We start from the raw sequence: 144,179 nt of genomic DNA on the forward strand, positions 1-144,179 counted from the left end.
GACTGGATGAAATGTACTCCAGGCTACTGTGGGAGGCAAGGGAGGAGATTGCTGAGCCTCTGCTGGTGATCTTTGCATCATCAATGGGGACGGGAGAGGTTCCGGAGGATTAGAGGGTTGCGGATGTTGTTCCTTTATTCAAGAAAAGGAGTAGAGATAGCTCAGGAAATTATAGACCAGTGAGTCTTACCTCAGTTGATGGAGAAGATCCTGAGAGGCGGGATTTATGAGATTTTGGAGAGGTATAATATGATTAGGAATAGTCAGCATGGCTTTGTCAAGGGCAGGTCATGCCTTATGAGCCTGATTGAATTTTTTGAGGACGTGACTAAACACATTGATGAAGGAAGAGCAGTAGATGTAGTGTATATGGATTTCAGCAAGGCACTTGATAAGGTACGCCATGCAAGGCTTATTGAGAAAGGTAGGAGGCATGGGATCCAAGGGGCATTGCTTTGTGGATCCAGAACTGGCTTGCCCACAGAAGGCAAAGAGTGGTTGTAAACAGGTCATATTCTGCATGGAGGTCGGTCACCAGTGGAGTGCCTCAGGGATCTGTTCTGGGATCCCTACTCTTCGTGATTTTTATAAATGACCTGGATGAGGAAGTGGAGGGATGGGTTAGTACATTTGCTGATGACACAAAGGTTGGAGGTTTTGTGGATAGCATGGAGGGCTGTCAGAGGTTACAGCGGGACATTGACAGGATACAAAACTGGGCTGAGAAGTTGCAGATGGAGTTCAACCCAGATAAGTGTGAAGTGGTTCATTTTGGCAGGTCAAATATGATGGCAGAATATAGTATTAATGGTAGCACTCTTGGCAGTATGGAGGATCAGAGGGATCTTGTGGTCCGTCCATAGAATGCTCAAAGCAGCTGCTGTTGACTCTGTGGTTAAGGCGACATATGGTGTTTTGGCCTTCATCAATGGTGGAATTGAATTTAGGAGCTGAGAAGTAATGTTGCAGCTATATCGGACCCTGGTCAGACCACACTTGAAGTACTTACTCAGTTCTGGTCACCTCACTACAGGAAGGATGTGGAAACTATAGAAAGGGTGCAGAGGAGATTTACAAGGATGTTGTCTGGATTGGAGAGCATGCCTTTTGAGAATGGGTTGAGTGAACTTGGCCTTTTCTCCTTGGAGCGACGAAGGATGAGAGGTGACCTGATAGATGTGTACAAGATAATGAGAGGCATTGATCACGTGGATAGTCAGAGGCTTTTTTCCAGGGCTGAAATGGTTGTCACAAGAGGACGCAGGTTTAAGGTGCTGGGGAGTAGGTGCAGAGGAGACGTTAGGGGTAAAATTTTTTATTCAGAGAGTGGTGAGTGCGTGGAATGGGCTGCCATCAACGGTGGTGGAGGCAGAAACAATAAGAGACTCCTGGATGGCTACATGGAGCTTAGAAAAATAGAGGGCTATGGGTAACCCTAGTAATTTCTAAGATAGGGACATGTTCGGCACAACTTTGTGGGCCGAAGGGCCTGTATTGTGCTGTAGGTTTTCTATATTTCTATGTTTCTAAAATATGAAGTAACAAAATTGAAAATGCTGGAAATAAACAGAGGTGGAATTAATGCTTTGTGTTGAAGACTCTTGATCAAAACTGAAAAAAGGTGAAAACAAGTTGATTTTAAGTTGCAGACGGTGGTGGCAGTGATGGCGGGGTCTGGGGGTTTGTTGGATGGAAAGGACAAAGGGAATATAAACTGTAAATAAGAGCATTAGTTTGTGAGTTGATAGAGGCAGTTAGTGAGAGAAGGAATCTCAACAAAGGAAGAAAAACTATGAAATCTATGAACCTTTGAAAACTATAGAGTTAAAGCATAAACAAAAGAACATAAAAGTTGCAAAGTGGGACATATCCAAGTTCAACTGGTCAGGTTAGACTAATTAAACCACAAAATCTTATCTATTTCAGATAAGATTCAGTCAGCTTTTTTAACAAACCAAGAACTCCACAAAACAATATTAAATACAACAATTTTATTTATATCAGCAAAATGAATTGTGCGTTGCAGCCACAATATTTGGGTGTACTGTAGGGAATGCTATCAAAGGGGCTCGTTTCCTGAACAATTTCTCATGCTGATGTTTAACATTTTCTGTAATTAGAAATGGAGATCCCATGCTTAAGTCGCTGATTGGATATTGCTATGTGGAATGTATGGATCTGTTTCTACTAGATCAACCACCCCCTCCTGCCCTGCTTAGCACTATGTATTGATCTGTTGTCTACACATGTGCATTGTTCTCTCACTCTCTCCTTGCAATGTGAATACAGCAGTTCAAGTCATCTTCCAAGTGTGTGCTTTTATTTAATCTATAGCTAGTTGTGCACAGACACAAGTTGGCAACAAGTACAAACCTGAATGTCAGGAAATATCACCAACTGCACTGATAGTTATGGCACGATTATGAGACAAACAGTGAGAGTTAAACAGTACAGAGAAGACTGTAATGGACGCTAACAAAGGTAAGAGTCCAGTGAAAGATGTGCTGAATTTAAAGTGAAAATAATGTGGCAATGGCTTCCATAGGGAAAGTTGATGAACTTGATAGCGCTAATGAAGGCTGGGAGTTGTACATCGAGGGGGTTGAACTGTATTGTAACATGAGCAATGTGGAGGAGCAAAGGAAAGCCTCAACACTCGGGTCCAAGGACGTAGTCTCGTGCGCAACCTACTCACCCCTGAAAAGCCATCAAGCAAGATGTTTGATGAACTTGTTACAATAGCAAAAAAAATTGCTTGAGCCCTAAACTGCTGGTAGTAGCTGAGAGATTTAGATTTTACAAAAGAAGCCAGTCAAAAGATTAAAGCATTTCAGAATACATTGCAGAACAGTGGAAGCTTTCCCAGTACTGTACTTTGTCCCTGAGGCATTAAGGAACAGTTTGTATGTGGCATGCCAGTCAAAACACTCAGAAGAGGCTACTGTCTGAAAGAGTCCTAATCTTAGAATGGGCATTGGCCATTGTAATATTGTTAGAGACTGCGCAAAGGTTGCAGCAGAACTACAGAAAAGGAGCTTAGAATGTGAAATCCACAAAATGTCCCTGAATGGTACAAAAAGCCAAAAATATTATTGATGTGTCAAACTCTCCCATGATGTGAATGACTGTTGGTTCAGAGAAAAAGTCTGCAGGAAGTATCACAGACAAGGTCACAGAGAGAGTGTGCAAGGCAGACGAAAAGCACAACCCAGTGAGAAGTCGCAAACACAAAACTAAGCAAATGCATAACGTTACCGAGTGTAAAACAGAATTAGACAACATAGAGTCTGATAAAGGTGAATGATCATGCCAGAAATTGCATATAACTCAAGCAGATCACAAGATCAGCTAGATCACAATAGACGTGTCTGGTGTAAAACTGAAAATGGAGCTGGATACAGGGTCAACTTTGTCCTTTATTCCAGAGGCTGACTACAAAAGAATGAAGTTGACCACCTCAGCAAAGACTGTCTGTGCTCTGATGACTATCTTAACCAGAAATGGTTTACCAGAACAAATTGTTAGTGACAATGGACCATAATACACATCAGAAGAATTCCGACTGATTACTGAGAAGGCAAGTGGACACCTGGTAGGATAACTACGATAAATGGACGACTGATGTACACTGCGGATGTTGGAGATCAGACATGGGGATGTCATGTGGACCAGCTACTGGATACTCAAACAAAGAACTCACCTGTGTCGATTGCATCCAATAAGATGGACCCATTAAAGCCATTGGACTCACTTCTCAGTGATGATCATGCCTCTGACAGCTAAATGACTTCGGAAACCGAGAACATTGTCTTAGACAAGACAGCTGCCCAACCTGAAGCCACCTGACAGGCCCAGAGGTGCGATGAGAACATTATCATTGACAAAACACCTGCCTAGCCTGATGCCACTCCACAGGTCCAGAGGCACTAACCTGAAAAAAAAGAGTGCCACCCAAAAGACTGAACCTTTAGATCTGTGAAGTTGTTATGGACTGTTATTGTGAAAGCATGTTTATTTGGAATATGAGTTTCTGAAAGGGAAATTGAATATGTTGTATATATACAGTTTCTTTGTTGCATTAATCTAAAGGAGAAGGATGTGTAATATATGGATCTATTCCTTTTAGAGTAATGACCCCACCCAGCACTACATATTGATCTGTTGTCTGTGTATGTGCTGTTGTCTACGTATGCACTTTGTTCTCTCTCTTGCTCTCTCTCTGCAATGTGAATACACCAATTAAACCATTTCCCGCATGTGTGCTTTTATTTAATCGATATGCATTCGTGCATTGATAAAACAGTATGTGCATTACCAAAGAGCTTATTAATATTTATTATATAAGTTAATTCATAAACATACTAACGTAAAGTTAGATAAATTAAAATTCACTACTCTGGATAAGTGGGCATGAAGTAAATTGTTACTTTTACCATATGGGTGGAATCTTGCAAAGCAGGTTGTCTGTCATGGTATTGTATTGAATTGAATTGACTTTATTTCTTACATCCTTCAAATACATGAGGAGCAAAAATCTTTACATTATGTCTCCGTCTGAATGTGCAATGTGCAAATTATAGTGATTTGTAATAAATAGTATGTACAGTAAGACATGCAACAGCACAGTCAATATAGCATAGAAATACAATTGTATCAGCATGAATTAATCAGTCTGATGGTCTGGCGGAAGAAGCTGTCCCGGAATCTGTTGGTCCTGGTTTTTATGCTGTGGTACCACTTCCCAGATGGTAGCAGCTGGAACAGTTTGTGGTTGGGGTGACTCGGGTCTCCAATGATCCTTCAGGCCCTTTTAACACACCTGTCTTTGTAAATGTCCTGAAGAGTGGGAAGTTCACATCTACAGATGCGCTGGGCTGTCCACACCACTCTCTGCAGAGTCCTGCGATTGAGGGAAGTACAGTTCCCATACTAGGCAGTGATACTGTCAGTCAGGATTCTCTCAATTGTGCCCCTGTATGAAGTGCTTAATATCTGGGGACTCATGCCAAAATTCTTCAACCGTTTGAGGTGAAAAAGGCACTGTTGTGCTTTTCGCACCACATAGCTGGTATGTACAGACATCGTGAGATCCTCAGTGATGTGTATACCAGGTAGTCCAACTGAGGTGATTAATACATTTTGATTCTTGTCCATCTGAAGTAGGCTTCCCCTCCCCCTCTCACCCCAGAGAATCTAAAACCAGATTGTCCTCAAATGAGACAACGCTTGAGGCATTACTGTATATCAACTAATTACATAGTGTTTCTTTATCTGTTCTTCTCTTTCCACCCACCCCCTCACCCTGAAAGCTATCCTTCCACATTTATTGCTTAGGTTTCTATTAAAATTACAATTCTGTCCACAAAAGGCACATTTAAGCTAAAAGTTGCAGTGCAATTCCTTGATATTTGTAAAGATTTAAAGGCTCAAGATTGTTGAAGGATTTTTACACAGGAGGCTTTAGCAGCAGCATTTTTCATGGACAAATGAAGGGCAATTGCAAGAAAAAGTTGTTTCAAAAAGCTTGGTACAGTTATCATCTGCCACCCACATAGGGTTAAGCTCTAGTGATGGGGACTTTTTTTCTTCATGGCAATTACTGACCAATAAAAACGGAGTTATCAAGAGTTGAATGAGTAGAAATAACAAAGATATTATCTTAAAATCAGAATTCAATAAACACTGTCAGATTATAAAATCTGTAAATAAAACCAACACATCTTTTCCTTGGAATTCTGACCTGCAGAAGGTTCAAAACTAGAAGTTAAATTCAAAACTGTAAGAGATTTTGGAGCTGCTGTAAGTCCAGAGTAACACACAGAAAATACTGGAGGAATTCAGCAGGTTAAGCAGCATCTATGAAGAGGAAAACAAAACGTTCTACCATTTGGGCCGAGGCCCTTCATCAGGACTAGAAAGTAAAGGGGAAGAAGCCAGAAGAAGGTGGGGTGAGGAAGGAGTACAAATGGTAGGTGATAGGTGAGATCAGATGAGGAGGAAGGTAGGTGTGTGGGGGAGTTGAATTAAGTGAGAAGCTGGAAGGTGATAGGTGGAAAAGTTAAATGACTGAAGAAGCAGGAATCTGATAGGAGATGAGAATGGACCATGGGAAAAAGGGAAGGGGGGGCACCAAAAGGAGGTGATAGGCAAGTGAGGAGAAGAGGAAGTGTAAGAGGGATCCAGAATGGGGAATTGAAAAAGAGAGAAGTAAGGACAAATTACCAGAAGTTAAAGAAATTGATGTTAATTCCTTCACTCCAGAGAAAACAAATCTAGTCTATTGAACCTCTCCTTAAAATGAAGTCCTCTAATCCATGGAACATTCTAATGAATTTTTCCTGCACTGACTTTCGCCTAATTATGTCCTTCCTTAAATGAGGCATCCAGAATGGCACAGAATATTCCAATTGTGGCTTAACCAACATTTTATACAAATGTACCACAATACCGCAACTCGACCAATGACGGCCATACAAGTCCCTCACCGTGCTCTCATTCTGTGATGCCTCTTTCAGGATCCCAAGGTCTCTCTGCTCTAAAACACTTCCCAAGCCACTAGCTCGGCTTAACTTCCCAAAATGCATCACTTCCCGCTTGACTGAGTTAATTCCATTCAACCTTTTCCTAGCCTAGTTGTCCTCTATCCTGTAGTAACAATAGACACCCTTCATTACTGTCCACTGTAATGCCAGTTTTGGTGTCATCAGCAGTAGGCCGAATATGCCACTGATGTTCTTATCAAACCACAGAGGATCCAGCGCTGATCTCTATGAAACCTCACTAGTGATAGGCCACCATTCCGATAAATAACCATTCATTACCATGCTCTGCTCAAATCACAAAGCTACTTTTGTATCCTATTTGCTTGCTCATCTTGAACCTCATGTGATCTAACCTTCCATACAACTTAACATGTGGAACCTTGCCAAAGACCTCTCTAAAGTCTATGTAGACAACATCTATAGTGCTGTCTTCTTCAATACACTTGGTTACCTCTTCCTTATATTAATGAGCTTCCATATGCTTATTCACGGTAAATGCAGACAGAAAGAATTTATTGACCTCACCCATTTCCTAAATCTTCACACATAGGTGACCACATTTCCACTTAAGCTGACCTATTCTCTTCTTCCTACCCCTTTTCTTTTAATATAGTCAGAGCATATTTTAGGATTCCTCTTTTTATGCCCTCTTCTCATTACTACCATTGAGGAGGAGGTACAGGGAACTGAAAATGCACAGATAAAGATTCAGAAACAGCTTCTTCCCCTCCACCGTCAGATTTCTGCACCAGCCATGAACTCATGAACATTACCGCATTATTCCATTGTTTTACACAGTTTATTTAGTTTTGTAACGTACAGTAATTTTATATCTTTGCACCATACTGCTGCCGCAAACAATGAATTCCGTGTAAAATAAGTCAGTGGCGATAAATCGGATTCTGGTTCTGTATTCTGTCATTTTATCTGCCAGGCATATCTCATAGCTTTTGCCCTTTTAATTTCCTTCTTAAATTACTAATTTATTATTCCTACATCTGTCTGTGATTTCCCTGCTTATTTGCTCATCTATATCCTGCTAACTGTTGGGGAGCTTATTGTATAATCCCATCAAAGTGATCACCACCTTCTCATTTCTAAATTCTATCCATATGGCCTAGCTGGCTGCTTCTTTCCCTCTAAGTTCTGCTGTGACGCTCTTCCTGATCAATAGTGCAACTCCCTCTCCTTTTTTACGTTCACTTCGGTCATAGAAGCTTGTCAAACAGGTGGTGTGGCATGATGATAAAAACAGAAAATGCTTGATATTCTCAAAAGGGCAGGGAGCATCTTTGGAAAGAGAAATCATCACCAGTGCGATGGGGATAGGTGGGAAGATACAGGCACCTCAGTGTGGAAAAGCATCCTAAGGTACTTCACAGAGGTACAGTGAATAAAATTGGCATGAATCCAAAGATGGAGATTTTGGAAGACATCAAATAAAAGTAGTCAGAAGGGTTTATGGACAAGTCTTGAAAGAGAAAGTAAGAACTGTGTAGAAAGTGGAGGTACTGAACATATTCCCAATATCTACAATCGTTTGCCTTTGAAGGACTGAAATATTTCTATTGAAGTATTTCCACTTTGCCTTTGTTCAACATGTTACCATCCATTGAAGGCTTGCATCATCCTTTTCTGTTCTTCCCTTCATGTGTTCTTTCCATGTTTAACCTTTCTGCAACTAGAGAACCTGTTTCCGAACTCTTTTTTAGCAAAGAGGAGGCCCTTCGACACCCTGGCAGAGGAAGTTTCAGTGCTCTCCTCCCTCAGAAATGCTTAGGCTTCCTACACACTGTTCATCCTGTTGAGGTGCTGAATAGGTCCGAACCTGCTTTGTTCAGCTCACTACTGTGTGCTGGAACTGCTCCATTAGATCTTATGACACCAGTGTCAATTTCTGGTAACTGAAATATAAATTTAGCAACTTTTATTTATCCATTTTCAGTAGAACACAAACCAACAGGGAAAAGAAAATACTTCTAATACATTATTGCAAATGTTCCCATTGGCAAAGAAGAATGAGAAAATGTCATTACCAAATGTAAAAAATCTGTTACCACAAATAAACCCCTGACTGCTGGCACATAACTCATGAGTCTGAAGTCTGGGTAATAGTCCCATTATCAAAGTGCTTATACCACACAGACTCATTTTCTAAGTTTATTTCTCATTGCATCCCGAGGATTCCAGTTTTCCTAATTAGTGGTAGAGGATTAGGGAGGAAATCTAGGAACTTACTTTCAGGTGGGGTATTGTTTTAATATTTAAATTAACTTTTACAATCGAAGCCCAGAGCCTGTTGGAAACAGGACCTAAAATCTGTACCCTTGTCTTTATTTTACAAAATCTAATTCTGTTCACAACCAGGGAGGGGAGTGAATGTCTTGGAAGTAGTCAGCAGGAAGCAGAAGCAGACCAACATACCAGCAAAAGCTTACTCAGAAAACTGGGCTGAAATGGGGAATTGAAAGTTTGGCTCCAAAAAGACTAGATAGAAAGGACATGGAGAGAATGTTTCCAATAGTGGAGAGTCTAGGACCAGAGCACATATCCTCAGAATAGGACAATGATGATGAGGATTTTTTTTTAAAGCCCTCACAGGCTTTTCACAGCCACCACCAGCCAGCCAAACTCAGCACACCCCCACCTCCCCAAGATCTCAAGTTCAAGCATCTCCTAGCTGTACCTTTCTGGCAATGTCACTATAAAGAACATTTGACTGCAAAAAAAAAGAGCAGCTTTCTTCTCAGCAGAGCCCTTGGCACTGAGATGATCAATTCTTAGAACAAAAGATTTGATTAAATATCTATTTGGCCAAGGTGATTAATGGTTGCATGCACAGAAGAAGACAAAGTTCCTGGGCTGTCTAGAATAATAGAGGCAGTCTGAGTGAAATATAAACAAAAATCTCTAGAATTTTGCTTGGAAATTGGGATATCCTCAGTGTTAAACTTTCCTTCAGGTTATTGAAAGGTGGAAAGGCCTTTGTGATAAGTTAGGTCGCTCACAATTTGAGAATGGCGTAGAATTGGTGTGCTAAATGAGCTCTCCAGGTTTTTTCTCTCTCGTTACATCTAACAATAAAAATAGCTTATACAGCACAAATAGCTTTGGACGTGTCTGAAGCAAGATACAGAGGGTACGATTGTCATGTGATATGGGGGTGTAGGAACATATTTTGGAAAAAGTTCAACACATCTGATTTTTCCTTGTCATTGAACTGGCAAAGCTCACTGCTCTGTCCCGGGAAAATCTGATGCGCCAAGATTCCGACAATAGATGACTGTATTTATGGTGTGGCTCACCTGGAAAGAATTACAAGGCAACACCAGAGAGACTGAAGATTTATAATAGGATGCTGGCTGAAATGTGGGAGGCAGTAAAGGAGGAATTCATGATAGGGGAAAGGCCCAAGACAAAGCAAACAAATGTATAAATGTTGGAATGCAAGTTCAGAAACTTTGGTTGGATAATTTTCTAAGTTTAAAGTAAGAAGTTAAGGTTGAAGAAGGAGTGTTTGCGTTATTTGGAGTGAACTTGTTAAAAGGAAAGATAAGTTTGATGCTTTTATATGTCATTTATAAATGGACATAGAACAATGTTTTGTCACAGAGAAGAGTCCTCCAATGAGAGGAGCCTTATTGGTGGGAATATTAGATGAGTTAAAGCATTGCTACCTGACCCATGAACTCTATTTTGGCAGTGTTTTAATTCTCCCACAACGCCATCTAGCAGCAGGTTGAGCACTTGTGATCGGCTTGACTTTCTACCTTGTCTGGAGAATATTCTGAAGGCTGTTTTAAGTTAAAATTCACCAAATTTACATCTATGTTCCCTAGTCTTAATCTTCCTGTTAATGAGTGTCCCTTTACTACGCTCTTTGAATATTTTATTTGCTTCATTGCAGCACCCATTAATCATCTTCTTCAAAGAAAAAAAGAGTCCAAATTCCTGAGTTCTCACTCGATCAGCACTAACCCCTACATCTCCCCATCCTCCACATGCCCCAACACATACACTCCTCTGTTTGGTGGGACTTGCTCTAACCATGAACAGCTTCTCTTTAGATTCCTCACATTATGTGCCACAGCTCCCCTGCTTTGATTTCTGCGTGAACCTGAATTCTTTTGTGTATCCTGAAAATTCATTAACATTGCATATTGGATCACACTTATTGCTCTTCTCTGTGTTAAATCCAATATTATGTCTTAGCATCTAGAAGTTATTCACTTCTTGTGTCTCATAACATAGGACTAATAATAGCAGCTATGAACAGATGGGTTGTGGTCAGGACTAACGTTGGAATCTTAAACATGAAAAAATCTGCAGATGTTGGAAATCCAAAGCAACACACACAAAATGCTGCCAGGCAGCATCTATGGAAAAGAGTAAGCAGTAGACGTTTTAGACTAAGACCCAATCAAACTTGATGAAAGGTCTTGACCTGAAATGTTGACTGTTTACTCTTCCATAGATGCTGTTTGGCTCGCTGAGTTTCTCCAGCATTTTGTGTGTGTTGCTTTAGAATCTTAATATCCATAGCCTAAATCCAACTGACCCACTTGTGCTTAACAAAGGTGGAAAAGTGGTAGCAGCCAATGTGTTAGCAGGAGGCAGGTTTGATTTTAAATGAAACAGAACTGTTGGAAACAATATCTCTGATTTTCAGATTTCCAGCAACAGTAATTAAAGTTCACGAAAGCCTTTACTTCCTTACATGGCTAAAGAAATTTGGCATTTCCCCAAACGCCCTTGCCAATTTTTATCAATGCACCATAAAAAGCATTCTATTTGGATGCACAATGGCTCAGTATGACAACTTGTAATGATTTGACCGGCATGAACAGTAGGCAAGTCAAGCTTTTCACTGTACTTCAGTACATGTGACAATAATAAACCAATTCCAATACAATATTAAATATTCTAAATTTGCTGGAATACAAGCATTGCATACATAAGGCAGGGAAATTTCAGTTCTAAACATGTCAAGGTATAATTCAACTTCTGTATTCTAGTGGGAGATAATCAAATCCAGATCAAAAATCCTGGGCAAATGAGGGAATGTTAAACCATAGGAGTTCCTTGGACAACACAAAATAGTTTGTATAAATGTTTAAGAACTTATTAATTTATTGAGCAATTACCCTCATGCACATTTCTTGGATTAATCTTTCATAATAACAAAGATTTTCAGGCTTAGTAATACCAAATATTGTGTAAACCCACTAATATCTGGGAAAATGTCCTGATTTATATGTTGCTCCAACCATCTCATCACACTTCTGTTTTTCCTTTCTTACTGCAGGTTCTTCCCTAGTAGCTTTTGCTTTTCCACTATATTATACTGTTAATATCTTCCCACAACTTTTATAATTATTTTATGAAGCAACCTAATTTACCACAAAGATATTGAATGTAAAACTTTACATATTTCCACCCTGGAACCAAGACATCTCACAATTATTCCACAGCCAATTCCAATATTTCATGGTCTTATTCTGGTTTACTTAATTTCTTGATATTATAAATAACATATTTATGTTTTAAAAATATAATACCTCATTGAAAAACTGACCTTTGAAAGATGTTAATGCTTCTTTTCAAATGTATTCATCCTGTACACAATTATCATAAAGGATTACCTTTCTTATCCTTTTACCTGCTTCTGCCTAAAAATCTGTGTATTAATATATCATTTGTCTCAAAAATACCTGTGTTTTAACTTGACTTGGTTACTTCAAATGTGTTCTTTTTTCCCCTATGGACTATCTGACAGTGCTTCGATTAATCAGTCATTTATCTCTCTCTCTCTCTCTCTCTCTCTCTCTCTCTCATGAGTCACATTAATCATCTTATGAGAAATAATGTCTGAAGCCCTTCAGTGCAAATCTGCAATGATTTCCACTTATTGCCTAATTTACAATCAATCACATTTTCACACTTTCCTGTCACATCTCAGTATAATTTCACACACATCATTCATAGCCTGAAACATGCAGATGCCTTTCAGATGATTTTTAAAAAATTGAAGGTTTTGGAGATCTAGACTTGCCTCTCCATGTCTGGCAATGGTGAGCATATCAAAGGCACCTTGCTTAAAATGTTTGATGACATGGACACAAACGTTTATAAGAGGAATTAATTAATTAATTAGTAAATCACTCATAACCTTCATGACTCTAATTTCAAAGTCAAACCAGCATCTGTGAATTATACCCAGTAAATCATATTGAAATATTATTTTAGAGAATTTCCCATTTGGTGGAGAAATTTCTTTGTGATGGAGAACATGCACTTAAAATTCATTTTGTTCAGGATCTCTGAAGTAAATGTTATTTCTTAAAACAGTATATCCAGAAGATTTGTAAAACATTATTCAAATATTCCCATGGAGCTAAATTGTTATATTCTTAATTTATTACAGCATATCCCAGGAATGTCCAAATAATATAAAAATACAGAGCAAAGGGCCATTTTACTTCTTTACAAAATCCCAATACTATATATTTTGGTCTTTTTGATTTTGTCAAAGTTCAATTTATTTCTTCACTTAAAACATAATTTCTTTATTTGCAACTAACACCCAGAATGTACTTAAAAAGACTTGCATTTAATCATTCTCTTAGACTTAAGGTAAATTTTCCTTTATTATAATTTACTCTGGAGAGGAATAAACAATATGACTATATTAATTTTGAGTCTCTTAAAGAAAATTCTTTTTCTTTTCCTATGAAACTTGGTAAATTACTTAAAACACTTAACAGTTAACTTATGCAGTGAAATAAGATGTTAACAAATGTACCAACCAAAGGACAAAGGAAAATATAAGAATCAAGTGGAATTACACAAAGCTCTCTCATTCGTGCAATTTCTTAACCACTACCTCTAATGTTTAAGAGATCTTGCATTTTATTACACATTGACTCATGTAGAATATTTCCAAAAAATCTGGGTTAGATATAATTCCCTGGTGCATAATTGGTATAGGTAGAACATAGGATTGATACACATTTCCTTTCACCACAGACTTAACAAATATCAAACAGATTTTTCACTTCTTTGTTCTCTCTAGTTGTATAAAGCAAAAGATATTTAAAAATTGCTAAGCTTCATGCAACATTTAAAAACTTACAGAACATTGATTTGCTTTAAATTAGTTTGAAAATCATGATTTACTCTTAGAGGCTAAGCAGATAGGTCATCCTAAATCAGTTAGACATATTTCATGGAGACTTGCACATTTTAATAAGGAATGATGTAAATTACTGATCAGGCAAACAGATATGATCAAACTTCTTCATATCAACAAATTGCCAACAAAACTTGCGTTCTTTCACTTTTTTTAATCTCTGATCTATCAGAGAACTCAGATTATAAGATAGTTACAAAACAGTTTTACCACCATTATTTATTGTGTGCAGTTCTGGCATTACAGGAAGGAATGCAAAAACTTTGACGAAGATGCAGAAGACATTCACCATAATATTGCCTGGATTAGAGAGTATTAGCTATAACATGAGTTTGGACCAAGTTGGATTGCTTTACGTGGGGAGCTGGAGGCTGGGGATGACTTAACAGAAGTAGATAATATTATGAGAATTATTTATAGGGTAGAGAGTTATTCTTTTTTCCCTGGATGGAAATGTCAAATACTGGAAGCATAGCTTTTAAGATGAGAGGGGCAAGTTTAAAGACAATTGGTGAGGCAATTTTTACACAGTGAGTGGAAGGTGTCTGAAATGTGCTGCCAGGAGAAGTGGTGGATGTAGATATGACAGCAGCATTTTAGAGGTGTTTAGAGAAGCCCATGAGCAGGCAGGGAATGGACTAGAAGGAATTAGCTTGGATTGGGCAGAAGGGCTATTCCTGTGCTGTACCTACGTTCTTATGTTCCGTATGCTCTTAATTAAGATAATCTTAATTAAAGAAAATGTTATTTAACACACTGGCCTTCATTAGTCAGTGTACTGAATTTAGGAGAGACGACATTCTGTTACAATTGTAAAAGACATTGATGAGATCATCCTTGGAGTACAGTATTCTGTACAGTTTTGAAAGTCCTTTTATAGGAAAGATGTTGTTAAAAGCAAAGAAAGAATTTACAAAAATTTTTCCAGGACTAGAGGGCCCAACATATAGGGAAAGGTTGATTGGGCTAGGCCTTTATTTCTTGGAATGTATTAGAATGAGGGGTAATCTTCTAGAAGTGTTTGAAATTACAAGAGGCATAGATATGGTGGATGGTAACAGTCCTTTCCCTGGATAGGGGAATCCAAATCCAAAGGCTTAGGGTGAAGGGGAAAGATTTAAAAGGGACATAAGGGGTAGGTTAATCACGCAGATGTTGGTGATTATATGAAATGAGTTGCCGGAGGAAGTAGTTGAGGCAGATATATCAGTGTATCGTTAAGAAACACTTGGTTAGGTGTATGCAGGCAAACTTTTGAAGGGTACAGGCTGAATACAAGAAATTATGAGAAGCTGGGTGGACAGCAGATCAGCGTGGACTCGATAGGATGAAGGGCTTGCATCTGTACTGTGTTGCTCTATGAGTCTGTGACCCCATCCCCTCTCTCAGGGGCTCTCATCGCTTTCAGAGTCTTTTGTCTCCATTTATGCTTCGGGTAATCATTCCCAATGCATTGACCTCCACTGTCTGTGAGGCCACGTCTTCAATCTCCCAAAGGTGCCTTAGTTGTGGACTTTGTTTACTCCAATCTTTAGGTTTTCGGGAGAGGTCTGACAATGGAGGAGACCTCTAACCATCATCAGGATTAAAAAGGAAATCTGTGAGTATTTACTATGACTGGCACTGGGAGAGAATTGTGTGTTGGATCATTGATATAATAGGCAGCTTGCTCAAGAAGGGGCTCATCCCTCAAAATGACACTATTATGTACAGTATAATCCATTATGTACAAGTCATGACACTTCTGTTGCTGCTATTGCGGGTTTATGTCAGCCAGCATCTCTGTTAGCTCTGACACTCTAAAGCTGCACAAACAGTGGTCTGTCTTTCAGCAGGGTTGCCTGCCTGATGGCTTCCTTGGTATCCTCTTCATTTTCATCCTGATATCTTATTAATGCATCTTTCATACCTCAGGATTCTTGTAACGTGATTCACCTCTACTGATGCATTACAGGTGTAGGATATTCTGCTTCCATTTCTTGGAAGCAGACCTGTTCCTTATGATCCTCGGTATCTTCTTGTCATATAGGATATTTATCCTATTTTTAAGCATAATAAAAATGGATATTGTAGTCTTATCTGCTCTAATCTTATTATAATCTACTTGTCACAAAATAAAATTTAGGACCTGTTGAAAGGGAAAAGGACTTTTTGTGAGGCACTCTGACAATACCTATCATGCAAATTCATAGTAGACTTCAAACATCAAAGTATAGGTATGCAGAGATCTACACACACACGCGCACGGTGAGGGCTAAACCTCACTGAGTGTGAATGCTGATCAGACAGCTACCCCTGATGTTTTATGTTATTACACACTGTTGGGACAACACAAGAATTCTCTCTGAAGCATGCATAATTTTTTTCTTTTCTTTCTTTATTCCATGCTCATCCTCATTTGCAATCTTTCCACGTAACCGTACTTCCCTCAATCGCAGAAAGGGGTGCAGACAGCCCAGCGCATTCCTCCAGCGTGTTGGGCGTGTTGCTCCAGTGCAACTGTAGATGTGAACTTCCCACTACTCTGGACATTTATAAATACAGATTTGTAAAAAGGGCCTGGAGGATCATTGGGGACCCGAGTCACCCCAACCACAAACTGTTCCAGCTGCTACCATCTGGAAACGGTACCGCAACATAAAAGCCAGGACCAACAGGCTCTGGGACAGCTTCTTCCACCAGGCCATCAGACTGATTAATTCATGCTGATACAGTTGTATTTCTATGTTATATTGACTGTTCTATTGTACATACTATTTATTATAAATTACTATAAATGGCACATTGCACATTTAGACAGAGACGTAACTTAAAGATTTTTATTCATGTATGTGAAGGATGTAAGAAATACAATCAATTCAATTCAAGTAATTGTACCACAGAAAGTCACTTCCATGAAAGTTTACTTACATCTCTTTTCAGTTTTTGTTTACAGTTTCTCCTCAGGGTAATTATGAATCCAAAGATCCTTTTCACAATTAACAGAGCACTGGATTGAAGGGAAAACATTAAATTGTCTGTTTCAGATATTCTAAATGAAAATATCTGTAGAAGTTAATTGTGAATTGTAAGGAATAGGATGTTATTGAATCCTGAATCCTGCAGAAGTATTTGATTGCAGTGGAATTTAGGATTAAATGTTATTTGCAATATCAGCATTTTACAGTCAATAGGCAGGAAAAGACTGGTTTTATAAAATAACAGTTCCTTTCATTGGCCACATTGTTCAATTTATTTAATGAAAGTATTCACTTTTGATTCATGCTTTCCTCTTCCTTTTTCTACTGCCCTATGTTTTTCTTCAAAATTTAATTTCCTTCCAAACTGTGCTCAAAAACCATATTCCCTGGTTCCGTGGTCTTCTTTACTATACAACAGACACATAGACATTTATAGAAAGTACTATAACCATGAATTTCTTTGGCTTACTTATAATGAATCTAAATTGTTCATTTCATTTTGGTATTTCAGGATTTTGGAACATTCGTTTTGACATCATCACACTAATCAGGCCTAAAGCAGCACTTCTAAATCATGCTTTTCATGAAATAAAGTCATGTCAAATTTAATTTCAGATTCACCATTTCCTCTTTTACTTTAGGCGACATGGCTGTTGTAAAGAACAACAGCTTTATAACCTATTGTTACCATTAGGTTTATCCTAATTGTATTATATCTTGTAACCTCATCCAGAGTTACAACTGCTAATCATTCTCAACATAAAAGACTGTTTCCCTTTTGCTTCAATATTGTGCTAATATTTTTCCAGACATTTTCATTACTTTTGTCAGACCGTTTAAAATAATTTTGGCTGAAGGACTGAATGTTATCTGATAGGTAGTGAAATAAGAAATGCAATAAGAATGAAAATATGCATTTGGATTTGCAGTCTTCTCTGACCTCCCTCATTAACGAGGCATTTTAACAATCACTCACAGGATGTTTTGTTTCTTGAACCATTCTCTGTAGACTTTAGAGACTGTTGTGTGTGAAAATCTCATGAGATCACCAGTTTCTGAGAAACTCAAACCACCCGTCTGACATCAATGGTCATTCCATGGCCAAATTCTGATGTTTGGTCTGAACAACAACTGAACCTTTTGACCGTGTCTGCATGATTTTACGCATTGAGTTGCTGCCACATGATTGACTGATTAGATATTTGCGTTAACGAACTGGTGTATAGGTATATCAAATAAAGTGGCTACTGAGCGTAGGTGCAGTTCTGGTGTCCTTCCTCAAGCAAAGATATTAAAATCTTGAAACTGTGCAGAAAAAAATGTAAACACATGTTTACTTAAGGATCTGCATTATAGGGATAAGTTAAAAGGTTATGATTTTATTCCTAGAGCACAGGAGAGTGAGGGGTAATGAACCTTTAGGGAATTCTGCACAAGGATTCCCAAATCCTTTTGCACCTCAGATTTTTGAATTTTCTCTCTATTTAGAAAATTGTCTATGCTTTTATTTCTTTCAGCAAAGTGCACGACCATACACTTCCCAACACTGTATACCATTTGCCACTTCTTTGCCCATTCTCTTAATTTGTCTAAGTCCTTCTTCAGACTCTCTGCTTCCTGAATGCTACCTGCTCCTCCACCTATCGTAATATTGTCAGCAAATTTGGCCACATAGCCATCAATACCATCGTCCAAATCATCGACATATAATGTAAAAAGAAACCCCAAAACAGACCTCCATAGAGCACCACTGGTTACTGGCAGCCAACCAGAAGTGGCTCCCTTTATTCCCACTCTTTGCCTCCTGTCAATCAATCAATACTCTATCCATGCTAATATCTTTCCTGTAATACTATGTGTTCTTAACTTGTCAAGGCCCTCTGAAAATCCAATTATGCAACATCCACTGATTCCTCTTTGTCTATTTTGCTTGTTATTTCTTCAAAGAATTCCAACAGATTAGTCAGGAAAGATTTTCCCTTGAAGAAACCATGCTGATCTCTGCCTATTTAATCATGAGCGTCCAAGTGCCCTGAAACAACTGACTCCAATATCTTCACAACCACTGAGGTCAGACTAATTGGCATGTAATTTCTTTTCTTCCGCCTCTCACCTTTCTTGAACAATGGATTGACGTTTGCAATTTTCCAGTCCTCCAGAACCATGCAAGAATCTATTGATTCTTGAAAGATCATTACCAATGCCTCTACAATCTCTTCAGCCACATCTTCAGAAGCTTGGGGTGTAGACCATCTGGTCCAGGTGATTTAATCTAGTTTTAGGTTTCCCAAGCACCTTCTCCCTAGTAATGGCAAATTCAATCACATCTGCCCCCTGACACTCCCGAAATTCCAACATACAGCTGGTGTCTTCCACAATGACGGCTGATGCAAAATCCCTTGTCTCCTATTACTACCTTTCCAGCATCATTTTGCAGTGATCTGATATCTACTGTCACCTCTCTTTTATTCTTTAAACATCTGAAGAAACTTTTGGTACCTTCTTTAATACTATTTGCTAACTTATCTTCATATTCTGTCGATGACTTTTTTAGTTGCTATCTGTTGGTTTTTAAATGCTTTCAAATCCTCTAACTTCCCAGTAATTGTTGCAATATTATATGCACTCTCTTTGGCTTTTATGATAGCTTTAACTTCTGTTGCATCATCCTGCCTTTAGAATATTTCTTCTTCTTTGGGATGTACCTATCTTGAACCTTCCAGATTGCTCCCAGAAACTCCAGACGTTGCTGTTCTGCCGTCCTCCCTGCTAGTGTCCCCTTCCAATCAACTTGTTCCCTTTACTCCACTGTAATACACATACATCTGACTTTAGCTTCTCCCTTTCAATTTGCAGGGTGAATTCTATCACGTTATGATCACCGGATCCCTAAGAGTTCCTTTACCTTAAGCTCTCTATGCATTTCTAGCTCTTTGCACCACACCCTATCCAGAATAGTTATTCCCCTTTTGGGCTGAACCGTGAGCTGTTCTACAGAGCCATCTTGTAAGCATTCTTCAAATTCCCTCTTGAGATCCAGTACCAATTTGATTTTCCCAAACTACCTGCACATTGAAATATCCCATGATTAGCATAACATTGCCCCTTTTCAAAGGTTCCAAAGGTACAACTTATCGTCAAAGAAATGCATACAATATACAGCCTGAAATGGATTTCTTCGCAAACACCCACAGAAACGGAGAAGTGCCCCAAGAATGAATGACATGCATTTGAAATGCATTTTTTATCTCCTGCTGTAATTTGTACATACAGCATAGAAATCTGCAGAACATTACAGGCCCTTCGGCCCACAATGTTGTGCCGACCATGTAACCTTCTCTAGAAGCTGCCTAGAATTTCACTCTATATTTCTAATCTCCACATACCTGAGTCTCTTAAAAGACCCTATTGTATCTGCATTTACCACCATCACTGGTAGTGCATTCTACACACCCACCACTCTCTGTGTGAAAAACTTATCGCTGACATCCCCCTTGTACTTACTTTCAAGCACTTTAAAACTATGCCCCCTCATGTTAGCCATTTCAGCCCTGGGAAAAAGTCTCTGGCTATTCACTTGATCAATGCCTCTCATCATCTTATACACCTCTATCAGGTTACCCCTCATCCTCTATTGCTCCAAGGAGAAAAAGCCAAGTTCACTCAAACTGTTTTCAGAAGGCTTGCTCTTCAATCCAGGCAACATCCTTGTAAATCTTATCTGCACTGTCTCTATATACACTCCTGTATCCACATCCTTCCTGTAATGAGTTGACCAGAACTGAACACGATACTCCAAGTGGGGTCTAACTAAGGTCTTATATGGCTGTATAATTACCTCACGGCTCTTGAACTCAATCCCATGGTTGATGAAGGCCAACACAGCATATGCCTTCTTAACGACACTGTCAACCTGAGCAGCAGCTTTGAGTGTCCTATCGACATGGAGCCTAAGAATTTTCAGATCCTCCACACTGCCAAGAGTCTTACCATTTATATTATATTCTGTCTTCAAATTGGACCTACCAAAGTGAACCATTTCACACTTAACTGGTTTGAACTCCATCTCCCACTTGTCAGTCTAGTTCTGCATCCTATTGATGTCCCGCTGTAACCTCTGACAACCCTCCAGATTATCCACAACACCCCTAACTTTTGCGTCATCAGCAAACTTACTAGCCTCCCTTCTATTTCTTCATCCAGGTCATTTATAAAAATTACAAAGAGGAGGGGTCCCAGAACAGATCCCTGCAGAACACGTCTGGTCACTATCCTCCATGCAGAATACAAACCACCCACAACCACGCTTTACCTTCTGTAGTGAAGTCAATTCTGGATCCACTAAGCAAGGTCTCCTTGGATCCCATGCCTCGTTACTTTCTGAATGAGCCTCATGAGGAACCTTATCAAATGCCTTACTGAAATCCATAAACTCTACATTCGCTGCTCTACCTTCATCAATGTGTTTTGTGACATCCTTAAAGAATTCAACCAGGCTCGTAAGGCATGACTTGCCCTTGACAAAGCCATGCTGACTATCCCTAATCAGATTATGTCTCTCCAAATGCTCATAAATTCTGTCTCTCAGGCTCTTCTCCAACTTGCCCACCAATGAAGTCAGACTCAATGGTCTATAATTTTCTGGGTTATCTCTACTCCCTTTCTTGAACAAGGGAACAACATTTGCAACCCTCCAATACTCCAGTACTTCTCCTGTCCCTACTGATATTGCAAAGATCATCACAAGAGGCTCAGCAATCTCCTCCCTCGCTTCCCACAGTAGCCTGTTGTATATCTTATCCAGTCCTGGTGATTTATCTAACTTAATGTTTTTCAAAAACTCCAGCGCATCCTCTTTCTTAATGTCTATGTGCTCAATTGTTTCAGTCTGCTGTAAGGCATCCCTACAATAGCCAAGGCCTTTTTCCCTGGTGAATACTGAAGCAAATGAAGCATTTAGTACCTCCGCTACCTCCTCCAACTCCATGCACACATTTCCACTGTCACACCTGCTTGGTCCTATCCTCACATGGCTCATCCTCTTGCTCTTCACATACTTGTAGAATACCTTGGGGTTTCGCTTAATCCTGCTCACCAAGGCCTATTCATGGTCCCTTCTGGCTCTCCTAAATCCATTCTCAAGCTCCTTCCTAGCAACCTTCTAATTTTCTAGAGCTCTATTAGTACTTAGTTCTTTGAACCTTTCGTAAGCTTTTCTTTTCTTCTTAACTAGATTTTTGACATCCTTTCTACATCACGGTTCTTTAACCCTATCATTGTTTCCCTGCCTCAATGGAATATACCTATGCAAAACCCCATGCAAATGTTCCTTGAACATTTGCCACATTTCTGCCGTGCATTTCCCTGAGAGCATCTGCTCCCAATTTATGTTTCCAAGTTCCTGCCTAATAGCATCACATTTCCCCCTACCCCAATTAAGTGTTTTCTCAAATTGTCTGCTCCTATCCCTCTCCAGCGCTATGGTGAAGGAGATCTAGTTACGGTCACAACCTCCAAAATACTCTCCCACTGAGAGATCTGCACCTGACCAGGTTCACTTCCCAATACCAGATTAAATACAGCCTCTCCTCTAGTTGGCTTATCTACATATTGTGTCAAGAAACCTTCCTGAACACACCTAGCAAACTCTACCCCATCTAAAGCCCTTGCACCAAGGAGATGCCGATCAATATTAGCAAAATTAAAATCTCCCATCACAACAACCTTATTATTATTGCTCTGTTCCAGAATCTCTCCCTATCTGCTTCTTGATAATCCTGTTACTTTGAGGGGTCTATAAAAAAAAACACCCAGTAGAGTTATTGCCCCTTTCCTGTTTCCGACTTCCACCCATACTGACCCAGCATACCGTCCTGACATGACTTCCTCCTTTTCTGCAGTCGTGACACAATCCCTAATTAGCATTGCCACACTCCCACCTATTTTGCCTCCCTCCCTGTCCTTTTTGAAACATCTAAAGCCTGGCACATTCAGTAGCCATTCCTGCACCTGAGACATCTAAGTCTCTGTAATGGCCACAATGTCATAGTTCCATGCATTGATCCACGTTCTAAGTTCATCCGCCTTGTTTATGATACTCCTTGCATTGAAATAGATACATCTGAAACCCTCAGGCTGAGTGCATCTTTGCTTCAGGATTGAAGGATGTACTTTTAGAACAGAGATGCAAAGAAATTACTTTGGTCAGAGGGTGATAAATCTATGGAATTTGTGACAATGAGCAACTGTGGAGGCCAAGTCATTGGGTGCATTTAAGGCAGAAATAGATAGGTTCTTGATTAGCCAGGGCATCAAAGGGTATGGGGAGAAGGCAGTGGAGTGGGGAGAATGGAAGAATTGGATCAGCCCGTGATTGAATGGCAAAGCAGAGTTGATGGGCCAAATGGCCTTCTTCTGCTATATTTAAGGTCTTATAGACTTCTGGCTGCTCACCCTAGCCTTTTGGAATGCCATTGAACCAGTCCAGGACATCCCTTGCTCTGGCATCTGGGAGGCTACATACCATACGTGTGTCTCTATTGTGTCCACGGAATCTCAGCTTTTTTCCTCCAACTATGGAATCTCCTATCACAACTGAATTTCTCCTCTCCACCTTCCTTCCTGAGCAAAAGTGCCTGACTCAGTGCCAGAGACTTAGTTGCTGCAGCTGCCCACCCCCCCAAGTAGGTCATCCCTCTCAACAGTACCCAAAATGGTATACATTATTGAGGGTAATGGCTACAGGGATACTCTCTACTGGCTGTCCGTATCCCTTCCTTTTCCTGACAGTCACCCAGTTTCCTGCCTGCCTCTGCAATTTAGGGGTGACTACCTCCCTGTAGCTCCTACCTATTACTTCTTTGATCTTCTCTATGAGCCAAAGGTTATTGAGGTGCAGCTCCAGTTCCTTAACACATTCTCCGAGGAGATGCAGCTTGGTGCATTTGGGTGCAGACGTGGTTATTCAGGAAACTAGGATTCCCACATCCACATGAAGAACAGAACACGGCATCTGGAGTCATTCTCATTGCACTAACTATGTAATAACAGATGAAAAAATGAAGAACATTGAAGAAGAAGAATTAATTTACCAGATACTTAGCTTGTCCAAGCCTGACTTCATCCAAGTCTGATCAGCCAAAGCCACCCCACTCTAACACTGGCACACTCCAACAATGACTGCTCAGCTTGCCCCTGCCTTGTTTTCATTCATCCTTGCGAATGACACCTATTCACTGATGCAGTTCAAATTCCAAAAACTGCAGCAAAGCTCTGCTTTTTAAATTTTCAATCATGGAGCTGTGTGAAGCAGCTTTTTCTTTTTGTGCTCCTGTTCACTAATTGGCTGCAGTTCAGACTCCAAAAACTGTTGTGAAGTGCTGCATTTTTAATCTTCGATTGCAGACCTGTGTGAATTCACCTCTTCTTCTTGCGCTCCCATTCACTGACTGGCTGCAGTTCAAATTCCTTTTCCTTTTGATTCCGCTTATGAAACCTGAAATGTTGAGCAATCAACAATGGTTTCAGTTCTAAATGTTCCTGCATTACATTCATAATATCAGCAAAGCTCATTCTGGCTGCACACACAAAATGCTGGTGGAACGCAGCAGGCCAGGCAGCATCTATAGGAAGAAGTACAGTTGACGTTTTTGGCCGAGACCCTTCGTCAGGACTTGTTTGGAGCAGTTAAACTCCTAAGTAAACACTATGTTTTTCCATCTATTACACTCAGCAAAACTAGCACTCATTTCTCACCAGCTGTTCCATTTGCTTTAAAATACTGCTCAATTTTTTCAGTATACATGATCCAATTATCTGTTATGCAATTGAACATGCTTCAGATTACGAGGCAGCCAGCTACTTCTGCTTTTTTAAAAAATGTATTATTATTTTCAGCACGTACTCAGTTCACGAACCCATGAATTTCATTCATTTTCCGCCTCTTTTTAAAAAAAATTGAACCTTTTCTGCTTGCAAAGAAAAAAAAAAGCATACTGCGCTTCAACAGGTCGGTAGTTATCTTGGATTCATTTTAAAACTTACTCCATGCCTCTGTTACATTTTGCAACTCCAGAAACTAATCAAAAGAAAAACACTAAGAACCAGGAGCTATGTGGCTACTTACATTTTTGACTTTTGTAAGGCACTCATTTATGATGTGGTGATGTAATGACGTAGATCATTCATGTACTTTTACATATAACCTGTACTGAATTGTGTAAACTACAAAGAATGCTTTATCAAACTATGTATTTACAATTCTACTCAAGTAATATTGAAATAATAAATATGGAACAATATACTATTAGAAGAGATAGCTTCTACTGCTTCCCTGGGCAGAGAATTCCACAGGTTCACTATACTCTGAGAAGAGCAGTTTCTACTCATCTTTGTCCTAATCAATTCCCTTCAATCTCGAGGCTATGTTCTGGTCTCACTTACCAATGGAAACAACATAGAACAGTATGCATGGTACAGGCTCTGCAGCCCATGACATCAGCCCTGTAATTTCCTCCAATCATCTAAAAATTATGCCCTCTCATATTACCCATTGCTGCTCTTGGTAAAAGTCACCGGCTGTCCGCTCTGTCTATGCTCCTTATCATCTTATACACCTCTATCATGTTACCTCTCATCCTCCTTTGTGCCAAAGAAAAAAAGCCCTAGCTCTCTCAATCTTTCCTGATAAAACATGCTCTTTCATCCAGGCAGCATTCTGGTAAATCTCCTCTGCATCCTGTCTAAAGCTCCACTATCTTTCCTCTTACAAGGTGACCAGTATTGACACAATACCTCAAGTGCAACTTAACCAGAACTTATACAGCTGCAAAGTAATTCTACGTCAATGAACTGGATGACAATGTGGTTAAATGGATCAGCAAATTTGCTACTGACTCCAAGATTGGGGGTGTAATGGACAGTAAGGAGGACTATCATTATAACCATATAACAATCACAGCACAGAAACAGGCCATCTCAGCCCTCCTAGTCCGTGCCGAACTCTTAATCTCACCTAGTCCCACCTACCCGCACTCAGCCCATAACCCTCCACTCCTTTCCTGTCCATTTACCTTTCCAATTTTACCTTAAATGACACAACTGAACTGGCCTCTACTACTTCTACAGGAAGCTCATTCCACACAGCTATCACTCTCTGAGTAAAGAAATACCCCCTCGTGTTTCCCTTAAACTTTTGCCCCCTAACTCTCAAATCATGTCCTCTTGTTTGAATCTCCCCTACTCTCAGTGGAAACAGACTATTCACGTCAACTCTATCTATCCCTCTCAAAATTTTAAATACCTCGATCAAATCCCCCCTCAACCTTCTACGCTCCAAATAATAGAGACCTAACTTGTTCAACCTTTCTCTGTAACTTAAGTGCTGAAACCCAGGTAACATCCTAATAAATTGTCTCTGCACTCTCTCTAATTTATTGATATATTTCCTATAATTCGGTGACCAGAACTGTACATAATATTCCAAATTTGGCCTTACCAATGCCTTGTACAATTTTAACAGTACATCCCAACTTCTGTACTCAATGCTCTGATTTATAAAGGCCAGCATTCCAAAAGCCTTCTTCACCACCCTATCTACATGAGACTCCACCTTCAGGGAACTATGCACTGTTATTCCTAGATCTCTCTGTTCCACTGCATTCCTCAATGCCCTACCATTTACCCTGTATGTTCTATTTGGATTATTCCTGCCAAAATGTAGAACCTCACACTTCTCAGCATTAAACTCCATCTGCCAACGTTCAGCCCATTCTTCTAACCGGCATAAATCTCCCTGCAAGCTTTGAAAACCCACCTCATTATCCACAACACCTCCTACCTTAGTATCATCGGCATACTTACTAATCCAATTTACCACCCCATCATCCAGATCATTTATGTATATTACAAACAACATTGGGCCCAAAACAGATCCCTGAGGCATCCCGCTAGTCACCGGCCTCCATCCTGATAAACAATTATCCACCACTACTCTCTGGCATCTCCCATCTAGCCACTGTTGAATCCATTTTATTACTCCAGCATTAATAGCATAAATACCTAACGACTGAACCTTCTTAACTAACCTTCCATGTGGAACTTTGTCAAAGGCCTTGCTGAAGTCCATATAGACCACATCCACTGCCTTACCCTCGTCAACATTCCTCGTAACTTCTTAAAAAAATTCAATAAGGTTTGTCAAACATGACCTTCCACACACAAATCCATGCTGGCTACTCCTAATCAGATCCTGTCTATCTAGATAATTATAAATACTATCTCTGAGAATACTTTCCATTAATTTGCCCACCACTGATGTCAAACTGACAGGTCTATAATTGCTAGGCTTACTTCTAGAACCCTTTTTAAACAATGGAACCACATGAGCAATACGCCAATCCTCCGGCACAATCACCATTTCTAATGACATCTGAAAGGTCTCCGTCAGAGCTCCTGCTATCTCTACACAAACTTCCCTCAAGGTCCTGGGGAATATCCTGTCAGGACCCGGAGATTTATCCACTTTTAAATTTCTTAAAAGCGCCAGTACTTCCACCTCTTTAATTGTCATAGGTTCCATAACTTCCTTACTTGTTTCCCACACCTTACACAATTCAATATCCTTCTCCTTAGTGAATACTGAAGAGAAGAAATCGTTTAAACTCTCTCCCATCTCCCTCGGCTCCACACATAGCTGACCACTCTGATTCTCTAAGGGACCAATTTTATCCCTCACTATCCTCTTGCTTTTAATATAACTGTAGAAACCTTTTGGATTTACTTTCACCTTGTTTGCCAAACCAACCTCGTATCTTCTTTTAGCTTTTCGAATCTCTTTCTTAAGATTCCATTTACATTCTTTATATTCCTCGAGCAATTCCTTTACTCCATGTTGCCTATATCTTTTGTAGACATCCCTCTTTTTCCAAACCAAGTTTCTAATATCCCTTGAAAACCATGGCAATTTCAAACCTTTAACCTTTCCTTTCAACCTAACAGGAACATAAAGATTCTGTACCCTCATAATTTCACCCTTAAATGACCTCCATTTCTCTATTACATCCTTCCCATAAAACAACTTGACCCAATGCACTCTCTCTAAATCCCTTCGCATCTCCTCAAAGTTAGCCTTTCTCCAATCAAAAATCTCAACTCTAGGTCCTGTCCTGTCCTTCTCCATAATTATATTGAAGCTAATGCTATTGTGATCACTGGACCCGAAGTGCTCCCCAACACATACATCTGTCAGCTGACCTATCGCATTCCCTAACAGGAGATCCAACACTGCCCCATCTCTAGTCGGTACTTCTATGTATTGTTGCAAAAAACTATACTGCACACATTTCACAAACTCTAAACCATCCAGCACTTTTACAGAATGAGCTTCCCAGTCTATGTGTGGAAAATTAAAATCTCCCACAATCACCACCTTGTGTTTACTACAAATATCTGCTATCTCTTTACACATTTGCTCTTCCAACTCACGCTCCCCATTAGGTGGCCTATAATACACTCCTATCAGTGTTACTACACCTTTCCCATTCCTCAATTCCACCCAAATAGCCTCCCTAGTGGAGCTCTCTAATCTATCCTTCCAAAGCACCGCCATAAGATTTTCTCAGACAAGCAATGCAACACCTCCTCCTCTAGCCCCTCCTACTCTATCACACCTGAAGCAACTAAATATTTAGTTGCCAATCACACCCTTCCTGCAATCATGTTTCACTAATAGCTACAACATCATAATTCCAGGTATCAATCCACGCTTTAAGCTCATCCACTTTTCTTACAATGCTCCTAGCATTAAAATAGATACATTTAAGATACTCTCCACCTCCTTCTCTCTTTTCATCCCTAACAATGCATTCAAATTTATTATCCTTTTCTTTCTTCTCCCCTACATCTTCGGGCTGAGTGCATCCCTTCTCCATCACCTGCCTTTCCTCCCTCACACACTGTCTATTTACTTGCTCCACTGGTGAACTAACCTCCTCTCCCGTGGTTTCCTCAAATTGATTCCCGCCCCCCCCATCTTACTAGTTTAAAGTCTGCCCTGTAGCCCTAGCTAACCTCCCCGCTAGGATATTGGTCCCCCCACGATTCAAGTGTAACCCGTCCTTCTTGAACAGGTCACTCCTGCCCCAGAAGAGGTCCCAATGATCCAGAAACTTGAATCCCTGCCCCCTGCTCCAATCCCACAGTCACGCATTCATCCTCCACCTAATTCTATTCCTACTCTCACTGTCACGTGGCACAGGCAGTAATCCCGAGGTTACTACCTTTGCTGTCCTTCTTCTTAACTGCCTTCCTAACTCCCTATACTCTCGTTTCAGGGGCCTCTTCCCCTTTCCTATCTATGTCATTGTTATGTTATGTCATGTTATTGCAGAGGGATTTGCATCAACTGGAAAAATAGGCTGAAAAATAGCAGATGGAATTTAATGCAGCCAAGTGCAAGGTTTTGCACTTCAGTAGGACCAACCAGGGCAGGTCTTACACATGGCTGAATGGTAGGGTGCTGAGGAGTGTGGTAGAACAAGGGATCTAGAAATCAAGGTACATAATTAATTGAAAGTGGTGTCACAGGTAGATAAGGTCAGAAAGAAAGCTTACATTGGCCTTCATAAATCAATGCATTGAGCACAGAAGATGGGATGTTTTGTTGAAGTTGTGTAAGATGTTGGTGAGGCCTAATTTGGAGTATTGTGTGGAGTTTTGGTCACCTACCTACTGGAAAGATGTAAACAAGGTTGAAAGGGTGTAGAGAAAATTTACAAGGATGTTGCTGGGTCTGGAGGACCTGAATTATAAGGAAGGATTGACTAGGTTACAACTGTGTTCTTTAGAACATAGAAGATTGCGAGGTGATTTGATAGAGGTATACAAATCATGAAGGTTATAAATAGGGTAAATGCATGCAGACTTTTTCCACTGATGTTGAGTGGGACTACAACCAGAGGTCATGGGTTAAGGGTGAAAGATGAGAAGTTTAAGGGAAACATGAGGGGAAACATCTTCACTCAGAGGGCCGTGAGAGTGTGGAATGAGCTGTCAGCTCAACTGATACATGTGAGCTCGATTTCAATGTTTAAGAGAAGTTTGGATGGGTACATAGATAGAAGGGCTATGTTGGTGTATGAAGGCAGTTCATGTGGTTTTAGCATGGACTAGATGGGCCAAAATGCCTGTTTCTGTGCTGTACATCTCTATGACTATCACTCTTGAACTCAATCCCCCAGTTAAATGAAAGCCAACACAGCATACTTCTTCTTAACCACCCTATGAACTTGCACAGCAGCTTAGGGGGGATTTGTGGATGTGGACCTGAAGATCCCTCTGTTCCTCCACACTGCTAAGAATCCTTGCATAACCTTCTACTCTGCCTTCTCGTTTGATGGCTTCACACTTCACTGGAATGAACGTCATCTGCCGCTTGCCAGCCTGGCTGTACATGCCTCAATAGAACATTTGACAACTTATACACTATGCCTTTATACACCTTCAACCTTTATGTCATCTGCAGACACACTAGCCAACCCTTCCACTTCCTCATTTAAGTCACTTATAAAGTTCAAAAAGATTAGGGATCCCAGAACAGACCCCAGTGGAACACCACTAGACATGGAACTCCAGGCAGAATACACTCTCCATCTATTAACACCCTCTGCCTTCTGTGAGCAAACCAATTCAAAATCCACATAGCCAGGTTTCCCTGGATCCCATGATCTCCTGACTTTCTCAATGAGCCAACCATGGGGAACCTTGTCAAATGCTTTACTAAAATCCATATAGCATATCCACCACTCTACCTTCATCAACTTGTTTTGTCACTTCCTCAAAGAATTCAAATGAGGCCCGTGAGTCATGGTCTTCCTCTCATAAAGTCATTGTGACTCTCCCTAGTCAGACTCTGTTTCCAAATACCCATAAATCCTGTCTCTATGAATCCTCTCCAGTAATTTTCACACCAGTGATGCAAGACTCATTGGTCAATAATTCTATGACTTTTCTTGAACAAATGAATAGCATGGGAATTAGAATGGGTATTTAACATTGCAATATCATTAGAGACTGCAGCAGAACTACAGAAAAGGTTAGAATGTGAAATGCACAAAAAGTCCCTGAATGATGCAAAAAGCTAGAGAGGTTATCGATGTGGCAAATCCTCCCATGATACAAATGACTGTTTGCTCAAAGAAAAAGTCTGCAGGAAGTGTCACAGACAAGGTCACACAGAGAAAGTGTGCAAGGCAGACAAGAAGCACAACACAGTGAAAAGGCTTAAACAAAAAATCTAAGCAAATGCATAGTTCCCAAATGTAAAACAGAATCAGACAGCTCAGAGTCTGACAAGGCTGAACTATCATGCCTAGAACTGCATAGCATAACTGAAGCAGATGACAAAATCATCTGGATCACAATTGATGTGTCTGGAGTAAAACAGAAAATGGAGCTGGATACAGGGTCAGCTTTGTCCGTCACTCCAGAGGCTGATGACAATAGACCGTTTTCTAAGGTAATGTTAGAGAAGACCTCAATGATGCTAAAGACTTACACAGGTGAAAAAGTGTCTCCTAAAGGGAAATTGGAAGTAAATGTAATGTATGGAGTCCAAACACAGCAGTTAGAGCTCTATGTGTTGAAAAGTGGAGGGCCAGAACTTCTTGACCATGAATGGTTGAGAAAAATCCAATTAGACTGGCACTAAATCAAAGCTCTCAATGTGACATCAACAGGCAATGGCAGCCCAAATGGTAGCACTAATCAGAGTCTGTCACAGCTGCTTAACCTAATGAGAAGGTGTTTGAGAAGGGGATTGGTAAATCCAAAGGCATGAAGACCAGAATTGAACTGGATGAAACAGCAACACCAATATTCCATAAAGCGCATCCAGTTTCTTGTGCACTACATCCTAAAGTGGATGCTGAACTGCAGAGCTTGGAGGTGTCTGCAGTTCTTTCCACGGTTGAGTGGAACAATTGGACCACACCTACTGTCCTGGTGATCAGGAAAAGAAAGGCTGGTGCTATTCACGTATGTGGGGATTTCAAGGTGAGCTTCAACCCGGTGCTGCTCCTGCCATGAACAAAAGACATTTTTGCAGCTTTGGCAGGTAGGAAGAGATTTTCAAAGGTTGGCTTGTCACAAGCCTATCTGAAAATGGAGATTGAGAAGTCAGGTAGGAAGTTCCTCACAATCAATACTCAGAGACTGTTCCAGTATAATCGTCTCAGTTTTGGTGTTTCATCAGCTACAGCAATTTGGCAAAGAACAATGGACCAGGTGCTTCAAGATATCCTAGGGACACCATGTTACCTTGATGACATCATCCTGACTGGTAAAAACGATGAAGCACACCTCTAAAACTTTGGTAAAGTGCATACCAGGCTGAGTGAGTATGGTCAGAGCGCAAAGTGAGGAATACAAGTTTTTCAAGAATGAAAACTCATTTTGTGGACCTATCATTGACAAGCAAGGCTTACATAAGTCTCAGGCGAAGACTGAAGCAGTGCTACAGGCACCCAAACCGAAAAATGTGTCACAACTCAGATCATTCATCCCAAACCTGGCTACAGTGCTGTACCCATTGAATGCACTGCTATAGACAGGAGCAAAGTGGGAATGGTCAGAAAGATGTGTAAGAGCATTCAAGGAAACAAAGAGAGTACAAATATCCAATGAACTGTTCATCCATTATGACCCATCTCGGCCCATCATACTGGCGTGCAATGCGTCTCTATATGGCATTGGAGCCATTTTGTCACACATTATGAAAGATGGATCTGAACACCCAATTGTGTTTGCTTCAAGATCACTGACAAGCATGAAATCAACTACATATAGATTGATCAAGAGGGGGAACAAAGAGTTTCCATGACTATCTCTACGGACAAAAGTTAATGTTAGTTACAGATCACCAGACCCTTGTGTCAATCCCAGGTTTTCCTGTTGAAGATAATCCCCAGAGGAGATACAGTCTTTGCTGAGGCAGTTGCCTTCATTGGTATAAACTTCAGCCGCTTTGAATGAGCATCCACAGCAATCAGAAACATGGAGTCCATGAAATGAACTCTTTGCCATGGTGATGACGGATACTCCCACAGGTGTAATGGTGCCTGTGGGGTGCATTTTGAACTTTTTGGCATCCCAAACAGTTTTTAGGCAAATCTTCAAAGTTTATCTATACCTGGCCACCACATGCAGCTCCAAGCAAAACTTACCATCTTGTCTGTACCCAGGTGTCTTTCATGCCAATTTTCTAACACTCTGGTGCGCAGTTTAGAGGAAAACACAACACAAGATCCACATATCAGCATTCTTTGACATACCAATGGTTGGTCTCATCTCACTGAGAATTCTAGAAACATGGGGTTACCCTGAGTTGGCCGTCCTTGTATGATGATTTGATAGACTTTTGACAATGTTGGGTCATTCATTGTTTCCCTTTGTATTTCAAATTTGTTTCCGGCAACTGGTCCACCTGTGCTGTGTGGAACACTTCTGCCGGGTCACAGTATCAAGATGTTCTTCTTCAGTTGCCAACAGTGGAAGTCATGACAAGCCATCAGTGTTGCTGTGTTGTTTGGTGCCCTTGAACTCTATGTCGTAAGAGTGGGCTCCTAGGAATAGTGCCAACATTGTAACCATGTAGCAGTCATCACTGGGATTCCCTTCCTGGGATTGAAAATGGACACAAGGGTCTGGTGATCTGTAACTAACATTAACTTTTGTCCGTAGAGATAGTCATGGAAACTCTTTGTTCCCCCTCTTGATCAATCTATATGTAGTTGATTTCATGCTTGTCAGTGATCTTGAAGCAAACACAATTGGGTGTTCAGCTCCATCTTTCATAATGTGTGACAAAATGGCTCCAATGCCATATAGAGACGCATTGCACGCCAGTATGATGGGCCGAGATGGGTCATAATGGATGAACAGTTCATTGGATATTTGTACTCTCTTTGTTTCCTTGAATGCTCTTACACATCTTTCTGACCATTCCCACTTTGCTCCTGTCTATAACAGTGCATTCAATGGGTACAGCACTGTAGCCAGGTTTGGGATGAATGACCTGAGTTGTGACACATTTTTAGGTTTGGGTGCCTGTAGCACTGCTTCAGTCTTCGCTTGAGACTTATGTAAGCCGTGCTTGTCAATGATAGGTCCACAAAATGAGTTTTCATTCTTGAAAAACTTGTATTTCTTTACAGCACAAGGTGGACAACTTCCTTTTTGAGTATCAGAACTCTGAACATGTGATGACAAATCAAACACCTGCAATGTTGTTCATGAGCAGGAAACTGAGATCTTGCATAGACCTCCTGAGAACAGACCTCCAGAGGGAAGTAGAATAAACAGTTCAGCCAGTTGCCAAGTGAAGCAGCAAGAATTGGACAGAACTGGACCACTGATGTACACAGTGGATGTTGGAGATCATGTGGTCCAGATACTGGATATCCAACCAACAAACACACCTGAGCTGATTGCATCCACCAAGATGGACATATTACAGTCACTGAATTTACTTCTCAGGGATGATCACCTCACTAACAGCAATATGACATAGGAAACTGAGAACATTGTCTTAGACAAGACACCTGAAAACCCGACACCACTCCACAGGTCCAGAGGTACGATGAGAACATGGTCGTTGACAAGACACCTGCCATACCTGGTACCTCTCCACAGGCCCAGAGGCGCTATCCTGAAAGAAACAGAATGTCTCCCAAAAGACTGAATCTTTAGATCTGTGAAGTTGTTATGGACGGTTATTGTGAAAGCATGTTTATTTGGAATGAGTTTTTGAAAGGGAAATAGAATGTTTTGTATTTATACAGTTTCTTTGTTTCATTAACCTAAAGGAGAAGGATGTATAATATATGGATCTATTTCTTTTAGAACAATGACTCCACCCAGCACTACATATTGATCTGTTGTCTGTATATGTGCTGTTGACCACACATGCACATTGTTCTCCCTCTCTCTCTCTCTCTGTCTCACTGCAACATGAATACACCAGTAAAAGCCATCTCCCATATGCGTGCTTTTATTTAATCAATATGTAGTTGTGTACAGACAGCATATTTTAGTTATAGATTTACAAAATAGTTTTGGCTTGACCACAGTTTACTTGGGATACTCTCACCCACCAAAAGTATGTGCGTGTGGGCGCGCACGTGTGTGTCATTCACCAATGTCACTTCCAGTTCTGGGTGAACTGCAGGCAATGCACACTGGGAACTGAAGTTCTTTATTACGTACATATATAATACCACAAAGGGAAGATATGCTTGGACAATATGGAAGGCTAATTAGGCTGCAGCTGGAGTACCATGTGCACTTCTGATCACTGTACTGAAAGAAGAATTGCACTCTCAGCTCCTTTTTGAATCTGAGTAGCCATCATTTCAAAACTCAGGAAGTCCTAGTCCCAACTTTATAATTGTGAAAATGTCTCTGCTGAGTTGGAACAGTTAACCTGGTTTCTCTGCAGGGAGAACAATTATTCATGAACAACATTGTTCATTGGGAATCATATGTTAAAAATCTCCCACAGATTTGGCAGTCATTGAGAAAATTTCAAATTGCAAGCAAACTACAAAAGCCCTGTATAATTCTCACAGCCAATTATCCTAAAACTTCTGATAAGAAGATTGATGCTTAATTTATATAGCCTTTGCCTCAGTCACCTTGAGTTAAATATCAAAATGAATCGGAAAGCATTTGGAAAAATAAGTACTGAACATTGTAAAATTTTGAGCCGAGTTTTACTCTAATCTATCCAATGGAAAATGCCAGGACTGATCTGTAAGGCATTGATATTTATTTCACTAATTTCAGTGTGAGATCACCAGACCTAGTTATGTAGGCCAGGTTATAATCTCTACCAAGAATGATTGAAAACTTTCTAGCTAGATTTTTTTCTTAAACTGCCCATTAGATTCTGTGCGGTCTTCTGTGTATTGTCAATAATGTTAGGGTATGAATCATAAACTTGTCTGTACTGGATTAAAGGGGGAAGATAGCTGGAAATATGTATATACTGGAAGAATAAAAGCAGACTGCAATTGCATTCAGTGTCAATGCATATAACATTCTTGATATAATGCAGGCTCAATATTTTTATTAGACGAGGCTTCACCAGAGACTTTAATGTAAGCCACCTGTTGACTTGATTGATATATTTTCTGAGCTGGGTTGAAGTTTATGTATTATCTTGAGATGTTAACATTATTGTGTTTTTTTAATATTTGACTGTAGATGTGGCCTTTTTCTTGGATTTAATGGCTTGTGTCTAATAAAGGAATAGTGCTGTTGATGCAATTACTATTGAAAGGTTCAATTTTTGATTATGATGTCATTATTTCAGAGTAACAGAAGGACCTTCTGCAATCTCCAATGGGACCCTACCACCAAGCACACCTTTCTCAGCCCTCCCCCCCCCCCCCCCACTTTCCTCAGAGATTGCTCCCTATACAACTCCCTTGTCCACTTGTCCTGCGCCACTGATCTCCCTCCTAGTTCTTAACCTTGCAAGTGGAACAAGTGCCACACCTGCCCTGACACTTCCTCCCTCTCTACCATTCAGGGCCCCAAACAGTCCTTCCAGGTGAGGCGACACTTCACCAAAGAGTCTGTTGGGGTAATCTATTGTACCTGGTGCTCCCAGTGTGGCCTCATCTATATTGGTGAGACCTGTTGTGGATTGGGAGACTGTTTCACTGAACACCTATGCTCCATCCACTAGTAGGATCTGTCTGGAGTCACCCATTTCAATTCCACTTCCCATTCTGATGTGTCAGTCCAGAGGCTCTTCCACTGCTGTGATGAGGCCTCACTCAGGCTGGAGGAGTGGAATATTTCGTCTGGGTAGCCTCTAACCTGATGGCATGAACATTGATTTCTCAAACTACCTCCTTCACTTTTCCCCATTCCTGTTCCCCTCTCTCATCTTATCTCCTTACCTGTACATCACCTCCCTCTGGTGCTCCTACCCCTCTCCTTTCTTGCATGGTCTTCCATCCTCTTCTATCAGATTCCCCCTCCTTCAGCCCTTTATGTCTTTCACCAATCAAATTCCCAGGTCTTTACTTCACCCCCTTCCCCACTTTCACCTATCATGTGCCACCTTGTACTTCTTCCTCCCCTCCTTGCACTTTCTTACTCGGACTTCATCCCTTCCTTCCCAGTCCTGATGAAGGGCCTTGGTCCGAAATGTTAATTGTACTCTTTTCCGTAGATGCTGCCTGACCTGCCGAGTTCCTGTAGCACTTTGTGTGTGTTGCTTTGCAGACCTTCTCGTGTTTTAGAAGGAACAGTGTTCTACTTTGCACTTTGTGAAGGTCTATAGGTGCAGTATTAAACTGCAATAAGGTTACTTAATTTGGAAATATTTTAACACTCTCTTGATAATAAATATTCTCAAATCATCAGGAGCTGGACAATATAAAGGCATCTGCACTGGGACTCTTGAAAGGTTTTGCTGTAAGTATTTGATTCCAATAAGTTAAGAACAATAGACAATCTAGAAAGCATTATATACAAACCCCATTTTGATAGCCATGAGCTTTGTTGAATATACATTGGAAACAAGGGATGTGGTGAGGGTTGGGAGGGAGACAGCAGAGTGAAGCTTTATTTTTACTGAAACAGAGCCAGAAAATTACTTTTAAGGTGTGTGTTTAGATAGGAATGCAGGTCTTAATTTGAATTGAAATCCCAATAGTTAATAAACTATTTACCACAGATTTGTAGTCAGCTGATCTATGGATTTCTGTTATATTGGGTTTCACCTTCGTAGCATGGCTTCCTATTAAGTAACCATCAGTCCAAACTTCTTGATTTTTTTAAACCACTGACTAAATGACCAAATCATTGGTAACCCTCATAAACTTTGGCACTGTGTGACATCATCACCTAGAGGCTGATTCGACATTTTCTAGTTTAAATTAACAGAACTTTTTGAATTTTGATGTCACCTATTTTATATCTAGAAATTGAATGACCTGTTAAATGAGTCAGATAATAAGGTCCAATCCGTTCTCTTCATGTGCTTTCTATAGAAATTCTTCCGCATTAATGGGATAGCAGTAGAGCTCTCTACTGTACTTTCTCAGTGAATTCAAAGCTTATTGTAATCAGTAAAATGTCATTCAGAATCAGAGTATAATCTTTCACAGTAATTATAGAATGCATTTACTACTAGTAGCCAGGGATGGATTTTAGGGAAATTGTCTGGGGATCAGGAGTGGAAGTGTTTATTTAACCAATACACACAAAATGCTGGTGGAATGCAGCAGGACAGGCAGTATCTATAGGGAGAAGCGCTGTTGATGTTTCAGGCCGAGACCCTTCATCAGGTCTAACTGAAAGGAAAGATAGTAAGAGATTTGAAAGTAGGAGGGGGAGGGGGGAAATGTGAAATGATAGAAGACCAGAGGGGGTGGGGTGAAGCTGAGAGCCAGAAAGGTGATTAGCAAAAGGGATACAGAGCTAGGGAAGGGAAAGGATCATGGGACGGGAGGCCTAGGGAGAAAGAAAGGGGGAGGGGAGCACCAGAGGGAGATGGAGAACAGGCAGAGTGATGGGCAGAAAGAGAGAAAAAAAGGGAGGGGGGAAAAGCTAAATATATCAGGGATGGGGTATGAAGGGGAGGAGGGGCATTAACATAAGTTAGAGAAGTCAATGTTCATGCCATCAGGTTGGAGGCTACCCAGCCAGTATATAAGGTGTTGCTCCTCCTAACTGAGTGTGGCTTCATCTTGACAGTAGAGGAGGCCATGGATAGACATATCAGAATGGGAATGGGACGTGGAATTAAAATGTGTGGCCACTAGGAGATCCTAAAATTATTTACTCTCCCTCTAGCTATATCCCTAACATGTTAAATTTGTTATCTCATTGTCTGAATAGAGAAGTTCCAGCTAGACCAGGGAAGTACAGTACAATACCCATTCTGTAGCTCTGTCTGAACATACATGCCTTTGTGTTGTACACACAGAGCTAAATATTCCCAAATCACCATGAGAAGGCTACATTATGCCAAAGCAAATGCATCTGAATTAAAAAGCTCTGGGAAAAAATAGTAACTGTTTTAATGAACAGAAAAATATTATTAATTATATCTGCCTCTTAAGACAGATATTGGCCATAAACCTCAAGAGAAACATCCATCATACTTTTTTCTATATTTTAATGGGAATTCATGTTGATTTTTGTAATAAACCACAGCCACAACTGCCATCTTAAACAACTGTCAAAATTGGCACAATGTCAAACCAGAAGTAATCTACAAGGGTACCCATTCTTGCATATCTCATAGTGTACTTTCCTGTGGTGCTCCACACAGAAATCAATCTTATTCTAACTTTGGGGACTAATATTGCTGCTATCACCCATATATAATTATTCCCAACTGTTCTGGTAAGATATGAAATGACGCATTGTTGCACTTTTCTTTAACCATGGGAACAATAGAATTAGGTGTGACACCGGAACCATGTCAAATGCACATGCAGGAGAAGAAAGAACAATTTCCTTTGCAGCAAATATGACACAGCGCTATTAAATGACATATTGTTAATGAGGTCTTCTGTTTCAGTATGTATTCAGTGCCTAACTTCATTAAACATGTACTGCAGTTATCAGTTTGATCCTGATATCTTTTTTTCTTGAGCAACTTAAGTACAGATAGAAGTTATGGCTATTGGTTGCCGGTTTTATAGTGTGTTCAGACCAAGGAGTGGGGAACCCCAATTGTAAAAGCTTGCATTTTTTTTTACCCTTTTCATTGTACTGCTTACTAGAGCTGGTGTTAGACTGAAACACCCTGAACCTAACTCTTCAGCATGGACTTGTTTTGTTGGAAATCAAGGCTGCCAACATTGCATGGCAAATCTTGCAATTATTCAACAAGTCTTTCACATTATATTGAAGCAAGTTTCACTGTGCGACTTTCACAGCTCGGAATATCAAAATACATAAATACAAATGTGGAAAATCCCTTCCTTGCCCAGTATACCAGATTGAATTCATTAATTGTTAAATATCATCTTCTTTCCTTTGTTTTATCTACTGTCTCCTAAAGCACTGGCTGCATTACAATGACTTTTCAGATATCACTGGACAACAAATATTTTCAGAAGTGTTGCTTCTTCAGAATTTTTTGTTGTCTATGATAGACTGCTTGGACACAAACATAATTTCAGATTACTTGTATCTTATAGGAATTTGGCGAAACAAGAAATTAACTTTTATTGAATATAATGCATTTAATTGCATAATGGTGCTGAAACTTTGCAATGGTTCAACTAAGTTAAAAATGTTTTGTTGATGATATTCATTTAACTCGTGTTTGAGGCTCCTCGCTTTAGTGTCCAACACTGACCAATCCATCAGTATTGATGGATACCACTTGCCCTGTTACTTTTTCTCCATGACAGCAATGTCCTGGTGAAACATTTTACCTCGCTATCACTGACAGCACCAAGATTTGTAGGGGAGAAGTCCAAGTGGAAATGCAGAAAATGGATCTTCAGTGACATATTGCACGTTATAGCTTTGTATGCTTGTCAACCAACTACATGTAGTTTGGTGCTCTGTAGTTGCCAAGAAAATTTTCAACAACATTCTTCAATGCCTTCTACGCGATTTTCTCCAGTCCCACTAGAAGCTCATCGAATTGTCTGTCATTGATGACCTGCTTGATTTGTGGATGAACAAATATACCTTCCTTAATCTCGGCATCAATTATTCTGACTTGAAATAACAAATACAGGCGATCTCAAAAAATAACATGTTATATGGAAATTTCATGGTGACTGTCATGATCAGCAGCTAAAAATCCATAAGTATTCAGGAAACAAGCTCTTTGTTGTCCAGTGTACTTGGAGGTGTCTTCTCCTGATTTTGTGTTTTCTGGACTGATGGGACATTGCAATTGCAAGATATGTACTATATATGAAATCCTGTGGTCTCTTCTTTGCTGGCAACTTGCCTTAACCCCAACTTCAGTATTATTTAGTCATTCTTGCTTCAATGAGTTTGGGAATTGGTATCCTATTCCCAGCTCAGATCACCTTTTAACACCCACAAGACATAATATCATAGATTAAAGGCAGAATAAGATCTTGACTTGCTGTCTCAAACTCATTGAAACCATGTGAATGTTGCTTCCATTCACATGTGAAATCTCTGACTAAATTTGCCAATTTAGTTTGTATTTCTCTTGTGGACTCCTGCCAACTGGGAACTCTACTGGGACAGCTCAAAACTTATTTTACTTAAAGATTTTACAGATTCCAACTCATGAGACTTTAATTCCACTAGTCTGGTCTGGAATCAAATATTGCCTTTAGAAGTGGAAGTGAAAGTACAGTTTATTACCATATGCCCAAAGATGATACTAATTTTTAAATATTGCACTCCACAATAAGGTAGATCTATGTTGTATCAAATTTGTTTTCCTATAGTTATTTCCCCATTAGTCACAATTATTTTCCCCCTCCTATTTGCTCGGTATCCGTAACTTCAGTAATGGGTCAGTCAGGAAAGCACATGGAGTGTTGTGGAACTCAGTGGATGATAATATTCCTCTGGAACCATGCTGGTTCCTTTGCTCTCAGAAAATAATATAAATTTCTAAGACTTGCCTACTTGCCAATGGGTTTCACTAATCAGATGATCAGATCTGTGTCATATGTCATAGGACCCCAATATACACAGATTAACATGCCCCTTGTCTGTCATAGGACCTCAATATACACAAATTAACATAGCCCCTGTATGTCATAGGACCCCAATATACACAGATTAACATGGCCCCTGTATATCATAGGACCCCAATATACACAGATTAATATGGCCCCTGTATGTCATATGTATGTCATAGGACCCCAGTATACACAGATTAACATGGCTCCTGCATGATTACTTTAGCACCCGAGCACAGTAGCAGGTACAGTTGAGGCACTGTGGGAACAGGACACAACATACACAAACTCATTGAACTCTGTTGCTTTCTCATTTCAAACTGGGCAGTTTGTGTTAAAATCTATCCCAGTGAAGTGTTTAAATATGAAAAAAATGTATAAAACTGGTAAAACAACTGAAGAGGAATAATGAAATGCCAATATCAAAAATGCTTAATTGACAAAATAATTAGATTCAACCACATTAGTCTATTGGCTTTTTGATTTATTATCTGTGAATTTATGCGTTCAAATGATTATTTGCTCAGAATTGCAGTTCCAAAGCACTCAGGAAGCCAAGTCCAAAGGAGTTGTAGGATTTGTTACATGTAAATGTTACAAACTGAAGAACGTTGTAGTTATTTGGCAACAGTAATTGTCATCTTGAAAACATTACCCTGCCTGCATGTTGATCTAGCTGTACCCTTATTGGATTGGAGAAAAACATATGCAAGGAGAAAGCAAAAAAAGGACATGCAAAGAATGGTGAAGTCTGTGCAGCACAAATTCACCATGGGGCTCACATGCCTAGATATCAGCTAAGTTCACAGAAACGTTAATTTTGTCAATAAAATTAAACCAGTAATTACTCACACGGAGAGACAGAAAAACTGAGCATTTCCCTCAAGCTCAGACAGAGATTAGTTTCTTAATTGAGAACATATTTAATACTAGTCAATAAGTTGCAACATATTACTGTTCGTTTGCCATCTTGGCCAGGTTGACTAAAGCACAGTCCAGAAAGTTAAGGAGTGAATATTAAGATCTAACATTCCACACTTATTTCAGAATTTTATCTGTTTATATCTTCCTAATGTCATTACAATTTGCCTTATTCAGGTTATTAAATATATATATTGAATAGCTCCCTCGCCACCATAATTAAGGACAGTTGGTCGGTTTATTTAGATGAACATTAGTACTGAAAAACTGATTCCTTACTAACTTCCCCCTTTCTAATTAACAATCTTAAATTCAGGTGAATTCTAATTCCAGATTAATTTGGGCTTCCTTGGTCAAGGGCTCTGTACAACTGCTCTTCCCATTCCTCTTAAGATAAAACAAAATCTTAAAGATACGGTAGAAGGAAAAAAGCAAAACAGAGACAAATTAGTTCTGTGATCTGCCACATGCTGAACATTGTCAGACACCATTCATGGAATAAGAGTGCAAGGATAGATATCTAACTTGGCCAGAGATGCCTCTTGCCAACCTATGAATCATTTTTATAATTGTGTTCACAGATGGACAAAAATTTAGGTTTCCCTTTGGGGCAAAGGCTGTAAGGAAAGCTTACAGCTTTAGCAGAATTAACTCATTGACTCATTTATGCTATTCTATGTAATTTTCAATTTTGTTTTACTCCTTTATCTTGTTTCTAAACTGATTAGTGCCATCCATCATATCTTAGCTATGTTTTATAGCCTAGATACCATTACTCCGAATCCCGAGGTTTTGCACTTGTGTTTTTCTCAGAGCTTTCTTTGAGATTGAATTCCAGGGTTAGGTAGAAGATGTAATGTCCAAATCAGGGAAGTCGGTGACTTACAGGGTAACTGAATTTGATAATGTGTGTTAGTCAAGGGGTCTGCTGAATCATGCACAGTTTAGGCTTTCTTTACTGTTATTTTGGCTGTACTGTTACAGGCAACTGATGAAGTATTCCGTCACATTATTGTGTTGTATCCTGTAGATGGAGAAAAGGCATTGAGTTGTGAGGAGTTTAAGGGTATTCAGTCCTTCTCATTTGTTTATCTATCTTTTGTCAGTGGTGATCTCCCTGATTGCAATAATTACCAGATTTGGTACTGCTAGCACCACTGAATTCTGTGATTGTGAAAAGAAGCTGATAGCATATACACATTTATCTCAGCGATGATCATTGACATATGACGTAAATGTTGTCTGCTGCTTGTACTAATTTGCTCAGTCTGAACTGCTTTAATTTTGGAAATGTGAGTAGATCTGAATATCGTGGATTTTTCTGCAATGACCCTGATTATGTTATGGAAGGAAATGTCAGTAGAGGCAAAAAAAAGCCTTACTCACAGACACCTGCAGATACTTTCTGGGGCTTCAAACATTGAGCTCCAGCAACAATGGATATCTTCCTCACCTCTGATATGAGTTCACCTTTTGTAGGGCTTCACTGTGATCCTCACCAATGTCTTTGCTTGTGCTACATGATACAATGCTCAATTAAATGCTAAAGTGATGTTAAGAAAATTTCCTTTCAGTCCTTGAAATTGATCAGTTGTATGAATCTGGAAGAAAAACCTTAATACAATTTAAAAAAAAAACAGATTTTCCATGGAACTACTCCAAGTTTTTTTCTAAAAAAGCATATTTTCAAACATCTTTTATTAAATTATTACCACTGAGAGGGAGGAAAAGCACATATTACTTTTGTTATGACAGTATCCTATGCAGCTGGGAATGATTTATTCCAGGTGGTAACGATGAGCATCAACTCACTAGGTTTCCAATAATAAAGTATTTTAAATTGGACCATACAAGTGAGTCTTCTGCAGTGTTGATTTTGTTAACTTGCAAGTCCACATCATAATTACAGATATGGGAGACTTTTCAGCCCATCTTTGAATGGTTCTCCTTGCCACCCTCTCACCACCTCCTCATCCACACTCTAATTACTTCTTCATTGGTTGCAGGGATTTCACAACTACCACAATGCATGATCATACTGCATGAAGTTAAACTTACTAGTCTTTGATTGTATGTGTCTATTACCACATCGTAAATTTAAAAGTGTGTATCAGGTATCTTTTTTCCCCCAAATAGCTTACCGTCTTGAATCTACACAGGGATGTTTGTCAAATGAGTAGAATTCAAACTTGATTTTAATAGAAGATGTGTGTATCTTGAGAAGTCAGTTTGCACCATAACTGTTTTCCTCTCACATTGCCAAGATAAATTTTAATTCCCAACCAACCACTATCTCACCAACCCACCAAGAGGTCCACAGGTCCCTCAGAATGCCTGAGATCCTAGAACATCAAATATTAACTACGTGGCTACCTGCACTGCCTTCAGTGTTCACTCACCTCCCTTGTTTCCCACAACTGTGATGGAATACTGACATGTTGCCTTTAAGGTTCAATTGTCCAAACTGGGATCACGTCGGTATATAGATTGCTGTTAATGAGACCTACTTGTACTTGCAGAAATCTGAATATCAGAACAACAGCATGCCTGGCCAAACCTTCACTTTTTATTCAGGCTCAGTGAAGAGTTATAGAATCAAGTCATAATTTGAATAACATAAATCTGAATGAGATTGGGGGTGAAGGCAAAAGAGAGTGCAGGTGCTGGAATGGGGAATAAAGGGCAGAATGATGGTACAATTCAGCGTCAAGCAGCATCCGTGGAGGCAAAAGCCAACCTGTAAGTGGACAGTTCAGATCCAGATCCTGCATCAGGCTGCATGTTTTTCACCCAGCAGTGTTGTCAAATATTAAATGGATCAATTTTCTTTATCTCATCTCAAGCGGAAAGAAGTGCATTGTGGAACACAATATTTAAAATGCAGATGATTTGTGTAAACATACATTTGGTTAAATATTAACGCTTTTAACACGTCAGAATACAGCTGCTGTTTGCATTCTCATGATGTAAAGCTCAGGATGTCCGAGTGACGAGTGAACGTGAGCGAACATCGACACGCAAATACAGAGAACAGTGGAAAAAGTACCTTTCTGGTCTGATGTACTCCGGTGCGCACCCTTTTAGTTAATCTAATAATTATGGCCACTAAAGTTGAATGTTGTGCAAGGCGGCTGCGAATAATACCGCGTCTTGCGTCATCCAGCGGCTTCGTGAGGCCCAGGACACTTGCGCTGTGTAGTAAGTACTGTGCGGAAGATAACTTAAGTGACATAAAATACTGTGGAAGCTGGAATCTGGAGGAATAAACCTACTGCTGGATGAACTCAGAGGTCATGCAGAATCCGCAAAGACAGAGGCATGGTTGATCCATGCACCAGTAGGGTCTCGACCTGAGGAGTCGACCACCCCTTTGCCTCTACAGATGCTGTTTGACCCGTCGTGTTCCTCCCGCAGTTTTATTCCCCGCACAGAAGACTGGTTTGCAAATCTCCACATCATGAAGCACAAGACACCGCAGCAACTGCATCTGAATTTATCATCACCTGCATGTATATTGGATTGAAGACAAGGCTACGTAGCAAATCGGAAGATGGCGAAAGTCTTTGCTCTGATATAGATTCACTATTGAAAGTAATTGACCCACTACCAACATGCGTTGCTGTCTATAGATAGCAGGATTCAGCGATCTCTTTGCTCTTGTAACAGGAGAAAATATTTTGTTTTGCAAACCCTGTTAATGAGATAAGACTATAGATATTAAGGCACTTGTCCTGCCCATCCTGGATCGTGCAACTAGTTCCTAAAATATATTCCTTCAAATGCATCAACTGGGAGCTCGGAGTAAGAACTGCTAATTTCAGGGGCAGTGTTTCGGGTTAATTCTGCCAGCCACACTTCTTGGTCATAAAGTAAATTGCACGGATAATGTACAGCCAAAATAGTTATTGCTCATGCTGCTTTTCCATTCAGTTTATTGATCACTCGGACTACAACCCGCACAAGATCAGATTACTTTTTATTAGTAATGATTTGAAGAACTCTCATGAATACAATTTATCTCCTATACCCTGTAGTTCAGTCTTCAAATAAAATTAACCTTTAAATCAATATTCTTGCATGTATTTCCAATGTCGCGAGTTAACCTGTGATCTTAGTAAAACATCGTAAGAATTTCCCTGAATTTCGTCTCCAGTAAAACGATTTCCTCCCCTTTTTCACTTAATTCCGCTGAATATCTGGCACCTGATAGTATGTGTATTAATAGATGAAGCATTTTCCGATTCCTTTGTACATTACATCGGTTAGTACTTATGAAGCACATAGTCTAATCATACTTTTGGAAGCTGGTTATCAAGAGCCGCGCATTAGAAAGCTGGAAAGGATAGTTAAATCACGAAAATGCACAACTGCAAGACGTTTACCCAGCCTCAAAAAGGAAATGTGGCATTCTTCTTGAAGTTAGAAAATTCTAAATCCGCCGTATTTGCCTTAGTATTTGTTCAGAAAACGAGTTCCAAATGTTGCCATGGTGAACCGAGTTCATGTAACCGATCCGAACCCAGGCTGCCTATAGGTGGCAATATGCAACTGTAAGTCAGACGGTCACTTCCACTCGCCCTTCCCTCTTCAGGAATCAGAATCAGGTTTATTATCTCTGACATGTGCAAAGTTTGTTGCTGGGCAATATAAAAAAATTACTATAAGTTATAATAACAAACATGTACAAATAAATAGCACATTAAGAGAGCAAAATATTGAGGTAGTGTTCATGAAATCTGATGGCAGAGGGGAAGTAACTGCTCCTAAAACATTGCGTGTGTCTTCAGTCTCCTGTACCTCCTTCCTGATGGCAGTAATGAGAAGGGCAATGGCCTGGATGGTGAGTGTCCCCAGAGGTGGCTGGCTGGTTGCAGCCTTTTGAAGAGATCTTCGATGGTGGGGATGCTAGTGCCCACGATGGGGTGGGAGCTCCTCCTCATCTTCACAGTCTCCCCTCACCCCGTCCTCCCCTCCTGGTCATTTAGAGAGCGGAAGGAGTGGCAGCATTCAAATGTTTGCAAAAGCAAACAGCAAAACTCATTTACGGATCAATAGGAAGTCTGATTAATCTCCAACACCTTCTGTTGTACGTAAAATATCTCACATAAAATGAACTGCAATTTTAAAACAAACGTTCAAGTATTTTCCTCCATGGCTATCTTACTTGGACATAAACAGTACTTTGTAATATGTTCTGAACTATTGATACCAATACCACATTTATTGAAAATGATTTAATTTTTATTGGCTGGTGAACTTCCTTCATAAATTGTGCATTTCTTAAAGATTTTCTATGTTGATACAATTTTAGGGCAGTTCCAAATTTCGACTTAATACTGTATTTTCATTACTTGTTACTTTGCAGAAGACAAGAATTTGAAAGGACAAATAGACGCCCACCCAAGTAACCAGCAAAACTGATAAGAGTCATGAATAGAAAATAACTAGGGAGATAAAAAAAATGCCCATTCTGTCAGAGGTAGATGGATGGACAGAGCGGGGAAGGGTTAGAGTGAGGAATAGATAGGCACTATCTGACTGACTGATTTCTGTTGGGCCAAATGAACCATTTTAACCAAAATATGCCTAACAGAATAAGTAGATGTCCCCTCCAATGTCATGTCTGTCTTTTTATAGAACTGTCCCGTGCCTGTCATGACTATCTCCAAATGACTGAGATGTTTCTTCTTACAACTCTGCAGCACCTGAAACAACCGCGCGGCTCAGCGGCCGCTCAGCTCTTTCTTCATCCTCTTCCCCATATTGTTATGTCTGTGTGAATGAACACAGATCCATTTCGCTATTTATGTCCCGGAAAAGTGTCACTGAATTATTCTAAAAGCATCGTGGGCCAAAGAGAGTCTTCCGGGGCTAATCATTCTCAAAGCCATTAAACAATAGGAATTATTATGCACGACTTCGCAGAAAACTATCACGAGTTATCATCATAAATCAGAAATTCGTGGATATAAAATAAACAATTTATTATTCTAATTGTGTTCCAACATTTGGAATAATGGGTGTTTGAGAATAAAATCCTTTGGGTATTCATTGCGTGGGATAGGTCAGCTCTACTGCACTGTACTAACCATGAGAAATTGAGCTGTACAGTTGATAGAAGAAACATTGCCACTTGTCACACTATTGATTTGCACTATTTCCAACGCAACACCTACAAATTTGATTTTGACAACGGACTTCAAACAGATCTAATCATGTTCATAAATTGGTTAATGCCGGGAGGAATAATTTTAAATTAAATGCAACTAAAGATACCTTGAAGTGAAAATAAAATTGAAGCTTTGTTTTAAACATTACTCGTTTCTTGAAAGATATGATCATTCATCTTCCTTAAGATTTGGGGTTATTTAATTCTATGGGCAATTTGGGGTCAACAAGAAACTAATCTGAACGTGGCTTTATTATTTTTTTGTTCAAGGGACTGAGATTGGTCCGGTCACATTTCTTTCCCTTTTTTCTCTCTGACATTTTCATGTACCGGAGCGGATTTGCGTCACAAGTACAACTTGCGAGACGAGATAAAGTTGCACAAATATTGAAAACGGAAGTTCTACCAGTCATTATAAAGTTTTTCTCCGGAAGAAATAATGATTTCTGCTGTATCCTAAAATACTAAACGGGCTCTATTTTAAGAAAATCTAACAGGCATATCCGCTCATTTACTTCGCGTTCAAGCACATCAAAACAGGATGGCTATCAACGATGTGAACTTAATAGAGCTCGACATTTCCTCCACTGTGAAGATTGGTCCAGGGAAAAACAGCCTTTATATATTTGCCGTTGAAACAAATACTTAAGAATGCACATAAAACAAGGTGTTTTCCATTGTTACTGAATCCCATGAAAACAATTCATTTGTAATTGCTATTGTCATTAAACCAATCGAAGTGGGTTAAGGTTAGAGATGCAGGGCAATTGCGTACGTTTCGATAATGCACTATTGTTATAATGTCAATTGCAGGAGGTTAAGGTTAAATGTAAATCAGCCGCATTGTAAGGTTAGGAGGCGGTGTTGGCCGACACACAGAATGGGGCTGTTCTTTGAAATCGAGATGAACATTTACTCTTACAGTGTAAAGAATTTATATTAGATAGTTCTCTGGTATCGGAAATATCAAAGTTTAAAAATGCTTAAATATTGACATGTAATGTTTCCGTAGATGTGAAGTTTGTTCTTTACATACAGCAATCACATTACATTTTTAAACAAGCATTTTCGTTTTCGCGCTAAAGATTCTCTACTGGAATAAGACATCAATGACACGGGGTGCTCTCTGTAGCCTCCCAAAGATCTTATTAATTTATTTGTAACAATATTTTTAAAATCAAGTCGAGTATCATTCGAAAGTTAAAGGTACAAAATCAAGACGTAAATATATTAATATTCATAATTAAATCAAAAATGGAGTCTTCGAGTTGTTGACTTGTACCTTGATCTGTCAAGCATAGAGAAGTTTACAAATTCTGAATGGCCTTGCGGGTAAAAAGTAAAACTGTGGTAAAAGAATCCTCAATGTTCAGGAAAATTTGCACTATTCACCTCAATTTTAATCATTTGAAACTATTACCAAATCTGATTGTTGACGCAATTGCAACACGCATTGTTGCAATTGCGTGTGTCAAACTACTTTAAAATTAATTCTGCTTCAAGTGAATTACAGTTGCAAAGCCTGACAGACATCTTCAGTTGCAGCTGCAGTGCAGTAGGCGGAGTCACGGCTCCAAGGGCCTCCGTGCCATTGGGTGTGCTGGGAGCAGAAGCAGCCAATCACAGTTGAACAGTGGCAACTTCTTCCCAAGCCTACTTGAACTCTTTGCCAAATGTGCAGATGAGTTTTAGGAAAGTTTCGAGTTCGCAAAGTCAAGTTCCCCCCTCCCCCAAAATAAGTCTATTTCAGATCGTATCTTCGCATTTACATCCTAGTTGTTAAAAACAAACCGAGGGAGGATTGCACAATGTACACCGCAGGACTCGCTCCGTATTACGCCAGTAATTTCAGTCTCTGGTCTGCCTACTGTTCGAATGGCTTGTTGGATTCGGTGAAGAAACCTTCCTTCTGTATTGCGGACATTCTGCATCTGAGCGACACCGAGAACATGCCGGCTGCCCTGCCAGGATCGTCGGCCGTCGTGGCTCACGTGAGCGGACACCACAACATGCAACCTTCGGGCTCCCCTCTGCGCCCTACGCCCGTAGCCCCAGAGCATATGGGCGGCTTCGCTCAGAGACCTTCCCCGGCTTCTTCCTACCATCGAGCCCCGGCCATATGTACTTCTTCATCGCCCCGGATCCAGCTGGCAGCCAGCTCAGTGCAACAGCTTCCCGCGCTCTCCAGCAAGGACCTTAAATTCGGTATTGACCGCATCTTGTCCGCCGAATCAGACTTTAAACTTAAGGAATGCAGCACTTTACGAGGTAAGGGCGGCTCAGACCAAACAGGCTGTTTAGCATCAATAGCAACGTTGAATTAAAATGACACGTTTTATAAGGTAAAATCTATGACGAAGAGATTTCGGGAAGTTATTAGGAAATCTGGATTGTTCGCTGCGTTGGTTACACCATCACTTAGTTTCTGTTCGTGCAGTTTGTCTGTGGCTGCGAAAAGTAGTTGGCATGTGTGTGTGTATGTGGGGGTGGGGGGTGGGGAAGGAGAATTGTTTGGGATATAATGTTCGAAATGACAAGAGCCGGTCAACTGCACAATGAAGGTGCGTTTTGTCATTGCCAGTATCTCAACATTATAAATTTCGATTGCTTTAATTGCTATGGAAGTTCCAGATGACGTGGCCACTAGACAGATAAGATAACTATCGTCTTTAAGGATCAACAGAACTGAATTTAAGACTACTTTAGAATGCAGCAACTTATCCACATACCCTGTTCCCCATTTGCTATCGCAGATCTTACCTCTCTAATGGCCCCAAGTCGCCGGTCTGGACTCCACCTCTCTGTGCAGAGTTCCGCCAACCAGTTCTTTGCGTCGCTGGACCCCGGACTTGGTGAGCCTACCTCAGTTTTGAACTCCAGAAGCTCGAACCAGCAGCATTATCAGGATTCATTTCCAGGTTAATAACTCAATTCGCCAATTTTCGCCGCAGACAACACACGCCTATTTGGTTAAGAGATTCCAACATTAGAAGGCGGTTATTCCACAGCTAGTATTAAATCTTGGGAAATGGCTAAAATGAATGAGGATAACTAGGGAAATGTCATCAACCGAAAAAAATGCGAGGGAATCACGCGCATTTAGCTTATTTTTTCCTGTTGTATTTATTAAATATATTTTACGATTTATTAAAACAGATTAGAGTCCATATATTTAAATTTGGCACAACTGAAATATACTGAATAAAAAGCGATAAGCAGAGCGAGACGTGCGTTTAAAAACATCGCTTTCAGTTTGCAGTAGTGGAACTGTCCAGCTACATATTTCAGTTCCCGATTCACCAAAATAGCCAAAAGGCTATTTGTTGGCTTTCAGTAAACTTTAAGTTACGCATCACATTATAAGTATTTGTTTTGTTGTTGTCGAAATAGGGAAGAACTTGCAACATTAACTCTGATGCTAAACTTTATTTTAACTAGCAGGGCCTTACGCCGTTCTAACGAAAGACACAATGCCCCAGACGTACAAAAGGAAACGATCTTGGTCCAGAGCTGTATTCTCTAATCTGCAAAGAAAAGGTCTCGAGAAAAGATTTGAGATTCAGAAATACGTGACTAAACCTGACCGGAAGCAGCTGGCGGCGATGCTGGGATTGACAGATGCACAGGTTAGTAGTTGTTAGTGTTTAAACTGATCGGAAAACTTAGGACAAAATAGTTTTATTAAAACTTGTTACAAAACCATTTGGAATAGAATTTTTAAGAGGGAGATTTTTTTTTTAAAATGGTGAGAATGTCGCAGCCAGTGCAGCAGTTGGGTAGAGGACCCAATTTACACTGTGTACGTGTGGGTTGACGACCTCTACTTCATACCCACCATTTCAGTATTAGAATGCAGTACTGTCCACACAATTAAAAGGTGCAACGCAGCTCTCTAGAAACCGCTAAATAGTGACATGCCGCTTTTGAGTTAAAGCTCTTAGTATAGAGGAAGTGGTAACTTGTGCAAAAGAAAGCAGGGCAGCGTTTTGTAACGCGGGTGCGCGCAAGAGACTGAAGCTTAAAAGCGGGGTTGTGTCACAGTCTGAGCAGACAAAAATATGCTGAACTTTAATGTTTTTCCCCTTTTCAAATTTGGGCGATTTAGGTGAAAGTGTGGTTTCAGAACAGGCGAATGAAGTGGAGGCACTCGAAAGAAGCTCAAGCACAGAAGGAGAAGGAGAAAGAGCAAGTGGAGAAGGCAAACTCTCTGGAGCAAGAACAGCGAGTCAGGGAAAACCAGAGTGATAGTGAGAAAAGTGACTCTGAATCTACGGATATCAATGAGAAAGACACCGAGGTTAACAGCTCTGCAGATCATAAGACAACAGTCATCAGATCAGGTCTTGGCCCCCTAAGTACTGCCGCACCACAGCAAAGCGTCTCACCAGTACAAAGTGCCCCAACATCTCCGTCGCAAATTTTGCTATAAATGTGAATATTATTTTAGCGCCCTTCCCCAACGGGATTACCACGAGGTAAAGGACATTTCAGAAGATGAGAGTAAGTTATATTATTGCGAAAGGAAGGCGAAAAGTGATCATACTCAGCTTCCTACTTGTAAATTGCAAATATGTAAATATTGTTTGACACTTGAAATGGTATTCTTGTTTAAAAATCGCCTTTGAAAGTGAATGTTGTATTTTAAGTTTTGATATTGATTTTCAATTGCTTACTGTATACCCAGCTGGATTTTTTTTAAGAGGTACAGGATTTATAAATACTCACCACCTCGTTTGAGCTATCACTATGTATTAACATTGAGAAAAACAGCCATTTCCTTTTTCCAGGTCTGTTTACCCAGTGATGTCCTTTCAATGCCAGCTGATTCAAAAGATTGCACTGATCGTAAATACATCTAATAAATTGGGTATACTGGTTTAAAGAACGCTTCGTTGTACTTGTTGGCTTTTAGCCATCTTGTGACCTACCGCCAATATGCAGGTTACCTGAATCCGCGAAATGTATTGACATTTTAATAAGTGATCGTGCATCGGAACTTTGCCGCTCCTTACGGATCATAGCTACCATGTTGAAAGCATAATTTAGACAAATTAGCTATAGATACTTTAATAGTAATAATGCTTTAATTACCTTGCTGGCTAATCTTTCTCCTAGTACTAGTAATCTACTTGCATAAGGCCCATCTCTAATCGCCATGCAAGCAGTAAAGGTGACAAAGCTTGCTTTGTGATTTCTATATTTGAAATATTTAATACCTGCGCTAATAGATGTTGCATTAGCCCCATTTTAAAATCTTTTTCGTGGGTGTGCGTTCCCGTGATAAGTATATACTCAAGGCGATCGGATATTTTCCCTTTACTTTAACAACCATTTCCTTCCCCTTTAAAAAGATCTGAGGCGCCTTATCTTTAACTCTATCTATGACAGGCTTGTCACTAAAGTGCTGTTTATTTAAATAGCCCTCGCCGTACCACTGTCGTTCTGCAGGCTGAGTGCCGTGCGACGGGATGTGTTTCAAAGTGTCGGCGGTCTGCACCGAACCTCTATCCGTCAGACTTGTAAAGTGCATCAACAGCACCGTTACTGCTCGCTGTTATATTTCAGGTCAAACGCATGCAGCAATAGGGTCTTCAGGCTGAGTCGCGTGGAGTGGAATAAGTTCAGAAATTGCATCGATTCTGAAAAATTTATTTGAGCATAATGACATGTAATGAATTGTATTCTGTAGTTTGTAAATTCAGCTGAATACTATAAACACTATTTAATGATATTAACAAATTTCCATCATATGCTCAACCAAGAATTAAAAAAAAACAAGCTGAACGGGTTTAAAAACCGGGTTAGGAGCAGTGATGCCCATAAAATACTTATGACAAATAGTCGAATATGCTTGCTATGTAATACGAAATATGAATACTTAGAAAGTTAGTTTTCATAAAATATGAAAGTAACTAGTTGGCGTTTTGGAACGGTGCCAATGTAAGTCACAGGTTCATTTGACGTATCGTGGACACGAGCAAAATTTGAAACTGTTGGAGTAAACCAAGTTACATTCCACTTTCGCCACCTACTTCGTCTTCCGCAATTTCCCATGTTAAATTTGCAGAAGGAACACTACTGCAGCTTTCTAATAATATTATATTCTGATTCCATTTGGACCTTTCTGGTTCTAGGCCCACATGACTGGTACCGAATTCTGTCACCACAAGAGAAATGCTTAAGTGTACGATTTAGACACTTTTAGATGGGACTGTGTTCAGTTAATTAGAAGAGTTTTCTGGAACCGGTCGAGTGAATCCTGCTCTCGCTGAGTGACAAGATCACATGTTTATTAAAATCACTAAACCTGGGTGATCCAGTGAAGATGTACATTATAAAAAGTGGCGTCATGATTTGTCAATCATAGCTCAACAGTGCTTGTTTAATTTCTACAAAGAACTTAGTCATTAGAAAAAAATTCGAATTGGAAGCCGGTTTTAAGAACAGACTAGTTAACAGATTTCACAAAATTAGAACGCATTCAGCTGTTTTCAAATGCCCATTGCTTTCGACAGAAATAATCAATATTAAACGCAAATAGAGACAGAACATAATTAGAATATGCGCATGACTTCCGATTCGCTGAATACTCTGGTCTCACAACCACTTCAACGCGTTCAAATTGTTTCTGCCAGTTTTTATGCTTTCTATAATTCTTTGCCTAATTGTTACTTGGAAACTATAAACAGAGCTCAAAGGACAACGAAAGCGACAGGAATAGGTACTCCTCCGTGTTTTGTTATTGCAAAAAAAAAGCTTTTAAAAAATGATTGGAAAAGATACCTTGTCCAACTTTGTTAATGCTATTGAATTTGAGCGGAAGAGGTATTATTGATGGTATCTCTCGTGTTTCTGACACAAGATACGGCAACTTCATGTCGTACGGAGCTTCCTTTTGCCATAAAAGTCGCCATAGAAGCTTATAAAATGAGGAATTAACAATCCGCCACCCCCATGCCACATATGTCCTTCCTGGTGAATCCTTTGCCTTTTCCCTAAAAAAAAAGTAAATTTATGAGCTCCAGATCAATTAAGGTACGCAGGAATACACCGTAGCTAGACTGTGCTTATTGAACCGTTAACTGAAGGGTGACAGGTATTCCTACAAGGCATTCGGGTAAAAAGACAATTTTGAATCTGAGCCTCGATATCTAGTGTATAGAAACAAAAGGAACAAGGGCAAATCAATTCAGTAACAGAAGAAATTCCTTCCACAGTAGACTGCCCCTGTTAAATCCCCTTGGACTGGCTGGCGTCCACCAAGACAAATTGTTACATCTGTAATGTCAACTTTTGTTTCTCCAAGTAAATAAACGACATTATTGCTGTACAACGCTCATCAGAACTAATGGCCATTTACGCTAAGCCTTTATTCACTTTTTAAAATAAACAGTTTATTAATATTAGACAATTCTACAACAACGGTCTTGCCAAGGCAAATCGGTTACCAGGGTTTTGCTTGTAAACTTAAGTTTTGGCTGTGAGGGGTATGAACGACCTATTTGAAACTGACCTTCGAACTAATACGAGCATTTTATGCAATACTGTATGGTGTATACAACTGGGACTTTACAGGGAATGGAGAGAACAGATGGATGTGTACAAATACAAAATAATTTCTATAAAACTCACAATTAAATGCACAGGGTGTCAGACCGGATCTGAAAAGGGTTCCTCATAAAGGCACATTCCAGTTGAAGTAAATGCAGAAACCGTGTGTACGTCAAACATCTAATTAATTCTGTTTGCATACTATGCTGCCAAGTCACACAATTAGCTGTCTTTATCGTTTAAAAATCCGCCTTTATTATTATTGATAGTTATTTTAACATATCTTAGAGAGATGACGCATAGACAGATAACTTCAAACGCAGCACCTTGTCCCACCTAGAGAAGGCCACTTCTGAAAAAACACTTTAAATATATCTTAGCCAAAACATTCTCAGCAAATATCCACATTAAAAGCTCAGCGTGGAATTCTGTGCATTTCGAATATTCACCATCTTCTAGTCTATTAGCACGAGGTTCAGGAATGGGGGAAGACATTATATAGGTGCAACAATTCATTTATTTGGAGGATGGTAAATGTGGCAGAACAACTGCTAGTTGAAGCTGCGTGTACTTAAGCGGAATTATTGCTGGCACAGAACGATATCTAACCAACAAATTTAGATGTTTTAACTAAAATTCGTAAGTCAACAATGAGTAATAATGTTTTATATCTAGAAACTACGGATACCTTTACTCCATCACTTGAATACTTTATTGTAAAATGATTGATATTATTACTTGATAGACTGATATAGTTTTTCAGGCAGTTGGGGCATTTTGACCTTTTGGTAGTACCGACATAGATCACAGCATAACAGAGTGCCCGGCAGTGTTCTGGAATGATGCGTAGGTATTCAGATCGGGCCATAAACATGCAATTACCTTGCTGAGTTTCCCCTGGCATCGTGCTGTAAACAAATCTTCATTGTTACAGAAAGGCTCTTGTCTGATTGATGTGTGGTCCGCCCTCGCATCGCACACAAACAAACTGCAACCATCAGGTCCAGAAGAAAATGGGCTCTTCCTTAAACCTCTCCAACCACTGGTTGCAGAAGAGCTGGGAAATTTCACAAGATGGTGGCTGGCAATCATCCTAATGAGCTCCATTAAGCTGATTATTGATCTCCAGCTCTTTCCGTGAGGTCTTGTTAGAGGGGGCGGGAGGCTCTCATGTGAGGATGACAGTGAGTCCAACCACCTGGCTGGTCCGAATACACATCGTTGACTCAACTCTACTAATTAGGATTTTATGGGTCAAATGGTGGCAACAGACCAAGAATTCAGTATTTCTTTTAAAGAAACAGGAACAGCTGGCAAAAAAAGCATTTCACTTTTTTTTTACGAATGCAAAAGGAATACAGTATTTAATTTAATTGGATACTCTAATAGGAATAGTTTCTGTACAAATGTTTACTGGTCGTTAAAATTGTATTATGAATTTTAAATATCTCATAAAGGACAGAGATATTTAGAAATATACCCAGTGCTTGGAAATAATGGAAAGAACTAATAATGCCACTGTTAAACAGCTAACATATAGACAATTTCCTCTCTATCTTCAATATAATGCAAATAATTAAGTGTATTGGACTTCGCTTTCTCCACTGTGGAAACGTTGTGATGTTAGGCCTTTGGCTCGAGTTATATTCGAGAAAATATAAAATCCTGCAGATGTTAGAAACCTAAAATAAAAACAGAATGTGCTGGTAATACTCATCAGGCCAGGTCGTATCTGTGGGAAAGGAAACAGCTAACGTTTCAGATCGAGCCCGAAGTGAAGTCTTAAACTAGAAACGTTAAATCACGAACAAGAGAAAATCCACAGATGCTGGAAGTCTAAGTAACGTTGACACACAAAATGCCGGAGTTCTGATGAAGGGTCTCGGCCCGAAACGTCAACTGTACTCATTTCCATAATTGCTGCCTGGCCTGCTGAGTTCCTCTAGCATTTTGTGTGTGTGTTGCTGAGGCATTAACTCTATTTTGGAGTTTGCTTCAAGACGAGTTAAAGGTAAATTTGCCAAAATAGTAAATGGGTGTCATCATACGACGTGTGACGCTGCCGGGACGGAGTTGTGCGTAGGCAGGTATTGTATCTGCGAGTCTGGAGCTGAACAAGCTATATAAAACGTTATACTTCTGATAGCTATTACTGTTTCACCCATTGCTGCTCTGAAATATACCGATCTCTGATCTGTCTTGGTATTTAACATTTCAGTTGTTTACGTCGGTGACTGAACGTATTCCGACATGGAGATATTTTCACATCACATTTTCCCAAAATACTCTGCAATCAGCATCAATAAACGCAAAATAGATTGATCACACGTGCACTTCTGTGTCTTAAAAGCTTCAGTCAATACTTAATTTCTGCCGAATCTCGAAAAATCACAATGCGTTGAGTGAAATTAAAAAAATGTGCGAATTTGTTAATTTAAATGGATAATATGCAGAAACCCCTATTTTCTAAACCCAAAGGAAATTCGTCATGGCTGAAAATCTCCGAATAAAATTGGGTTGTTGGAAAAGCATAGGGGGCCAAGCAGTGCCCCGGGGACAGGTAGCTTTGCGTGCCGGTTACAATGCCCAGCTGAAGATTTGCATCAATTTTATTTCCTAAATCAAAAATAAATCAGCGTGGGTAACGTAGGCTGCTAATACATGTTATATTTAAGTGTTCACAGGCATTAACTTTATTGTTTTTGAATAACATTTTAACGGAGCGTATGACACAAAGTGGTAAAACGAAAAAGGTTAGCTGGAATTTAAATCGTCTGGTTCATAGTGTCAGTAATGAATCTATTTAATCCTACAAATCATAACTATCTGTGCTAACTCTGTTTTATATCCTATCTACATTTGCTTTAAAACAGGTTCATAGTTTATTTACACAGATTTTACTGTCTCTTTTGCTGCCTTAATCACTGCTGTAAAGTTTTTCCGCAGATATAATAATAAAAAAGGTGGTTTATTTAGTTTAGATCGTTTCTGTAATCAATATAAGTTCTTTGTTATCAAACAGCGCATTTACTACTAAATTTTATTGCCTGTCTTGTGGATTAACTAAGAGACATTAGTGCACCATAAATGGAATGACTTTTGATTCCTAGCAGCCGGGAAGATATACTTGGATTCATGAAATACAGCCATCCATTACACTGCTGATATCTGGAGCCAGAATATATACACAGACTATAAATTTCACTAGCTCTGCTGTACAGTACTTAAAGGCATTACATCTCAACTGCTAACATTCTTTATATACACGGCTAGAAGGATTAAATTAGAATGCCAATGAAAGTAGATGTTGAGCTAGAGAGGTTCGTGCTGTAATTTATCAGATGGATATGACTCTGATATTCAACAAATGGGTTCTGTAAAGAGCCATGACCCGACGAGGTGACATCGTTATACTGTCCAAATGATGCATAGGTTCTATAACGAACGCTCAGTTCATCGAATGCTTCCTCGGGCATTACAGCAGCTCGATGGGGATATGTTTTGGCTGGTGGAAACTTTCTTATGATAAATAACTTTTTCCTTTCAAGGAGTATTTCACAACAAAGTAAACTAATGTCCAACAGTAATGGATTCGGGAGTTGCGGGGAAAGCACTCCTTACCTTTAACACAACTAATGCTGAGCAGATTTCAGAACTTAAGTTCAACAAAACCACTCAAATGCAAAAACAAAAGATTAAATTATCAAGGCAAAACACGAATTTATACTTGCAATTACATGTGTCCTTGCAGCCCTGGCTAAAATTTAATACAAACAAGCACATTGCAGAAATAGTTATATAAGTGCTCCCATTCACATGTATATTCACCATGGGTAGCGGGTAGAGATTTCTGCTTGATATTTTCTTTTCCTGAAATTCAAGAGATGGGATGGGCCTAAAGTAACCACAATCTTCAATTAAAACCTGCGACTTTTGGAATCCTTGAAAAGCGATTTGTGTGGATCATAATTCAAGCACAGACTGTATTTATTCTGATCCTTTCATTTCTGGCAGAGGGAATGTTGCCTGCAGGGAATCAGCGAGCTATTTAGTAGTAGCTTAAAAAAGCAGAGGGAATACTTAATATCAGTTCAGTGATTGCAGTACAACAAAATAAGTGATAGTATTCTCGCTTTTACTCAGGTCCTTTCAAAAGGTAATTTCACTTTGAACCTTATTTTGTACGGCTAACATGAACTTTCCGAAGTTTGAGTAAGATGGACGAAACCACAAATTTTATCTGAGCACGAAACCCCAGTGAAAATGAAAATGTCAGGAGCCGAAGCTTTCAACTTTGTAAATCATGGTAAAACTAATTTGTGACTAAAATGATAAAACAGCTAATTTCCTCCATCACTAACCGGTTGAACAAGTAATTATATCTGCCACTTTACATTCTTTGTAAATTGAATTGATATCTATGACTACAAAACACAAATGATATATTGGGCACTGACAACACCAACATTGTCTAAGAGGGCGATATTAAAAAGTTGAGAAATTAAACAATGAGATGACTTTATAATTTTCACTCGTACAGACACGTGTGAAATTAATCACCATAGTTACCTACCTGTCACTTGAGTTAGGTTCTGTTAAAAGGATTGCAATTATTATTGAAATAGTAGTGAATATTACGGCAATGAGTGCGTCGATAGCTGGATGCTACTCACTTTCGTACAATATCCACTGTTGGATTTTAATAGAAGCTTTTCAGTACACTAGTGGATATTGTGAGCATCTTCTGCGCCCACACCATCCCCCATGTTGGGAATGCGCAAGACCAAATCCAAATACGTGGTTTAGAGACTAATAGTTTAATATAATTTAAGGATCCATTAATCTTCGCGTTTCGGATCTAGGGACAAATTAGCCCATTTGCCCTATTTGATAGGACAGATTGCAAAGTTAGTTTCAGTCGGTAAATCATCTGTTGCTGAAATAAGCCGATCATAGAGGGCAATATGGAATTTAACTTATTACAGACAGAAAGAAGTCTGTTAAGTCAATCAGTGTTTGTCAGCCACGTCATATTATTTTTTTTAGCAAAGAGACCGTAAAACATCTCCCCGACTCTTGTGTTTAATGGATGGGGAAGGAAATGAATGCAACTCTTTGGTGTCACCCCGTTACAGGAGGAACGTGGTTTTTGATGCGTATGCACGGGTTGGGTGTTGGGACTGGTGCTTGAGATGAAGGACGGAGGGTGGGTGGGCGGAGAGAATGGGGTGCAGAATTTTCCGAGACACCTCCCAACTTCCAGGCGAATGATTATGTAGAGGTTCTAGATATGTTATTCTACTCGGTCCGAATTGCAGAACGTAAATTAAATCATGATTTATTCGACATTAAGACTGAAGCCATAAAAAGGCTGTCCGATTCAGGCTGTGGGAAAATAATATATTTGATTGAGGTTCCCCCGAAGACTGGTAGGTTTTCCCTCTTCTGTCGTGAACAGTATGGTCTTTCCTGCTTTCCGGAAAGAGGGGGATCCTCTCGAGAAATGTAGCTTCCCGCTTTGTAGCTGCAGCTTGAATTTCACTTTACAATCTTCTAATAGTCGGCGGTTAACTCTGCGACCAGTTAGACCTTTAAGTAAACAGACGGCATCATTGAAATTGTGGCAATACTTCTTAATGTTTAAAATAGCTATTTATTACATCTTCCCAAAGTAACTTTCCGTTTGGGCTGTTTTTACTGTGACTTCCTGAGTACAACGAAAACAAACTTTGTACAACTGATCATATTAAGGGTCATTCAACATTTGTACAAGAATGTTGACAGTGTTCGACATCCCAGAGAGGGAAAACGGAAAGCTATATATATTTTATATACACGTTAACTTAAATTGATGCCTGTTGTTAAACATTCACGGACAGAACCTACAGCCTTCTGTTTTAGTTACTCTCCCAAGTTTATTGGCCATACCGAACGGCCTCCCATGTATCGTCAATAGCTTTGATTTAAAGACTTGCACTTAAAACGTACAATGTTTTCGCTAAACAACCATTACATTTAAATCGTGGTCTCTTCTAGACTGAAGTTGAGTATAAGCGAGACGCCTCTTAATTATGTAGCGTCCCCACCATTCACGGGGCGGGGCGGGGTGGGGAGGGGGGCTAGCAAGCAGCTAACAAGTGTTACGATATTGCATGCAGGGAAAACGTGTTTTGGGTGCCAAGTTTCCATTCCTTTTATTGATTCATTTATTACAAGTAGTTTGTAAAAGTACAATCCCGCCAAAAATTCAATTGGACTATTGAAATATTTTCCGATAACCAACAGGCGGGCGTACAATGGGGCAAAATTTACTAATTTTACAATTATTCAGGGTAGATCAAAGAACAATTCTACTTCCCTTGTTTAATCATACCTTGTATGTATTTATTTCGTGTTCCTGTCTACGTGCTGGACGTCTATTGTAATCTACATCAGGAGTATAGACCCCCTTTCCCCAGCTTTCTGCAGTGGAGCAGCGATTCTGTCACATTTACTGTACTTTTTCCTGAAAACATTTAATATCCATCTTTTAATTGCCACTAAACCGAGAGAGAGAGGTATATACAATAGTCTAAGTGATACGTTCAGACACCGAAATGAAACAGAAATCCCGTCTCAATAGGATTCCCAGAGGATAGATAAGAATTCTTGTATGGATTGTCACTGTAATGAATGATTGTTATTCTTTATCGAGTATGGTTACAACGAATCTCAATACCAATGATACATACCCGTAATTGTGAAATAGATTATGTTACTTTAGAGGGATTTTATTTGCGGAACAGATGGCATATTTGTATCTAAGATGATATTTTTGTGAATAGGATGCTGACTCCTATTTGACATCTCCTTAAGAAACTTAAAAAAATAATAGAAGTGGATGAACCTTTTGACTGCGAATTCCTTGTAATCACCAATCAGCATTTAAAGAAAAATCGGGAGGAAACCATATTAATTAACTCAAATCAGATGGTAGTAGCGGGCGAATGAACCCCAGCTTTTCTCAAAATCAAATCGAGGATCGAAAGTTCGACTTCTGATTTTCTCCAGTAGCATCACCTGAGAAAACCATTGTATCAAAGGAGGAACAGAAGCACCTTTCCATTTCAACAAAATAGCCCTTCTGGCCAATAATGTAGCAAATGCAATTACATGTTGGTCTGATGGAGATTTTTTTTAATGGAAGCTTGTATGATGTACAGTTCCGGGGTTGTGCTCCCAATGGGCTTTTTTTTGGGGGTTTCTTTTCAGTTAGTAGGGGTTTTTATTAGTTAGTAGGGATTCTTTTTTCTCTTCTTTTTCTTTCAAAAATATTCTTAACACTTTATTTTTCTTATTATTGATATATTGCTTAGCTTTGTTAATCAGTTATTTGCTAATTTAATTCTTTATTGTACATAATGACATATTGACTTAATGTATCCTTTTTTGTTCATCTTCAATAATAATTAAGAAAAAGATTTTAAAATGAATTTCCTTGTAATCACAATTGAAAAAAATCCTAAACTAATATTAATCTTTCTAGTGTATAGCTCTATCACAGAACTGAATAAAAAGTATATTGAATGAGAAAAGCTTGTCTTTGGTGTGTTAATAGACATAAGTTGGACACATGCCAGCTACCCCTAATTTTGTAACTCACGCCACCCATCGCCTCACCTCACATCCCTCGGAACCTGTGCTCGCTCTGAAAAACCGTGTTTTATTGTTGAGTGAAACAGGAAAAAGGTCACTTTTAAGGGACAAAAGAATGAGGCGAATATGCTCTTTAGGTAGATTCTTCATAGGCATGCTGTTCCTAATTTCTGTATACACACCCTTCACAGATCAACAGCACAGATGGATATCAGTAATATTAACTTTTTCCACCGTGTATCTTCATTTATTTCATAACTGAACTTGCCGATTTTTGTTTGATATTGACGTATCAAATCTGGCTTTCTGATTTTTATTATAAATTGTAAAAATTCTACAAACACAATTCCGAAAATTGCTTGTGGAGATACATATTTGAATGGAATATCTTGAAGTAACTCAGATATTTGTGAGATATTCTTGAAGAAGGGAACGGCGATGAACTTTGCATCCTGCAAAGACATCAATTCAATCTTTTCGACGTTCGAGTGGATTAAAATTTCTAGATTTTCGTGTAAAATTATTCAGCTTCACAGATTTAGTAGCCGCTTCCTCTGGAAAGAAACCAGTGGAAATCTGTGCGCATTATCTGCACACGTTTGTTTTGTAAATTTTAACCGTTAGCCTACATCATCGGTTATTCTGATAATAATTAACTCACCAATTATTAGAGCAACATTTATAAGTTTTACTGTCAAGAATGACTATCATAGTGACTCATAGCGATAACCGTATTCCTCTCATTTTCCGATAATTGTTTGATAATAGTAACAATTTTAGCAGACCCGTGTTTAAAGCAAAGGAGAAACGAAAAATTCATTGTAAACTCTTTCAAGAAATGAATCTTGCGACGTTAAAGCGAATGAATACGTTCGAAATCTGTTCGAGTAAAGACGCCTGGTTCTCTCTGACATTGAAATAAAGGTATACAGTATAAAGTTTTGTCACGTGACCAGGATCATATTACATTATCTAATCAGATGTGTTAATACATGCGTTTTCTACATATATATAGATGTAGATATATGTATCTATATATTAATCCCCAAAACACAGAAAGTGACGGTACGAATTCCATTCCATTCGCGACGAAGGGACACGTTCTTGTCATCACAAAAGCTTTCACTTGCGTGGTTACTTGGCAGAAGTGTATCAAAGCATCTCGCCGCATAGATTGCGAGATACAACACAGCCGGGCACGTGACTAGTACGAAGCTCATCGATCTGTACATTAGGATCGGAAGAAGCACAGGTCAAGATTATTAAAGCAAAAGGCATATCATTTCTCAGAACGCTGTCGAGGATGGTACATTCAATGAACGGAGAACTTTTCTTTCAAAAGTAAAAAACAGTTACAGTGCAGTCTCAATATTGTGGGACCTTATACCCTGGCACGGTTGTAACGAGAACGATGTCAGTGTTTATGATCTGATGATAGACTGAAAAGTGCTTGTGGTCTGACTGGAATGAAAGTGTTAAATTTCACTATTGGTCGCCAATTACATAATATTCAAATAGCAGTTGCGGCTTACAAGATGCCAAGTGCCATTTTCTTATACCGTTAAATAACATTGTAATTAAAAATGTAAGGATAGAAATTTGAACTGAATTTCATTACAAATTGTTTAGTTATCTTTATTTGCAAATTGAATGAAAAAAAAACAAAGATTAGGAATAAAGTGCAAACACGAGGAAATCTGCAGATGCTGGAAATTCAAACAACACACACAAAATGCTGGCGGAACACAGCAGGCCAGGCAGCATCTATAGGGAGAAGCGATGTCGACGCTTCGGGTCAGTCTAATAGCGAAATAAAATAGAGAATCTTACGGAGTATTTTAAGTAAACCTGATAATTTTCTTTTACATCGAATTCGATAAAAACACACTTCAGAAATACCAATTGAAATTTGATGAAGACTGATTTCTTTTTTTACTTGTCTGATCCAGTTTGTCCATTTTATGGTGATACAAACAAGCTATATTTTATAACACAGTTAACACAGTAAACTATCAATCTGTACAAAGGCGTGATCAATAAACAGTAAGAACTTTAAGAGGGACGGTCGAAAGCTTCGCCTAAGGAGGCCTTAAATGAAGTGAGTAGGCGGGGAAATACTTTCAGGGGAATATTAGATAATTTGGTTGTAACTCTTGGTGTTACAACTAACTTGTGGGCTAACTTCAGTCAAAATAATCATTTCAACGCGTTGATTTTGAACTATGTACAACTTTGGCAAGGAAACTCTTCGGCACCTTAGACGTTTCAGGGACAAGCAGAAATTATAATCTTGCAGCCATACCTACATAGGACAAAATATTACAGCAACTACAAAATTCTGACAATGATTATTAATGAATATTAATTATCTTTTACAAAATAACGGAGAGTAAATAATTTCTGTTCGTTATTTGATTGGATGAAGTATTCTGGGTTGCTGAATTCCAGTGTGGACACCACAAACTGCCTGGTTTAAACTCATCCAAGTTAATGGAATTCAGACCAAACACTTCTGTTTGCCCATAAACAATGTTTCCTCTGAATAACCAAACCTACTTGCTAACATACACAGAACTTAATTGCAAGCTAGAAAAGTAATCGATTAAGCATTTTCTGACATGCTACTCAAGACCTATGTTCCAACAGGACAGTTTATTGACCTTGTATCTAGTGCTTGATTAGGGCCAATGTGAAGAACCATAGTTGTGAGTGACAGACCAGCCCTTTAGACTCCATCATTCAGTGAGTCTGCTGGAAAAAGTTACTGTAAAACAATGAGTGAATACTTATCATCTCCTTGATTAGAGCCTACATGAACGATGCTCTACCGAATGTAGATGCAAAGCTTTAGCAGCAGCTCCTTACCACTCTGCAAATCAATTATCATGCCCTGGATATACAAGCAGAAGGTTTGCTCTGTGGCAACAGAAGTTACATTTCAGCCAGGGAGCATAATTCATACCATCATTGTCATCAGGCTCATGCTTGTAACTTAAGCACTCCCATTGTGTAGCACTAAAAGTGGGCCCCAGTACGTATTTCAGAGATGGGCCTCATAATGTCCAAAATTGTCTCCTGATTGCCCAAATTGTTAATTTATTTACTTTTATTTTGAGATACAGCATGGAACAGGCCCTTCCAGGCACCGCCCAGCAACCCACCTATTTAACCCTTGCCTGACCACAAGTCAGAGCTACAATGAACAATGAACCCATTAACCAGTAGGCTTTTGGAGTGTGGGAGGAAAACGGAGCACCCGGAGGAAATCCACGCGCTTATGGGAACTAGGTAATGATAGAGATCTGGAAGATTATGAGGCTAGCAGGAAGGAGCTTAAGAATGAAATTAAGAGAGCCAGAAGGGGCCATGAGAAGGCCTTGGCAGGCAGGAAAACACCAAGGTATTCCACAAGTATGTGAAGAGCAAGAGGATAATATGTGGGAGAATAAGACCAATCAAGTGTGACAGTACAACAGTGTGTATGGAACTGGAGGAGAAAGCAGAAGTACTTAATGAATACTTTGCTTCAGTATTCACTACAGAGAAGGATCTTGGCGATTGTAGGGATGACTTGCAGCAGACTGAAAAGCTTGAGCATATAGATACAAGGGAAGAGGATGTGCTGGAGCTTTTGGACAGCATCAAGTTGGATAAGTCACTGGGACTAGATGGGATGTACCCCAGCCAACTGTGGGAAGTGAGGAAGGAGATTGCTGAGCCTCTGGCGATGATCTTTGCATCATCAATGAGGATGGGAGATGTTCTGTAGGATTGGAGGGTTGCGGATGTTGTTCCCTTAATCAAGAAAGGGAGTAGAGATAGCCCAGGAAATTATAGACCAGTGAGATTTACTTCAGTGGTTGGTAAGTTGATGGAGAAGATCCTGAGAGGCAGCGTTTATGAACATTTGGAGAGGCATAATGTGATTAGGAATAGTCAGCATCGCTTTGTCAAAGGCAGGTCAAGCCTTACGAGCCTGATTGAATTTTTTGAGGCTGTGACTAAACACATTGATGAAGGAAGAGCAGTAGATGTTGTGTATATGGATTTTAGCAAGGCATTTGATAAGGTACCCCATGCAAGACATTGAGAAAAAAAGAGGCATGGGATCCAAGGGGACATTGCTTTGTGGATCCAGAACTGGCTTGCCCACATAGGGCAAAGGGTGGTTGTAGACAGGTCATCTTCTGCATGGAGGCCGGTGACCAGTGGTGTGCCTCAGGGATCTGTTCTGGGAGCCCTGGGATTTTTGTAAATGACCTGGATGAGGAAGTGGAGGGATGGGATAGTAAATTTGCTGATGACACAAAGGTTAGGGATGTTGTGGATAGTGTGGAGGGCCATCAAAGGTTACAGTGGGACTTTGATAAGATGCAAAACTGGGCTGAAAAATGGCAGATGGAGTTCAACCCAGATAAGTGTGAGGTGGTTCATTTTGTTGGTCAAATATGATGGCGGAATATAGTACTAATGGTAAAATTCTTGGCAGTGTGGAGGATCAGAGGGATCTTGGGGTCCGAGTCCATAAGACACTCAAAGCTGCTACGCAGGTTGCATATGGTGCATTGGCCTTCATTAATCGTGGGATTGAGTTTAAGAACCAAGAGGTAATGTTGCAGCTATATAGGACCCTGGTCAGACCCCACTTGGAGTACTATACTCAGTTCTGGCTGCCCCTCTACAGGAAGGATGTGGAAAGCATAGAAAGGGCACAGAGGAGATTTATATGGATGTTGCCTGGATTGGGGAGCATGCCTTATGAGGACAGGTTGAGTGAACTCAGCCTTTTTTCCTTGGAGTGACAGAATATGAGAGATGATGTGATAGAGTTGTACAAGATAATGGGAGGCATTGATCATGTGGATAGTCAGAGGCTTTTTCTCAGGGCTGAGATGGCTAGCATGTGAGGGTATATTTTTAAGGTGCTTGGAAGTAGGTACAGAGGAGATGTCATGGGTAAGTATTTTACGCAGAGAGTGGTGAGTGTGTGTGGAATGGGCTGCCAGTGGCGGTGGTGGAGGCGCAAACAATAAGGTCTTTTAAGAGACTCCTGGATGGGTACATGGAGCTTAGAAAAATAGAGGGCTATGGGTAAGCCTCGGCAGTTCTAAGATAGGGGCATGTTCGGCACAGCTTTGTGGCTGAAGGGCCTGTATTGTGCTGTAGATTTTCTATGTCTATGTTTCCAATTGTACTCTGAATTCCAGTGCCCCAAGCTCTAATAGCATCATGCTAACTGCTACGCTATTGTGGCATAAGAAAAGACAGATCAGGAAGATGATACCGTAGACTGATGGAGAATTGAGATGTTTCCTTGCATGGAACACTAACACCAATAGTATTTGCGATTACAAAGGTTAAAATTATGTTAACAGTTCATGCTGGCATCTCTGCTCCTTTCAAGCCTCTTGTTGTCATTCCATGTCTAAATCTATTAATACAACTTCTTCTACTCCTTCATAAACTTGTCCTGTCTCCTCCTAAACCCATCTAATCTATTCCCTATTCTATTTGCATTCTTCTCACTCTTTGAGTAAAGAAGATTTACCTGAGTCTACAATGTGTTGTTCCAAAGAATGGCCTCTTCTTGTGCTCTTCCATAAGGTCCAAGCTTTGAAATCACCTCAATTTTTAAAGATCTCTTTCAAGTCACTCCTCAGCCTTGTTTCTGGAGACACTCAGCCTGACTGTTACACCCCAAGATTTTTGTTACTATCCAATGAAATCTTCTCTGCCCTCTCTGCAGTGTGTATCGTCATTGCTTTCTTTTCCTACATAATGTTCTTAACTGTATTTACACTTCCAAGCAAGACATAAGCTGTATAAACATCAGCTAATTATTCTTGCCTATACTGTTGGAGGTCTCCCTCCAGATGCCCAACCTACTTGCTATTCTGTGATTTCCAGAAGCCACAGCTGAACTCGTGGAAGGTTATTCACTTGCAGAAAGTAAGTGTTGCCTCTGGTCATCCCAGAGCCTTTTACAGATGCAGGCCAGGAATGTGATGGAATATTCTTTGATGAATCACCAACTTGGAAGACAGAAATTACAAGGCCACACTTTGAAATCATCAAAGATGGGACACCTTGACTCATACTGTGAGGGTCAGGCAGCCACTTGTTGGAGGAGGCCACTTTCAAAAGTCCTGATGGAGTTTGAGATAAGGCCACATCAGGCTGGTAATAGATTTGTGAAAACTCTCAGGCATCTGATGGAATTGCTTGTTGTATTGGCAATTTACATGTCCATGGTTGGACATTGTTGGCTGTGGCTTTCAGAGAAACTGGTAAAACAGATGTGAGTGATACAGGAAAGATCAAGCTTGCAATTAGCAAGGGAGGAGGTTATGGATGGGAGGGGAGGCTGCAGAAGGGGAGAGTTCTGCTTAGTGCAGATGTTGAGCAATGGCTGCTAGAGTCCATTGCTTTAATCGAAGGTTTCAAAAATCACTTGCTCCTTTTATGACAATCTTGAAGCGATTTTCTTTAGTTGGGGTAGAGGTAATATTTCAGAGCCACATCTGTCCAAGTAGGCTGGGTGGCTGCCATAAGATGCTCTTATATATGGGGACTGTGGAATAGTATCTCATTACCTTCCCCAACCCCCTGCAATTCATCAGTATCAGGGAGAGTTCTGCTCACCTGTCAGTGCCCTCTTTAGATAGACTTCCAGAGCCGACATTTAAAGAGGCCATGGGGGTGAGGCAAAGGTTACCATCTCTGTGTTTAACAGGGTGACAGCTTGTCAATCATATTAAAATAAAGCCTGTGAATTAAAATGGCTTTGGTCTCCTGCCAGGAACGACTGGGCAGCCTGTAGCTGAGCCATTTCCCTCAGAAAGGGGTTCAGCCATGGAGCCAAAATTAAGAACATTTTTAAAGACCAGAGGAGGTCAAAGAGAAACAAGTTGAGCTAATGATAGGGATACAGTTCAGGGAAAGAAAGTTCTATATTCTTCCCAAAATATAGAAGCATCCAGACACATGAACCAGTCTTGGAGAAATACTTCCAGGTAGGCCTATTGTGTTGGTCTGTAGCAATGTGTCCTACAAGATAGTGTAATACATTGACACCTTCCTTCAACCACTATCACAAAAACACATCAGCTACATCAAAGATACATGCCCTTTTATCCAGATAGCCAAATCCATGTCAGTACTCCCAGGGCTTTACTCTTCCAGTACGGACATTGAAAGCCTGTACAAAAACATAGGCAGGAATACAGAGGATAGAACCTTAAAGATATCCCACAAAAGAAGCCACACCTTGACAGACCAGACAAGGCCTTGTTCAAACTCCTGTACCTCAGTTTGACTTAGAATGACTTTGAATTCAATGATGACTTCTACCTACAAGTCAAAGGCATAGTGATGAAAAAGAAGTTTTCACTGGCCTATGGCAACATATACTCGGCGAAGTGAAAAGAGACAGTTTACCCAAAATGCCCTAAAAATCCCTGGGCCTTGCAGATGCCTAGATGACTTCTTGGAGGGGGGGGGGGGGACGTATTCTGAGAAAGAGTTAGAGAAATTCAGCCAAATCCTGAACACTCGTCACCCCCTCCATGAAGGTTAAGGCCACAACAAATAGGGAGAAAATTGATTTCCTATAAACTATGGTATTTAATTGAGCACCAGAAAATGGCAGCCAGAAGTTAGCACCTATGATATTTTTCAAAACTACAGACACCCACACCCTCCTACACACATGCAGCCCCCATCTTAAACATACCTTCAGGGGCGTCATCAAATCACAACTGACTCGGTTTCACCACGTTCGCAGCAGGAAGGAGGATTTCCAGCAGGCCACTACTATGCCCTTTACCGCACTCAGACAGGGACACTACTGTACACAGGAACTTAGGTACATCAAATCTCACTTCTCGAAAGGTCTCACAACTCCCAGACTATAGAACAGGGCAACACTCTAGCTACCATTGATCACAGGATACAGTGGGATATCCAGGGGACATTGAAACCCACTTTGAACAACATATGGCAGAGGGGAAGGGCCAGCTGGATCAATGGGTAAAAACTTGAAGGACATACTAACCAGTACCAAATTACATGTAGCACCAGACAGTGGGGGGTGGGGGGGGGGGGGTGGAGAAACTGTAGGGCTTGCAAACAGTTAAGAGTATCAAAAAGTATACACAACAGAGCTACTGGAAAGTGGGGCCAAGTAGAGCAGAGGATAACTTTGTGGATAGCAGAACTTAGTGTATGCAATTCAGTGTAAACAATGCCGTATTAAGTACATAGGGAAGACAGCCAACAGTCTAGTTTCAGACTCACAGTGCACCTCAGTGATATTGCAAAGGTACATCAGACATTTCCAGTAACATGGGATCCAGTTTTTGGAGATCCTGAATCTGGAAACTAGCATAAACTGCTCAAACCTTCAAAGAAAATCAGCAGAGAGGAAATGGATTGAAACATTGCAAAACTACTCCCCAAACAGTCTAAATGAAGCCTAAGAACTAGGCTGAAAAGCAAAAGTAACCCTAATAACTAGGCTAAAAATAGTGATTGGATCTATAAAATTAGAGCATTGAGTATCGGACGACACATTTCCTGTTAATTTAATCCAGTTTGGGATCTTCCACGCTCCCAGATACAAAAGCGATCACCAAAAACTACACAAAGTTGTGAAGTTATGTCTTCTTTGAACTCACGTATTCATGTTATATCCCCCACTACAGATCCTCCCAAGATAGACCAACTCATGGGCGCCCCCACCCCATCCTGCAGGTGGATATACAGCAATATAGCTGCACCTGAGCAAGCCAGGCAATAACCTCTGCCAGGTGTCCCCCCCCCCAACCCCCTTGCCAGGGCACCACACCCCATCCTTACAGCAAGATGGTGCTCTAGAACAACTGCACCTGGGCAAGCCAGGCAAAAACTGCTGCCAGGTTTTAACCTGTAATAACTAGTGGCATGGTGCTGAACTGCACTAAACTGAATATTACTGGTTTGATGTTTGTTATTCTATGTGCTGTTCACTTGCTTTTGCTGTTTCCGCAACTTGTTCTTTTTATCACGCACTGGTTGTTTGATGTTTTCATGAACGAGTTCCATGGTATTTCTTTGTGTTGAGGCTGCCTGCAGGAGGGCAAATCTCAGAGTTGTAATTCTGCATTCATATACTTTGATAATAAATGTACTTTGACTTTGAGAAGTTGCATAGTCCTCCTAAATTTGGGCCACCATGAAGTAGTATTAGGCTTTGAGTTTTTGTATTTGGTGTTCATATTTTGGTAATGATATAATTTTGAGGAGAAAGAGGATTCATGAATATAAATTATTGGGGGTGATCATTTCAAAAGAGGTTTTCAAACTCTAATGTGCATTGAACCATCTGCAAATGTGAACTTATCCCTGGATTCCCCCAATCTAATGACCAAAAGAGGTGCCAGAACTTCAAATAAAACACTGTTGTCATTGCAAAAATGTGTATTGCCAGTGTACAATGGAATGAAAATCTTGACATCTGCTGATACTGGAGACTTAAGAACTTTGGATTTCTGATTGAAAGTCACGTTGACCAGAACTGCATATAATATTCGAAGTTACTCTCAGCAATGACCTATAGGGCTGTTAAATGGCATCCCATCTACTGTAATTTACAGATTGTATGATTATGTATTGCAATGTACTGCTGCCACATAACAGCATATTTCATGCCAGTGATATTAAACCCGATTCTGATTCTGATCAGTTCTGCACCCTTTCTAGCGGAATCACATCCTTCCTCACAGACCAACACCATTTACAGGGCAATCATGTTGACTAGAACTACACAAAATATTCGAGGTTAGTTTCAGCAGTGTCTGATACAGTTGTAGCATGGCATCCCAATTCTCCAACTCTTGCACCTAGTGCCTCATCTGATGAAGCTAAGCATGCTAAATGCCTTCTTCTTTACCCTGTCTATCTGCGTTATCATTGGGCACAAAGTACTTTTACCCTTAGGTCTCTCTGTTCTATCATTCTCAGGACCCTGCAATTTACTGTATAATCCATTCCTAAATTTAATTTCTCCAAATACACCACTTGGCACTTGGCTCATGTTTCCGATGAGTGGACAGTCACAAGGCTGCAGGCCCTGATGGCATCCCAGGGCGGGTACTCAGGATGTGCACGACACAACTGCCAGGTGTGTTTACAGACATTTTTAATCTCTCCCTCTCTGTGTAGAGTGCCCTCCTGCTTCAAAGCATCCACCATTGTCCCTGTACCTAAAAAGACCAAGGTAACATGCCTGAATGACATGCTGGTCAAGGACTACATTTGCAACATACTACCAGCCACACTAGACCTCTACAGTTCACCTACTGACACAACCAACTGACAGATAACAAATAGCCACAGCTCTGCACACTGTGCTTACACATCTGGAGAAGAAGGATGCTTATGTGAGAATGTTGTTCTTGAACTACAGTTCAGCACTCGACACCATAAATCCCTCTAGGCTTGACAAGAATCTCTTCACCCTGCCTTGTGCAGCTGGATCCTGAACTTCCTGTCAGTCACCAGCAGGTGGTAAGAGTGGGCTCCCTCACCTCTGCCCGTCTGACCCTCAACACAGGTGCCCTTCAGGGCTGTGTCCTAAGCTCCCTCCTTTACTCTCTGTATGCCCATGATCAATACGACATTGATTGGCTTTATCTCAAATAATAACAAGGCAACTTACAGAGAAGTCATCACCCTGACACAGTGGTGTCAAGAAAACAACCTCACCCTCAATGTCGCAAAATCAAAGGAGCTGGTTGTGGATTACAGGTGGGATGGAGATGAGATAGCCCCTATTGACATCAATGGATCTGGGATTGCGAGGGCAAACAGCTTTAAGTTCCTCAGCATACACATCACTGAGGATCTCACGTGGTCTGTACATACCGGCTGTGTGGTGAAAAAAGCACAACAGCACCTCTTTCACCACGGACCGTTGAAGAAGTTTGGTATGAGTCCCCAGATCTTAAGGACTTTCTACAGGGGCACAATTGAGAGCATCCTGACTGGCTGCATCACTGCCTGGTATGGGAACTGTAACACCCTCAATCGTAGGACTCTGCTGAGAGTGGTGTGGACAACCCAACGCATCTGTAGATGTGAACTTCCCAATATTCAGGACATTTGCAAAGACAGGTGTGTAAAAAGGGCCTGGAGAACCATTGGGGACCTGAATCACCCCAAACACAAACTATTCCAGCTGTTACCATCTGGGAAATGGTATCGCAGCATAAAAGCCAGGACCAACAGGATCCGGGACAGCTTCTTCCACCAGACCATCAGATTAATTCACACTGATACAATTGTATTTCTATGCTATATTGACTGTCCTGTTGCACATACTATTTATTACAAATTACTATAAATTGCACATTGTACATTTAGATGGAGATGTAACAAAGATTTTTAATTCTCATGTACATGAAGGATGTAAGAAATAAACTCAATTCAATTCAATTCAATTTCATCTGCCATTCCTTTGCCCACTTTCCCAGTGATTTTGGTCCTGTTGTGTGGAGAGACACAGTGATGCTTTACGGGAAGCAAACAAAACTACTAACTATTCTATAATTACACTCTTTTCTGGACTATGATCAATGCTATCCATTGCCTGTAACTTCACTTTGGTAGTTGTAATTTTGAACTGTTCATATGACCTGATATTTGAGTGATATCCTAAAGGATTCAGTGAACTGGACTCTCAAGTCTGCAGGTACGGCCACAGTGGCTGTTGCTGGAATGGATCAAAGTAGCATGGTATAGGCCTGAGAATGAAAAACTTACCGATGCTTGGCCTTTGCAGGAGTGGATGGGCTGGATTGAAGCGGCAGAGCCTGGGTCTGAGAGTGAAAACAAACTGATGCTCGGCCAATTTAAGTGCTGAGCCAGATTGAAAAGGTCAAGTCGTCAAGGCCAAGAGCAAGGAATGAACAAGTATTCAGTTCAATACTCTTCGAGGTTTACTTACCTCAGAGCGGAATTTACTCTGCAGCTGTGGAATGCAACCATCGGCACTTGCTCAGTGCTGGACTGGTTGTGGCCTGCACTCACTGGGCTCCCGGAGTGGCTTCAGCACTCAGCTGGCCCCGCGGCTGGGGCCGGAACTCACTTTCAGGAATTCTGTGGATCATGTTCTGTTTGTTATTTGTTTACTTTTTTATTGTTTGCATGAGTTGCTTTTTGCATATTGGGTGTTTGATGGTCTTCTTAGTGAGTTTTAAAAAATGGGTTCTTTATAACCATATATATAACCATATAACAATCACAGCACGGAAACAGGCCATCTTGGCCCTCCTAGTCCGTGCCGAACCCTTAATCTCACCTAGTCCCACCTACCCGCACTCAGCCCATAACCCTCCACTCCTTTCCTGTCCATATACCTATCCAATTTTACCTTAAATGACACAACTGAACTGGCCTCTACTACTTCTACAGGAAGCTCATTCCACACAGCTATCACTCTTTGAGTAAAGAAATACCCCCTCGTGTTTCCCTTAAACTTCTGCCCCCTAACTCTCAAATCATGTCCTCTAGTTTGAATCTCCCCTACTCTCAATGGAAACAGCCTGTTCACGTCAACTCTATCTATCCCTCTCAAAATTTTAAATACCTCGATCAAATCCCCCCTCAACCTTCTACGCTCCAATGAATAGAGACCCAACTTGTTCAACCTTTCTCTGTAACTTAATTGCTGAAACCCAGGTAACATCCTAGTAAATCATCTCTGCACTTAACATCCTAGTAAATCGTCTCTGCACTTAACATCCTAGTAAATCGTCTCTGCACTAACATCCTAGTAAATCGTCTCTGCACTAACATCCTAGTAAATCGTCTCTGCACTTAACATCCTAGTAAATCGTCTCTGCACTTAACATCCTAGTAAATCGTCTCTGCACTAACATCCTAGTAAATCGTCTCTGCACTAACATCCTAGTAAATCGTCTCTGCACTTAACATCCTAGTAAATCGTCTCTGCACTAACATCCTAGTAAATCGTCTCTGCACTAACATCCTAGTAAATCATCTCTGCACTTAACATCCTAGTAAATCGTCTCTGCACTTAACATCCTAGTAAATCGTCTCTGCACTAACATCCTAGTAAATCATCTCTGCATCGGTTCTGTCGTGTTTCTTTGTTTTGTGGCTATCTGCAAGAAGACAAGTCTCAAAGTTGTATATAGTACACATACTTTGATAATAAATGTGCTTAAACTTTGCAATTTGACCTTAGTCACCCTTCTTCATGTTCATTATAACACCACTTTTGCTGCCATCTACAATGTACTAATCATGCACCTTAAGTCATTAATGTACGAGGAACAGCAGGAGACCCAACACCCCTGCAAGACACCACTGGTCATGGATCTCCAATCTGAAAACCAACCCTCCACTACTACTCTCTGACTTCTTCCACCAATCCAATTGGCTAGCTCAACTTATTGTCATGAGATTACATCCTCCGCACCAGTCTACTCTGCAGAACTGTCATCAGCATACAGTTAAGGCCCGTGCACAGTGAGAGACACTGAAGCAGATGAAAAGTTCATTGATTTGTAATAAGAGCTGCACAGAATTAAAGGAAAAACAAGAAAAAAGCTAGGCCAACAGGGTCATTAACTAATTCTCTCAAATTGAAAGCTAATGCAGCTAGGAAGCAGTAATAATAAATGAATACCGCTCCTTTACATCACCAGTCTATGGTCATCTTCCTTCCCGGAACAAGGACAAAGGTAAGCAGAGCATGTTGCTGTTGCCATGCTTTTGGTCAACTCTTGACAAGACTGGAAGGAGAGGAAGGAAGATAAATATCATCACAATGAAACATTAATTGACTGGAATGTGCAAATTCACAAGCATGATTGCTGAACCTGCAGCCCGTCTGTGGGGGCGTGCAGACCCTGCGGCAGAGTCCACGGTTGTGACAAAATCTTGTCAATACCTTGCTAAGCACTATGTTGAAAATATCTACTGCTGCGGTCTCATCAACGCTCTGGGTCAGCTCTTCAAAAGAGCTCTGTTATATTTATGAGATACGATTTCCCACACATAAAGACATGCTGCCTATTCTGAGTCAGTCCTTGCCTTTCCAGTTGCAGATAAATCCTGTCTCAGAATCTCCTCCCTCACTGACACTTCAAGCACTTGGCCAGCTTCATTTCCCAAGAGGAGGTCAAGCATTGCCCCCGCTACAGTTGGGTATTCTATATATCACTAAATACACTTTCCTGGGTGCACTTAAAAAATTCCATTCCACTGAATATCTGAACACCAAGACAGTCTCAGCCAATATACGGAAAGTTGGAATTGTTCTATTAATCTTGCAGCTAACGGCAAACCCAATATATTTGTTCAAGCACATTTTCACTGAATTACTCTGTTGAAATACAATATTTCTGATAGTGCTTCTTAATGATGTGGTGCTTATTTTGGGAAAATGGGATTCAAATACCCTTCTGCTTCTGGGCCCTTATTTTTAGTAATACATAGTGGTAGAAAGTGTCTGATACCACTTTCCCATCAGGCATTCAGTAAAACTCAAGATAGTAGATCTGGCAGTGTTCTTTGGACACAACCAGAAGGCAGGCTTGCTTTAATATTGGAACGAACCAAAATCAGATTGCATATATTTCTAAGTGTAAGTAATAATGATAGGATTCAGTGTTAGCTATATACTGTAGTTTTATAAAAAGAACACGGCAAAATCAGCTGTTGTTCTTTCTTAGGCTACACCTCTTTCTGTAACTTCTGCTGTGGACAAAAATCTCAGTTTATCGTGGGATTATTGTGTGTTTTAACTGTATATTCACAATTTTATACAAATGGAATTTTGGATCTTTTTCAAGCTGATTTTTCCCTTCCAAATCACTACAGTTTTCTAGTAAAATCGATTTGTCCTCTAATTGAACTGCTCCATATTCTATTGCAATCTACAGTTTTTGGCAATTTAATTTGTTATTCCAGTGCAGAATATTGTTTAACAGATGTCTATTTTTAATTTTGACCACAGATATAATACTGCTGTTTGATGTCTTGTGCCATGAAGAGAATACAAGAAGATTGGTGAAAATGCAGGAGATAGGAAATCATTGTATTGCTTCCATTTTATCTGCTAAGTTAGCAAGATATTCTGTAGAGAGTATTTTATATGTTTTAACAGTTGCAGTTTAGTAAATGTTATTTTGCGAGCTTAGTACCTGCATTTCATTCTCACTGATGCAGATTGTTGTAGCTGTGGAATAAAAAAAATAACTAAACGCCACATCTAGACTTGATTTTCCAAATACCATACAGTATTTTGAGAACCAGATACAATGGATCAATAGTGTTGCAGCCCATTAATCTCCCTTTCTTTCAAGCAGATGATGTCCATTGATTGGAATGGTTTCTCAAATTAATGGTCAATGTTGGTAGTTTTAACACAGAAGTAGATGGCGTCAGCAAGGAATGTGTTAGCCTCACTTGATGTTATTCCACTTTCCACAACTCTGTTATGTTGCATTTTTTGTTAGACCAATATGCTTTTCACACTTAGATCTCTTTGGGGGGCAGTTAATAGTTTAGGTGCTCTTACTAACTGATAGTGACAAATTTAATTCCGGTCTGGCAAGAATACGAGGTGATTGATTAAGTATCTGGTCGAATGAAATGATAATCCCTATGTCTGTGTTCTAGGAGTATTTAAGGTGGAAGCAGATACATTTTTGAAAGATTGCGGAATTTAGGTCAATGGGAGGAGTTGAGGTCAGTATTGATCAGCATGATCATAGTGAACAGCAGGGTGGGCCTGAGGGAGGGACAGTTGGGGTAATTCTGCTCCTGCTTTCTTGTCTTTCTCTGTTCTTGTGAGTTCATTAGTTCAGCAGCTGGGGCCTGGGTTGGTGGATCTCTAATTAGAATAGAATGGGACTATGTCAGTGGGACCATCTGCAAATTGTTAGCAAGGGAGTATGGGGTGAAAGGTAATTGAGAAAATCCTCTTCAGTGAACTCCAATCTTCCATTGACCACTGTCTCATGACAACTGATCTCATAATTATAAATATCTTCTCCTCAGTTCCTCGAAGCTTGTTGGCACTGTAGATGGCTGTCTGGTGCTGTGGGTGCTGCTTATTCACTATCTTCTCCTAGACTTGTCACTATTTGTCTTGTCCTAGCTAGTAATAAGCATTACTGGATAGAGCCAGTCTGTTAGTGAATATATTACATAGTGTCCATGTGATGTGTCTGCTGTGGTCAACATTGGAATAGATTCCAGGACATCACGTTTGTTTTCACCTCTCTTACAGCTTCCTTTCCATTGCTTCTTCTTTGTTGAATGGCTTCTAACACTGTAACCCCCTGTCCCCCTACTTGAAGCATGCAGGGCCTTAATTTAGATCTCTTTGACTATGTCAGCATCTGAGAAGTACCAATGCTGCTATAAGGTCTATCACGCAGTCTTTCTGTTCAACTGCCTTGAAGCTGTATGATAACTATAAGCAGTGGCTATTGTCAGTCTCCCCATTTCAGCAAATTTGGCAGACTCCAGAAATGACTGTCTTATATTGTACAATGAAAAGGGGATACCTCTTTTTCCCATATGAGGGTGAGAGAGAGCCTGTGGCATGTCAAATACAGGGTGAACAAGTAGCCTTTCTGCAAGTCTGTCTTTATTCTTGCTTTGTTGCACATTTGAGTGTTCGGTGAGGGAGGGGGTCATTGTCTTGCGGCTGCCTGTGAATGGGTGGGGGGCTTTGGGGGTTCTAACACATAACTGTCACTCATTTTGGGGGGCATTCCTCTGTTTTCATGGTTGTTTGCGAAGAATAAAGAATTTCAGGATGTATACTGTATATATATCTCTGACATTAAATATACCTATTGATGCATTGCAAGATATGAACGAAAGAATTTCCTGTGCGGCCAGCAGTGGGCAATCTGCCCCAGGTCCTTTCGCACTGTCACTGGGTAGAGAACTTCTAGCAGAAATGAACTTTGGGCCCTAAGATTAAAGAGACTTTGATGGGGGAGAGAAAGAGTGAGCAAGAGATTCAGTGGACAGATAGAGAGATTAGATCAAGAAAAAATTGCAGGATAGAGGGAGAAACATATTGGATGGAAAGATTAGGAAAACATAGAGATAGAGGGAGAGAGGGAGGGTGAGTGAGGGAGAGGGAGGGAAAAGAAGGCAGAGGAGGGCAGAGGGATGGAGAGGGGAGAGGGAAGGAGACAGAAGGAAAGGGAGAGAGAGGAAGAGAGTGTGGGAGAGAGGGAGTTTTCAAAAGAAAAGAATAATTAGGGTGGAAAGAGACTAAGGTCATAGAGAGGCTGGGGCATAGAGAAAGACAATTCCAAGAACAGAAAGTAAGTCAAAGGTTAACTGTTCATTTGGAATAATGAGTGGCTCAGTGACAGAAACAGTGAGTTGATGGAGGTCATTATGTCTGGGATAGGCTATGTCCAATATGTTTAGTTACTTATCAGTAACTAATCTATAACCTGCTTGACTCCTGTTGTTGCAAAGTGTTAGTCTTTATTCCCTAAATGATGCCATGTCAATAATACTATTTTTATGGAGCTTGAAATGTTATAGAGTTTGTTCATTTTTTTGCAAAAATATTGACTTAGAGCATAGGATCTGTGCCAAATTGGCATTGACTGCTCTGATGCTGTTAACATTTTAGCCTGCTTGAGAAGATCATTCCCAATTTTTTTAAGGATTACTGTCAAATAAACATTTTATGTTTGTTAAAACAACAATCTTCATAAATTATCCAAATACTTAAGAAATAAACAATGATACCAAGAAATTATGGTGCTGGGAATCTGCAAGGACAAATGTGTCAGTGTCATGCATATTGGTGGCTTTACACATTAGCGGTGCCAGATTTTGCAGGATCAGTAAATAGGAAACTTAGTGGACCGACATTTAAATGGGCTTCATTTGAGCATGAGTTAGCTATTTAACTTAGGACCCTTATGTTTCCAAGGCATATGTGCTAAGGTGGTTAAGATCACAAGTTCATCCATATGTCATCCTGCTCTTTCCTTAATATCTTTTTCTCGATCTGCACTGGCTGGGATGGTGTAAGTGGTTATGTTAGTCTGAGCTCTACACTTTTAAGAAGTAGAGGCTTTTAGAAAAGTTAACTGAAAGTTAACTAAAGCCTTTAACTGAAAAAGTTAATCACAAGTATGAAACTTCAGGATTTAAATCTTTGAAGTTTGAAAGTTAAGCACCATTTTCCCCAAATGAGTACCATTTTTCTCAAAGGTCCTGATCCCTGATTAAAGCCTTGAACTGCTGGGAATGTGGCAACTGGTAGGAGCATAAATTCATCGGGGTGATGCCCAAGAGACAAATTAGAGTAATGCAAGAGTGATAGGATTAAAATATTTATCTTACTGCATTACATTTTCATTCTCAGAGAAGAAACTTGTGGCAGTACATGATAACAGAGATTTAGCTAGAGGCTCTATTAAAAAAAAAACAGGAAAAAGCAACACACAGCAAGTAAGTGATAAGTAAAATATCAGACTTTGTAGAAGCCAGTGACATGTGAATTGAAAAGTCTTGCAAATTAGTACAGTTTTGATGATCTGATATGTACTTCAGTAAACACTATAAACCACACCCATTTACAGTCCCTTCTGCTGCTGAGAAAATGATCAAATCAGCAACATATAAATAGATCAACGCGACAACCATATTTTGTGTTGAGGGAGTTAATTTTCTCTCTTGCTACTTGTAATGTCTTCATTAATGCACCAAAGTACAGCAAACAGATATTCCCAGAGGAAAATGTTTATTTACATGACAGCACATTTACCATCTATGTGCTGAGTCTCTAACCTTTAGGCAAACTGAATGGCTGTGAAATTTATAAATTTGAGAAGGAGAAAGTTCATACAACTCAGCTGTCCAATGGGATTACAGTACAGATAGACAGTTTAAACAGTATATTCTGTGCTTGAAGATATCTTACAGCTTGTACCCCATCACTTTTTAAAGCAACTGTAAGTCTGGACTAACAAGCCGGAGACTTAAATTCAAATCCTTCCACAGCAGTTGTGGAAGTTAAATGCTGCTGAGAATCTGAAATTAAAAATATAATTAAAATATAGCCATTAGCAATAAGAATTCTGAAACTACAGATTGTTGAGAAAACTCATCTGGCTGTCTCATGTCCTTTAAAGGACAGGATCTGCCATCCACGCCTGATGTGTCCTATATTTAACTTCTAACAGCAAAGTGATTGAGTGTTAATTGTCATCTAGAAGACAAGGGCAATTAAGGATTGGCAGTAAACACTGCTGTGCCATGTAAACCTATATCCCTAAAAATGAATGAAAGAAAATCTGCTTATCAGTATGAAGAATAGCTATCCATTGGAGTTGAAGCTGATGTCCATCAGGTTAGGTGGGACATCAGATGAATTCTGATTTCAAATCCTCTCTTCCCCAAGCAAAAAGATACCCCGCTGTCGAAGAACATGTGTATTCAGAAATCATTTGAAGGGTCATCATTTGGGTTACCATTCCCAATTCCAAGCTGTTCCTCAAACTCACTGATGTTCGTGGACAGACCACATCTCTTATATGAAGTACTGAAGAGCAATACAGGTCTTGTACATAGTGAGCCATCAGTTGGGAGCTGTTCACAAACTGAAGATTGTAGGTGTTCTTTGTGAAGTTTCATACGGGATGCAAAAGGCATCAAAAGTTTCCCAGCTGGTTGTTACTGAGTGCCGATACTGGTTGAAGATCAGGTTGGTTGAGGTGGCTGGTGAAGGAAGATGAAGAACAAGGTGGAGACAATTAAGCAACATTTTTTTGACACAAGTGCAGACGCAGAAGGCGATGGTTTCAGATCCTGTACCCTCTCACAAGTGCTCCACTGCCACAAAGGCTTTGGATCTGATGGAAGCCTTCAATGTCAGACTTAGTGTGGGGACTCTGGTGCAGATTCTGGGCTACACGGTCTTGTTGGTTGGTGGCTGGGTTCAGTGACATGGTGACTGCAATGATTGTAACTATAGTATGGTATATTCAATCAACTATTTATTTAGTTCAATTACAATTTGAATTAATCAAGCACTCGGAACAATATGTTAAGCTTGGTTCATTGACTAGAACTTTCATCCCCAATGTTCTCTTTCTTAAAATTTATATTTATATGCCTTCCAATTCATAATATGTAGCACAGATGTCACCATGGATAGACAAATGGTGGAGAATGGGAAATGGGCTTATCCTGGTGTAATTTGGCTAACAAATTTTACTGTAACTAACAAACATTAGCTTTTATAGTGTGGTTAGGATCATCAAGGAGTTAGAGGACACAGTTTTAAAAATGGGAACTAGCTCATTTCTTTTTTATTGGAGTCCTGTAATGTTTCATGATGAATGGAACAGACTGTTTTCTCTGTAGCCATTGGTATTTGAATTGTGATCTGCTATAGATAGCGGTCATGTGATGTGTCTGATTAATACCAATGTAACAATTTTGTGGTCATACAGTTTGGAGCAACAATCTGAGAGAGGCCTCCATTAGTCAGGGTCAATGATGGATGTTGCATCCTAGTTGTCTTGGTACTCCAGTCTAGGCAGTGTAATATGGAGGGCAAGCTGTTGCCCATGTAGCAAGCTCCCCCTCTCCACTCATCTTATGAACCCAAAGGAACGGCATGGACTGATACAGTTTGCCACCAGCAGTGTTGCGAGAGTTCCAGTCAGCGTTGAATTCAATGTAGGACTGTCTTAGGAACTCCAGCTCCAGATTTTTCCCTCAGTGTTTACTTCCGAAGCCTTCCCCATGTGTGTGTATGGCCACAAGGCAGCGGAGTTTTAAAATCAGAGTTTTCCTTCTCCTAAATGAGCTGCCAACCACAGCTGACAAAACCCATCTACCCAAAAGCAACAGTGTAGAGCCTCAACATAAAAGCCATCCCTATGTAAGAGGGGTTGTATTTCTAGAAAGCTGTCTACATCATAATTTTCAACATATGTGCCACAGTTAATAATATCCTTAATATACTATAATGTCATGGTAGCGTGGTGGTGTGCGTGACGCTATTGAAGCTTGGGGTGTTGGAGTTCGGAGCTCAATTCCACTGCCATCTGTAAGGAGTTTGTACGTTCTCCCTGTGACCTCTATGTTTCCTCTGGATGCTCCGGTTTCCTTCCAAAGTCCAAAGATGTACCGGTTAGTAAGTTATTTGGTCATTGTAAATTGTCCTGTGATTAGTCTGGTAGTTAAATAGGTGGGTTGCTGGGTGATGTGTTTTGTTGAGCTGGAAGGGCCTGTTCTGCTCTGTATCTATAAATAAATAAATGCACTCTTTTTACCCTGTTTCATTCTATGGGTCCACAAATTTCTTTGTGTTTGTAGCGTAACTTCACTATTCCCATTTAAATGGATTTTCTGAATTTTGTACATGGAAAAAGCATTGTTGCAATAGTTCATACTATCTGTCCATATTAATGTGTAAAAAATGTCAGCGATTTGCACTAACGGTGAGTCAAGCCATGAATCTCATTTATCAAAATTCATTGGATGCATCATTATATTCCATCATTGAACTCAGCTGAACTGAAAAAAATACCATCATGTTGTGAGCCACATCACTTTGTATCATGAAATCGTTGGAGTTGTTTTGTTAGCATGAGTGAATCTCATCTCATATTGTTAGCAACACATGCTGTAAGAATTCTGTTCATAATGCGATTTATGGTTCTGGTCATGCAGTTTTAAAGTAAGTGACCTGAGAATGGAATCTCTCCCACAGAGAACACAATTTAGTTAGAAATTTTAAAAACATAAATGCTATTATCTTACTATTCCTTTATATTTCTTTTTTCAATCATTTTACATTCTTTATACCTCCTTGTGCAATTGGATCCTCAGTTTCCTCACTTGCAGACCCCAGTCAGTTTGGATTGCCCACAACATCTCCTCCACAATCTCCATCAGTGCAGGTGCACCCCAAGGCTGTGCATTTTACCTCCAGCTCTACTCACTTTATGCTTATGGCCATGAGGCTAAGTACAGCTCCAATGGCATATTTATGTTTGCTGACAATGCCACTGTTGTTGGCCAAATCACAGATGGTGAAAAATCCACATATAAGAGGGAGATTGAAAATCTGGTTGAATGCTGCCACGAGAATAGCCTCTCAATGTCAACAAGTCCGAAGAGCTGATCATCGACTCCAGGAGGAAAAAGCTGAAGGTCCATGATCCAGTCCTCGTTAGATGATCAGAGGTGGAGAGGGTTGATAGCTTTAATTTCCTTGGCATTATCATATCAGAGGATCTGTCCTTGGACCAGCACGTAAGTGCCGCTAAATACCTTGACAACCTGACGAGTTGCATCACGGCCTGATAAGGAAACACTAATACCCAGGACTGGAAGAGACTACAGAAAGTGGTGAATACAGCCCAATCCATCACAGGCAAAGCCCTCTCCACTACTCAGCATATCTACCTGGAGAGGTCTGCATCTACGGCTTAGATGCCACGGCACCAGGCTCAGAAACAGATATCACCCTATAACCAACAGACTCCTGAAACAGCGAGAACTTCACTCACCACAACTCCGAACTGATTCCACTTTCAAGGACTGTATACTCACTTCCAAGGTTTCTTCACAACTCATGTTCTCAGTACTTTTTTTATTTGCTGAATTTGTCTTTTGCATATTGATTGTTTGTCAGTCTTTATGTATAGACCTTCATAAATTCTATGTACATTCCTGTAAACACCTGCAAGGAACTGAATTTCAAGTAGTTTGCATATTCATACTTAGAGAATAAATTTACTTTAACTTTGACTTTCAGTTCTGCTGTGGTTAAGAAAGAATGTATGTCTGTACATTGGACTTCTAATTTAATAATGCTATGGATGCTTGTTTGTATGTATGAATGGCTGTCCATCGTTGTTTTTTGGAAATTGGGGATAGCCTATATAGAGGCTACAGAAGATGGTTGTTATTAAAGGGGAAGTGAAGATTATCACTAGGTTCTGGCAGTTTCCGGACCTTTGGATGTCAGTAGTTTGAGGGCAGGATGTAAATATCTAGTAGGAATTCAGGCATAATTTTATTTACAGGATTTGGTTTTGCTCAGGAGCTTTTGAAAGAAATGTGTGTCTCGTGAGCTAGCACAGGCAGTGATTTCCTGAGAACTACACATTGCCAATCACAACTGTTTGAGCAACACGATGCTGCAGCTAGTACAGGCACTGCCTCATAGTTGCAGCAGTTGAGATTCAATCTGATTTCTGGTGTTGTGTAAAGTTTGCATTTTTTACCTGCAGTCATTTGCGTTCTGTCTAGAATAATCTGGCTCCCCCCACTCCGAAGGACATGAAGCTTGGCTCCTGTGTGTAAACTGCTCCTAATGTGATAGTAGAAGCTGTGGAGGAATTGATGGGAATATAGAAAGAATAAAGCAGATTGTTGTAAATGAGTCAGCATGGATTCAATGGGCCAAAGGGCGTGATTTCAAACTGCACAGATCTATGCTTAAATAATGTTTTCATTTGCATAGTGATGCAAACTCCACATCAAAAAAAATTGGATTTGTTGCAGTGCAAACATTTTCTGCAAATCAGAGCGCTGATTCTGAAAAAAAACATTCACAGTTGGCTGCTTAAGCTTTTCTGCACATTTAATTGTTCATTATTAATAATACTATTTTGAAGAAGTCAGGCATCTGTGATTAATAAGTGTTTAAAATAACTTTAAATTGCATTTCAGAGCTCCCTTGCTTGCCATTTCTTTTGACGCACTGTCAATTGAAATATGTAATCAGAAAGCGAAACATTCCATTGATGCAAAGTCTTTCATATCTTCAGGTTGCCCATTGTGCTTCAAAGGCAATGAATCAGGTTTGAAGTGTGGTCATTGGTGTTATTTAGTCAAAGCAATAAGAAAGTCTAATATTTGTTTTAGTGTAAGTGTAACATTTTCTGAAGTGTTGCTTTTGTTCATTCAACTTGGCTTGAAAAGTGGCGATCTCAGTCACATTTCTTTTTAAAAGGAGGTAAGAAAGTCGTAAAAAGTCTATCCTTGTAAGACTTATGGTACTGGACCACCAACTAGCCTCATCAGCAGAAAACAAATCACAGCCATTTATTATTGTCACTTATCTGATGTGAACTTCATTATCACCGCTTGTTTTACAGGGTTAAAATCTGTCAGGCATCTCTGACAGTATATAAACATGTTAACTTGTGGAGGAGACCCTGCAACTCAGTGTCACCACTGATTATCGTGTATTGGAACAACTGACAAGAGGTTACCACGATTTTTAAATACTTTGCAGTGAAAGCTGCAGAATAAACAAAGTGTCATGCCTATTTGCCTTGTTGGTGCTCTAAGACAAATAAAAGTGATTGAAAAGTACAAACAATAGATGATTGGGGCATAGGACTGAGTTGACAACAGTGCAGACATGCCAAAGTCTGTGCATAGCCAGACAGGAGATTCCTTGCAGAATTCCTGCAAGTCCTGGTTGATCCTTTTGAAGATACACAGCTGGAGTCATCAGACATTCATGTTTCTCCATTAAACTTTATGGGGGGTTGGGTCCCAGCTGTTTTTTATGGTTTGGACAGAACTTTTCCTCTACAAAATTCTGATATATTTCTGTTTTGATCGGTTCACTTCCTTCCTGATTTTGTAACAACAAAAACTTGAAGGGATAAATGTTTCCATTTTGCATCTTTTGCTGCGACCTTTGTTTATTCTAAGGTGTAAAGTCACACTTGCATACATGCCAAGTTAACAGTCAATTATTTGTTGAATGTATTTTTAAATATATAAAGCCCTTCTTTCTTTTATATAAAAATCTAAAATAAGCAAGAATCTCTAACTATAATTAATCGTTGGTAAACTATTTAGAAGATATACTTGAAAACTTACAACAATCTTATTCCCTTACATGGCATAATGTGACTGAAATAGTACTCATTTTATAAGCAAGGTGCAGGAAGTGAAGTGCCAAGTTCATCACATTTTATTATACAATAATAATAACCTTTGTTTTGTTGACAGAGTTTACTTTTGAATGACACTGCCATTAGCTAAAAGATGTACTGGAGCAACTGTTTTTAGGCAGTGGACGAGTACAAAATATCAATGTCTTGACAATGTGTTCAATGTTAACATTTTAATAGGTGGCATAATGTATTTGGAATGTCAGCTTTGATTCAGCAATGAGAGATACCTGCATAATTCTCCTTGAATAAAATTACAAAACTATCAAAACGTGTTAAAGTCAAAGGATTAAACTCTCTTGAGGAGTGGTAATTGTTGGCAGGTAGACAGTCAATTTGTATGCAGTAAGGCCCAAGAAACCATAGTGATATAAAAAGCTGGAACGTGCTGGGAAGTGCTGAAACTCCATGCCAATCCATGTAAGTGTAACTAACTTACTGATTCTGACATAATCTCTTTGGGGGATCTCCTGAATGATTTCAAGCACTGGGCTTTTTATGGAAAGTAGCAGTGGCATCTATCCACTGAAACAAAGGTAAATTGATTTCTTTTAATAGTGGAGAAGGACTGTAAAAAAGGAAGAGAGAGGAAATGAAGGATTCCTGTGTTCTGTGTTTCATGGAGACATGGCTCACTCAAGACACATGGGATATGCCAGTTCATCCTGAGGTCTTCTACCAGATGAATCAATCTACAGAACATTCAGGGAAGGCAAAAGGTGAGGGCCAGTGTTTCATGATAAAGTAGTCGTGGTGCTCACACTCTTGTTTTCCCAACATAGAACATCTAATGATTAAGTGCCGTTTGTTTTACTTACCATGAGATTTCACCTCCATGACCCTGACTACAGTTTACATACTGCCAAAGGCCGACGTTAAGCAAGCAACAGCCTATCTCAATGTCTTTCAAATCATTGTTGGAGACTTCAAACAGGCTTGGTTGAGGGACTCTCTGCCAAATGACAATTAACATATTGGCCGCAGCACAAGGGATCCCAACATGTTCCACCACTGTTATACTACAATTAGAAATGCCTACTGTTTGATCCCTAGACCACATTTCAGGAAATCTGATAATCTGGCTGTCCTCCTGCTACCTACATTTAGGCAAGGGCTAAAGGCCAAGGCTCCAGAGGTAAGGCAACAAAGAGGTGGTCTGCGATTCCTTCATGTTGGTGTACTGGGCCATGTTCAAGGACTTAACAGAGGATTTGAACGAATATGCCACAGTTTCCATGGACTTTATAAAGAGTGTCGTAGATGAGTGTGTCCCCACAAAATCATTCAGACTCTTCCCCAACCAGAAGCCCTGGATGAACCAAGAGACCCACAGACTGCTGAGGGCCAGATCAGCGGCATTCAGGTCTGGCGATCAAGTAAAATACAAAAGATCGAGGTATGATCTTGGGAAACCATCTCACATAGTGGCAATTCTGGACCAAACTTTAATCACTGAAGAATGGTCGACATTTGTGACAGGACTTGATTTGATCACTGCAGACAGTGAAAGCAAGCTTCATAGGTGGAACAAGCTTTGCTCCCAGATGAGTCCAATACATTTATGCTTGCTTTGACCATCAAAACATGGAAGCACCTGATGAACCTATGATTTCAGTCTCTGAGGCTAATATGAAAGCACCCTTCAGGAAGGTGAACTGATGGAAAGCATCCCGCCCAGACAGAGTACCTGGCCGAGTACTGAAGACCTGCACTATCCAACTGGCTGTTGTGTCCACTGATATTCTTAACCTCTCACTTTGGCAGTCTGAGGTACCCACCCACTCCAACAGGTTTCAATTATACCAGTGTCCAAGAAGAATGTGGTAACCTGCCCCAATGACTATTATCCAGAAGCACTTATATCCATCGTGATGAAGTGCTTTCAGAGGTTGATGATGAAGCATATCAAGTTAATTCCTGCCTGATGAGCAACTTGGATGTGCTCCAATTTGTCTGCCATCACAACAGGTCCACTTCAGATACATTTCATTGGCTCCCTACTCTGGGCAGTGAAGGTGCATACATCAGGATGCTCTTTATTGACTACAGCTTGGCATTTAATACTATCATTCCCTCAAAACTAATCAATAAACTCCAAATCCTAGGCCTCAATACCTCCTTGTGTAATTGGATCTTTGATTTCCTCACTTGCAGACCCTAGTCAGTGGGGTTGGCAATAACATCTCCTCCACAGTCTCCATCAGCACAGGTGCATCACAAGGCTGAGTTCTTGGCACTCTGTTCTTCTTGCTTTATATTTATTACTGTGAGGCTAAGCACAGCTCCAGTGCCATATTTAAATTTGTTGACAATACCATTGTTGTGGGCTGAATTCAAGGTGGTGACAAATCAATACGATTTCAGAGGATCTGCCCTGGGTTCAGCAAGTAATTGCCATTGCAAGGAAGGCATGCCTCTTATTTCTTAGTAGTTTGTGCAAACTCTGCATGTCAACTAGAACAGTGGCAAACTTCTATGGATGCCTGGTGGAGAGTATACTGATGGGTTGCATCACAGCCTGGTGTGGAAACGCCAATGCCCTTGAATGGAAAAAAAACCTGTAGGGTAATATAACAGATGGAAACATATGCATAATTCATGGCCAGTGACTTGAGTTGGGGCTCACTTTAAGAGGCTGGTCTGACGTGATGACATAATTACATGAGGTTTTTTGCTGCGCTTTATGTTCTGTGTTTGGAGGACAATGAAAGTTATTATAGTTTCCCTTAAACTTCAATCACCTCTGCTGTTTTACTTACAAACACAAACAAAACTACAAAAGGTAGTGGATGTAGCCCAGTCCATCACAGGTAAAGCCCTCCCCAGCTTTGAACACATTTACAAGGAGCACGGTTGCAGGAAAGCATCATCCTTTATCCGGGACCCCCAGGATCCAGGCCATGCTCTTTTCTCACCGCTGCCATGAGGAAGGAGGTACAGGAGCCTCAAGTCCCTCACCTCTAGGTTCAGGAACTGTTACTATCCCTCAACCATCAGGCTCTTGAACAAGAGGGGAGAACTTTAATCACCCCCAACACTTGACTGATTCTATAACCAATGGGCTTATTTTAAGGACTTTACAACTCATACTCTCTATACTTATTGCTTATTTGTTTATTTGCTATTATTATTATTATTATTATTTTCTTTTTGTGTTTGCACAGTTTGTTGACTTTTGCCCACTGGTTGTTCCTCTCTGTTGTGTACAGTTTTTCTTTGATTCTAGTGTGTTTATTTCTATTTCCTGAGAATGCCCACAAGAAAATTAACCTCAGGGTGAAATATGGTGACATATATGCACCTCAATAATAAATTTACTTTGAACTTCGAACTGTTGAAATTTGAAAGGTTAATGCTTTTAAAAGTTTAAATATTTTCTTAATATTTGAATACTCTTAATTGATTTATTGATTTAAAATATTTAGTGGTTTTAGGTATGAGGAGTGATCAGAAACAGATCAGTCAGCTGGCTATTGAAGATAGCCATCCATCATCACGGGGGCCGGGAGTGGTTCCACTGGCCATTTCCACAAGGTGCATAACATTATGGCAGGTTGTGCCTATAACATCATAGGAGGCTTCACTATTAGGCTAGAGGTTGGTTTCAGGAGCAAATCAACACTGGTGGATATAGAGAAAGTACATTTTAACTTAGTTCATGCTTCAGCTATGAATGTGGTTGGAACATATTTGGCCCAATGAGTAGAGTTTCTTCTTTGGATACAGCCTGTTAAACTGGGCACAAATTGAGCCCAAAATTGTGCTCAATTCAATAAGAATATCTTTTCTCAGATATCCAGTTGATCCCGATACTGAGCACAATATACGTCAGGAACCAACATAATTGAACGCTATCCTTAAATGGAGAATCAGAAGTGATTACTTGAAGTTCTTTAGTACAGTTAAAAGTGACAATTTAATACCAGTATATTAATACTGCTGAAAATGGCTTTATTCCAAAAATAAGAATTTTAATTCAGTATGTATCATCAACACTAGGAATCCATATAAAGCCATTAGTGTATAGCAATCAATCTTACTTTGAATCACAAAAATCTCTTAAAAATCCTCTTTGACCTCTCCTTTCTTGTAAAAAGTGCATATTATTTTTAGAACTTCTTTGAAGACTCAAAATTGAATGCAATTAGAAATATTTCACAATGATGACTAACTCATCTTGAGATTGAGGGCAACATTTGAATGAATCATATTTCTGATGCAATGCTACTAGTTCAGTCAGGATGAGCTATACATAATTTTTATTTCAATTTTTGTGAACTTTTGAGTAGCTTTTGCAGATTTTGAGAAATCCAGATTACTGAGTAGAACATGCCAGCATGGAACTGGAGTTTCGTTTCAGTACACAGGCCAAGGGAAAAAAATTGGCAAAGGTATCGGTATTCTCCTACACTTCTTCATGGGATCTTCTATATCCAGTCAAACAGACAGGTGGGGTCTTAACTTAATAGCTCCTCCAAAGAATGACATCACTGACAGTGTAGCATTTCCTTGTTTTAGTATTGATGTGTCAGCCTGGACTATATGGTCAAGGCAAGCTCCTGGGATTTGTTCGCTGCTGCTCAGTGAAGGGCATATGTCCCATTCCACCGGTTCAATAGCAAGTGTAACTTCATCTTCCCTCTCCAGTTCCTCGTTACCTCAAAAGGCTCGTACATCAGATCCCCCCCTGACATTCTGAACATTCCCATTCCGCCTTTAGTGCATAGAAGGAATAATACGAATTGTGTCAGAGGCCAATTAGTGTGTGGGAAGGCTGGAATCAGAGATCCTGTTCTTCATGTTGCTCTAATTCTGTCTGTTGTGGTTTGTCTTCCAGTGTCCAGAAGGAGGAAGGATTAATGCAGGCAATATAATGGTCACAGCATTTATATGTGACAGTAGGAAAGAACATTAGAAACATTGAGCAAGTGTGAGTTTGGGCCTCAAAATTCTGATTGCCAAATAAGTCACTTTCAGTCTTTACTACTGAAGCAGCCTGTTGGCTGGGTCTGTAGGGAGGGTTATGGACAATGATGTAGCCACATAGCCGTCTATCTCCCCCATGTCCTTCATTTGTATGGAAATCTTGTACGTATTTTAGGCAGCTGTTCAGGCTCTGATCTCTGGTCCAGACATTGTTCCCTTGGCAAAGTGACTGATTTGGGAAAAAAACATTAGCAGCATCCCTTATCTCTCTTTAAAGATGCAGGCCATACCCTGGCTTGATTCTCATCTTTTCTCTCAATATGAGCTGAAGGTTATCTTACCTTTAACCGTAATCTGCTGTCAACTTTATGCTTTCAACAGTTTTTAGGTTATGTGATGATTTTTGATTTGCCACCAGATGGAATACAAACCAGATGTCTGGAGCCATTTCTTAAAGACAGCAGAAACAGGTCCAGGTAATTAACAACTGTGAAGCTTTTAGCATGGTACAAGAAAGCAAATGTGGGGTATATCAAGTGCTTTCTTTCTGGTAAATTTGTGTTTTACACAATGCAAATGTGTAGTATTTAGCCATAGTTACATAATGCTACTGTTTCTTCTTACCTTAGCAACTCATCTTTTTGTGTTGAGAAGTTGTATAATGAAGAGTGACGCTTGACGCCACCCTGTCTGGATTGTAGTGGAAAGAAAAAGCTGCCATTTTCTCTTATTTATGCTGTACAATATCAATGAAGGAACGTGAGATTTTTGGTTCTGGATATTAATGTTGAGCTTTCAAGTATGCAATTTCTTGCAGTCTTAAAGATCATTCACTTCCACTGATTCCTTTGTAGCAAACTTCTATAAGCATTTTGGTTAATTGTACACTAGCTTTTGATGTTTCCTAGAAATGAGCTAACAGTAGAGAACACAGATAGTTTTGAAAGCCTGCTCTGATTTCTCAGGAAAATGCTAAGATGACGGTGAGGATTCAGCGATGGGAGGCAGAACTATGGTCATATAACTCCATCTGGAATAGCTCTACAATGGTAGATCTAGATATCTAAATCATGAATAGGTAGTCTATTTTGCCTTTGATTTTAGCATGATGTATACCTTTCATAGAGAGGGATGCAAAGTCAGGAATAAATATATACTTCAACAGTCTCATCTTAATTTTTAATTTGGAATTAATTATAAATAAAAACTGTTCACATTCTAAACTTTCTGATCTTTACTGTGTCATGTAATTCAGCTTACTGCTGATAAAGGCAGATCTGATGTGACAAGAAATTGTATTTTTGGATCATAATTTTAACAATGGAAGTCAGTACACAGATATATTGCAGCTCTTTGCATGAACTCCCCATGCTTTCTACCAGTTTCTTAAAGTCACTGTAGAAATGACTCAAACAAAGAAATATATTTATTTAACTATTAGTCATCTGACACACATAATGCTTTGGGGAACTCAGATTTTCATTTTCTGTCAAAAAAACTGTTTAATGAGTTTAGCAATACAGTAATAGAGCATTCTGAAAGTTGGCAAAAACCATTTGGCTTGAGTGTTAAAATCAGATTCAGTTGTGTGCTCATGAATAATTTGGCCATGACTTCAACCACAATTAGTACAATGGGGAATCAAGATTCAAGACCAGCACTTTCTGTATCTCATTATAGTCAGATTGCTTTGTTTTTCTACTTCCTCATTTTAGGTTTAAGGAATACCGGCCATTTATCTCATACTTGGGAGCATCCAAGCACACCCATACAACCTTATCGCTGTTTTACACATCTTCTCAAAGTAAACAATTTGTTCTGCCAGAGACCAGATGAGTGCTCAATTGATCCTTATTAGCTCAAACAACATCTGGTTTCCATTACACTTGTGGCAGAGCAGAGTGAGGTGCTGCTCTGAGCATTATGGCCACATAACAGCCATTAGCAGAGGCTGTGAAGAAAATTTAACATATCCTGTAATTATGGTGAACTTTACACAGAGGGGCACAAGCACTCATGTGACTATCTACAGATGTGATTAAAGAAGAAAGGGAAACCGTTTTCTCCGTTTGTGCTATGTCTGCTAACATTTGGCTTGTTATTAGTTATTCTCTTTCTCTATTTTCATAGCTCATTACATTTATAGCACGTTTTGGCAATAAGGACAGGAAGCAAACCATGGCTTTCTCTAAAGGTTCTGAGACCAAGATTACTTTATTTCTCTCCAGCAGAAGGCACAATTCCATCGGGCATATTGGAGATATGTAAACCTGTATGTCTCTTCTTCTTGCTCTATCTACCACATCCTCCAACTACCAAAGTTATATTACCCCAGAGTGCTGTGGATTGGCCCCTACTAAATGTGACATTTACCTTCAAATATTAATTCAGTAGGCAATTGTTACAGAGGCCTTGCGGTCAAATATTACAAAAGGAAGATTGTAATAAAACCTATGAGGCTTTGTTACAATGTGCTCTCTGTTGCAATATTTGCCTTACAGAATTTGTACCTAGCAGCATGAAAGTCCCACTTTCAATCTGAATCCAGTACGATTAGACCTGGTAATAATTACCTCAACCTCTTTCGTTTCATTGTTCAATCCTTCCTGATAGCTAATTCAGACAGATTCAGTGCACCAGGTGGAAAGGTAGTCACTGAATAAATGTGCTACTTATAAAGTAATTCAGAAATGCGGGAGCTAAATAAATAGTAAAATTTTAGGGCAGTTAGTAAAAATATTTGAAAAACATGCCATTTCTCAATTAATATAATCACACAGAACACTACTGCAATAAACCTTCAGAAAATGATAACATTTGGAGGATTTACATTCCTCAAAACTACTCTGAACTTTATGGGTAAAATCATTCAGATTTACTTCACACTGTATTGAAGATAATATTCACTGATTATATATTATTGACCTCGTGATGAGGTCTTCCCTGGATCAGTTCATCAAAACTAGCAAGAGTACTGCTCAAATTTTCAATTCAATATTAAATATACTTTACCTTCATTATGTGCTACCATATATATGTGCTAAAGGTGTCTCCAGCCAAAGATAAATAAGGAGATGATAGTGGATTTCAGGAGACATCCCCCCGTTATGTCCCCCCTCACAGTCCTCGGCAGCCCTGTGTCCACTGTGGAGAACTTCAGGTTCCTGGGAACCACCATCTCTCAGGATCTGAAGTGGGAGCAGAACATCAGCTCCATCCTGAAGAAGGCCCAGCAGCAGATGTACTTCCTGCGGCTCTTGAGGAAATATGGTCTGCCTCAGGAATTGCTGCTGCAGTTCTATACTGCAGTCATTGAGTCTGTCCTGTGCACCTCCATCACTGTGTGGTTTGGAGCTGCCACCAAGCAGGATAGAACCAGACTACAGCGTACAGTGAGGACTGCTGAGCGCATCATTGGAGCCTCCCTGCCCTCTATTGTGGACCTGTACTCTTCCAGGTTGAAGAAGAGGGCGGGGAACATCATAAAGGACTCCTTCCATCCTGCGCACGGACTGTTTGAACTGCTTCCGTCTGGTAGGGGCTTCAGATCCCTCCAGACTAAGACTAATAGGCACTGGAGAAGTTTTTTCCCTACAGCGGTCACTTTGCTGAACAGTTAACTGCCGGTTAACTGTCGGCTAACTATTACTTGGATTGCACTACTTGTATGTATAATCTATATTTTCATTTATATTTATCATTGTTATTGTTATGAGCAGAGAGACAACATCTGCTGGAAGTAAATTCCTTGTATGTGCACAGGTACTTGGCGATTAAAGTCTGATTCTGATTCTGATAAGTTGGGGAATGGGATTCCCTCTGCGAGCTGGAATAGGCTTGATGGACTGAATAGCTTCCAGTCTCATAAGGAAGCATGTAATAATATTATATGAAGAAATAAAATTTGAAATCTTAAACAGGATTTCCTCACAACAGATCTCCATGTTGATCATGTTTAAAATAATCATATTACAACCTGGCCACTTGAAGTTCTGTGCTTGCTGAGTAATTGTGGTTGAGCATCATAGTAATGCACTGCTGGAATGTGAAGGAAAGGGAGAAGAAAGGGACAATTAGACAATGCATTTAGTAGGCTGTTGTAATGAAAACCCTACTGGTCAGGCGCTGAGCCACAGAAGCCAAGAGCTTGTTATGAAATACCTGATTTAAACCAATATGGGTGTTACATCACAAAACTGGCACAAGGCCATTAGATGATGGAGGAACAAATTAGCCAATGCTGGTCAGCTTTGGAAAAGTGAGAAAATAACAATATTAGAGCACATGCCTGACTCTCAACTGTTATTGATCACTTGAGGTAGAAATTTATGCAGGGAAGAGGATAGTTATGCACAGATTATTCACAGAAGCCTTTGTCGGATATTCTTGTCAAAAGAAGGATTGGTAAATTGGTTTGCTATTGACACATGTACTGAGGTATAGAAAAGAACTTGTCTTGAATTTTGCCCATACAGATCAATTTATGGTAAGGGTGCATTGAGGTAGTACCAGGTAAAACCGTAAGAGAATATGGAATAAAGTGTTGGTCACAGAGAAAGTGCTGTGCAACGCAGGTCACAGTGAGTTAGTTTGTGAGGTCAAGAGTCTATCCTATCATAATAGAGAAACATTCAATTGTCTTATAACAGATAGCTGGAGACTGACCTTGAGCTTAGTAGTATGAGCTTTCAGGCTTCTGTATCTGCTCAATGGGAGAGAGAAGAAGAGAGAAATTCCAGGCTGGGTGGTGTCTTTGATTATGCTGGCTTCTTTACTGAGACAGTGAAAAGCATAGAAAGTGTTCTGGCTGTTCACTCATGGAAACTGGAAACTCAATATTCTTGACCTCAGCATTGTAAGCAGGAGCATGTATCCTTCCTGAAGTCACTGACCAGCTCTTTGCTTTGCTGACCTGAAGGGAAAGGATGTTGTTATGACAGCATATCATTAAGCTCTCCATCCCCTTCCTGTACACTGACACATCATTATTTGAGATATGCCCCTCTACAGTGGTATCATCTGCTAAGCTGTAGCAGATGAAATGAGAGAATCATGAGGCTACAAGGAGTAGTGTAGGGCTGAGGATGCAGCCTTGTGTGGCGTCAGTGTTGAGAATGATCATGGTGAAGGTGTTCTGCCTATTCTTACTCTTTGCAATCTGTTGGTCAGGAGGTCAAGGCTACAGTTGTAAAGGGAGGTACTGAGTCCAAGACTTGGGAGTTTGTTTGTAATTATAGAATTGAAAATGAAACTATTGTCAATAAATTAGAGTCTAAAGTAGGCGTCCTTACTGTGCGGAGATAAGTGAAGGCCAGGGAGATGGTATCCATTGTACATCTGTTTCAGTGGCAGGTGATTTGCAGTGGGTCGAGTTTGTCTGGAAGGATGGAGTTAATGTGTGCCATGATGACCTTCTCAAAGCACTTCATGTTGTGCCAGAGCTACCAGGCAGGAGTCAATAGGCATATTACCTTGATTTTCTTAGGTGCTGGATGATAGTCGCCTTTTGAAAGCAGGTGGGAACCTCAGATTGGAGCAGGGTGAGGTTAAAATTTCTGCAAATACTCCTGTGAGATGATTTACACAAGATCTAAAGATCTAAAACAGGGGTTCCCAACCTTTTTTATTCCATGGAGCCTTACCAAGGGGGCTATGGACACCAAGTTGGGAAGCCTCAATCCAGGGACAGCTTTCAGACCAGATGCTTTCTGCAGGTTCTCTTTCCAATGAATTTCCATTGAACTATCTTAATTATACTGATCTGTGTGGAGGATAAGAGGGAGTCTATATTTATAGAATCATCTAACACAGAGGAAGTAGAAGAATTTATTTTTAAAAAGGTTAAATTTAATCAAAATTATTGCTTTAAGTCCAAATGTCTTGCAGTGATATTTGTACTGTTTCAAATTAAGGCCTAATTGTTTTTATTGTGTCAGTTCCTTGAAGATTGTGGTTATTACTTATTCAAACATCTTTGTCAAACAAGTTTGAGTAGAAATAAGCCACTGGCATAATTTAATGGAAGTTTTCCAGTGGTATCATGACTGGTGGGATGGTTTAGACAAACTGGTGCAGAGCTTAATGTAAATGTAATGCAAAAATACTTTTCCAGGAGTCCTTAGTCATAGAGTTAATCCTTATAAAAGAAAATCATGAGCGTTGTGCCAAATCATATTCATCCTGAAACTCATTTTGATAATGCTTTGTGTTAGTTCTATTTTCTGCTTACTCATGGAAAGACTTATTTCACCATATCTCATTGTCTCCATGAACGTTATTAACTTGAACCTTGACTTCAATTTCTTAATAGTTTTGCAGATCATGTGGAAATAATTACATCAGATTATAAACAGTGCACAGCTTCCAACTCATTGTGCTTACAGGATTACTAAACTTCATTTCTACAATTACTATCGTGATTGGATTCATTTATATTTCGCTTCCCATGCAAAGCAATCTTACTTTGCTGTGTTTCAGTTCGAATGCTTGAGGAATACATTGCCTTATGACGGGCATTACTTCTTCATTGAAATGCCAATCAAACAAAGTCACGGTTCTTATCTTCCAGCTGGCCTCTATGTGAACCCTTCAAGAAAGCAGAGGATTTGCACCTATTAGCCTTAAGGGTTAGATCTGTATGTACTATTTGATATAAAGTAACACTCATGTTCTTAAAAACAGTATTTTAACAAGAGCAATGCCACAGGGCCTATTCAAGCAGTACGATGAAAGTGTTATGGAAACATATATCCTCTTCATTGGAGCACTTTATTTGCAAAACTCTCCAGCATATGTACTTAAAAATGATTACAGGTTAAGGCAGATTTTTATAAATGCTTAATTAGCTGAAATTTCTGTGCACAAAATGTCAAAAATAATCTTACCAATTAATGCTATTCATTTTTGGATAAATAAATGTTAATGGACAGGCTCACACCTCCACCACCAAATATAAATTAAATTATCAAATGATCCTACAGGCCATTTGTAACAATTATGATTTGAATGATCTACAGCTTCAGAAGCTAAGACACTTGGAGCGTCGCTCCCTGCTGACTGAGCGCAGATGTTCTGCAAAGTGATCACCTAAGCTTCAGTTGGTTTCTCCAGTCTTTACAGGTAAGACAGCAAATCATTTATACTCTTCTAATCTGGTGTACAGCATTTGGCCTCCACCACATTGGAGAATTTTTGATATCACATGTAGTAAATCAAATTGGATGAAGGGTAGCTTCTCTGGTGCTGAGGACCTTAGAAAGGCATTGAGATAGACTATCCATTTGCCACTTCTGCAGAACAGGGCTGCAAGGGTTTCAGCCTTGCCTTTAGCAATCACGTGCTGGGCCTGCCATTATTGCAGATGTTTTTGGACCTTGCTTATCCTCTTTGTTATTTTGTATTCCACAGTGATGTGGCAAGATTACTGAGTTTTTTTATTTATTCCATTGCTTGGGAGCTGGTAACCTCTTTCTATTTCATGCTATTTAGCAGATGAAGTTCTGTGTTATAGGCATTTACTTTCTTAATTTCAGTATATCAGTCATATTATGAATAAGTGGTTTGTTAAGACAACTTCAGACCATGTTGTTTGGTTTCTGAAGTCATATACAGGACAGATTAGGGATGGATGGATGATTTCTTTCCCTGAGCAATATTACTAAGTCAGCTGGGCTTCATTACTGAATTTATTTTAAAATCTAGAGTATGAATGACTTGAGATTATACAGCTGTCATTGTAGGATTTGAACTCAGCTCCCTGGCAGTCAGTTCATACTTCTGGATAACCATTCCAATGATTTTACCACTTCCTTGCTTGCAGAATGACAATGAGTCAGCGACCCAGATCAGTCAAAATTGGAACTTCAACCTTTTAAAATTCTAGATTATAATTTGAATGCATTTCACCTCATAAAGGTTACTCTCTACTTTTCACCAAAAAAGCAATGTTGCACTTACTGTTCAACAAGGGCTCTGGTTTTCACTTCCCTGTGGCTTTCTTTGGAAAAGAAGTTGATGTGATGGGCACACGAATAAACTCACACAGCTGACAGTTGTGGTCAGACTACCAGGTGAGAGAGTTTTCAGGAGAGAAAAAGAACAAAAACCGAACAAAGGTGGAGATCCATCTTCACACTTGATCACTTCACACTTAACAAACTTCGGTGAAAATCTCTAAGAGCTACACTTATGTTAAAGTACTGTGAAAAGTAGGGAAGTAATTGCCTCTGAGTTCAGCTTGGGAAACAACAAGTAGCTTCACTGACCTTTATTCATTCTGATCATGAGACAAATAAAAAAAATCCCCTTGTATTTTCCCATGCTTATGAGTCCAACAGTCCAGTGTCTGAATGCTTGCAAGTACGTTATTCAGTCATGGATTCAACTTCATTTGGAAATGGGCAGTAGATTTCAAACAGATTTGTTGCTATGGAGTAGCAGCTTGATCTTTTTCAGTAAAAGGAAAGGCTTGCCAAAGACCAGTGTAATGCTTTAAAACAACATCATAGTAGTCATACGCACATGCAAGCTTTCTAGGTTAAATACTTTTGAGTTACCATGTTTTTAATCTTACTTATTATATTTTATGGTTAAACAATGGTTGTACCTATGCAGCTTTTGTAATGTGAAGCTTTTCAGAGATCCAAAAAGTTGCCTTCTATAGTTTCATTTCAGAGTCTCTGAGAGAGTGAAGGGTTTGCATACTAGTTTTGTCATTTGGCAGCAAGGCCAGAAAAGAAATTGGACATTCCAATTTGAAGTGGCTCTTTTTGCTTACTTCAAAAGTCTGCCAAACATGGTGGAACAAATTCCATGTAACTTTCTTCTGCAGATTCATATTTGATATAATTCATTATCAAATGCACACATGCCAAAAATATACAAAATTCTTGCAGGCTCAACTAGAATTTTTGTTACCTTTTATGTTAGTTATATGAGCTTGTTTTACTCTGTCTTTTTCAACAGTATTATTGAAGATTAAACCATGAACAACATATAAGTCCAATATTTGGAACATTTTCTTGAATGTCCTCACAGAGTAGTGCACGACTGTGTCATTTCAGGAAGAAATCACTTGTACTCTTGAAGATGAAGATCACTTGAAAATGACGAAGACTACCGGGGACAATAGTTAATATTTGGAGCAAGGTCACGCACAAAATCAACAAGTACAAAGGCTGAACATGTGAGCTTGCTTCTATACTGTGGAACATTGCATTATCTATGCAAAATTCTCAAAGACTCCTTTTGGATTTGAAACCACAAACTGAAGGATCACATTTTGGATGCCAGCTCACATGCTTTTGAGTAAGGACATGTTTTGGCCACATTTGCTTTAACTTCTAGCAGCCATATACCAGAATAGGTTGTTTCTCTACTGTATAACTCTTCTATAGAACAAGAATGTTCAAAACTCAAAGTAATTTTATTATCAAACTACATATATGTCACCGTGTATTATCCTGAGATTCATTTTCTTGCAGCCATACTCATTAAGTCCACTAACCATAATAAAATCAATGAAAAACTGAAGCAACCAGTGTCCAAAGGATAGCAAATTGTGCAAATACAAAAAGAAAGGAAAAATAAATAATAATAACAATTCATTATGGTTTTGTCTAGCTTCAACCCTGCTCTCTAATTTACAGAATTGGATGAACATTGGGTATCAAATCAGAAACAATTAAATGAATCATACCTTGACACTCCTTCTGTACATGGATGATTTGAAATTATATGCTCCTTCATCAGTGAAGCTAAAGCAACTATTCAAATAGTAGAACTATTTTTCAAAGATGTAGACATGAGCTTTGGACTAGGTAAGTGCAGAACATTAAACATAAAGAAAGGTGCAATAGAACTAATAGAATAGATGGATACAACTGATGGATGAATATTATGTATCTAAATATCTGGGATATCAACAAGGTAAGAAAATAGATATTAGCATTATAAAGGAAAAACTTCTGACAAAATTTACTCTAGGCTTAAGAAAATCTGCCAAACAGAGCTCAATAGAAAAATATAACAAAGGCAATAAACATATTCAATTACCCATACTAAAGTATTCTTCTGGCATAATGTGTTGGTTTGAAACTGATTTGGAAAATTTACAACAAAAATGAGAATTGATTAGTCAAATTTTAGAAAACATTGTGTACACTCAAACGCACTTAGACTGATGCTACCGCTGACAGAAGGAGGAAGAGGAATAACAGGCATAAAAAATTTACAGGACAGTCAGATAAAACTTCTAAGGAAATATTCTCATCAATGAAAACAGGATTCCACGCTTCACTTGAACATATGCCATTCTGATAAGAGGTTCACACCACTAAACTAAAATGAAAACACCACCCAGAAAAATAAAGAAATTGTCACTATAGAAGAAACAGCTAACCAATGGAAGCGCATGTTGCTCCATGGAAGAAATCCCCACGATCTGAGCAGAGTAGATGATGACAAGGAAGTGTCGAATGTCTGGCTGAGAATTGGTGACCACTTCCCAGAAACACAGGACCAGGTGGTTAACAGAAAATAAAATATTGAAAATGCATAATAGAAGAGCAACTAATTCAAGATGATAAATGCAGAAAGTGCCAAGAGAAACCAGAGGCAATCCAGCAGTATAACTGAAAATGGTAACTTACACAGGTACAATCAAGTGTCAAACATAGTTCACCAAAATCTTGGTTAAGATGCAAACTCATAAAATACACCATACCCTACTATAACCATAAGCCTGATCCAATTTTAGAGTCAGAGTCCTACAAATTACGTTACGGCTAAACCGTTATTAAAGACAGTACAATCCATAATAACTGTCTGGATATAACAATACAGGGTAAACAAGCAAGAACAACTTATTTAATAACTAAAGCCATTCCAAACACACATAATACAGAAACCAATAAGTAAAAAACACCAGAAATATGCTAACTTAAAAGAGGATGTTGGAAGTCTTCAATATAAAACATGAACAGGGAATAGAAGAGTAATATCTACAACTGGTATCATCCCAAAGTCACTCCACATTAGCATTAAATAGATAGCCCTACACAGCAATATTTACTGTATGTAAATCTTCAGAAAGCTACAATACTAAACACCTCTAGCATAGTCCGGAAGTTCTTCACAATTGAGAGATGAGTGTGCTTGGCTACTCCTGTGCCTCAGCTTGTACAAGTGAGCTGAGAAAAAATAAAAATACAATAATAATACATAACTAAGCAGTAAATATAGAGAACGAGTCCAATGGTTATGGGAACAATTCAGTGTTGGGGCGAGGGAAGTTGAATTGTTCAAGAGCTTGATGGTTGAGTGGTAATACTGTTCTTGAACCTGGCGGTGTGAGTTGTGAGGCTCCTATAGCTCCTTCCTGATGGCGGTAGTGAGAAAAGAGCATGACCTCAATGGTGGGAGTCGCTGATATTGGATGCTATTTTCCTGGGCTCAATGGTTATGAGGGTTTTACCTGTAATAAACTGGGCCAAATCCACCTGTAGGGTTTTCTATTCAAGAGCTTTGGTGTTTCCATACCAGACGATGATGCAGCCAGTCAATACACATCTATAGATGCCTGTGAAAGTTTTAGGTGTCATGCTGAATTTTTGCAAACTCCTAAGGAAGAAGAAGTGCTGCTGTGCTTTTTTCATAATTGCACTTACAAGCTGGGCCCAGGACAGGTCCTCTGAATAATAACACAGAGGAATTTAAAGTTGCTAGCCCTCTCTACCTCTGATTCTCTGATGAGGACCGGCTCATGGACCTCCAGTCTCCTCTTGATCAGCTCCTTGATTTCTCTGAAATTGTTGTTGTGGCACCACTCAGCCAGATTTTTAATTTTCTTCCCATATGCTGATTCACCACCACCACCTTTGATTTGGCCAGTGCCAGTGGTGTCATCAGCAAACTTAAATATGGCATTAGAGCTGTGCTTAGCCACACAGTCATCAGTGTGGGGTGGTATTTAATGCCGAAATTTTGTTGATAGAGAGCAATCTGGGTTGGGTGCAGAGCCAATGAAACGGCAGCTGCAGTTGACCAGGTGTGCCAGTAGGGAAAATGGAGCGAATTGTAGTCACTTCTCAGGCAGAAGTTGATACGTTTCATCACCAATCTCTCAAAGCAATTCATCGTTGTGCGTTGAGGCAGGTTGCCATGTTCTTCACAGGCACTAGTGTAATTGAAGTCTGCTTGAAGCAGGTGGTTACCTCGGACTGCCAAAATGAGAGGTTCAGGATATCAGGAATCACACCAACCTGTTGAACAGGACAGGTCTTCAGTACCCTGCCTGGTCAGATGCTTTAAGTGGGTTCTTCCTCTTGAAGGATGCTCTCACCTCGGACTCAGAGTGAAATCACAGGGTCATCAGGGGCTTTAGGGAGTTCATGAAGGTGCCTCTATGTTTTGATGGTCAAGATGAGCATAACATACATTGAGCTCATCTGGGGGTGAAGCCCTGAGTTCACCCACATTGCTTGATTTCACTTTGCTGGCAGTGATAGCATTCAAGCCCTGTCACAGCTGTCACGCATCCGTCATTGATTCACTTGAACCAAAGGGGGAAAACTTCACTCAACTTCACTTGCCCATGATTGATTGAATTGTTCTCTCAAGTTATGAACCCACGTTTAAGGACTGTTCATCTCATGTTCTTGATACTTATTGCTTCTTTATTCATCACAATTATTTATTTATTTATTTATTTATTTTTTGTATTTGCACCATTTATTGTCTTTTGCATATTGGTTGAATGCCCAAGTTGGTCCATTTTTTTGATTGATTCTATTATGGTTATTATTCTATTATGGATTTATTAGTATGCCCACAAGGCAACAAATCTCAGGGTTGTATATGGTGACATATATTTACTTTGATAATAACTTTACTTTGAATCTTAAAGGTTAGCTTGCAGGTTGAGTCAGTGGTAAGGAAGGCAAATGCAACATTAGTATTCATTCCAAGAGGACTAGAATGCAAGGGCAAAAAGATCATATTGAGGGTTTATAAGGCATTGGTCAGACTGCATACAGAACATTGTGAGCATTTTTGGATTACTTTTCTAAGAAAAGGTGCTGACATTGGAGATGGTCCAGAGGCGGTTCATGAGAATGATTCCAGGAATGAAAGGGTTAACACTTGTGGAGCATGAGATAGCTCTGGGTCTGTACTGGCTGGAATTTAGGAGAATGGGGGGAGGATCTCATCAAATCCTACCAACTATTGAAAGGCATAGTTAGAGTGGATGCAGAGAGGATATTTCCTGTAGTGGATGAATGTAGGACCAGTGGGCACAGCCTCAGAATAGAGGGATGCTGATTTAGAACAGAAATGAGGAGGGATTTCTTTAGCCAGAGGGTGGTGAATCTGTAGAATTCATTGCCACAGACAGCTGTGGAGGCCAAGTCTTTGAGTATATTTAAAGCAGTTGATAAACTCTTAATTAGTCAAGGCATCAAAGATTAAAGGGAGAAGTCAAACAAATGGGTTAAGAGTGATATTAAATCAGCCATGATGGAATGGCAGAGCAGGCTTGCTGGGCTGAATGACCTAATTCTGCTCCTATGTCTTTGGGTGTCCTATGTTTTAAGTATGAATGGGAACTTCTGTAAATAAAAACATGCAGTTTTAACCAGAGAAAAGGAATTGAGAAAAGGTATTAATGTAAATAAGTTTCCAAAGAACCAATGAACAGCTGAGACATTAGTAAAAAATACTTGAGATCAAATTGGCCCTGATTCATTAAGCAATTCTATCTTTGTTGTGTGTTGTTTCTAATAGAAAATAAAGGAAGGATGTATTTTAAGAGGATATGGACAAAGTAAGAGGCATAGGTATCCCATTTGTTCAGATCAGATCAAGTTTATTTTGCTGGATTGGTTATATATTTAGCATTTTGTTTGGAGGGGTGACCCAGTCTGAAAAATGACTTGGCTTCTGGGGATCCACGTTCAAAGCAACAAATTCAGCGTAGTCAAGTCAGCTGCTAAGTTTCCAAGAGGAATTGATAACATTCATTGCAAATGAAAAGTAGCAGTATTAACAGATTTGCAATGCAGATTTCACTGCTATTGCTTACTAACAAGGAGTTCAGCATTTGATACTGACAAAATGCTCATGGCTATTTCTAAAGAGAGACTGACACTTGGATGCTATGCAAATGCTGATTCATGTAAATTGAAACTCATGAGGGTTGACAAATGGGAAAACTACACTCTGTCATAGAAATTGAAACAACTGAAATGTGATTGAATTATTTCAGTTAGAAATTGACATAGATGGAACATGGCTTCCAATGAGTGGTTGGAATGATGTTTGTTCTTTTTGGCATTCTTATGATCAATGGGCTTGTCAGAATATTATATCCTCGATGTGGATAGAGCCCCTCTTCATCCTTACAAACGTTTTTTAACCTCAGAGGACGGAAATATTTTTGTCAAATTTTTATCATCAATGTGATTTCTCTAATCCAACTTCTGGACTTCAGACACAAAATGCTGGTGGAACGCAGCAGGCCAAGCAGCATCTATAGGAAGAAGTACAGTCGACGTTTCGGGACGTAGAATTAAAATGTGTGGCCACTGGGAGATCCTGCTTTCTCTGGCAGACCGAGTGTAGGTGTTCAGCAAAACGGTTTTAAAGAAAGCAGGATCTCCCAGTGGCCACACATTTTAATTCCACGTCCCATTCCCATTCTGATATGTCTATCCATGGCCTCCTCTACTGTCAAGATGAAGCCACACTCAGGTTGGAGGAACAATACCTTATATTCCATCTGGGTAGCCTCCAACCTGATGGCATGAACATTGATTTCTCTAACTTTCCGTTAATGCCCCTCCTCCCTTTTTACACCATCCCTTATTTATTTATTTATGTATGTATGTATGTATGTATGTATGTATGTATGTATGTATTTCCCCCTTTTTCCCCTCTCCCTGCCCCTCTCACTATCATTCCTTGCCTGTTCTCCATCTCCCTCTGGTGCTCCCCTCCCCCTTTCTTTCTCCCTAGGCCTCCTGTCCCATGATCCTTTCCCTTCTCCAGCTGTGTATCCCTTTTGCCAATTACCTTTCCAGCTCTTAGCTTCACCCCTCCCCCTTATGTTTTCTCCTATCATTTCGGATTTCCCCCTTCCCCTCCCACTTTCAAATTCTTAATATCTTTTCTTTCAGTTAGTCCTGACGAAGGGTCTCAGCCCAAAACGTCGACTATACTTCGTCCTATAGATGCTGCCTGGCCTGTTGCGTTCTGCCAGCATTTTGTGTGTGTTGCCTGAATTTCCAGCTTCTGCAGATTTTCTCGTGTCTGGACTTCAGATAACTCTTTGTTAGAAATGAATTACTGAACTGGACTACTATGTGAATGTGTTAGCAAGGAGAATGATTTGTCATCTTCTTTGGAAGAACTTGGCCTCCAGGGCTGTCTGTGTGGAGTTAACACATCTTCTCTGTGAATTTATCTAGATGCTATGATGTCCTCTCTATCCCAAGGATGTTCTGGTTGGTAGATGTACTGGTCTCTGTAAATTACCCCTCATGTAAGTGGATAGAGCCAGAATCAGAAAGATTGGAGATTAGGAAGTTAGTTGGGGAAATAGAAATCACATTCAGCATAGATGAGATGAACTTTAAGACCTGTTTTGTTGCTGTATATTCTACAATTCTATGAATGAGATTTAATGGAACTTCTTCTGAGAGGTGAGATAGATTTGGTGGCCTGTTTCCTTTGTTATAAAGAAGTATATGAGAAATTAAACCTTCTGTTGGTAATATGTGGGATGTTGGCTTAGCTACAGTTCATCAAGGTAAAACCTGATGAAATCATACAATCACGATAAAAAGCTTGCAAGGGTAACTTTTGGCATGCTCTTTGTGTTGGAGCTCAGTATGCTTTTGTGTGGTCCAATTGTTTCTGTGAAGAACCTGTGATGCAGACGGAAGAAGGGAGTCATATGGTTCTAGAGAAAGACTTCCAACCAAACCTAGACCAAGAGGCCTATTTTTTGCTGCCTTGAGTGAGAGCAGCTTGACAGAACCAGCTGACAGGGAATAACAGGAGGTATTCTAGAGATGTAACAAAGGCTGGCATTCAAAGCACATTTCACTGTTTGGTAAAGGCCAACCTAGGCATTGATGAGAAAAAGCAGAATATGAGGGTGGGCTAGCGGGATATTAAAAAGAGCAGATTGTAAGAACTTCTGTAGTTACATAAAGAAATATTAGCTAAATATACCGTCAAATCCTTACTTACAGAAGCAATTAAGGATATAAGGAGATTATAATGAGAAATTAAACAAATAGTTTGGGCCTGTCTTCACAGAAGAACAAATAATCTCTTGGAGATAGTGGAGAGTAGCAGGCTAAAAATATATGAGGAGCTCAAAGGAATTAGTATTAGCCTAAAAATAATGTTGAAGAAGTTAATGGAGCTGAAAACAATTAACTCCACAGAAAATGATGACCGACTGTACATCTGTGGGTTTTGAAGGAGAGGACAATGCTCTGTTTATCATTTTCCAAAGTTCTGCACATTCTAGAATGGTTGTCACAGATCAAATGGGTGTATTCTTGTGCTGGCCACCGCCAACTAGGGAAAAAATGCTGTCTGTCCCCTCTACCTATGTTTCTCATAATCCTTTACACCTCTTGCCAGACGCCAGCCCCCTAGGCCTGAGTCGACGTAGTAGTAGTTTACACCTCTATCAAGTCATCTCTGATCCTCCAGAGATGGTGGTTTAAGATGGTGCTGGTGGCAAATGAAACAAAGAAAACAGCCAAATACTTTATTAATTGCACTTTTTTGGGTAAATGATCTCTGAAAACAGTAGCCTGTTACTTCCCTGTCAGAGTTAGAGCGTTTGAACCATCTGGTATTTTTCTGGTGTGAACTGAAGTCTCAAATTTGCAGGACCTTTGCAACACGGCATGTATTGAGGTGGCGGGGTCTGAGTTGGGGAGCTGGGAATGAGCCAATGTACGGCTATTGCTGGAGCAGACTTGGATGTGATTCAATGCAGCAGAACCCATGTGAGGTGAGTGGAGGCCAGGCAGACTCGATGTGGAGCCCAGGCCCGAGAGCGTGGAAATACCCAGAGTTTGATTGAATCAAGCGCTGGAAAGGCCATATATGGGTCAAGTTGAGGCGATGGGGATCAGGTCCAACAGTGAGGGATGACCTGAGGTTTAGATGATTTAAGCACTGGACTAGATTGAAAATGTCAGGGTGTCAGGCTGGAGAAGAGGATGGGCTGGTTCAGCTCAGAGCTCCATGAGGTTTACCCATCTCTGAACTGAACTAAGACTGTGGCCTGCAACAAATGGTCTTCTAAATCAGCTTTAGTGATGCCTGGCTCTGGGCTCACTTTTGTGAACTTCAGTTATCAATACTATTTGCTTAATTTTGTGTTGTGTTTTTTCTCTCTGCACATTGGGTGTTTGACGGTCGTCTCTTGTTTTAACGGGTTTTATGGGTTTCTTTGTTCTGAGGCTGCCTGTAAGGAGACAAATCTCAAGGTTCTATAAAGTATATATACTTTGATAATAAACGTACATTAAACTTTGAACACTCCAAAGACAAAAGCCCTAGTTCGCTAAATCTTTCCCCATAAAACATGTCATCTGCAAATTTACTAATGCACCCCTTTACATTCTCAACGTAGTCATTTACAAAAATCACAGAGGGAAGGGTGCCAGAACAGATCTCTGCAGAACACCACTAGTCAAAATGAGTTCAATTTAGAACTAAAAAAAAAGATTGAAATACAAAATGTAAAAAATAATTTAACTAGAATCATCTTGAGGTACCAGAAATTAATTAAAATATAAAGATAAAATTTAAAAAATAGACACTTATCTGCAATTATTTTTATGCACAATTGGCAACCTCATTCAGATGAAGGGAGTTGAATTTCATATGCCAGTTATGAAAGATATTAAGGTGAGGGGCGAACTGCCTTTAGTTCCTTAGTTCAGTGTGTTAGTGCTCCAGCCCTCGACTGACTGTGACTGCGGTGATGAAGTGCGATGATGGAATGTGTGAGTGAGGAAATCAGGGGCAGGCTGACCCCTGAGAAAGACTTCACCAGTGTTTGTCCGTAGAACTGAGCAGGTAGGTAGATATAGGCTTGTTCCCCCCCGTTCCTTGCTTCACATAAGCTGTTGAGTGTTTTATAATTTCATTTCAGGTGTCAAGTTTTTTACAATATTTTTCTTTATTATTTTCCATCTTCCTGCTCCCAAGTATTCTTGGTAGTCTTTGCTGGCGCTGGCTGCTCTCTGATATTTTAATCTAATGCAAGGGTAAAAATAAATTGGTACAACCACTGATTAGCATTCATTTCAAATTGGCAAAACAGGCTTTGATTATTAGTAAGACAATGTTTCTAACAGATTTAAGTTATTTTTAATCCTAACCTAGTACTCAGTATTGTAAGGTACATTAAATTTTGTTGGCTGGCTTTTTTTTTTAAACAGTGGGGAGAACACAATTGAACTCAATTATTAACACGAGAGATTCTGCAGATGCTGGAAATCCAGAGCAATGCACACAAGCAGCTTCAGCATCTGCAAACTCTCTTGTGTTTATAATTTGCTTCCACTGTGAAGTTTCTTTGAGGGGTGCCTACCCTGAAGAAGCTTGAATCTTCTTGTTTATTCACTTCCTTAGGTGCTGCTTGACCTGCTGAGTTTCTCCAGCATTTTGTGTGTGTTGCTCCGAACTCAAGTAGTGCTCACTGAGCTGAGGCCAATAACAGAACCCTCTGTTGTCATATAAGAGATCAGGTAACTCAGCATAGATTGTACGTAGAGTATGTTGGTTGGTCATATATGTTGTAAGCACTAGCAAGGCGTTGGGTGCTTTTACTTCTACTGCATTTGAATTTTGTCCAGTGCTGTCTCATCCAGTATCCTATCTTCTTTAGTGTTCTGCTTTTAACATCACACTTCCAAATCTTAAATCTGTCATTTATTAGACTGCTTTTCATTATTTCCACTTTAATTCACTTAAGTCTGATAGTGCTAATTAACTCAATCTGTGGCCTCTCAGGCAGCCCATTTGTCGGTCCTTCATTGCCCCTCCCGACGATCACTCTCCAGCTGCTTAATGTTGTCCATCTTATCAGGTGACAAATGATTGACAGGAATGATAATGAACATAACCTATGTCTCAATCACGACAGCAACGGGCTTTCCATCCTTTATCCTCCGTCTGTACAATGGGAGGCTTGCAGCCCATCGTCACTCTGTGTGAGGCCCTTTGACAGCAGAAATAACTTTAGAGAAACCAAGGCCTCCTGATGTAAATGAGGAAAAGCTGCTAACATTCCAGAAACAAATTTCAACAACCTGCACTTCATCCCTGTCAACAAAGTTACAAATGATGGCTTGACCATGCAGTATCCTTGCTATCTCTATTTTTAAGCATTGACTCATGTGTTGGGGAAAGGGAGGGAACCATCTAACAATTTGAATAGGGCAATTTTCTAAGGGATCAGAGCAACATTGATGTACCATCAACATGCCCATGATGACCTCCTAATGAAGTCTTTTTTATGTTCTCACTCCTTCTGACTGTCTATTTTAATCACTGATCTTTCTGGTAGGCTATTACTGATAGTGCGAACATTGATAGCATGTTGAATGACTGACAATCTATTAATATTTGTTTTTAACAAACTGAGATAACTCTTCTCTAATCACAAATTCGACTAAAACAACAAAAAAAAATCAAGGCGTTGTTTTTCAAAATTTTGTTTGTTTAAATTAAGAGGCATCTGACACATTTTTTGGCCTCTGTTTCATTTTCCTGATTCTCAAAGTGCACCGATTGTCCTGCTTAATTGGTATTTGTTTTTTATTATTATAACTGAAAGTAACAGACTTCAAAAGAGTCAAAAATAAGCAAAGAATAGTGTTTATAGCTGGAAAATTTCCAAGTGCTGATGCTCATTTTAGCAGAGCTACTGCCAGCAGTCTGGCCTCTAGCCCAGGACTCTCTTATTTTTATATAAGAGCATAAAAATTGCAGAAATGACAACACAAAAGACCAGAGGAATTAGCTTGGCTTAAAATCATTACATAAATATCTGCATTTCCAGAAAAGATGAGGTTAAATATTCAAATGGAAAAAGGTAAAGCTTTATTCTCAGCTGAGAATTTTGAACATCAGCCAAAAGATATTTGAGACTTTTTAAAATAGCTGAGTGCACTAATGTTATTTATATTTCCATTTCTTTCAATGCCTGTGGCTTTTAACAACAGCATTAAGCAGGCCAAGAAGAAATGGGAGTGAATTATCACTCTAGTTGATACTTAAATGAAATATAACTATATTTTTTGTTTGATATGAACAGAAAGTTCCAAAACTCCCTGATTAAACTTATTAGTGTTCTCCTAAAAGTCAATTTGATTTATTATAAGAATGATTTGGAAATGCTTTCCCTGGTTATAGAGATTTCATAATCCCCTGCGCAGGTCTGGTAAATCTCCACTTATTTCAATTTCAAACCAATTTATGTCTTTGAGAGTGACCCAGGGAATTAATGAGGTCCGTGCTGTCAGTTCTACAAATGCAAGGTCAAGTAAATCATTCTCTTCCCAACCAACCCTGGTTTATGCTGTCTTTTTGACTCCAAACTAAATGATAACAAACTCGCAGATGCCTTTGAAATATGGCATCGCTGACACTCTTTGTCCATCTGCTGAGGCATATTTTAAGCCTGTTTCTCTCTATGTTGTAAACTTTACTTTAATGGACTCAGTAATTACTGATAAATGGAGTATTGATGAAGTCATTGTACTGTAGGTTCACATTTTGTGCTGATCTCTGTACTTTGAATACATCCCTCCCAAGTTCTTACTTATAAAGACAGTATGCAAGGTGGGCAGTTGGCCAAAGTTGCTAAATAAAGTTGAACTCACACTGTCTCCTGTAACACATTGCACTTTAGCACAGTTTTGCATACTTCCATGACTAAATGGCTCCACTTTGCATGAGTGAACATCATGGTGCCTGGCTTCTACTGGTACACAGAAATCAGGGCCTAATAACTGAGCCAATCAAAACTTGTCCAAGTCTCACATAAAGTCAGCATGGCCAGATCAACCATGATCTTATTGAATAGCGTAGCAGGCTCGACGGGCCAGATGGCCTACTCCTGCTCCTATTTCTAATGCTCTTATGTTCATTCAGTGTCAGTTGTGTGATAGGGTTAAATAATGAATTATCATAAAAAAGATGGCGCATTAATTGTGTGTCTATCCAATTGTGAAAGTACTTTTACCGAGGCACAGCCAATTAAAGAACAAATGCCTATTTGTCATTTTATTACAATTCTTCATCTTTTATGTGTATAACTTAACTAATATCTGATTTTGCATAATTTGCATGATTTGTTCAATGGTCAGGAGAATGGTCAGGTCACTGAAGATGGAATGAAAGAGAATATTTGAGGTTGTAGATTATAATGTAACAATTTACCTGGGCTGACATCAGAGGTGGAAGATGTATTTTTGGTGCAGCTGATTGATTTGGTAGATAGAGTATGGAGTTGGTAGGTCAGTTCATGGCTGACATAATAATCATTCTGGTTCAACATGGGACAATGTCAGGTCTTTGACATTAAGGATCCCACCTTGTGGTTGTTTAACCAACCTATAAAATGTGAGTGTGTCCTTCGTGACTCTATGGGGAGTACAAGTCAGGTCTTACTCAGTGTCAGTGCTAGTTCCAGTGTCATGGGATGGTACAGCACTGAAATGAACCTTCTACTTAACAGTCTCCATGTTGAACTTTTGCCCACATTAGAACTGAATCCTTCTGTCCCATTGCTATTCAAATATCTGTCTAAATGCCTCTGAATAATACTGTTTCCAATCTTGATTAAGTCCCTTTTCAATGTGCATATACTTTGAAGCATGGAAGTCATGGACTTACTGGAAGACAGTTGCTGCCTCACCATCCTGCTGCCAGACTCTTCATTTGGCCTGTCTTGTTGGGAGCCCCAGCATTATGTGAGAGAATTGTCATATGGATTCAGTACTGGGATTGACCTGCTGCAGAATTTGAGGTCTAGTAGGGATTCTTGACCTGAAAATTTGAAGTCAGAGGGAAATTAATTTAACTTTTAATTTAATTTTGATTTAGCTTAAATTATTTTGATTTTCCAATATGTTTCATTGATATTTATTTAGGATATTTCCCAACTTTAATAGGTCTAATTGTTTGATAATACAAAAGATCAATAAAATGCTTCACAGCTTTTACAACTGGCTACTGGATATGTGAGTTAGAAATTGTGGAAGGGTAATAAGTGGAGGAATTGATGGAATTGCCCTGAGAGCTGTCATAATATTTAAGATGGGCCAAATGGCCTCCTTCTGTGTTTGTAAGCTAATATGAGCTCCATCTCCAGCTTTGCCAGTGGTGACAGCATTTCTGGAGTGTTTTTGTGGATGGAGCTTCTGTATTACATGATCCTTGGCCCAGTCATCACTGGTCTGAAATGGTACAGTTAAACTGGGTTATGCTGGGATCATAAACAACAATGTTAGGAAGTGATGTTAATCCTGTATGATTCAGCCAAATACTCCTGGACAAGTATCTTCATTGTTTGCTTATAACTTCTTCCACAAAGGTGCAGTTCCAGATTGTGGCAGAATATCATTTCAAACCTTCTTCAATTTCATCCTACCTATAGCCATTTTATAATGCAATTTGCTTGCCAATTTTCCCTCCCTATATGCAGTTATTTCCACTTTACCTAATTCAATTTCATCTTCCGGTTTTCTGTTCTCTTACATAATTAATCCAACTTTTAAAAATATTTACTTCAGCTTCCTTCTCAGAATTACCGTAAATTGCTTACTGTACATAATTGCTCACTCAGAGAAAAATAAACCTCAATTCACTTTTATTTTGTCAATCCAAAAGATTAAAACAGTAGGACATTTTCCTCTTTTTGTTTGAAGTTGTATGTTTTCCTATAGTTGGCTGAGCGAGTGAAAAGATTTTTGCAAAAGATTCCAAATGCACACTGACATAAGCAACACACACAAAATGCTTTAGAGGATTTCAGCAGGCCAGGCAACATCTATGGAAAACAGAACAGTCGATGTTTCCTGGCTGAGACTGTTCATCAGGACTGACATATAAATATTTTTATTTGATTATAGATATTAATTGACAAAATGAAACACTGAATAAATTTGAAGTATATTTGTAGACTTTTAATCAAATTAATTATTGAGGAGATATTTTGAAGTAAATAATCCCTGGAGACTGATTGAGGAAAAAGAAGTGACTTGACTTTATCCAATGTGCTGCCGTGGGAGGGATTAGGTGAGTTGCTCAACATTATATGCTTTCCACGCACTATCATATTCCCTGCCACAGCTGCTCTGTCCCTTTCACAATCCAGACATTATCAGCTGTGGAAAAAGATACCTCATTAGAAATTATTTGAGCTTCTTAAAATTGTTTTAAATTAGCCCTAGTATTTTATTATGACAGCTTCAAAATGCACCTACTTTGCAGCGCAGTTGATATGAGAATTTTTATTCCAGTTCCAGCAGGTGAACCAGATTGTCTGGATGAAGGCTATCAATGGCAGCTATCATTTATATTGTGCCAGTGATGTAGGGGAACGGTCCCAAGACACTTTACTGGATGCTAATTATCCAAATACTGAGACAGAGTTATGGAAGAGATGCTCCTAAAGCCTTTGTCAAGTAGAAAGATTTAAGGAGATGAAAATCAAAAAACTCCAGATTCTGAAAATCTAAGGTAAAAAATAAAATAGAAAATGCTGGAAATTCTCAGCCAGTCAGGCAACTTTTGTGGGAGGAGGAACAGAATGAATGTCTCAGATTGAAGACCCTTTGTTAGACCTCCAGTTTTAATGTGGCTCTTCTATGAGACCCTATCCTGTTGAAAGGGCCAAATGATTTCTGTATATCATGCTTAAACATTTTTCTTGTATTGGATACTGGGCACTCAAAAACATAAGCTGCGCCAATTCACTCCCAGCTCCTCACCCACTTCTGTCCAATTTTTTGCTGCTAGTTATATCCAGATGTACTATATTTAACCTACTTCATTGATACTCTAATGCCCTTGAGGCGCATTAGGCAGATATAACTAAATGTAATGATGAAGCAAATGCAATGGCTCGCCATTTTCTTATTAGGTCTTCTCATGTCCAGTGATTTTGCTTTGCAAACTCCATTGTTGGATGCCAACGTACTCAAATGACATTTAGCAGCAAATACAAAAGCTTCAAAGCTGGAGTAGGCAGCTACAAAAATAACTGTTGTGGTACGGCAATTCTCACCTCGTAAAGCACAATTGGGACAGACCTGGCTCTGTTCACACCTCTTATACAGGGATCAGGTAAATTTACAGTCCATTCCGAGTAAGGAAATGAATACATAAGCAGTATGCATGTTGCATTTTGCTATATTATGAAGTCGATCAGTAATAAAATACAATATACAACAATTACATTTGCTTGACTGTATTATGTGTAAATAGAGAAAATATAATTGTCAGCAAATCTAACTAATTTATTCAGGACACCAATATATCCATGAATTTGATGATTGAGCATTCAAGGACCTTAAGAGGTGAAAGTTCAGTGGCAGTACCAGTTCCCTTGGCACCTCATTAATTTTAATTGTAAATTGTTTGCAAAGCTGGAGCCGAAGTGGCTCTTTTAGCCTTATCCAGGAGAGCTTTCCAGGCTGAATTTGAGTTGCAAACTTGTATCTGGTACACAGGTATTTGCTCAGTAGGGTTAAATGAACTGTACAAATTACGGAGTTTTCAGTTCATCCCCTGGGCATTGCAGATTGAATTCTCCTTAAGCAATGGCAGGACTAAAGTTCCTCGGTATCATGTGAGGGTATATACTTCAAACTTGAATTACTCTCATGAGTCTTTTTCTCTTTAGGTTGGCATAATTTAGTTATTGTTGGTTAAAAATTTTAATACTTTTATTTGCTTTAAATATAATTGAGTGCAATGGTTTAATTGATTTAAGGCATGGAAATTCAATCATTCCAGGATTATTTTACAGTCGTAGAATGAGCACTTGGGCAAAATGCATGGGTCATACTGAATCAGAAATCCACTGCCACTGCTTTCATTATTTGTCTGCAGGCAATAGAAAAGGCTGAGAGTGAGTGCAATATGCTCACATTCAATGCTTTTGAGTTCATATGGGAATTTGCTCCACAACGACGACTATCCAGTTCTCAAAGAGCAAGAGCCTGCAGAGAAATGCTCACTGATTAGGTTTGAATGGTAGTTTCATGCTGAGAATACCCTGCCTAGAAATGTAATCCAGTCACTAGTGAGTGGAAAGAATTCCAGAGGCTGAGTAACCGTACTGTTCTAGCTACATGTGACATTCAATACAGCTGATTAGGGATGAATTTCTACATATAAGTTACTTCCGGGCGGACACTTACTCCTTGTTTAGCTTGTGCTCGACTCCCTGCCTGTGCAATGTTGGCATTTAACTATAACGTTGTGTCTGAAATACTTCTAAGCTATTTAGTAGACTAGCACAATGGCGAGAAAGCTGGGGAATGGGGGAGGTAGGTGGAGGAAAAGGGGGAATGTTTAAAGTGAGAGCAATCAGTATCTCGAAGGTCATATCAGATTATTGGAGTTTGTCTGGTGGATGTGGGTTTGGTTGTGATTGGCTGCGTGTGGGGACAACTGACTCAACGTGGAGGTTAACCTTTAGGGTATCCTGCACAAGGTCTCCCAAGTCCCTTTGCATCTCTGCATTTTGAATTCTCTCACCATCTAAATAATAGTCTGCCCATTTATTTCTTCCACCAAAGTGCATGACCAGATAATTTCCAACATAGTATTTCATTTGCCACTTCTTTGCCCATTCCCCTAAACTATCTAAGTCTCCTGTAGACTCTCTGTTTTCTCAACTCTACCCACTCCTCCACCTACCTTTGTATCATTGGCATACTTAGCCACAAATCCATTAACCGCATCATCCAGATCACTGACATACATTGTAAAAGGAGTGGCCGCAACACCGGCCCCTGTGGAACTCCACTGGTAACTGGCAGCCAGCCTTAATAGGATTCCATTATTCCCACTCTCTGTTTTCTGCCGATCAGCCAATGGTCTACCCATGCTGGCAACTTCCCTGTAATTCCATGGGCTCTTAACTTGCTAAGTAGCCTCATGTGTGGCACCTTGTCAAAAGCCTTCTGAAAATCCAAGTAAACCATATCTACTGCATCTCCTTTGTCTACCCTGCTTGTAATTTCCTCAAAAAATTGCAGTAGGTTTGTCAGGTAGGATTTTCCTTTCAGGAAACCATGCTGGCTTTGGCCTATCTTGTCATGTCCCTCCAGGTATTCCGTAATCTCATCCCTAACATTCGATTCCAACAACTTCCCAACCACTGATGTCAGGCTAACAGGTCTATAATTTCCTTTCTGCTGCCTCCCACCCTTCTTAAGTCGTGGAGTAGTATTAACATAAATGCAAATGTTCAACAGCTCCATATTCATGGAGAACCCAGTAGCAATATGGCATCCTACCATACATAAATGCCCAAACTTGTTTAGAAATTGTGTTGTAACATGCAGTGCCCAAGAATGTGCATATGAATTCTTGGGCTTTAAATTTAGATCATACTTTTCATAAGCTAATGGTGTCTCAAAGTATTTACATTCAATAAACTACTCTTGGAAGTATAATGTTGTTGTTGTAATGGGTGCAAATTGGAGAGAAAAATGTTCCACGAACTACATTTTAGAAATATTTCAGCAGTTGGAACCACTTGGGATTTGAGAGCTGCTTTTCTTGTATGTAAATTAAATACAACATAAATGTCAAATAGATTTTATCTAGATTAGAATGTAGAAAATATTGATATATTTCCTGATATTCTAACCAAACATAATGTGGCCAAAATCTCCTTTTCAGTATAACCTTCTCAATTTCAAAATGATTGTATCCTTTTCCTTACAAAGTTATCGTGTATGAAAGCAAAGCTCCTCCTCTGTTACAGCACGTCAATGAGAAGTCTGCCTTGATTACTTTTGAAGTCCAGTTATTCTCCATAGAAAGTTGTTTAGAATAGGCATTGTAAACATTTTACCCTAGAGATGTTTAGATTTCCCTGTGATATAATAATAAGCTTTGTATTGAATGACAAAGATATTGAATATTTTGTAATTTTAGAGACTACAACTCTTTGTATTTTAATTCATTTGTTACCCTGATGAAAATTTAGGCAGCCATCTTTGCTCTGATATTCCTGATTTTGTTGCAATATATACTGAAAAATAAGATCAAAAATTATCTCCTCATTGGGATTTGGGGTTTTTAATTTGTAAAATGTTTTGAAAAACTAATAAAAAAAATTTAAAAAAATTATCTTATGAACCATTTTTTATAATCTTATATCTTAATATGTATATATTTTTGCAGTTGTTGTTCTTTATTTAGTTTCTGTAGCATATTCTAAATTAGAATTAACTTAATCAGCAATGCTGGAAAAATGCACCAGATCATTCAGCATTTGCAGAAGGGGCTTGCAGTCAAAGTGACAAAGTATCTTGGACCCGAAAGGTTAATTCATTCAGTAGTGGTCAGAAATAGCATCTCCTTCTCACTGACAGTCAACACCGGCACACCTCAAGGCTTAGCCTGCTGCTCTACTCTCTCTACAGTCCTGACTGTGTCACGAGGCACAGCTCAGATGCCATCTATAGATTTGTTGATGACACAACTGTTGTTGGCGGAATTACAGAAGGGGAGTTATATAGGAGTGAGATAGATCAGCTGGGTGATCGATGTTGTGACAACAGTCTTGCACTTAATATCAGTAAGTTCAAGAAATTGATTGTGAACTTCAGGAAGGATTAAGTTGGGAGGACACACATCAGTTCTCATCGAAGGGTCTCCAATGGAAAGGGTGAGCAGCTTTGGGTTCCTGGGCGGCATATCTCAGAGGATCTATCCTGGCCCAAGATATTGAGGCAATGATAAAGAGGGCATGTCAGCAGCTATACTTCATTAGGAGTTTATGGAGATTTTATATATCACCAAAGACTCTTGCAAATTTCTACAGATGTACAATGGAGAGGATTCTGACAAATTGCATCATCGTCTTGTATGGAAGCTCTAATGCTGAGGATTGAGAACAGCTGCTCAGCTTGTAGACTCAGCCAGCTCCATCGAAGGCACTAGATGAGAACATTTTCTAGAGATGGTGCCTCAAGAAGGTCCATTAAGAAGTTATCTGTTAGTCATAATTTTCATCAAGAGATCATTAGCCACACCATGATTCAGAGTGCTTCTGCAATTACAATGGCACTATTAATTTTTGGAGCTGCCCAACAAGCTCTCTGATCTTCATTCTGTGGAGCTCGCTGGCAACCATAGCTATCTTGGTGTTTCCTGTCCTTCAGGCAATTTGAAACAAGGACTTTCAAGGACATGCTGGGACTTAAGGACTTGAGTTATAGGGAATAGTTGAATAGATAATGACTATCCCCTACAGTGCAGGGGAGATCTTAAAGAGGTATAAAAATTATGAAGGCTATACATAAGTTGAACTCATGCAGGCTTTCCCCCCTCAGGTTGGTGAGTCTAGAACTACAGGTCTAGATTTAGGGTGAAAGGTGAAACTTTTAAGGGGAAATCTGAGGGGAAACTCCTTCATTTAAAGGGTAGTGAAAATATAGTAAAAGCTGCTTGTGGAAGTGGTAGATTAAATTGAATTGACTTTATTACTTACATTCTTCACTTACACGAGGAATAAAAATCTTTATGTTATGTCTCCATCTAATATACAATATGCAATTTATAGTCATTTGTAATAAATAGTATGTACAACAGCACAGTCAATATAACATAGAAATACAATTGTATCAGCATGAATTAATCAGTCTGTTGGTCTGGTGGAAGAAGCTGTCTTGGGGCCTAGTGGTATTAGCTTTTATGCTGTGGTACTGTTTCCCAGATGGTAGCAGCTGGAAAAGTTTGTGGTTGGGGTGTCTCAGGTCCCCAATGATCCTTCCAGCCCTTTTTGCACCCCTGTCTTTGTAAACGTCCTGAATAGTGGGAAATTCTTGTCTACAGATGCACTGGGCAGTCCGCACTACTCTTTTACAAAGTCCTATGATTGAGAGAAGTACACTTCCCATACCAGGCAGTGATGTGGCCAGTCAAGATGCACTCAATTGTGCCCTTGTAGAAAGTTCTTAGGATTTAGGAGCCTATACAAAACTTCTTCAACTGTCTGAGTTGAAAGAGGCGTTGTGTTTTTTTTACCACACAGCCTACGTGTACAGACCATGTGAGATCCTCAGTGATGTGTTTTCAGGTTTAATTGTAACATTTAAGAGAAATTTGGATAAATTCATGGATGAGAGGGTTTGGAGGGATATGGTGCATGTGCACGTCTATGGGACTAGGGAGAAGTTAGATTGACATGGACTAGATACGCTGAAGAACTTGTCTCGGTGTTGTGGTGCTCTAGGAGTTTCTTGTGCAGAGGTGAAAGTAGACAACCTTCAAGTTCCGTCGGAGATTATTACATCAGAGCATCTCATCTGAATTCCTCCATTAGTCAGGCCATGCACCAGCCCTGTGGATACCCTTAAGCTGCCACAGTATTACTTACCCTTTATGCATCTGGCCATATTGCTCTATTTTATGCCCTTTCACATGTTACTTGCATTTCAAAACACTTGACAATATATATCCGTAGGGATCTGTGTAACTCCGCATGCATATAAACAACAACGAGCTGCCAACAAAATCCTTTGACTATTGTTGAAGGCAGTTAATCTTTGGTGAATAGCTGTTGATTTTTATAATAAAGTATAAAGGTCATAGAGAATTAAACATGCAGTTCTTAGAAGTTCCCTCATGTTTATAGATGCACGAGTGTCAACAGTTGGCTGCAGAAACATGTGGCTTCTGTAACAAATACGTATTCTCCTATCCGGCCACATGTTGTTAATGAGGTGAGTTCAAATTCATGTGAAATTCTTGTCAATTCAGTGTCTAATTCACAAGTTCTATGCAGCTCTGCCTCATAGACTAACAATCTTTGGATGTTGATTTGCAGTTCTCTTTGAATTTAATTTAACCATTGAGCACACCCACATGGAGTGCTGTCACAGAAAAGCAGCATCCATCATCAAGGATGCTCACCACACAAGCCATGCTCTCTTTTCACTCCTGCCATCAGGAAGAAAGTATAGGAATCTTAGGATCCATGCCACCAGGTTCACAAACGGTTATTATCCCTCAACCATTAGGCTCTTGAACCATTGGGAATACCTTCACTCAACTTCTCTCGCTCATCCTTGAACTGTTCCCAAAACCTGCGGACTCACTTTCAAAGACTCTCTGTCTCATGTTCTTGATATTTAGCGCTTGTTGAATTATTTACTTATCCATTAATTTAGTTATCTTGTATTTGCGTGGTTTGTTGTCTTTTGCACATTGGTTGTTTGTCAGTCCTGTTGGTTGTGGTCTTCCATTCATTCTATTGTGTTCCTTGGATTTACTGTGTATGCCTGCAGGAAAACAAATCTCAGAGCTGTATATGGTGACATATATGTACTTTGATAATAAATGTACTTTGAATGTTGAAAAAATCTGTTTTAGCTTGCTTTGAAATATTTCCCCATTGTTTGTCTTCAGTGTACAGTCGGCCCTCCTTATCCATGGGGGATTGGTTCCAGGACCCCCTGTGGATACCAAAAAACGTGGATGCTCAAGTCCCTTATTTAACCTGGCTCAGTGTGGTGGACTTTAGGACCTGGCGGAGCTCGGGACCTGCAGACGCAGTTGTTCCGTTGACGGAAAATAATCATGATTGAAAATAAAGTGGAAATAAGAAAGTGATCACAAAGAGGTGAAATGCCATCGGTCATTGGAAAAGCGTTAGGCTACAATCAGTCAATGATCGGAACAATTTTAAAGGATAAAGTGAGGATAATGGAGCATGAGAAGGCCCTGCCCCAGTTAAAGCTACAATTATTACTAAGTAACACAGTGGTTTAATTATTGAAATACATGCTTTTCTTAAGTGTTTTATATGCATAGAAAGGTAAAATATATACTATGTACTAAGACAAATACTGGACTAACTGATGCTAAATAATACCATATGTACCTGTTCTGGCTTAGAGAACTTCCGTGTTTTTTTTTGATTCCCGATCCACGGTAACCTATGTACATCTTCCCGTTTACTTTAAATCATCTCTAGATTACTTATAATACCTAATACAACCTAAAAGCTATGTAAATAGTTGTTATACTGTATTGCTTAGGGAATAATGACAAGAAAAAAAAGTCTGTACATGCTCAAACAACAACTGCTGGAGAGAGAACTTCCGGGTTTTCCCGATCCGCGGTTGGTTGAATCCGTGCATGTGGAACCCGTAGATAAGACTGTATTGCAATAGCCAACTGCTTTTAAAAAAAAATTAGGCCAAACAATTATAATGATTGGACTTCCTTTCAACATTTTTGTTCTCCTCTGCACATACTGAGCGCTCATGGGCAGTTAGCCACGTAGGAAGGGAAAATAACTGGGCAATTCAAAAACCTGCAGAAACAGCATGAAATGATTGTAAGGGTACAAGAGGAAACTGGTGATAGTAGCAAGAAACATTAATAAATCTGATCCACAAAGGTTTGGGAGAGCAGTGAAATTATCCTGAATCTAAAAAACAATCAAAACAAAAATTATTTTATTCTAACACATCTATATACTACTAAAACTCTCATGCTCTGTTTGTTTGTGTGTATGTGACCTCCAGTTAGCACAAAAGGTGCATTACAGTGGCACTGTTTTTGGCTAAATCAACTTAAAATGCGCTAACTTACAGAATGCAGGCAAAGTTCAGGGTTACATATTCGTATAAAATAGCTCACTCGCAAAAATCAACAGCCCCGCTTTCACCCGAGAGCTGATGTCAGCCATGATGGAAACCGCGATGCGACACCACGACGCCTGTGCACAGCCAGCCTCAGCAGCGCCTCACAATGCTCACAGAGCTGATTTGGGCAATTTTTGCAGTGAATCGAGAAGACAAAGTCACACAGTATTTGACAGGCAGATATATCAGGCCCTCTGAAACTGTCAGATTGATACTCGGATTTCCAATTCACGAGAGGGAATCAGCCGTTGTTCACCTTCAAGTGCACCTTCCCCAATAACATCAAGTACTCTTTCGAGTTAATGCTGCTGTGCAACTGAATCATGATATGGCAAGAACCACTTTAATGGAATTCATGGATCTTTGCACTCGTGATCCCTTTGCAAGAACCCTGTACTATGCGGATATTCCCAGATTCTACACTTGGACTAATAAGAGATGGGAAAGAAGGAGAATGGGGAAAAGAGTGGAGGAGTGCTCCGTGTTTTTTGAAGCAAATGTTCTGGGTCGAGTGTATACCGTTTCTTCAGGAAGTGGTGACCTCTACTATTTGAGACTTCTTCATCACATAAAGGGACCAGTATCTTTCGAATCATTGAAAACACATGATGGAGATATCCTTCCATCATTCAAAGATGTCTGTAGAGAGGGAGGATTGTTGCAAGCTGACAATCATTGGCAGCAAACTATGGAAGAACCAGAGAGAACAAGAATGCCCAGAGAAATGAGAGATTTGTTTGCTGTCTTGCTAACAATCACTGAAATCAACAATCCACAGTAATTATGGAACTGGTTCAAGAATGCAATGTCTGAAGATTTCTTACAAATGGAGAGGAGAACTATCAATGATCCTAATATCATGATCGATGAGAGGCATCATGGACAAGCTCTTCTGTATTTCCAAGAGAAACGAGAACTTGGGCAAAACACTTGAAGAAGATAACTTGCCCACACCAAAAAACGGTACAATTACTCAAAATGCTGGCAATCTGAAATTATTGCATGAACTGCAATACAACAGAAACGAGCAGCAGGAATTTGTTTCACAGAAGGAGCCCCTATTGAATAATGAACAAAGAGAAGTAGATGAATATGTGTGCAACTGCTTGGAAAGGAATTTGTCTTCAATGACTTTCATTGATGCAAAAGGAGGAATGGGCAAGACATTTATCATCAACTTGATCCTCGCTAAAATTAGGAGAGATGGAGGTGTTGCTGCTGCTGTAGCATCATCAGGTATTGCAGCAACATTGATCCCTGGTGGTAGGACAGCACATTCAAGATTCAAAATACCCCTCAACGTCAATGACGATGCTCTTTGTAACATCAATAAAAACACCAATACTGCAAATTTACTCCAAAATGCGAGGCTTATTGTCTGGAATGAGTGCCCCATCATTAGGAGGGAGAGTTTCGAAGCCGTGGACCGGACTCTTCATGATGTATGCGGCAAGAATGAAGCCCTCGGGGGTATTTTAACCATTTGCTATGGTGATTTCTGTCAGCTTCTAGCAGTTGTGAAATGTGGAAATGTGGCTGATGTGGAGAATTCATGTATTAAGAAATCCTACTTATGGAGAAGCTTCATCAAGTTTCAATTGAAGAGAAACATGCAATTGAGTGAGGGAGAAGGACGATATTCTGAGTTCTTATTGGATGTTGGAGAAGACAAGATTGAGAAAAATGAAAACGATGAAATCGAATTACCTGAAGGTATGATTCTGCCAGCAAAAACTATGGAAGAATGCATTGATTTCATCTACCCGACATTCGACAATCCTGCAGAACTGTTCTCGAGGAATTCTATCTTGGTTCCTCTCAATGAAATGATGCGAAAAATAAACTTCACATGAATTAGATGCTTCCCTGGAATCTTGAAAGAATACTGTTCCTTCAACGGCATAAGTGAAGGAGCTAATGCCACTCATTTTCCAACAGAATTCCTTGATTCTGACGAACTCTTTGGATTGCCGCCACATAAACTGGAATTGAAGAGGGGATCTCCCATCATTTCAATGAGGAACCTGGATCCACCAAGGCTTTGCAATGGAACGCGAATGATGGTGGAAGATCTGCAGGACAATCTCATCATAGCAAAGATAAACATTGGTGCATTCAATAACAATATTGTCATGATCCCAAGAATTACTCTCAATTTATCAGAAGGGGAAGATGTCCCTCTTCAGCGGAGCCAGTTCCCGATACAGTCATGCTTTGCTATGACTATACATAAGGCGCAAGGCCAAACCATGGAGAGTGTGCTGATACATCTGGAGAAACCTGAATTCCAGCATGGTCAGCTGTATGTGGCTTTAAGCCAGGGAAAAAGAAATGAAAATGTTAGAGTATTCTTGAAGTGTGGCAGATCAACCAGAAATGTTGTCATCAAGAGTGTCCTCCGTTAAACGAGGAGGAGCTGTATTTGTCTTGCTACGTGTCTTTATTCTTTAATAAACTGAGTTGTTCTTCTTTAATTTCCAAAGCACATCACATCAGACTGCACTACCTTTCTCTCAAAGGGTGCCCCAACGGGTCACCCAGTTATCTAGTCTCTTCTAATCTTCTCTTTTGGTGATTGTGGTTCCAGCATTCTCTTGCAATGCATGGAGCTCACCTCTGTTGCTGCCTTATGAAGGATACTGGAAGTGTATTCGAGACCCTTACGACAGTATCAGACTTTGACATAGCTGTATGAACTTGCTGGTCACTTCACTTAGTTGAATCATTTTTATTAAAACAGATCTGCACAAATATTCAGTGGGCTATTTTCTGGTGGAAAACGTGTGTGAGTTAAATTTTTACAGTTTAAATCCTAAGTCATAAGAACTTTATATAGGGGCACAATTCAGAGCATCCTGACTGGCTGCATCACTGCCTGGCATGGGAACTGTACTTCCCTCCAATCGCAGGACTCTGCAGGGAGTGGTGCGGACCCCCCAGCGTATCTGTAGATGCGACCTTCCCACTATTCAGGACATTTACAAAGGCAGGTGCGTATAAAGGGCCTAAAGGATCATTGGGGACCTGAGTCACCCAACCACAAACTGTTCCAGCTGATACCATCTGGGAAACGGTATCGCAGCGTAAAAGCCAGGACCAACAGGCTCTGGGACAGCTTCTTCCACCAGGCCATCAGACTGCTTAATTCATTCTGACAGAGCTGTATTTCTATGTTATAATGACTGTCCTGTTGTACATACTATTTATTACAAATTACTATAAACTGCACGTTAGACACTTAGATGGAGACTTAACATAAAGATTTTTACTCCTCATGTATACAAAGGATTTAAGGAATAAAGTCAATTCAATTCAATTCATTACCATTTTGTTGCCACTTATGAGTTGAAACAAGTAGAGAAAAATAAGATACAATGATATTCCTTATTATTGGAATGTTTGGAACACTGCATGTCTGATTTTACATTGATTTTCATTTAAGAAATTCAAAATTTTTTTAATTTGAAGAAGAAAATAGTCTGAAAAAACCCATACTATTCTGATTATTAGTAAATCTACAAATGTTTTTGAGATTGCCTTCCTATTCACTACTATGCCAAACCACAGCTTACTTTAATTTCTTCTTTAGCTTTCAAAGGGGTACTGTGAAAGCATGTGTCATTCAGCTAGCTGAAATACCAAGACACAAGTTTCTGTTTGACCCATGGGATCACTGTCGTTACTTAGACACTGTGCAGACAAAATACGTCAGACTCCAGTTCTTTGGCTCCCTTGTCTTACATTGAGGAGAAGTTAAAGAGGACAATCAAGAACCTGACATAAGATTTGGGGTACAATGTTTTAAATACTGTTCTTCTCACAGCTTCTTGTAACAGTAACCTTAAAAAAAATATGCCTGCAACAAAAAAGAATGAGAAAACTATTGGCTTTGAGACTGTACAGGCACTACTGCAAACTACACCTCTGTTTTTGAACTTGAACCCAAACTCTTAAAAATATGAATAAAATATGTTACCATCTAAAATTGCCTTGCAACCAGCTGGTGTATTTTGCTGTTTTGGGTGAAGCCTATAACAAAGTACATCTGACTGGTGAAATTCATCATCATTCGAATTACATAAACAAGCTTTTTTTGAAGTTCCTGAATATTGTGATTCTAAATATGTCAAAATGAGATGATCTATTGCAAACTGGCTGATTTTGAGAGCTGACTTCTCAGAATTTTCATTTTCTTGATAAGATCTTTGAACATAGTCCAATTCACTAACTCAATGCAATCTCAGATTTGTTCTGCTGCTCCTGTTATCCAGGTTGTTGTAGTCCTCTTCACCAGAGCTGTGCTCTTCAGTCTCTGCCTGAACACAGGCAAAAGAAACACAGTCAGATGGTTGGATTTACCAAAGTGCTGGTGAAGGATGGAGTTGTGGGTATCCTTAATATTTTGCTCAGGTGTGTTGAGTCCTCTAGTATTGCAGGTGATGTGCCCAGATACTTCTTGAAGCTTGCCCGCTTAATGTTTCCCGCCATGTGACAGGTCAGGATACACTACCTCATTTTTGTCGATTACAGCACTTAGTTTCTCAGGTGCTAACTTGATATCAACCTGAGGTAAATATAAATTGCCGTCAGAATGGCAGTGGACGACTCCCACTGAATGGTTAGCACCTCACTGCCAGATGTTCCAGGCTGGGGGAGCAGGAAATGACAAACTTACCATGTTCTTGCACCACAATGAGTTGCTCATCGAGCAGATGCTGCTGTCATTTCCTTAATGAATGATGCCTTCCAGTCTATGCACTGAAATCATAAAACCCTTGGGCTGTTTTATTTTGTTCTAATTGTGTTTGTTCTCATAAAAGTTGCTTTAAATTTGTATCTATCTATCCTGTGTGAATACTGCTTATATGTTGCCATGTGTTTGTAACATACTACAATTAAATCTTTCATCGCATGTGTGCATAGCACAATAAACTCAATTTTGACTTAAATCAAATCCTTTCTTGAACATGCAAAGATTCATGTTAGCAACACCTAGCCTATGATCATTTTCTGTGTTTCAGTAATATTAATGGAATTAGAAGAACTTGTGTTTGAGAGATGAGTCTAATTCTTGGAAATGCAGATGCAATAATGAATCATTTTTAGAGGTTCATGACAGAAGCATAATGGTTAATGTGATGCTATTACAGCTCGGGGCATTCTGGAGTGTGGAATTCAATTCCAGCACCGTACTGTAAGGAGTAACTGTACATCCTCCCCGTGAAATGCATAGCTTTCCGTGGGTACTCTGGTTTCCTCTCACAGTGCAAAGATGTATAGGATAGGTTAATTTGTCCTGTGATTAGATTAGGCGTAATCGGGGTTGTGGAGTTGCTGGGGTTGCGTGTCTTCAAGGGCTGGACAGGCCTAGTCCGCACCATATCACTAAATAATTAAATAAATTAGAACTAGATTACAAGCTTAGGATTAATACATATCATAATGTTGTTGTCTGAATCTTCTGTCAGGCTAGTTTAATGTTCTACAGCATTAGACAAAGAAATAACATAAAAATCCTGTTTATGCCATTTCTCTTTGGTTTTCATCTAAGTTATGACAGGATGTTGGCAAAATCCTCATAGAAGTTCTGTCTTGGGCATTTAAAGTCAAAATAAAGTTTTCATCATGGCTAATAATTCATGGAGATCACTAATACATTTTAACATAGTATTGCATCTTCTGAGATAAGCTGTTTCTTTTTCAACAGAGTTCCTTGGGATCAAGGATGGCTTACTTCCACTCTAATTTTGTGGGTGCTGAGATGTCTTGAGGTTAATGTGAGAAATATAGAGTGAATTTCTTCCAATGCTTATACAGGGCTTTTGTACACTTTCAATGAATGGCCTCAGGTTATTCAGCACCCTCCCAAATGCTTCTTCTCCATGTTGAAAGATCATGAGTGAAAGCTTCCCAAGAGTCAGTGGGGTCACTGCAACCTTTTATGGATGCTTTGAGAATATCTTTAAACTTGTTTCCTTTGTCCATAAGATATTCTTATCCCCTGACAGAACTTGGAATAGAGTGTTTATTTTGGAAATTTTGAGTCAAGCTTTTGAATAATGTGTCCTGTCCTTGGTAGTTGACTGAGAGTAACTAGTGACACAATGCCGTTATGGCAGTCTGGGAGAAGATATTGGTAGTGCCAGTGGATTTGGGGTATTTTGCAAAGACAACACTGGTGACATTTTCATCAGCGCATTGGGATGCCTGAGCCCAGGTCTCAGAAACATACAGGAAGGCAGAGTTTACTGATGCCCAGCAGACCACAGGTCTGAGCTCAATCTTCAATTATCCTTTTTCTCCCAATCGACCAATGGGTGTGCTGGGGCATTGAAAGTGGTTGTGAATTTCATTATTGATGTCCGCCTTTACCAAGAAGTCTCTCCCAAGATGTGGGAAGTTGCCAACATTTTCCAAGGACTTTCTGTCAACCTCCATCGTCAGGGATAAGGATGGCGCAGAGAGAAAAGCTTTCCAGAGGAGTTTGCACAAATTGAGTCTGAGACACATTCTTTTGGGAGTTGATGATATCTTGCCACTGAGCATTCCCAAATGCAATTGTCATCTGCACTTGACAAGTTCCACTGATGAGGTTTGGATGACCTTTATTCTGGAGTTTAATTGTCATGGACTGAACAGTTTCCCTTAGCTCTGAAGCTCCACTCCTTTGGGAGGCATGCTAGAGTTGTGATGCTATATCACCGCAAAGCAAGTAATATGATCCAGAAGGTGAAGGAGGTAGTTTGGGGAGTTAGTTGTGTGGGCAAAGAGAGAAGTGTGGAGGTTTCCCAAAGCAGGTGTTTGAATCAGAAAGTAAGTTTAAGATTGGTTAGAAATTTGAAAATCTAAACTGGGTGTAAATTAGGGGTGTTGTGGGACACAAGTACAACTGCTTACCTTTGATTGAATGAATCAGTTATCTTTCTGCACATAGTAATCTAGAATTCTACCTCAGTCTACTTGTCTGATTCCATTTTCTGTGAAATATAATATAGTTCTGAGAAAAAAATGGATTTAACTTGGTTTCATGAGTAAATACTTATTCTTTCAAATTTCTCTCATTTTGTACAGATTACATATTGCAAGCGAGATATACAAGATGGTTAGATGATAGCAGGATGACAGAAAAAAATAAAGGAACAGAAGGTTTGCATTTATCTCTACTCAGGAATTGGTTTTCACTTTTTGTTTTGGTATTGTTGTGGTTAGCACTATTTCTAAATTGAGTTCCCCTAAAAAACAAGAAATCAGTCAAAAACATTTTATACGAGGGGTGATTGATAAGTTTGTGGCCTAAGGTAAAAAGAGTCAATTTTAGAAAAGCTAGCACATTTATTTTTCCTACATTTACACACTTAATCCAGCGGTCGAGGAGCATACGGATTCCTTCTTTGTAGAAGTCGGTGTCTTGGAACTCCAGAAGTGGTCCACAGCATTGAGTGATTGATAAGTTTGTGGCCGAAGGTAGAAGGAGATGTTATTAATTTCAAACTTTCTGCATAATCACTCTAAGAGTTGAACTGTACATGCATGTAATGAGAGCTGTGTAACTTATCTCCTTCTACCTTAGGCCACAAACGTAGCAATCACCCCTACTGTGGACCACCTGGAGGTCTAAGATGCTCTCGTTCACATGCACGTGCTGCAGTTCAACTCTTTGAGTGATAATGCAGAAAGTTTGAAGTTAATAACTCATTTCCTTCTACCTTAGGTCACGAACTTATCAATCACCCCTGCTGTGAACCACTTCTATAAAGATCTATATGCTCCATGACTGCTAGACTAAGTGTGTAAATGTAGGAGTGGACTATGTTGAAAAATAAATGTGCTAGGCTTTCTGAAATTGACTCCTTCTACCTTAGGCCTCAGACTTATCAATCACCCCTTGTATAGGAACAAGCTCAACTTAACACAACTGATGAGCTTTGCTAAGCATTAATGAGAAAAAGGCATAAAGCATTGTCTCCATGGGTCAGCTAGATAGCAGGAAACACAGATTAGGACCGCTAGAAAAGAAACAAAAACATTGCAGAAGAGGAGGCCGGAGATCCATGATTTTTATAAGGGATTTTGAAGCTCTAGTTCACAAAATGCATGCCAGTGTGGAAGTCTGTGCACCAGGATGCTGGAGGAGAAATCCATCAGGATCATCATTATAAGAGCCTGTGTGGAAATGACTACATCTGGGAGTGCACCTGTCTACACTATGGGACAATATCGAAGTAAACCTCATGATCTTACAAGGAGAATTGCACATGTTAAAGTGCTACTCTCTTGTTTGGTCACACTTACTCAGACTCTCACCTGCACGTTTACACAAACTGTTACTTCATCCACACCCACTTCGCTTCCCCAGCTCTACTATACTACTGAAATTTCCTCCTTTACTTTGCTTGGCGACCCTACATAGGATATACGCCAAAAGCATAATTTCACTTTAACTGCGCAAATAAAATTATGCTTTTACTTTACGTGTACTTAGCTTTTCTATGGCCTCCAGTTTATCCTTTTTAGCTTACCTTTTCCAAGGTTTCTGCAGCATTGTTTTCCTTGAAGACTGAGGTAAAGTGTTTATTTAGGACTTCAGCATGGACCCTTTGCCTCCATGAATAAAGTTCCATTTTAGTCTCTGATCAGTGCTACCTTTCCTCTTACAGTTATAGTTGTCCTGCAAGTAGAGTTCAGGGACAATAGAAGAATGATAGGGAATATCTTTAAAGTTCATAGAACAGAGGTGAAGGCTCAGAGTTATTAATGCACAATTGAAGTGGCATACGTGATAGATAATAGGTAAAAAAGTCCTATGGCAGAGGTGTCAAAAACTATGGGACATTATTTTACTGTAATAGATAAAAAGTTTAGAGATGATCTAAGGAAGAGTGTTTTACCCGAAGGGATCTGGGATGAATTTCCTGAATAGATGGTAGAGACAGGTGCTCTCAGAATATTTCAGAAGTTTATATTACCGAGACATAGAAAGCTATTGACCTGGCACTAAAATTAAGAAACTGTACAGGTATCACATATTCAAGGATATGCACATAGTTTACTCTGCTTGGGGTATATTTTTGGAACAATTTACCAAGAATGTAATAAAAAATGATTATACAATTTATAAATTGGCATTCAGGGCAAAATCACCAAAACTTAGATAGAGCCATAAGTTAAATATTATGGAAGCAGATCCTTCAGCTCTGCCCATCCACACCCACCAAGATGCCTGTATGGGTTAGTCCTATTTGCCTGTGATTGGCCCATACCCCTTTAAATATTTCCTATCCACGTACCTACCTAAATGTTTTTTTAGATGTTGTTACTGTGCCCACCTCTATCACTGCCTCTGGCAGCTCCTTCATTATACTCACAACCTTTTGTGTAGGAAACACTCGCCAATCAGATACCCCTTGAACTGTTCCCCTCTCATCTTAAACCTTTGAAATTCTCATGCGGGTGCAAACATTTTTCACTAGTGAAAGATATTGGAAGTTTCCTTCCTGGCCTTCTTGCTTCAGTAGAGGATAAGCATAATAAAAATCAATAGTTAATATTGTTAAAACATTAAATTCATGCTAAAGTTGTTCCTCAAAAATTCCTCAAGCAGATAAAACCGAATACATAATCTTGAATTTATTCTCTAACTTTGCAATGAAATTTAATACACTTGTAAAAATTGTACATCTGCACCTGATTTCTAAAAAATAATTCCTGACATTCCTAAGTACTTTATGTTCAACAAGCATGTTAGAATTGTAATCTTGTGGAAACACAACCACTGGTATGGAAATAGTTATATAGGCATCTGTTAATCTTTGCGCCTTGGAAGGTTTCAAGGGTGCAGGCCTGGGCAGGGTTGTATGGGAGACCGGCAGTTTCCCATGCTGCAAGTCTTCCCATCTCCATGCCGCCGATGTTGTCCAAGGGAAGGGCACTAGGACCTGAGCAGCTTGGCATTGGTGTCGTCGCAGAGCAATGTGTTGTTAAGTGTCTTGCTCAAGGACACAACATGCTGCCTCAGCTGAGGCTCGAACCAGTGACCTTCAGATCACTAGACTGATGCCTTATCCACTAGGCTACGCAATAGTAGTCACCCACAAACTGCACTGTAATAATGACCAGATAATCTGATCCTTTAAAGTAATGTTGGTTGAGGAACAAATGAGGACTTCTATGTTTGTAATCAAAATAGTTTTACTAGTTTTCACAATCCTCATGGGAAGACATATTTATATTTTACTTGGAAGATAGCTTCTAATATTTGTATACCTGTGCACTTCTCTTCCAATATTTGTATATCTGTGCATTTGTAATGCTACTGTGACACTGTAATTTCCTTTGGGGATCAATAAAATATCTATCTATACTCAGAAGCATTGGGTTTGATACTTAATGTGTGTGGAGTGAACCCGTAACATTTTGTTACAATGGGTATGAGCAATATCCACACAGAAATACCATGAATCTTTTGAATTTGGCAGTCGGTTTATTACAGTAAGAAATTAAGCAATAGCTCAAATTTTGCTGCAGTTATTTGATGAAACCAATCATTTTTGCCACTGAATGTTGTTTTAGTCCTTACAAATGCTTGTATTCACTTTTCCTCAGCAGAGACAGTCACTCTATTGGTGAGAAGTTTCTTTATCAAAGGCTCCTTTTTAAGTAGCACCAGTATTCTTTGACAGTGTATTTGAGCAGGCATGTACAATAGCAACACTCCTCATTAATCTCACCACTCACAATTCATTCTTCAGGAATTTTAAAACAAGCTACATGCTGATTATAACATCTCTGAAAAGAAATCTCTGCTTTGGTGTTATTATCTCCATGGAACATTTTAATGCCAATAATTGTTATCACAGAATGGCAAGTGTGCTTTGAAATGTATTACTGCCTTGAATAAAACACCAAGTTGCTTTTAAATGATAAATACTTGCAATTAAAGTTTGAATGCATGACCTGACTGATATGACAGGAGATTATACATAGCCATGTTTCTTTTTCATGTCTGATCTCTTTTAGTTATCTATCAGTCTATATTATAACTCTGTAATAGGACTAAAGTAGGTGGTAATTTCTGGCTGCTAACATCCCAAACATGCTGATGAACATTTGAAAACAAAGCCAATTGCAGCTCACTATCCAGGACACATTTTTCAAGTGATCACCAGATTGGTGAGTGACTTAATAAAATTTCTATGTCATGATGAAAGCACTGTGCATGCAATACCCAAAGGTACTGGATGAATAGTGAACTAATCCACTGTCCTAAAGAGATCCTGTTTGCTTCACATTGGAGACATTTGTGTGATCAAGAGGAGGTTCTCAGGGCCTAAGAACCTTCCCTCCTATTATCAGTTACTTTCCATCTTGATCCCTTCCTACTCAGCATCCCCAGAACTGTCTCAAAGAGAAGTAATTGGACTTTAGTGAGACCAAGGAGGAGTATACTGATATGTTGGCATGTTGAAATCAGAAAGAAGGCAGGTCTTTGAAGAACTTAAAGGTGGATAAGATATCCAGGGCTTGATCGGCTCTATCTTGGATTATTGATCGAGGCAAGGGAAAATTGTTGGGGCCTTGACTGAGATCTTTCTGTCCTCTTTAGTCATAGGCATGGTCCCAGAGGACTGGGATAACAATGTTATTTGTTTGCTAAAGGAGGAGAATGGAGACAAGCCATGAAATCATGGATCAATGATCCTTACATTGATGGTCAGAAAAATATTGGAGAAGATTCTTCAGAATAGAGTCTACTTGCATGTGGAAAAACATAGATAGATTAGGGATATTCATTATAGCTTTGAATGGAAGAAGTCTTGAGCTTTTTGAGGAGGTGATGAAGATGATTAATGGCCGGTGAGTGGAGGTTGTCTACGTGGACTTTAATAAAACATTTGACAATGCTCCTCATTATAGGCTGATTTAGAGATTAAAACACTTGAATATATGGTGATAAGACCAAAAGACTATAAGACATAGGAGCAGAATTAGGCCATTTTACCCATCAAGTCTGCTCACCCATTCAATCATGACTGATCCCAGATCTCACTCAACCCCATACACCTGCCTTCTTGCCATATCCTTTGATGCCCCGACCGATTAGGAAACGATCAACTTCCACCTTAAATATACCCACAGACTTGGCCTCCACCACAGTCTGTGGCAGAACATTCCACAGTTTCACTACTCTCTGGCTAAAAAAATCCTGCTTACCTCTGTTCTAAAACGTCACCACTCAATTTAGAGGCTGGGCCCTCTGGATCTTGATATCCCCACCACAGGAAACATCTTCCACATGCTCCCTATCTAGTCCTTTCAACACTTGGTAGGTTTCAATGAGATGCCCCCCTCCCTGCACCACCACATTCTTCTAAATTCCAGTGTGTACAGGACCAAAGCTGCCAAATGCTCCTTATGTGTTAACCACTTCATTCCCGGAATGATGTTGTAGATTCAATTGGTTTGTTCATAGAAGACAGAAGGTAGTGTTATAGGGGTGTTATTCTGACAGGAGGTCTGTGACCAGTAGTACTCTACAAGATTAGTCTAGGACCTCTGTTTTATATACATATCACCAGGACATAAATGTGTAGGTGGTCTGATTAGTAAATTTGCATATACCCCAATAATAGGCGATGTAGATGGTGAGGAAGATTGCCAAAGAATTCAGCAGTAATTGGAATCTGAATTGGAAATGTGGGAAGAGAAATGGCAGACGGTGTTTAGTCTGGGCAAATGTGAGGTGCTGCACTTTGTGAGGTCAAATACAAGAAGAAAGTATATAATAAATGGCAGGACATAAGGAGCATGGATGTACAGAAGGATCTTGGGATGCAAGCCCATAGCTCCCTGAAAAGGTCAACTCAAGTGAGTAAGGTGGAAAAGAAGGCATATAGCATGCTTATTTTCATCATTTGGGGTGTTGCAGTTATATAAACTTTTATCAGGTCTAGATTATGTGCAGACTGTATCGCAGGAGCGGGTGCAGAAGAAATTCTTCAGGATATTGTCTGTATTTTCATGTATTAGCTATCAGGAGAAGTTGGACAAAGATTGTTTTCTCTGAAGTGTCAGAGGTTGAGGGCCGACCTGATAGAAGCATAGATTGGGTAGAGAGTTGATGGCTTTTCCCCAAGATGGAAGTGTCAAATATTAAAGGGTGTGGCATTTGGCTAGAGGGGGTAAGTTCAAAGTTTTTTATGTGAGTACTTTTTATACACAGTATGGTGAGTGCTACTATGGGAAGTGCTGGAAGCAGATGCAATAGCAATGTTTAAGAGGCATGTAGGCAAGCACATGGACAGGGAGAGGAAGGAGGGGTATAGTTCATGTGCAGGCAAGTGGGATTAGTTTGGATAGATGATAGATGCTGTCTGGCCTGCTGAGTTCTGCCAGCATTTTGTGTTTTTATTAGTTTGGACTGGATCATCATCAACACAGACATTGCGAGCCAAAGGACATCTTTCTGTGTTTTAATGTTTTATGTCTCCCTCCCTTCTTTAATGTTTGTCTCAGGTGCATGGAGTAACCATTTGATTTCATTTTGTTGGTCATCTTCCTGCAAGCTGGCAACTTGCTTCATCAGGTTTTAATAGAAAGCAACTGTGAAAATAGTTCAGGTCCCTTGCTCATGTAGGCCTTACAGTATATAGACCACAGTATGTGTGACTTCAGAGCTGTGTGTCAGACATAACTATAAGCAGCACAGGGTCCCCATAGGGGACTGAATTATCTTCCCTCCTGTTTACCCTGTATCCATCGGACTTTAGATACAACACTGAGTCATGCCATATGCAAAAGTTCTCTGATGACTCAGCAATAGTTGGATGTATAGAGAGAGGACAGGAGGATGAGTACAGGGCCTGGTGGAGGACTTTGTCAAATGGTGCAAGCTGAATCTTCTGCAGCTCAACATTAATAAGAGAAAGGAAATGGCAATGGACTTCAGGAAGACTACGCTTGCATTGCTCCGTTACTATTTATGGTGAGGTTGTGGATGTGGTAAGGACCTACAAGTACCTGGGGGGCAGTTGTATGACAGACTCCAGTGAAGCACCAACACAGAGGCTGTGTACAAGAAGGGCCAGAGTCGCCTCTATTTCCTGAGGAGACTGAGGTCCTTTGGAGTGTCCAGGCCTCTCCTTCACATGTTCTACCTGTCTGTTGTAGCCAGTACAATCTTCTATGTAGTGATGTGTTGGGGCAATGACATCAACACAGGTGATGCCAACATACACAATAAACTGATTAGAAAGGCTAAGTCTGTTATAGGAGTCAAACTGGACACACTGGAGGCTGTGGTAGAACAAAGGACCCTATGGAAAATCCTGGCAATTCTGGACAGTGTTCCTCACACTCTGCATGCCACCTTGGCCAAACAGAGGAGCAATTTTAGTAATAGGCTAAGACAAATGTGCTTCTCCAAAAAGCACAATATGAGTTCATTCTTACCCTTGGCCATTAGGCTCTATAATGAGTTAACCTATGCTGTGGAAGTGATAATCCCCTGCTGTTAGACTGTTAGTGGTAACTTATTTTTATTCTTTCTTACTCCTCTTCTAATATTTATATCTGTGCACTTGTAATGCTACAGTGACACTGTAATTTCCTTTGTGATCAATAAAGTATCTATGCTTCTATCTTTGTAGAGTTACAGAGTACTACAGCACAGAAACAGACCCTTCGGTCCATCTAGTCTGTGTTGAACTGTAACTTTGCCTAGTGCCATCAAACTGCATCTGGACCATAGCTCTCTCATCTATGCACCTATCCAAATTTCTCTTAAACATTGAAATCAACACTCCCCCAACCCCAACCCACCAGTTCCACAGGCAGCTCATTCTAGACTCTCACCATCCTATGAGTGAAGAAGTTCCCCCTCATGTTCCCCTTAACCACTTCACCTTTCACCTTTGACCCATGCCCTCTATTTCCTGTCTCATTCAACCTCAGTGGAAAAAGCCTGCTTGTATTATTATTATTATTATTATTATTATTATTATTATTATTATCTATGCCTCTCAAAATTTGGTATACCTCTTTCAAATCTTCCCTCTGTCTCCATAGCGTCTAGTGAATGAAGTTCTAACCTATTCAATTTTTCTGTCTTCCTGCCTTTTACCTACCTGCCTACCTTCAGACATAAGTTGGATCTGAAAATGAGTTCCAGTATTTCTTATGTGAAGGTGTCCTTTTCCAATTTGCATGAAGTTTTAATATTTTAAAATATTGTTTTAAACTATTTGTTTTATCTTTCTTTGTGTGTATTTTGTAGTCTTGTCACCCACAAAAGTATGAATGTTTCACTTACAGTCTAGGTTTGGGCAGCTCAACCCATTGTAGAAATGAATCTGACTCAAGAATGCTAGAAATGTCCCAATAATGACTTACACCCCAGATATGAGTTTGCAGCTGGATTTTGTGGTTTGGTGATGATGTCCAAATGCTCAGGCCACAAACTTCTTTTTAATTCAGTAATAATGTGCTTCCTAGCTTTCTGGTAATTACAAAAAGCAATAACACCACATCCAATCCAAATGAACATATTTCACACAGGAACTAGATATACATTCAGTAACATTTGGCAGTAGTCAATAATTAGTCTCTCATTACTTTGCAATGAATGTCACATTAGAAGGATTCCATATAATGACATGTTTAGATGAATATTCTGTTGTACTGGTGAGTACACACATCTTTACTGTAATACATAAATAATTTCTGAGCTGATTGAGAATAAACAGCTTGTGAAGTCACAATCCAAGATTAATTGTTATGATTAGAAGCAAAATAATTTTTTTAGATTATGAGCATCACTGGTAAGGCTAGCTTTCATTTTTCTTTCCTAGCCATTTTTTGAGAAGATGATAATGAACTCCTTCATGAATCCTGTAGTGCACAAAGGCCAAAGTTCACTTAATATCAAAGTACATAACTGTCACCATATACAACCCTGAGATTCATTTTCTTGCGGGAAATCACAGTAAGTACAAAAAACACAAACCAATCAATGAAAGGCTGCAACCAATGGTGTGGACAACAATCAGTGTGCAGAAAAATACCAATGCACTGCAAGTACAAAAAGAAAAAGAGAAAAAAATAATAAGAAGCAAATAAGCAATAAATAACTGGAACATGAGATGAAGAGTCCTTGATAGCTTGTGGGAACCGTTCATGGGCAGGGGTATGTGAAGTTTTCTCCTCTGCTTCAAGAGCTTGATTGTTGTGGGGTAATAACAGTCCCTGAACCTGGTGGTGTGGGTCTTGAGGATCCTGAGAGCAGCCCCAGGAAATGAACATGGCCTCGATACAGGGGGTTCCTGATGATGAATACCGCTTTCCTGTGGCAGCACTCCATGGAGAAGTGCTCATTGGTGAGGCTGTATCCATACAAGGGATACAATCAGTTAATATACTCTCCACTGCTCATCTCAGAATCAGAATCAGGGTTATTATCACTGGCATGTGATGTGTAACTTGTTAACTTAGCAGCAGCAGCTTTGTCAAAGCTTAACTTGAAAATGAACAAAATGGGGAAGTTAAACAATGAAGCTTGCACAGTCAGCTCTTTCTTTTTCATTCTATTATTTGATTCACTCATCCATAATAAACCCAAGGGCATCGTCTTGTGTAAGAATTTTTTGACTGTTTCATAGTTCTAACAATAAAATTGAAATATCTCATGACCATTTTGCTGTCCTTCCAGGTGAGGCGACACTTCACCTGTGAGTCGGCTGGTGTGTTATACTGCGTCCGGTGCTCCCGGTGTGGCCTTTTATATATTGGTGAGACCTGACGCAGACTGGGAGACCATTTCACTGAACACCTACGCTTGGTCCACCAGAGAAAGCAGGATCTCCCAGTGGCCACACATTTTAATTCCACGTCCCATTCCCATTCTGATATGTCTATCCATGGTCTCCTCTACTGTCAAAATGAATCCAAACTCAGGTTGGAGGAACAACACCTTATATACCAGCTGGGTAGCCTCCAACCTGATGGCATGAACATTGACTTCTCTAACTTCCGTTAATGCCCCTCCTCCCCTTCTTACCCCATCCCTGACATTTCTAGTTGTTTGCCTGTTCTCCATCTCCCTCTGGTGCTTCCCCCCACCCCAACTTTCTTTCTCCTGAGGCCTCCCATCCCATGATCCTTTCCCTTCTCCAGCTCTGTATCACTTTTGCCAATCACCTTTCCAGCTCTTAGCTTCAACCCACCCGGTCTGGTCTATTCCTATCATTTCGCATTTCCCCCTCCCACTACTACTTTCAAATCTCTTACTATCTTTCCTTTCAGTTAGTCCTGACGAAGGGTCTCGGCCCGAAACATCGACAACGCTTCTCCTTATAGATGCTGCCTGGCCTGCTGTGTTCCACCAGCATTTTGTGTGAGTTGTTACCATTTTGTTGTTGTTCCTTTTATGTATTTCCGTATTTCTCTTATTGATACTTATTGTAGGGTGAATATATGAAGCTAAAAAAAATCGGCATCACTCACAACCTTTGACACCCCTTTGGTTTGAGTAGTAGAAGATGATCAAACCTGTACAGCTGATTTAATGCCAGTGTGATATTGTGTGCGCTAACTTCAGTAAAGTGTAAGGCAGTGTGGTGGCCAGGCTGGGTTGAACCAAGGTTGTTAAAGGTTGGCAAATTTCAGTATCTTTGATCTGTGACTAGCAGGAGAGACGTAGACCAGGTGAACTCACATGCAGAAGAGACAAGAGATGAGGATGGAGTTGAATGCAGAATCTTCACTGGAGGATTGCTTGCAGGGAACTCACGGATCACCACACACCAGACAGGTGTGTTTGGTCAAGACTGACCAAAAACAAAACAGAACAGAGAGAACTTAAATAGAGAATCAGAACAAGGCACAGATGGACCGGTAAGTAAAATGAGACACCAGCAAAAAGAATCAACTACTAATCAGGGGATTGAAGGCAGGGGTGCTGAGATTAAAGTGGAAAGGCAAAGTTACCGGGGAGGGATGTAGAGATGGGATTATGGTAGAGTTCTGATATAAAGGTGGCAGAGGAAAAAAGGATGAACTTTTAAGTGAAAGGTGCCAAAGTGACTGAAGATGAGTTATTAAAGGGGAGAGGCAGAATTAAAGTAATAATCATGGATTTATGGAAGAGAAATGGAATTAAATGGGAGAGGTTGTGAATAGGTGCAGGTGGAGAACCAATGTCATTGAAGCCATGAAGTAGTTTAAGGTACTCTAGTTTGATGAGTGACTGTGTGCTGATGGTGCATTCTTTTCTATGGCCCTGTGGATTTCTCCCAGGTACTCCACTTTGTGCCAAAAGCCCAATTGTTTCTAATGTATTAACTGGCTGTAAAAAATATCCATTATTGTAGAGCATATGTATGAGGGAGAAGAGGTTTCAGGGTTTCAGGGAAATCAAGAGAGGGTGAATTGAATTAATAGAATTACCTCCTGTAGAGATGACATTGACCAAATGAGCCAAATAGCTTCCTCCAGTGTTTTTATACAAAGAGCACTGTCACAGGAAAGCCTCGTCCATTGTCGAGGACCCCTGCCATCCTTGCATCAGGAAGAAAGTACAGGAGCCTCATGTCCGTCACTAACAGATTCAGGAACAGTTACTACCCCTCAACCTACAGGCTCTTGAACCA

The 144,179-nt window shown here is 39.7% G+C and overlaps 1 protein-coding gene across 4 annotated transcripts; it reads left to right on the forward strand.

Moving 5' to 3' along the window:
- The first annotated feature begins 49,756 nt into the window (after positions 1-49,756).
- Positions 49,757-53,384, forward strand: hlx1 (H2.0-like homeo box 1 (Drosophila)). 4 transcript variants are annotated; one of them, XM_059985898.1, is made up of 4 exons: positions 49,757-50,759; positions 51,245-51,409; positions 51,933-52,117; positions 52,597-53,384. In XM_059985898.1, exons 1-4 carry the CDS (start codon positions 50,300-50,302, stop codon positions 52,918-52,920), a joined length of 1,134 nt encoding a protein of 377 aa, XP_059841881.1. In that variant the 5' UTR covers positions 49,757-50,299; the 3' UTR covers positions 52,921-53,384. The 4 variants fall into 4 exon arrangements, with proteins under 4 accessions (XP_059841881.1, XP_059841882.1, XP_059841883.1 ...); XM_059985899.1 differs by having other exon boundaries at positions 51,245-51,343; positions 51,930-52,117; XM_059985900.1 differs by having other exon boundaries at positions 51,245-51,343.
- Positions 53,385-144,179: the final 90,795 nt, after the last annotated feature.

Source organism: Hypanus sabinus, chromosome 12 (genome assembly GCF_030144855.1).
Source record: "Hypanus sabinus isolate sHypSab1 chromosome 12, sHypSab1.hap1, whole genome shotgun sequence".
Classification (NCBI taxonomy): Eukaryota; Metazoa; Chordata; class Chondrichthyes; order Myliobatiformes; family Dasyatidae; genus Hypanus; species Hypanus sabinus.

Excerpts from the sequence above, each read along its gene's own strand:
- hlx1 (XM_059985897.1), top strand. The coding sequence starts at position 50,300 with ATGTACACCGCAGGACTCGCTCCGTATTACGCCAGTAATTTCAGTCTC. Across the intron at positions 50,760-51,244 it reads GGAATGCAGCACTTTACGAG|ATCTTACCTCTCTAATGGCC; the intron begins GTAAGGGCGGCT and ends TTGCTATCGCAG. Across the intron at positions 52,118-52,596 it reads TGGGATTGACAGATGCACAG|GTGAAAGTGTGGTTTCAGAA; the intron begins GTTAGTAGTTGT and ends TGGGCGATTTAG.